The sequence below is a fragment of the Esox lucius genome, chromosome 3, assembly GCF_011004845.1.
Source record: "Esox lucius isolate fEsoLuc1 chromosome 3, fEsoLuc1.pri, whole genome shotgun sequence".
NCBI classification, from domain to species: domain Eukaryota; kingdom Metazoa; phylum Chordata; class Actinopteri; order Esociformes; family Esocidae; genus Esox; species Esox lucius.
In genome coordinates this window covers 16,755,826-16,881,750 of record NC_047571.1, presented here as the reverse complement: position 1 = coordinate 16,881,750, position 125,925 = coordinate 16,755,826, and the positions used below count along the sequence as shown (strand labels likewise).

At 39.9% G+C, this 125,925-nt stretch overlaps 3 protein-coding genes across 13 annotated transcripts; all 3 read left to right on the top strand.

Moving 5' to 3' along the window:
- The first annotated feature begins 19,801 nt into the window (after positions 1-19,801).
- On the top strand, positions 19,802-35,308 carry rb1cc1 (RB1-inducible coiled-coil 1). 2 transcript variants are annotated; one of them, XM_010885875.5, is made up of 23 exons: positions 19,802-20,248; positions 21,691-21,826; positions 21,948-22,074; positions 22,271-22,441; positions 22,648-22,850; positions 23,222-23,642; positions 23,848-24,018; positions 24,419-24,603; positions 24,753-24,939; positions 25,045-25,126; positions 25,242-25,306; positions 25,417-25,520; positions 27,782-27,914; positions 28,003-29,960; positions 30,376-30,568; positions 30,948-31,056; positions 31,241-31,544; positions 32,147-32,201; positions 32,311-32,358; positions 33,340-33,398; positions 33,649-33,776; positions 34,118-34,188; positions 34,409-35,308. In XM_010885875.5, exons 2-23 carry the CDS (start codon positions 21,756-21,758, stop codon positions 34,484-34,486), a joined length of 4,923 nt encoding a protein of 1,640 aa, XP_010884177.1. In that variant the 5' UTR covers positions 19,802-20,248; positions 21,691-21,755; the 3' UTR covers positions 34,487-35,308. The 2 variants fall into 2 exon arrangements, with proteins under 2 accessions (XP_010884177.1, XP_010884169.1); XM_010885867.5 differs by having other exon boundaries at positions 34,100-34,188.
- Positions 35,309-43,577: 8,269 nt separating this feature from the next.
- Positions 43,578-95,180, top strand: st18 (ST18 C2H2C-type zinc finger transcription factor). 9 transcript variants are annotated; one of them, XM_020041810.2, is made up of 23 exons: positions 43,581-43,701; positions 44,723-44,882; positions 65,857-65,978; positions 68,386-68,437; positions 75,320-75,350; positions 75,791-75,996; positions 79,311-80,111; positions 80,968-81,102; positions 82,038-82,128; positions 82,242-82,310; positions 83,863-84,152; positions 84,630-84,844; positions 86,556-86,801; positions 87,322-87,434; positions 88,165-88,227; positions 88,604-88,672; positions 88,941-89,003; positions 89,265-89,345; positions 91,648-91,872; positions 92,032-92,120; positions 92,283-92,386; positions 92,473-92,619; positions 92,833-95,180. In XM_020041810.2, the coding sequence occupies exons 1-23, from the start codon at positions 43,663-43,665 to the stop codon at positions 92,971-92,973; spliced, it is 3,552 nt and encodes a 1,183-aa protein (XP_019897369.1). In that variant the 5' UTR covers positions 43,581-43,662; the 3' UTR covers positions 92,974-95,180. The 9 variants fall into 9 exon arrangements, with proteins under 9 accessions (XP_019897389.1, XP_019897369.1, XP_019897373.1 ...); XM_020041814.2 differs by having other exon boundaries at positions 43,582-43,701; positions 82,242-82,334; positions 83,926-84,152; XM_020041809.2 differs by having other exon boundaries at positions 43,582-43,701; positions 82,242-82,334; positions 92,476-92,619.
- Positions 95,181-100,954: 5,774 nt separating this feature from the next.
- pcmtd1 (protein-L-isoaspartate (D-aspartate) O-methyltransferase domain containing 1) lies at positions 100,955-119,939 on the top strand. 2 transcript variants are annotated; one of them, XM_010885841.5, is made up of 8 exons: positions 100,955-101,177; positions 101,907-102,001; positions 109,994-110,267; positions 110,484-110,650; positions 110,987-111,089; positions 111,204-111,375; positions 114,415-114,538; positions 118,779-119,939. In XM_010885841.5, exons 3-8 carry the CDS (start codon positions 110,128-110,130, stop codon positions 119,186-119,188), a joined length of 1,116 nt encoding a protein of 371 aa, XP_010884143.1. In that variant the 5' UTR covers positions 100,955-101,177; positions 101,907-102,001; positions 109,994-110,127; the 3' UTR covers positions 119,189-119,939. The 2 variants fall into 2 exon arrangements, with proteins under 2 accessions (XP_010884143.1, XP_012988761.1); XM_013133307.4 differs by lacking the exon at positions 101,907-102,001 and having other exon boundaries at positions 109,996-110,267.
- The last annotated feature ends 5,986 nt before the right edge of the window (positions 119,940-125,925 follow it).

Here is a 125,925-nt window from a genome sequence, read left to right as displayed (position 1 = left end):
TTTGTTCTCATAGAAGCAATAAAATAATCGTATCATCATGGTATAATCATGGTTTTAGTGGTTACATTATTGGGAGGAGTATTTCTATTGGGAGTGTGTCATCGTATTAGTGGCAATATTTGCGGTATTGGGGAGAGTATTTGTATTAGGGGTGTGTATTTATATTAGTGGTTGTGTTTTGCACTTTCAGGGTACCGTACCATAAATCATCCAGACAGTCATATAGCCTATTCTATTGAGTCTAAGGACTTGTATCAAACCAAGACATATTCCAGAAGTTATATAAATAACTCATCACAACTTAACTAGAAACCAACATGAAGCCAGACAATGGGTTATTCAAAGCCTTCTGCCACCATCTGGTGACTACATCTGGAACTCTCAATCACAAACTCATCTTTACATTGACATGTCATGTATGGGAAACAAAGAGTTGGCCGGACACTCCCCCCTCACAGGATGTTAGCCTTATACTCACATCTGACTGGTTGTTAGCAGTGCAGTCTCTTCTGACTGGTTGTTAACAGTATAGTTTCATCTGACTGGTAGTTAGCAGTGCAGTCTCTTCTGACTGGTTGTTAGCAGTGCAGTGTCTTCTGACTAGTTGTTAACAGTATAGTTTAATCTGACTGGTTGTTGTTAAATCTGTCTTCAGGAGGGAAGCTAAATAAATTGGATAGATGTATTGACAAATGAATGTATATATATATACCATATTCACCTGTTTCTCTGTATTCAAGCATATGGCTCACAACGGTGAAATGAAATGCTATGCAGGGCCTGTTGCCTATAAACTGTGATATGTCTGTATTAAAAAGGTTTATCAGTTAATCGGAACAGTCCTAATCAGCATATTTCTGTAAATGTTTCAAAATCACAAACCATGCATCCTATTCCTCTGTACCCATTTATATCCCAATGACAGATGGCTTTATTGGCACCACTTTTATGAAGTGTGATCTCATCCAACAAATGAGGGATATGAGTAGCTAGTCAGCAGGGTTTTCCTTTCTAGCATCGGCCAACTATCATAACCAGCTGTCCAAACTACAACAATCCAAGCTTCCTTCCCCCACGCTTTCTGACTGAGGATGAAATGTGTTAACCTGGTATGGTGTGTATGCATGCATATTTAATGCATGGTAATTCATATTTCAGATGTTATATTTATGCTATATATATTAATTAAAGGAATTGGCAGAAAGTTCCAAATTCTATGGCTTAGATGCTGTATTAAAGTGTTTTGGATGTTGTACATACTAGGCATTTTAGCAGCAGGCCTATATTTAAAAAGAAACACACATGGCAGATAGCTTAGCCAGTAGAGAATATTACATTTTAGTCCTTTAGCAGATACTCTCATCCAGAGCAACTTACAATAAGTGCATTCCTCTTAAGGTGTCTTGGAAAACCAACATCTGACCATCATAATAAGTACACTTTCCTTCATCGAAGCTATTAGTTGGCAAAATCAGTGCCAGAAATATGAAAGTGCTTTTTTTTTTTCCAGGTGGTGGGGGTGATACACAGGTTTCATTAAGATACTAACAAAGAGGTAGGTTTTCAGAAACTTGCGGAGAGATTGACAGGGACTCAGCTGTCCTGGCTTCCAGGGGAAGTTTGTTCCAGCATTGATGTGCCAAGACAGAGAAGAGGCTGAGCGGGAGCTGCCCACACGTGAGGGCTGGGTGGCCAAAAGAAATGAAGTGGCAGATCGGAGTGCACGAGAAGCGTTTTTAGGGTTTAAGCATAGCCTGCAGGTAGTAGAGGTGCAGTTCCCTTTGCTGCACCATAGGCAAGTAGTGGATGGGAGCTTCTACCGGACACCAATGGCGCTTGCGGAGGTGACATGGGTGAATTTGGGAAGGTTGAACACAAGACGGGCTGCAACGTTCTGGATAAGTTCCATTGGCTTGATGGCACAAGCAGGGAGCCCAGCCAACAGGGCATTGCAATAGTCCAGACAGGAGATGACAAGTGATTGGTTCAGAACCTGAGCCACTTCCTGTGTAAGTTAGGGTCGTATTCTGCAGAAGTTGTACAGCATGAATCTACAAGAGCGAGTCACTGCTTTGATGTTTGCAGAGAACAACAGGTACTTGTCGAATTTCACAACAAGGTTCTTTGCGATCTGTGAGGGGACGACTGTGGAGTTGTCAACCATGATGGACAGATCTTGGAGCAAGTAGGGCTTCCCCAGAAGGAAGAACAGCTTTGTCTTATCAAGGATAAGCTTGAGGTGCTGGGCTGACATACAACCTGAGATGTCTGCCAGGCATGCAGAGATGCATGTTGCAACCCAGGAAACAGTGGGAAATGAGAAGAGTAGTTGAGTATCATCGGTATAGCAATGATAGGACAGGCCATGTGCAGATATGACAGTGCCAAGTGACCTTGTGTAGAGAGAAAAGAGGAATGGGCCAAGGACTGATCCCTGGGGTACATCAGTAGTGAGAGCATGTGGCGGAGACACAGACCCACTCCAACAACCTGGTAGGAGCGGCCATCCAGGTAGGATGCGAACCAAGCTCTGAGAGTGTGGAGCGGAGGAGCTGGTTGTTCCCAGTGTCAAAGGCAGCGGAAAGATCAAGATAAGAACAGAGGAGAGAGTTTGCTTTGGCAGTGCAGAGAGCCTCTGTGACACAGAGAAAAGTGGTCTTGGTCGAGTGACCTGTCTTGAAACCTGATTGTTTAGGGTTCAGAAGACCAGACCTGGGACAGATAAGAAGAGAGTTGGTCAGAAACAGCAAGCTCAAGCGTTTTTGAAGAAAACGGATGAAGGAGAGGAGGGGGGTGACACAAGCTGGGACTTGACATCAGAGGGAACACAGCCAATGGATAGGGAAGAGTTGATGAGGAAGGGAAGGTAAGGTAAAAGGTCTATAGAGATGGTCTGGAGAAGGGAGAAAGGGATTGGCTCGAGAGGACAGGGTGTTGGAGGCCCAGACATCAGTAGACGCAGGACTTCATCTGAAGAGAGAGGAGAGAAAGAGGTCAAGGAATAAGGAAGTTCACTGATGGGGGGGCAGAAGCCTGAACAGGTTGTGTAAAAGAAGAGCGAATATTGTCAACCTTCATTTCGAAATGGTTGGCAAGGTAATCTACTGATAGCGATGAAGGAGGTAGAGGAGGATTTAGGAGGGAGGAAAAGGTGGCAAAGAGTTACCTGGGGTGACAGGAATGCTTGAAATTTAGACTGATAGAAATTGGCTTTTGCAGCAGAAACAGAGGAACAGAATGTAGAGAGAAGCGAATGAAAGGATGACAGGTCCTCAGTAAGTTTTGTTTTCTTCGACTTTTGCTCTCAGTGAGTAAGTCAGCCATGGAGAGGGAGGGGAAAGCCATGCTGGCCGAGCGTACAAAGGACAGAGGTAGTTCAAAGAGGTGGAAAGAGAGGAGGGTAGGGTTGAGGAGGCAGACTCAGGAGACAGTAGGGAAAAGGAGTTGGTAGAAAGGAGAGGTGATCAAATGTAAGAGGAAAAAGTAGAGGGAGACAGGGAACAAAGATTGCGATGACGCATTACTATCTGGTAAGGAGTTGAGTTAGCAGGGTTAGGAGACAGAGGGAGAGAGAATGAGACAAAGTGGTGATCAGAGACCTGGAGTGGAGTTGCAGTAAGATCAACTGGATTACAGCATCTCGTAAGGATAAGATCAAATGCATTGCCTGCCTTGTGGATGGGAGGGGACTGGGAGAGGGTGAGGTCAAAGGAGGAAGGGAGCGTAAAACGAGATGAAAGAAATGAATCAAAGACAGGTGTTGTAAGGTTAAAGTCCCCTATCACTCTGAGTGGTGAACCATCATCTGGAAATGAGCTTTAAAATGTGTAAAGCTCATTTAGGAACTCTCCTAGTGCCCCTGGTAAATGATAGATGACAAAAATGTTAAGCTCTAGCGGGTTAGTGACAGTGACAGCATGTAATTCAAATTAGGATATGGAAGGGGGGGCGGGGGTAGAAAGAAAGAATCTCCACTTTGGAGAGATATGAATACTTGTACCGCCCTGTCGACCGGATGTTCTCAGGGTTTGAGAGAATCCACATAGTTGTATGAAGAAAGGGGTAGGGGTAGCAGTATTTTCTGGGGTGATCCTTGTCTCCGTCAGGGCTAAAAGGTCAAGCGATTGAAGGGCAACATAGGTTGAGATGAAGTCTGCTTTGTTGACAGCAGATTGGCAATTCCAGAGGCTGCCAGAAACCAGGGACCATGGGTTGTACGTGGAGGATACAGTAGGTTAGAAGGGTTTGTATAACAGGGAGGGCAGTGTGTAAGAAGCCGACAAGTGGAGGAAAGGATGGGAATAGCAAACGAACACATACTTATCAAAGCAACAGCAGAAAGGTAGAGAATAGCTTACAAAACTAGATATTAAAAGCAAAGATACTCAAGTGGGAGAGAGAGGCCTTCCTTGAGTAACTCCCGCAGAACAACTCAGCAGAATGTTTTTGTTTCAGCAGGTCTTCATTTTGGTAACAACACATCTGCTTACAAGATGACCGCTGTCAACTGCTGCTGGAAAACCACAAGCACTGAAATACTAGGACCGATTTCTAATTGGCAGCCACTGGTGAAGAGACACGCCCACAGATTTGCAAGAGGTATAGCCAGGGAGGAGGTTAAGGCCACACATGTAGTGATACCTGGATAAATTAGGAACAATACTGCAGATTGGACTGAAACTAAACCAAGTCCAAGTACTGAGCAATCAGCTAGTACAACAAAAAGGATTAAATAGGCTATATGAAAAAGACTGCAGGTAAATTTTCTAGGGGTCAAGCAAAACAATACCAGTAACAACTATTACAATGAAGCAAACTATACTTCAATTCTTGAGAAGCTGTAGTCACAGAACACAAATAAAGCACACTCTTCATCTAACAAGTAACTCTGACATTTCTACCTGAGCTATACCTGAGCCATCATGCCGAAAATTCTGTGCTTCTGTCCTTGAGCAAGACAGTTTATTAGTGATTTGAGTGTCTCCTAAATAACAAAATGTAAATGCAAACAAAGAGTTCAGCTTCTGCTTTAGGGTTTCCAGGGTAGCCCACTGATGCCAGTAACATCACACATGTCAGGAGAGAGGTGCACCTATGAACGGATGCATGAATTGTCCTCTGCAATCAGGGCAATGGGGTCAGCCTGAGGCCAGGAATGGTAGCCTCTCCTAGGACGAAGAGTTTCTTTCAAATGTTTGTTCCTCTGAGTCAAAGTGAGGGTTTGATAAAAAGTTTTGAGAAAGTGTTCAGGCCAGGTCAACACCTTGAACTCGTTGAGTTCCTCAAACAATTCCTGAACCATTTTTGCTTTGTGGCAGGGTACATTATCCTGCTGAAAGAGGCCAATCCCATCAGGGAATACTGCTGCCATGAGAGGGTGCACATGGTCTACTCAGGTAGGTGGTAGGTGTCAAAATAACATCCACATGAATGGCAGGATCCAAGGTTTCCCAGCAGAACATTGCCCAAAGCATCACATTGCCTCTCCCGGCTTGCCTCCTTCCCATAGGGCATCCTGGTGCCATGTGTTCTCCAGGTAAGCAACGCACATGCACCCAGCCATCCACATGATATAAAAGAAAACGTGATTCATCAGACAAGGCCACCTTCTATTGCTCCGTGGGCCAGCCTTCGCTCTCCATTTACATCAATGAGCCTTGGCTGCCCATGTCCCTGTCACTAGTTCAACTGCTTTTTCATCCATGGACCACTTTTGATGGGTACTGACCACTGCAGATTGGGAACACCCCACAAGAGTTTGGCCCTCGTCAAAGTCGACCCAGATCCTTATGCTTGCCAATTTTTCCTGCTTCTAACACATCAACATTGAGGACAGAATGTTTACTCCCTGCCTAATATATCCCACCCACTGACAGGTGCCATGATAGGTGCCAAGTCTGTACTTGTGCTTCTTGAATTAAGTACACCATTGAGCACCAGATTCTTTTGAAGAAAATTGGAAACCCCTATTGGTCAACATGGACCAGTTTTGCCCGGTTTCGATCCTGTCTATCAAAAAAAAAATCTAACCTGTCACGCCACCTGATTGGATAGGTGGGAGAGCATGAACAGAAATAGAAAGAGGAGCATATTTGCTACAGTATAAGTACAAATGGCCTTGTTGCTTAGGTGGAACACTAACAAGGTACCTATTAAAAGGTTCAGATTTGTCTCTTAAGGTACATAACTGGCTCTCAAAGGCACAAAATACAAGAATACAATGATGTACCCATTTCTAGGCTTTTGCAGCAGAAACAAGAATTTGAACCTTTTTAGATACATTTTCCTTTATTTCTGTGTGGCACACCCCTCAAGGCTTCCCTTCCATAAAAAATATATAGAAGGCAGTGTTTCTCTGCGTGGTACCGTCCGTTGTTTAGTTTATTGTGTGCTTAATACAAAAATGCAGATGGACAGATTAAATAAATTTGAGTATGAGATTTCTTCTACTTCTCTGCTTACATCAGAACACAACCACTATCATAAAGGTATTTTAATTTAAAGAGTAATTAAGAAAGTCCAACAACAAGTCAGTTGATCTTCATTGATCATCTTCATGAAAGGTCTGTGTGGTTGTTGGATTGTCACTGAATGTACAGTGATGTCATACTCTAAAGAATCTGCTGATTCAAGACGTTTGCACATTACATTTAAGGAAATCAGTTTTATCAGAATGAGATTTTCCATTAAGATATATTGTGATGGAATATGAAAGCCAAAAGTCTAGGTTACAATATGGCGTTGTAAAGTTACGCTCATGACTTTCACTGATTTAAGTGAGATCAGAGTTCATCACAGGGATGTCCTACCAAATGTGTCTTCATACAAAACTTGCTGTTGTGACTGAACCATTTGATCTACAAACAAAAAGGATTCAGTGACTTCTAAGGAACATGTGTTGTAATTTCATCTTTCTAAGCTTCAAAGCAACTGTTTGAAGGAAGGTTCAGTTAATGATCAAAGCTTTGAAAAGGGAACATGATCAAATATGGGTGTTGAGAAGTTATTATTTCTTCTTTATGTTAATACCTCTTAAATGTAAGAAAGGCTTTCACAACCTAGATTATTTGCTGAATGTTTTGACTATCTAATTATTGCTGTACAAATGCTTTCTCAAAAATTTGCACTTTTTTCTTTCTTTCTGTTTGATACCTCCAGGGATAATGAAATATCAATATAAATAGATGATAATTCCATAATAAGAACATTGTAAAACAGTATGTGATTTACAACCCTGTTTCCCAAAAAGTTGTGACGCTGCGTAAAAGGCAAATAATGTATCCCCTATATTTAATTGAAAATGGTACAAAGACAAACATTTTAAAACTGAGAAATTGTATTGTTTTTGGAAAAATGCCCATGCTCATTTTGAATTTTATGCCAGCAACATGTTTAAAAAAAAGTTGGGATTGGGGAATCTTCACCACTGTTGCATCACCACTTCTTTTAATAATAGTTTGTAAGCTTTGGGAACTGAGGAGACCAATTGCTGTAGTTTTGAAAGTGAAATGCATTTCCATTCTTGCTTGATATAGGATTTCAGCTCCTCAACAGCTCACGGTCTACTTTATTGTTTTATAATCCGCCAAATGTTTTCAATGGGGGACAGGTCTGGACTGCATGCAGGCCAGTTTAGCACCCAGACTCTTTTACTGTGGAGCCATGCTGTTGTGATACGTGCAGAATGTGGTTTGGCATTGTCTTGCTGAAATAAGCAAGGTCATCATCATCTTCCGCTTATCCGGGGCCGGGTCGAGGGGGCAGCAGTCTAAGCAGAGATGCCCAGAAATCCCTCTCCCTAGACACTTCCTCCAGCTCTTCCGGGGGGACACCGAGGCGTTCCCAGGCCAGCCAGGAGACATCTTGTCCTTTCGGTCATGACCCAAAGCTCATGACCATAGGTGAGAGTAGGAACGTAGATTGACCGGTAAATCGAGAGCTTTGCCTTGTGGCTCAGCTCTTTCTTCACCACGACAGACAGATACATCGACCGCATTACTGCAGAAGCTGCACCGATCCGTCTGTCAATCTCCTGTTCCATCCTTCCCTCACTCATGAAAAAGACCCCTAGATACATAAACTCCTCCACTTGAGGCAGGCACTCTCCACCAACCTGAAGTGGGCAAGCCACCCTTTTCCGATTGAGGACCATGGCCTCGGATTTGGAGGTACTGATTCTCATCCCCACTGCTTCACACTCGGCTGCAAACCGTCCCAGTGCATGCCGAAGGTCCTGGTTTGAAGGGGCTAACACGACAACATCATCCGCAAAGAGCAGAGACGATATCGTGTGGTCTCCAAACCTGACACCCTCCGGCCACTGGCTGCGCCTAGAAATTCTGTCCATAAAAATTACGAACAGAACCGGCGACAAAGGGCAGCCCTGCCGGAGTCCAACATGCACTGGGAACAAGTCTGACTTACTGCCGGCAATGCGGACCAAGCTCCTGCTTCGGTCGTACAGGGACCCGACAGCCCTTAGCGAAGGACCCAGGACCCCATATTCCCAGAGCACTCTCCACAGGATGCTGCGAGGGACACAGTCAAATGCCTTCTCTAAATCCACAAAACACATGTGGATTGGTTGGGCAAACTCCCATGAACACTCCAACACCCCGTAGAGGGTATAGAGCTGGTCCAGTGTTCCACGGCCACACTGTTCCTCCTGAATCCGAGGTTCTACTATCGGCCGTATTCTCCTCTCCAGATCCCTGGCATAGACTTTCCCGGGGAGGCTGAGAAGTGTGATCCCCCTATAGTTGGAACACAACCTCCGGTCCCCCTTCTTAAAAAGAGGGACCACCACCCCGGTCTGCCATCCCAGAGGCACTGTCCCCGACCGCCACGCGATGTTGCGCAGGCGTGTCAACCAAGACAGCCCCACAACATCCAGAGACTTGAGGTACTCTGGGCGGATCTCATCCACCCCCGGTGTCTTGCCACAGAGGAGTTTCTTGACTACCTCTGTGACTTCAGCCCGGGTGATGGACAAGTCCACTTCTGGGCCCTCATCCTCTGCTTCCTCAATGGAAGACGTGACGGCGGGATTGAGGAGATCCTTGAAGTACTCCTTCCACCGCCCGACAACATCCCCAGTTGAGGTCAACAGCTGCCCACCTCTACTGTAAACAGCGTTGGTAGGGCACTGTTTCCCTCTCCTGAGGCGCCGGACGGTTTGCCAGAATCTCTTCGAGGCCAGCCGATAGTCCTTCTCCATGGCCTCACCGAACTCCTCCCAGGCCCGAGTTTTTGCCTCCACAACCACCCACGCTGCAGTTCGCTTGGCCTGCCGGTACCCGTTAGCTGCCTCAGGAGTCCCACAAGCCAACCAGGCCTGATAGGACTCCTTCTTCAGCTTGACAGCATTCCTTACTTCCGGTGTCCACCACTGGGTTCGGGGATTGCCGCCTCGACAGGCACCAGAGACCTTACGGCCACAGCTCCGAGCGGCTGCTTCGACAATGGCGGTGGAGAACATGGTCCACTCTCCAGCCTCCCTCGGGATCCAGTCGAAGCTCTGCCGGAGGTGGGAGTTAAAGATCTCTCTGACAGGAGACTCGGCCAGACGTTCCCAGCAGACCCTTACAGTACGCTTGGGCTTGCCGAGTCTGTCCAGCTTCCTCCCCCGCCATCGGATCCAACTCACCACCAGGTGGTGATCAGTTGACAGCTCCGCCCCTCTCTTCACCCGAGTGTCCAAGACATACGGCCGCATGTCAGATGAAACGACAACAAAGTTGATCATCGACCTGCGGCCTAGTGTGTCCTGGTGCCACGTGCACTGATGGACACCCTTATGCTTGAACATGGTGTTCGATATGGACAAACTGTGACTAGCACAGAAGTCCAATAACTGAACACCGCTCTGGTTCAGATCAGGGGGGCCGTTCCTCCCAATCACGCCCCTCCAGGTGTCACTGTCGTTGCCCACGTGGGCGTTGAAGTCCCCGCTTTCCAGCACCCCTCCCAGAGACTCCAAGAAGGTTGGGTACTCTGCACTGCCGTTCGGCCCGTAGGCACAAACAACAGTGAGAGACCTATCCCCGACCTGTAGGAGCAGGGAAACGACTCTCTCGTTCACCGGGGTAAACTCCAACACATGGCGGCAGAGCTGGGGAGCTATAAGCAAACCCACACCAGCCCGCCACCTCTCACCATGGGCAACTCCAGAGTGGTGAAGAGTCCATCCTCTCTCAAGGAGTGTGGTTCCAGAGCCCAAGCCCTGCGTAGAGGTGATCCCAACTACCACTAGTCGGAACCTCTCAACCTCTCGCACGATTTCAGGCTCCTTCCCCGCCAGCGAGGTGACGTTCTATGTCCCGAAATAAGCAAGGTCTTACATGAAAAAAAACATTGTCTGGATGGAAGCATAGAGTTGTGCTTATAATTTTGGATACCCTGGTAGAAATGGTGAGATTTTGGCATTGATTTGGGAAATATGACATGCAAAAGAAAAGGTATTTTATTTAAGGATAGTGATCATAGGAAGCCATTTATTATCACATTGCTGATTGGCTTCTTTTTAAATCATAATGATAGCTTTGACCAAGTTGCCCTGATCAAAAGTTTACATACCCTTGAATGTTTGGCCTTGTTACAGACACACAAGGTGACACGTACAGGTTAAAATGGCAATTAAAGGTTAATTTCCCACGCCTGTGTACTTTCAAATTGCAATTGGTGTCTGGATATATATAGTAAGTGAGTTTGTGAGCTGACACGTGGTTGCACTGAGCAGGATGAGCCATGGGGAGCAAAAAAGAACTGTCAAAAGACACCATGCAACCAGGTAATTGTTTATTTTTTCTCCTCAAAGATTTCAATTTGTTTTTCAATTGAATTGTTCACGCTATAGGTCACATTAAAGGTGGAAAAAGTTCTGACATGATTTATCTTTGTCTCACTCTTTTACATCACAAGAACCTGGCATTTTAACAGGGATGTGTAGACTTTTTCTATCCACTGTATATGAGCAACAATATAGCCAGACAGAAAATACTAATTAAATAAAGCAACAGTATACATAACAAGCTTACAACAGGAACATGAGGCTACAGCAGCAGAAGACCATGATGGGTTCCACTCCTGTCAGCTAACAACAGGAACATGAAGCTACAGCAGCAAAAGACCATGATGGGTCCCACTCCTGTCAGCTAACAACAGGAACATGAAGCTACAGCAGCAGAAGACCATGATGGGTCCCACTCCTGTCAGCTAACAACAGAAACATGAGGCTACAGCAACAGATGGCAAGTATGGCAGTAATATACATAATAATGTGAACTAGCAGCAATTGGTAGAGTTATTGAATATTATTGATACACATGAGTGCAATAAGCTTATGAATGGTGATATAGCACACTACAACTATGTAGTGATAATTAAGAATTTAAACTAGCATACATTTTGAAAGAGTAAGATGGGGGAGTATGAATAGTATGGTAGAAGCATTGAGTATTATAGATACATATGAGTGTAATATGCTTATGAATGGCACATGGTAGCATCTACCAGTCTGGCAGCAGTGTGAACAGACCATAGCCTGGGTGGCTGCGATCTTTGATGATGTTCGTGTGTGGTAGATGTCTTGCACGGAGGGGAGATGGCAGCTGATGATGTGCTCCACAGACTTTACCACCATCTGGAGGGACTAGCGGTCTGAGGCGGAGCAGCTGTTGTACCAGGCAGTAATTTACAGACATGACAAATATCTTGAGTGTCCTCAGGAAGTAATCATGCGTGGGGAGTACAAGAGGGGACTGAGTATACAGCCCTGTGGGGCTCCAGTGCACAGGGTCAGTGCAGAGGAGGTGAGGTTGCCCATTGTCACCACCTGGGGTCTGCCCAGTCGTTCAGGCAGGTTCTTCAGGACAGAGAGAATGGTGGTCTGTTTGAAGCAGGAGGGGTCTACAGACAGATACAGGGAGAGGTTAAATATGGAGGTGAAAACCTCCGTTAGTTGGTCAGCGCACACGCTGAGGACACAGCCTGGAATGCGATCTGGCCCTGGTGACTTCTGAGGGTTCACTTTTTTTTTAAAACTCTCCTCATATAGGCCGTGGTTAGGGACAGAGTGTAGTCATCCTAGTCCCCAGTAAGCCTCACAGAAGGAATTGTGTTGGTCGCCTCAAACCCTGCATAGAAGGTGTTGAACTCGTCAGGGAGCGAGGCGGCGGGACGAGCATCATTGCTATTTATCCTTTCGTATTCTGTCATGTTTCACAATCGTCCCCACATGCGTCTGGGGTCAGAGTTGTGGTAATTAGACTCCAACTTATCCCTGTATTGTCTTCAAGTTTTACATATTCCTAATGATGCCTTAGTAGTAGTAGAATACATCGCCAGCGATATTATATGCTTCTGACAAGTAATCAAGCTGTATCGAAATGCAATAGGCGATATTTTAAAACGTATTCATGACTTAATTCCATTCCAAACCCCAAACATGGCCTAATTCCATTCCAAACAACCGTAATGTGGCACTTACCATACACTTGAGCAATGTAGGCGATGGTTGGGAAACAGGCGTACGTCCGTCGCTTAAGGCTACGCGCATCGTTAAACCGTCCTAAATGCCACGTTATCAGGAAACATATTTTTTAATAAACAATAACATTTCTCAGTTTCAACATTTGATATGTTATCTTTGTACTATTTTCTATTGAATAAGGTTTAAATGGTTTGCGCATCATTGCATTCTGTTTTTAATTCAATTTTATGCAGCTTCACAACTTTTTTGGAAACTGGGTTGTAACTTAGTACACATACAAAATAAAGGGAGAGGACTTCGAGAGTTGAAACAAATCATGGGTGTTAAATACTTAATTGTCTTCGTTCCATGCCATTAATATAGATTATGAACTTTAACCTGTTATTAATTATTTGGTTAAATATCATTTCTGACAGTCTCAAGCAGCACCATACTGCACCATAGTTTAATGGGTTACAATCGGTAGGTAAAATTCCAGACTAAATTCCAAGAAATTACATGATGCAATAGTGCAACATAAAATATCAGGTAACACTTTATATTTACTTGCTTAACAATCCTAGGTAGATATGATCATAGGTAGATATGAATATAACCAACAAACCTGGTGTATAAATGTTTTGATTGATTCATGAGCTACATCTACTGGATATTCTGATAACTACACCATGTTCTGAGATGGTACTTTAGATTGATTCACTACCTAAACAAAATATCACAGCTGACACAATATTGTTACATTTGTTAAAACTAACAATAGCTTATTATATACGTTTAAAATATGTTATACACAGCTCTGGAAAAAATTAAGAGACCTCTTCAAATGTATCAGTTTCTCTGGTGTTACTATTCATAGGTATGTGTTTGAGTAAAATGAACAGTTTTGTTTTATTCTATAAACTACTGACAACATTACTCCCAAATTCCAAATAAAAATATTGTCATTTAGAGAATGTATTTGTAGAAAATAACAACTGGTCAAGATAATCAAAAATATGCATTGTTTTCAGACCCCAAATAGTGCAAAGAAAACTAATTCATATGAATTTTTCAACAACAAAATACTAATGTTTTAACTAATATTGAGATATCAATATTTGGTGGAATAACCCAGATATATAATCACGTCTTGGCATGCTCTCCACCAGTCTGTCACATTGCTGTTGGGTGACTTTATGCCACTCCTGGCACAAAAATTCAAGTAGCTCGGCTTTGTTTGATGGCTTGTGACCATCCATCTTCCTCTTGATCAAATTCCAGAGGTTTTCAATGGGGTTCAGGTCTGGAGATTGGGCTGGCCATGACAGGGTTTTGATATGGTGGTCCTCCACCCACATTGTGATTGACCTGGCTGTGTAGCATGGAGCATTGTCCTGCTGGAAAAAACAATTCTCGAAGAGTTGGGGAACATTGTCAGAGCAGAAGGAAGCAGGTGTTCTTCCAGGATAACATTGTACTTGGCTTGATTAATGTGTCCTTCACGAAGACAAATCTGCCCGATTCCAGCCTTGCTGAAGCATCCCCATATCATCACCGATCCTCCACCAAATTTCACAGTGGGTGTAAGAAACTGTGGCTTGTAGGCCTCTCCAGGTCTCTGTCTAACCATTAGATGACCAGGGTTTGGGCAAAGCTGAAAATTTGACTTGTCAGAGAAGATGACCTTACTTCATTCCTCTACGGTCCAATCCTTATGGTATTTTTTCAAACTTCAGCCTGGCTCTTCTTTGCTTCTCATTGATGAAGGGCTTATTTCTAGCTTTGTACGACTTCAGCCCTGCCCCTAGGAGCCTGTTTTGAACCATCCTCACCATGCACTTCACCCCAGCTGCTGTTTGCCATTCTTTTTGTAGGTCACTTGATGTCATCCTACGGTTGTTGAGTGACATTCAAATGAGTTGACGGTCATGTCGGTCAGTGGACAGTTGTTTTCACTCTCTGCCAGTCTGTAGCTTTGGTGTCCCCAATGTCTGTTGCTTGACCTTGTTCTTATGAACCGCCGTCTTTGAAATTTTCAGGATGGAAGCAACCTGACGCTTACTGCATCAGGTTGCTAGTAAAGCCAGAATTGAACCCTTCTTTTTCTCAATCAAAGCATTTATTTTCAACTATTGTCATGCTGAATTTTTTTTTTTTTTATTCAAATTACCTTTGAGATACTACTTGCACTGTTTTTGCCATCTTGCTGGTCCTATTACAAGAGGATAGTGATGACCACAGTAGTGTTTTTTATACTTTTCCTCATTAAATTAGATTTGGTTCAGGTAATCACCTAATTAGTACCTGATTATGTAGAGTGAGGTGTGCCTGTGTTGGAATTTAACAGTCACTGGAATGGAATGGCTGCCATACATGTAGAGATGCTGATTTAAGAAAAATTAGGAGTGATCTCTTAATTATTTCCAAAGCTGTATATACATATATAGAATTTTTTTAAACATGAGACAAAAAGCTCATGTTTAAAACACAATGTGCCATAAAAAATCTTATGCATTAAAATGCATCACATTGATCAGTGTAGTGTAGACATTGTCAATGTTGGAAATTATTACTGTAGCTGGAAACAGGTGATTTTTTTATGGAATATTTACAGAGGTTTTCAGAGGCCCATTATCAGCAACCATCACTCCTGTGTTCCAACGGCACATTGTATTTGTAAATCCAAGTATATAATTTTAAAAGACTAATTGATCATTACAAAATCCATTTGCAATTAGGTTAGCACAGCTGAAAACTGTTATGCTGATAAAATACCTTCTTTAGATTAGATAGACTTGACTATCTGGAGCAGCAGTGGGTTTGATTACAGGCTCAAAATGGCCAGAAACAAAGAATGTTCTTCTGAAACTCATCATTTTACATTCTTGTTCTGAGAAATGAAGGCTATTCCATGTAAGAAATTGCCAAGGAACTGAAGATTTCATACAACACTGTGTACTACTCACTTCATAGAACAGTGCAAACTGGCTCTAACCAGAATAGAAAGGAGTGGGAGGGCCTTGTTGCACAACTGAGCAAGAGGACCAATACATTAGACTCACAGGTCCTCAACTGGCAAAATAAATAGGGGATAGGTGACTAAGGGATGCTGGCCTGTAAGGCAAAGTTGCAAAGAAAAAGCCATATCTCAGACTGGCCAATAAAAAGAAACAATTAAGATGGGCAAAAGAGCAGAGACCCTGGAGAGAGGAGGACTGGAAAAAAGTGTTAAGGACAGATTAATCTATGTTTCAGGTGTTGAGATCACAAAGAACATTTGTGAGACACAAGCCAAATTAAAAGATGCCGTTGGAGTGCTTGGCACCATCTGTCAAGCATGGTGAATGTAAAGGGGGGTGCTTTGGCGGTGGTAAAGTGGGAGATAAAATGGATATTGAAGAAGGAAGGCTATCACTCCATTTTGCAACACCATGCCATACCCTGTGGGTAGTGCTTGATTGGAGTCAATTTCCTCCTACAACAGGAAAATGACTAAAGCACAACGATGCAAGAACAATTTAGGGAAAAAGCAGTCAGCTATAATGGAGTGGCCAGAACAGTCACCGGATCTCAACCCTATTGAGCTGTTGTGGGAGCAGTTTGACTGTGTGATACGTAAGAAGTGTCCATCAAGCCAATCCAACTTGTGGGAGGTGCTATAGGAAGCATGGGGTGAAATATCTTCAGATTACCTCAACAAATTGACAGCTAGAATGCCTAAGGCTGTAATTGCTGCAAATAGAGGATTCTTTGACGAATGCAAGGTTTGAAGGACACAATTATTATTCAAAATTATCATTATTTCTAATCAGTTTTTCCTATTTATTTCACTAGGTTTAACATTCAAACTAATTTCATGTATGATTTTATGGAAAACAAGGATATTTCTGAGTGACCCCACATTTTTTGAACGGTAGTGTACACCGATCAGCCATAACATTATAACCATCAAGTTGCGAGGTGGGGCCTTCAAGGATCAGACCTGTTTGTCCAGCACATCCCACAGATGCTCGATGGGATTGAGATCTGGGGAGATTGGAGGCCAAGTCAACACCTTGAACTCATTGTTGTGTCCCTCAAACCATTCCTGAACCCTTTTTGCTTTGTCTCTTTCAGCATTATCCTGCTGAAAGAGGCCATTGCCATCCGGGAATACCGTTGGCATGAAAGGGTGCACATGGTCTGCAACAATGCTCAGGTCGTGGTATGTGTCAAAGTAGCATCCACATGAATGGCAGGACCCAAGGATTCCCGGCAGGTAAGTGTGTTCTCCAGGTAAGTGACGCACAAGCACACGGCCATCCACGTGATGTAAAAGGAAATGTGATTCATGAGACCAGGCCACTTACTTCCATTGCTCCATGGTCCAGTTCTGATGCTCACGTGCCCGTTATAGGCACTTTCGGCAGTGGACAGGGGTCAGCATGGGCACCCTGACTGGTCTTGCGGCTACGCAGTCCCATACCCAACAAACTGCGATGCACTGTGTCTTCTGACACCTTTATCAGTACCAGCATTGAATTTTCAGAAATTTGAGCTACAGTAGCTGTTGGATGGGACCACATGGGCCAGCCTCCACTCCCCACGTGCATCGATAAGCCTTGGCCGGCCATGACCCTGTCACCGGTCAACCGCTTTCCCTTCCTTGGACCCCTTTTGACAGGTACTGACCATTGCAGACTGGGAACACCCCACAAGGGCTGTAGTTTTGGAGATGCACTGACCCAGTCGTCTAGCCATCATAATTTGGCCCTTTTCAAAGTTGCTCAGATCCTTACTCTTGCCCATTTTTCCTGCTTCTAACACATAATCTTTGAGGACAGAATGTTCACTTGCTGCCCAATATATCCCACCCACGGACAGGTGCCATGATAACAAAAATATCAGAGTTATTTAATTCACCTTTCTGTGGTAATAATGTTATGGATGATTGTGTGTATACATACATATATACAGTATCTCACAAAAGTGAGTACACCCCTCACATCTTTGATTATATCTTTTCATGTGACAACAATGAAGAAATGACACTTTGCTACAATGTAAAGTAGTGAGTGTACAGCTTGAATAACAGTGTAAATTTGCTCTCCCCTCAAAATAACTCAACACACAGCCATTAATTTCTAAACCACTGGCAACAAAAGTGAGTACACCCCTTAGTGAAAATGTCAAAATTTGGCCCAATTAGCCATTTTCCCTCCCCGGTGTCATGTGACTCGTATGTGTAACAAGTTCTCAGGTGTAAATGGGGAGCAGGTGTGTTAAATGTGGTGTTATCGTTCTCACACTCCCTCATACTGGTCACTGGAAGTTCAACATGGCACCTGATGCCAAAGAAGTCTCTGAGGATCTGGAAAAAATAATTGTTGCTCTACATAAAGATGGCCTAGGCTATAAGAAGATTGCCAAGACCCTGAAACTGAGCTGCAGCATGGTGGCCAAGACAATACATAACAGGACAGGTTCCACTCAGAACAGGCCTCGGCATGGTTGACCAAAGAAGTTGAGTGCATGTGCTCAGCGTCATATCCAGAGGTTTTCTTTGGGAAAATAGACGTATGAGTGCTGCCAGCATTGCTGCAGAGGTTGAAGGGGTGGGGGGTCAGCCTGTCAGTGCTCAGACCATACGCCGCACACTGCATCAAATTGGTCTGCATGGCTGTTGGCCCAGAAGGAAGCCTCTTCTAAAGATGATGCACAAGAAAGCCCGCAAACAGTCTTACTGGAACCATGTCCTGTGGTCTGATGAGATGTCCTGTGGTCTGATGAGACCAAGATAAACCTTGGTTCAGATGGTTCAGATGGTGTCAAGCGTGTGGTGGCAACCAGGTGAGGAGTACAAAGACAAGTGTGTCTTGTCAACAGTCAAGCGTGTTGGTGAGAGTGTCATGGTCTGGGGCTGCATGAGTGCTGCTAGCACTGGGGAGCTACAGTTCATTGAGGGAACCATGAATGCCAACATGTACTATGACATACTGAAGCAGTGCATGATCCCCTTCCTTCAGAGACTGGGACGCAGGGCAGTATTCCAACATGATAACGACCCCAAATACACCTCCAAGATGACCACTGCCTTGCTAAAGAAGCTGAGGGTAAAGGTGATGGACTGTCCAAGCATGTCTCCAGATCTAAACCCTATTGAGCATCTGTGGGGCATCCTCAAATGGAAAGGTGGAGGAGCGCAAGGTCCCTAACATCCACCACCTCTGTGATGTCGTCATGGAGGAGTGGAAGAGGACTCCAGTGGCAACCTGTGAAGCTCTGGTGAACTCCATGCCCAAGAAGGTTAAGGCAGTGCTGGAAAATAATGGTGGCCACACAAAATATTGACACTTTGGGCTCAATTTGGACATTTTCACTTAGGGGTGTACTCACTGTTGCCAGCGGTTTAGACATTAATGACTGTGGGTTGTTATTTTGTGGGGACAGCAAATCTACACTTGTTATACAAGCTGTACACTCACTACTTTACATTGTCGCAAAGTGTCATTTCTTCAATGTTGTCACATGAAAATACATAATCAAATATTTACAAAAATGTGAGGGGTGTACTCACTTCTGTGAGATACTGTATCTTTTTTTGCAAAGTGTATTAATAAAGTGAGACTTTAAAAATAAAATCAAAATACACTAGTTGGCTGTGGAAGTATGCATCATTTGTGGGGAATAACATGTTTACTGTTAATTGTTGGTTTTTTCTTCACTCAAGGGTTTTCATCTTGCGTGATTCAGTTAATTGACTTTTTATTATAAATATCTCAATATGTTCGTAACTACTTTCATTAACAAAACACATGCTAATTGTATAAATTGATTGTTTTGTCATGGTATTCTGGTAAAGAGCTTCAATTAATTTCCAAAATATTTTAGATAAATCAGTTATAACTATTGTTGTAATTTTTGTCATTGTTATTATTATATTCAGGCCATTTAAGAAACCAATGTCATACCACAGGGACTGGTTCCCAGTTCCTAATTTAATAGTAAAAACTGTACCATTTATTTTATGCTTTCTGCATGCATGTCTGCTTTCAAATACAATGTACTGTCTTTTTGAGGAAAATCATCTATCCCTACATACAATACCATGTTATTTCAGTTGGATGATAAATTTGGCGTGCTGACTAATTAATAAATGCACCTAAAGACACAATCCTATATTTTGACTTGTTGGAGTGTCAATTTCGTGCGGTAATTAACAAAGACACTAAAATACACAATCTTGTATTTTTACCTAACTGCCTCAAATGGGGCCCCTCCACGGTACCTTGCCAAACCACACCCCTTCTCATGTTGCAGCAAAACACAGCCATGACTTCTCCCAGAATACACCTCGCTGTGCAGTGACGACGAAGACAACAACAAAACACAGCTGCAGAATAGATAGGGTTTTAGCTTGCTAACGTTAGCTACTTGGAATAAACATTAGCTAGCTATCTTTTCTAACACAACCCCGGCCGAGGAAAAACAACAGTGACAAGCGAAATCATGAAAACGTCTAGCTAGCTATATGTCAAAAATAAATAGTTAGTAAAAAAGGAAATTTTATCACCAGCTGACATTATATTTTTAACGACACAGTAACAGTTCACCAACTAGCTAATCATCCCACATAGCTAGCTAGCTAACCTTAGCCAGCAACATTTTGGGCTATCTAGTCTTCTACAGCTAGCTAGCTGCTTTCTCTATGACATTTAAGCTAAAACCAGTTAGCCAGCTACCGTAGCTTGCTAGCTCGCCAAGACGGAGCATAGAATGGGAGTACAGTAACCAAAACAGGTAAGACGAATCCGTCTATATAGCAACAGCACGCTAGACTCTTCAGACCTTTACAAAGCAGAACAGTACTACGGACTACTGGTGTAAACTTTGAGAATTTAGTCATTCTAACTAGCTGTATTGCTAGCTCGCTACGAATAGTTTTATGTAGCTAATTACGGTATTACTGAGAAACTTGTTAGGACCGCCAACACTGAAACCTAAAAAACCCAACACTTTTAACCAACACGTATAATTAGCAGCTACTTCTTAGCTAACGTTACTTAATCAACCAGCTATTTATCAAATATCGAGATAGATTTTATGTGTAACGCTAAGCATATCATTCGTTGATTTCCTTCCTTTGTCCACCTCAATGTAGCTATTTACCTATGACATGATGTAATAACGTAAATGGTTACGATAGTAGGCGGTTAGCTTTCTAGTTAAAGCAACGCAAGCACAATGACCTAGGTAGCTACTACTGTAGTTAAAAACCTTTCTAACTACCGACCGGTCAAGGCCTTGTACTGGCGGTCTGAGAGGCATACGGACCCGTTTCAATTTTAGACACTACCGTATTTAGTTACTGTACACAAACGGAGTGTAGTTATTTAACGTTATGACTGCTGATTACTGCTATTGTCGGTCATTTCAAGTTTGGTACATATGTAGTAGTCACTGACCCAGGGCGTATTTGCCCAATGCTTTACTTTTTTGTTGGGCCGACTGAAACATATGACAACATATCATGATTGAAAGTCCCCAGCTAGCTTCCTAGCTAATTTGGATAGAGTATAACTGGCAGCCAGACATTACTTAGTTTGAAGGTGATATAGGCGTTCTCGTCTTGTTTACAATGTGAACAGCTAACGTTAGCAAGAGTGAAACGATGTTCGCTTTTGCTAGCTTGTTAGCTAGCTAATTTAATAGCCAACATGACTCAGCCAGTAGTAACTACTGTACAACTCTTCACTGCATTTAGGCATTTGTTCAAATTAAAATGTATCGTGATAATAAGTTGGGCAAAGGATATTTGCATAGCGTAATTTGGTACCCCAATGACTGCAGGGTCGACTTTACATGCTCCATCTTCATTTATCAGCTGATGTAAAATCTGTCCATATTTTATTTAAAACATCTAATGTAACTACTGTAGCTGCTTTAGTTTCCACGTGCACCATGCTTTTGAATTTGCAACTGAAAAACTCTCCTGTAGCTTTGTTTTGAATGAATGTTTCTGTACAACATATTAATTCCACTTCTTTTGTAGGAAGTATATATATTTTTAATTGATTTCATGTGATAAAAGGCTAGTGTGATTGTGGTTCATGTTCATGCCTCACACAATGATGGGCCCTAAATGGAGTGTCTGCTCTTAAAGTTAGCTTCTTTTTTTTTTTTAGATAATCCCTACTAAATGTAAATACTCACTGTAAATACTTTATCTTTTGTCCTCACAGGGTGTTGTTGTTGTATGACTAAATGATCAAAATAAAGGAGTGTGAAGATCGCTGGAGGATTAAACATGAAGTTGTATGTGTTCCAAGTCAACAATGGAAGCACTCTTACATTTGACACAGAGTTGGCTGTTCAAACGTAAGACCCATTTATTTGATCATTCAGATTATCTTTATTTGTTTTTTTATAATCTCAGTCGGAGATGGAATTTATACTGAAATCAAAATGTTCAATAAATATCATATATGCGTTCTTACAGAGTGTCGGACCTCAAACATGCCATCCAGGCAAAATACAAGATTGCAACCCAGCATCAAGTCCTGGTTGTCAATGGAGGGGAGTGTATGGTCGGAGAGAGGAGAGTCTGCAGCTATAGTGCTGGCACTGTAAGTTTCTGATAACTGTAATGGATGTTTTTAATGATGACTGTTCCATACAGAAGCTTTGACTTTAACATATCCTATGTTAGTTTTCGGATGCCACTATGCAAAGAGATGAAGAAAAATTTGATTTCAGATTGGTTTAGTTAGCTATATTGTACTATATATTGAAGTCCTGATATATTGTATTTTTGTTGCCCAGGACACCAACCCTATATTCCTGTTCAACAAAGAAATGATTTTGTGCGACCGGGCTCCAACTATCCCCAAAACCACCTTCTCTATCGAAAATGAGATGGAGCTGAAGGTGGAGGAGTCACTAATGATGCCAGCAGTCTTTCACACCGTTGCCTCAAGAACACAACTTGCTGTGGTAAATATTTTGATTTGTTTCTGGTCTAGTAATTTTTTTCTGGAATTACATTCAATGTTGCTTTGCCTTGTTTTACCAAGTTGTACACAAAAATCTGATATAAAGATGTGATGTTCTCAATATTCAAATAAAGACTGCTAATCAAATATATGATCGTTTTGGCAATTCTCGTGTGACTTCTTAATAGCTTTCTTATGTTTCTTCAGGAAATGTTTGAAGTTGCCAAGAAACTTTGCTCATTCTGTGAACGCTTGGTTCACGATGAACACCTCCAACATCAAGGCTGGGCTGCTATCATGGCAAACCTGGATGACTGCACCTTGTCATACCAGAAGCTGCTGTGGAAATTTGACACGGCATACATTAATTATCAACAAGACTTTGAGGATATCAAATTGAAATTGACAAAGTAAGTTGCTCTCTGTCTAAACATTACATTCATTGCAACTAAGGAGAGAGTGAAATTAATACATTTTGGATAAATTGGCCTGCACTGACAGACCTGGTTCAAATTCTATGAATTGAGTTTACATAAATATGTCTTGTAGTATCTATCTTATGTGCCTTGTTAGGTTGGAGATCTTTACAAGTGTGTGGCATAACAAATTGGCTTTTTGGGGGTGTTTTCATCTCATTACATTGATGAGTAATTATCTATTTTTCCTCAGTGCCACACTTTATTTTATTTATCAGTTTAAGGGTTTGTGCCACATTTGAGATGTATATAAACATGGACATTTCTATGGCCTTAAACTGACAGTTGAAATTTTATTTTTTTAGACTGGGGACAGCAGTCTCAGTAATGGCCAAAATCCCTCTGCTGGAGTGTCTGACTCGCCACAGCTATAGAGAATGCCTGGAGAAGTCCTGCTCGACTCCAGACAAGGACTCTGATGAGACGGAGGAGGAGAAGTCCACAGACTCAGTGCTCTGCCCCACCCCCACTGCCACCGAAACACAGAGGAGCTCCACCAAGCTACCTGTGTCGTTCAATGCGCCGGGGGCAGAATCTGGTGAAACCCAGGACGGCAGTGACATGAGAGACAGTAGTGTGCTGAGGGCCGCCCTGCAGGAGGCGGACTCTCCAGAGAGGGCCAACCAACCGTCATTCAACGTCACGCTGCTGGACTGGATCAATGTTCAAGACCGGCCCAATGACGTGGAGTCAGTCGTGAGGAAATGCTTTGACTCCATCAATAGGGTGAGTCCCTCTTGTCTGTCTACTCTTCCAATTGTTTCAGTCTCCATTTTGTCGGGAAAGAGGTTTTCGTCAGTGGCCTTGCCTTGACTCCGCAGTGCAGTTCTGTATTAACATTGTTTCTAAATTCATTTCTGGGTCTTAGTGATGAAGTGCAAAGAAATTCAGATAGAGGTAAAACTGAATAAATATGTCTCTTCTATTGCAGCTCGACCCACGGATCATTCAACCATTCTTGGCGGAGTGTCGTGACACAATCGCCAAACTGGATAATCAGAACATGAAAGCCATCAAAGGGCTTGAGGACAGGTTATACGCTCTAGACCAAATGATAGCAAGCTGTAAAAAGTTGGTCAACGAACAGAAGGAACTTGCTCAGGTAAGTAATAATGAATTTGGATTGAAAAAAATGGATATTATGGTTGATTAACATAGTGTTTCAAATATGCCTATTCATTCACATGACTATTAGATTAGTGAACGATAGCAGTACTGTGACTTGTTTCCTAGTATAGAAACACAAGGCCGGTCAAATGCTTTGGTTCTTTAAACCCCTTATGTATGTCAAATATGACGTGCTATATAACATTAGGACCATAATAAAGGAATTCTGCTTCATGTGTCCATCCCAAAATACTAATGAGTATTGCAAAACTGATACTGCGGCAATCCTAATGTTCCTTGGCAGAACTGTGTTAAGTGCACTTTATAATGCAATCCACCTTTAGCTGTAACCATTTAAATGAATCATAATCACCTGCAAATATATTGGCCACTAGGGATTTCTGGCCAATCAGAAGCGAGCTGAGAACCTGAAGGATACGTCAGTGCTACCTGACCTGTGTCTCAGTCATGCCAACCAACTGATGATCATGCTGACAAACCACAGGAAGCTGCTGGACATCAAACAAAAGTGCACCACTGCCAAACAGGAGCTTGCGAACAACCTACAAGTTCGTCTCAAGTAAGGCGCCTGTTCATTTCTTAATCCTGTCTTTTTCTTACTAGCAGAACAGACATTTATTTGCTTCCCCAGTGTTTTCATGTCTTTGGGTACAATATGAAGAAAAACTCAATCCATCCCTTTAAGCTAACATACCGGTTTGAATGTAGATGGTGCTGCTATGTGATGTTACACGCGGACCAGGACGGAGAGAAGCTCCAGGCCTTACTGAGGCTGCTGACGGAGCTGATGGAAAGGGTCCGGGTTGTGGATGCCCTCAGCACTGTGCCTCAGATGTACTGCCTGGCAGTGGTGGAGGTTGTCCGCAGGAAGATTTTCATAGGACACTACAGAGAGGTCAGTTCTCAGGAATATTGCATGACCCCTCTTCTATGCAATACAATATTTGTTAGAAATGTTTTATGTATTTTTATTACATTTTCTTTTTCTATCTCTGAACAGTGGGCTTGTGCACTTGTAAAGGATGGAAAACATCTCTATGAGACGGAGAAATATAAAAGGGAAACGTTTGGCAAGTTGTTCAGTAAGTTCCTTTTAAAAATACATATTTGAAGGTCTTATACAAGTATCCATTCTGAAATTAACATACATTAATTCCAACCAACAGCTGACATAATACTCTATGATCCTCTTTACAGGGAAGTCTTTTCTCCGAAATCGCTTATTTAGAGGACTTGACTCATGGCCCCCCACTTCATTTTGCGTAAGTTGTCAAAGTCAATTGTTGTGTTCTTTGAACATTCATTCCATTTTCAAAAAATATTATAATACAACCAATTTCTGTCTTGTTTTTTTGTCATTTTTATTGTAAAGACGCGAAAGCCCAGAAAGTTTGACTTTGAGCTTCCGGATATTTCTCTTGCTGACCTGCAGTACTTAAGGACTTGTTGTCCTGCAGAGGTGCAGCCTTTCCTCAGGTAGGCCATATGACCATACCTCATGTGCAAAGGAAATAAATAACCATGCATGTCTTATTGGGCCCGAACTACAAATGAAGGGGCGTTGCTAGATCCAAAAGTTATTCTTTCACTGTATGTCATTGTAGCATCAATAAAATGTTAAAATACAATGAGTCTGATGCAACATATTCGTTTTTAGCTTAACATTTAGCTTGCTTAACAATAGCGTAACTGGTATTTCTAACATTATAAGCACAGCTGTGCCGCCACGGTAGTAGGCTTTGCTGCTACACTGTTCTCAAGGCACACCGCACATGCAAGCCGGTTCATGTGACAGATTAACATAAATTTCCCTCCGTAAGTATCGTAACAATAAATATATCCAAGAAGTTTGAATTTGAAATTAAATAATTAATTTGACATTAAAGCATATATTCACAGCTTTTTTTTGTCTGCATTTGTATACATATTGTGTTCACCATTTAGAAATGACAACACTTTTTTTATATATAGGCTCTCAACAGTGTTGTGACAATTGGTTTGACAGGTGTGTCTGGTTAGTAATTTGTGTATTGTCACAGCTGTCAGTGTCTAGTCTTCAGTCGAGGCCTTGCATTTGCCTTTGATATCTGCTATGGGTGTCTTTCAACGTGAGGACCTAAAATGCATTCTGGGGTTTATGGCCACTGGTTGTAATAGATCTGCTGTCCAGCCAAAACGGGTCAATGAAAATGATGTGCTATGGTATGTTTGTGACAATTTGTGCCCCATGTTCTGAAAGCTACTCATTTTCGAACATAGAATTTCATGGCCAAATTAGGTATGGTGGCCAAGTGATTGTACTTAGGCAAATATAAACAACATATTGCAGCCATTGACAAAATGTGAGGTACATATTTTCTTATAAAAAGATGTCCCAGACTGCATTTTTAATGAAAGTCAACAAAACCATTATGCAAAAATTAAAGCAAATTATCAAAATCATAGCCTTTCCCATAGGGTTATTGAAAAAACACCAATTTTAAACAATTAAAATGGACTATTGAGCTTAACCATCTCTAACTTCCTGGTTTGTAAGCCAAGAAAGACCTCTGACGATTATGACAGAAGAATGCTTAAAAGGATGTATTCTTTTTAGTCTTAATCTGGACTCATACAAATCACCTACACTCAATGATCTGGACCCTTTTTTCTAAGTCTGCATATGTTAGGCCAGCCCATTTCACCTGTCTGTGAAACCTCTTATTACGAACAGCTTTAATCCTGCAGGATTGGAAAATGCTGCGCTAATTGCTATTTTCAGTGAGTGTGACAAGCTTGACCCTGACTGTTAAAGGCTTATTTCCCAGTCAGGTGGTTAACCCGCCATCTTGAGTTGTTCAGTCTGTGTTTAGTGCCAGCCATGTGTATATCTCAGGATTTGTGATGGTCCTAAATGGTGAAATATTTGTTTTAGACAAAACACATCACCCACCTTTAGTCTGAAGTGAAATTCAGGCATTAGCCAAGCTGCTTAGTATGTTCTTGATTCTTTTTTTTTATTGTTACACAAATAAACAGGCCTGACAGAGCATCATCAGAAAATACCCCGCATCTGGTGGGAGTCAAACTTCAGGCTGTTATTTCATGGAAAGGACATGCCACTAAATGCTAAACTAAATTTCGAATTTGAACACTGTCCCAAATTTTTTTTTTTCCCTGATACAGGGGGACTGTATAAGATGGATTCTCTTTTAAAAATAGGAAAACCAATAAGTAATCAAAATCCTTCAAATACAAGCTGTCCATTTTTAGTTAAACTCATAGTAAATCTATTAGATTTATGGAAGACAGTATACTTATGGAAGACAGTATATCTTTTCGATGTTTTCAAAGACTGGCTGTTAATACGACTAGGATTGTGTATTTGGCTACTGAAATAACAAAGTTGGTTTGAAAACCAACAGAACATGAGAGAAAAACATGGTTAATACTAAAAGTTTTATTTTGCTGGTATAAATATATATTTTAAAAAGGTGCATTTCTTGTTCAGCCCCATTACAGTTGTTCACTTATGAGCCTTTTAAGTCACTGTGAATATCCTAGACCCTTGTTGACAGATCAAAACATACAAATATTTTAGATAAAATTTAAAATATGATTTGGGACAGTTTAAATTCCAATTCAGGACAGCGATGTTGAATGCTTTGTCTTTTAGTTTCCTGTTGTTCTCTTTTGTGATATTCAGTAAAACCCTGGGAGACTGTTCCTTGCCTTAGTTCCGTGTTTCTTTTCCTCAGGGTTCCAACACTGTGTGACTTTGAGCCTTTGCACCAGCATGTGGAGATGCTTCAACAGTTGGTCCAAGCAGCACAAGCTGCTAGTGTGGATGAAATGTCTCAAACTATCACAGACTTACTGAGCGAACAAAGGGTAACAAATGACAACTAACTATACAATTACACATGATGATAATTACACATTCTCCCACTTATTCGCCTTTTCATTTCTGCACCTCTAGGTGTCGTGCAGCCAGAGTGCCCAGAGGTCCACGGCAGCTGTGACCCCGTTGACCCCGCGGTCGGACAGTACCTTGGGGACCACCTCTACCTCCTCCAAGACCCCTCCTTCTCTCAGTCTCCCGGCCCCTCCCTTCCAGCCCTTCACTGGTCCCCTCCCTGGCCCGGGTCCCACAGCCCTGGAGGATCTTTCTCCAGACAGCATTGATGCCCAAACCTTCGACTTTGAGACCATTGGCCACCCCAACATGGATCCTGTCCTGCATCAGGCTAGCTCTTTGGACCTGGACTCTCTGGCTGAAAGCCCGGAGTCAGACTTCATGTCGGCAGTCAACGAGTTTGTGATCGAAAACTCACCCACCCCCATCAGTGACCCCACCAGCCCAGAGATGATGGTGGAGTCGCTGTACTCGTCAGTCATCAATGCCATTGACAGCAAGCGCATGCATGACACCACTACCTTGGAGAGGGAGAACTCCAAAATGGCTGCTCTGAAACTAAGCATTGAGAAGTACCGCTCTGCTGCAGAAGAGTCCCAGACTAACCTGCGGTGTGTCAAGGATGACCTGTACCGCTTCAGAGGCCTGGTGCTGAAGGAGCAGCGAGACTTTGGCTTCTCCCTGAAGACCATGACCATTGAAGTACGGACCATGGTGGACGCCATTCGTAAGAGGGAAGAAGAGGAGCTTCGGGGACAGCACCAAGCCATGCTTCTTTCCCTGCAGCAGGACCACAAGAAGCAGCTTCAAGCCCTGACTGAGGAGAACCAGGTCAACCAGAACATTGTAAAAGACGTGCAGCGGGCCATTCTGGATCTTGAGGGGCTCCTCGAGCGCAAAGAGAAGGAGCTGACCCAGCTGGAGGCAGAGAGGGAGCGCTGGACTGAGTCGGAGAGCGCGCACATTCAGAAGGCCAGGGATCTGGAGCAGAAGCTCGTTGCTCAGGCCCAAGAGGTGCAAACCCTGGCTGCCTCCAGAGACACACTATCCAACCAGCTGGAGATACTTCACGTTGAGATTGAACACGGCCAGCAGAAGATCCGCCAGGAGCTGGAGGAGGCCGAGCAGTCCCACCTGCAGGAGCTGGAGGAGAGGATGAGGCAGCAGCACCAGGCTCAGCTAGATTCCCTGGCCCAGGAGAACCAGGTGGCGCTAGAGCGTGTTGCCACAGAGAATAAGTCAAAGCTGATGGAGGTCACCGACCTCCATGCTGCCATCCTGACAGAGCGGGACAGTCGGCTGAGGGACCTGGAGGCTCGGGTTGCCGAACTGGCTGACCTCCGCTGCAAGGTGGAGGTGGAGTTGGCCCTGAAGGAGTCTGAGATGGAGGAGCTGAGGTTGCTTTACGAGGAGGCCAAGCAGGGGCAGCAAGAAGCCGACATGGGGAGAGCCACAGTGGTGGCAGAGACACAGTCTCTCAGTGAACAGCTAGCCCTGGTCAGCAGGCAGCTGCTGGCTAAGAATGAGGAGTACCAGACGGGCTTGACTGAGCTCAGGACACTGATGCGCATGGAGAAGGATCAGTGCATCTCCGAGCTGGTGAACAGGCACGAGGAGGAGAGGAACCAGCTCCGCAGTGAGCTGACCACCCTGCAGCAGCAGGCCCAGGATGTCGAGAAGAGCCATAACCAACAGCTGCAGAACCTCCAACGAGACCTGGACCTGCGGATTGCAGCGCTGCGCAAAGATAAGGAGGAGCAACAGGGGAGTTTTGAGGAGCAGGAGCAACACTTGAGGACAGTTATCTGTGATTTGCAGGCGGAAAATGACTTGCTTGCCAAAAGATTAGAGCAGGACACACAAGAAGCCCGGGAAAGTTTGCAGATGGAAGAGGCCTCGAATGCTGCTCTACCAGCTGCCTTTAAAAACTTAGAGCAGCAAAAGGAGGAGATGGAGATAAGACTGTTAGACAAAATTAGACTACTTGAAAATGAACTTCAGAAAAGACAATCCTCTGAAAGGTAAGAGATTCATGCATGTCCTGCTGCTTCAGGACAGCAGATAACGGATTTCTATTTAACATTATATCAGCCAAGGGAACTATTCATCGAGATATAACGACTTAATCAGCAAACGAATCGCGATAAATGTTTCGGTCGATCACATGATGCTTACGCAAGTGAGCTTTAGTATATACTTAAAGAGGCATTTGTTTTGTTTTACACAATTCTGCTCGGGGGTTAGGTGACCTGGTGTGTTCTTCAAGCTGTTCCAAGACTTACCTAAGGTGTTTCAGGGAACATAAAATTGTCTGTACTGAGAATTGCTGTGGAACCTTATCTAAAGTGTGAGGAGCGTTTAATTGAACCAGTGACGTGTGGTCTGTGTAGCAGTCTATACCTTATATGTCCTCCTTCCTCCGTTTGTGCCCCTCAGTGAGGCAGGGTTGTCGGTGGTGCGGGTGGAGATTCCGGGGTCTGAGGCGGCGGCTCCTCTCTCCCTGGACTCTGCCTTGCAGGAGCGCCTGCAGCAGGAGACCGCCTCCCTGCGCACCCAGCTGGACCTCCTGGAGAGGAGAAAGAACGAAGAGATGCAGAACCTCAAGACCTCGCTCATTGCAGAACAACAAGTCAGTGTTGCACTTCTTCCCCACACCTCGTCGGGCAATCGTTCTGACGTTTATGACCGCCGTGCATCTATTAATATCACTCAAACCTTCAGCTTTGGCTAGATTTTGTTGTGGTTGCTTTTTTGTGTTTGTCTCCACGTGGGTGTGCGTGTTAATATTGAGTATGCTGCCAGCTGAAAATCGAAATGGCCCCCTAGCTTAACATCTTGATAAAGTGCTTGATTGTAGTCTGTTGGTCTGGACCATGACTCAATCCCCAGTTGTGTCAGTGAGTAGATCACATTTGTGGTCGTTTTTTCTCCTCTGGGACTGACTCACTGGGTTCCTGCTGCCGCCCTTCCTGGGAGGTGACTTCATTTTGTCCCTCCCCCCCCCCCAGACTAACTTCAACACTGTTCTCACGAGAGAGAAGCTGAAGAAGGAGCAGATCATCAACGAACTGACAGAGGAGCTAAAGAAGGTTACCCAGCAACAGGAGAAGGACAAAGGTAGAGGAAAGACAGCTGGGACAATGAGATTGGAATGATTCCTGCCTTTTACCACTTAACGGTGGAGTTAGATAGCGTATTCTATGTTGTTAAAGGTTGGAGTTGTTCGTTCTGCCCCTTTTATATTGCTGCCGATTGTATTTCAATTAACTGAGTTCATGCATGCCGGCCACTCTCCCTTCAGGTCTGATAGAGACTCTGTCTGAGGACCGAGCCATCGTCATGCAGGAGAAGAAGCAGCTGGAGGAGGAGCTGAACCGACTGCGCAGCACCGCCCTGGTGTCCTCGGCCTACTACAGCCCCAACCCGTTAGCACTGGAGCCCCCTGGGGCCACTGTTAGACTGGGGCCTGGAACTGAAATAGAGGCTGGGGCTGGCGCCTGCTCCTCGGAGCCCTTTCCTGACCCAGACCGGCTGGCCTCTGTGGCCGCCATCAGAGAAGACGACAGGGTTGACACCGCTGTGGAGGCCAGCATGGTGACTGTGCAGTAAGCATCCCCCAAACAGATACACTCCAATAAATAGGACTTTAACATGACCCGTTGCTATACGTCGATCATTTCCAATGAATAGGCCAAGCTTGGATATAGATATAGATAGATATAGATATACTTGGCCAAATATGTCTAATGGTGCCTGGTTAAACTTGTCAGATGCTATAGTATGGAGATGTGTTAGTTGAACTGAGGACAGCGAGGCCTTTGCAGGTCCTGCTTAATGGATAATGAGGATAAAGCTTTATCATTTATTAATAGACGTTATTAACTGTTAAAGAATAATGTTGAAGATTGCGTGTCAGTTTTAATGTTTTAAATATGAAGGAAGTTGAGTTATTGAGATAGCCAGGAATGGATGGATGAACTGAGGACAGAGAGCGAGGGAGGCTAGAATTTGGAAATGTAAGTTGTGGATTTCTTTTTAACTGTCAACTGCAATTATGCCGGCGTGCAGTAGTCATTATTATCTCAAACCAAGTCAATGTAAATGAATATTCATACTTTTTAAATCTTCCCCTTTTATAGTGTTGCTTTGTATGGCTATCAGATGTTTTCTGGTGTGATCATCTTTTGGTATTTTTTCTGTTGATCAGCGATAACATCCTGATGATGTCGGAGGAGAAACAGAGAATCCTGTTACTTGAGAGGGTGAGTGGACTTTTCAGTGACGTCTACTCAATGGAACCTGAACGGGTTGGCTTTGGATGCTTCAAGAATTGGATATGTCTTCATTATTGCTTTTACTGTCATATTTCAGACCTTACATATGAAGGAAGAAGAAAACAAGCGCCTCAGTCAAAGACTGGTATGTTTTATTACCTTTTCTACTTCATTAGAAAATAATAAAATGTTAGTTTTTTAAATAAATCGTAATTTTTTTAGATCAATAATTCTAGGGTGCTAACATTATTTTTATCATGAAAAGTCTTAAATGAGAAGGAGCATTGGGAATTCAAATCAGTCGGTTAATTAGGAAGCAATAAAGCTTGATGGGTGTTGTATATGGCCAATATACCATGGCTCAGAGCTGTTCTTGGCTACTTATCACAAACCCTGTGTATGTACTCATACACTGGTACCCAGTGCAATTCAATCTGTAAAAAGTGATGTGATATCATACCTGTGGTATCACATCACATTTTACTGCTACAGTTGTGCTCAGGGTTTTGTGGTTTATTGTCAATATAACATGGCATAGCGTTGTGTCCATGTACTCCACAATGTTTTATGGCTAAGCACAGCTCTTAGTCCTGTTATATTGGCCATATACCACACCCACTCATGCCTTATTGCTTCCTTATGCCACGGCTTTAAACCAATCAGCATTTAGGGTTTGAACCACCTGGGTTATAATTATGCATATTGCCATATAATACATTTAGCTTTACAACAGTCGTTGTCACTGCGCCCCAGTCTATTGTACCTCACCTCCACTAGAGGGCAATAGCATCAAAGTTTCGATCTCTTTCCAGCAGACCTAGGATCTTTCTGAGCCGTACAGTTACTTGCTGTCGAAAAGCCCATTGATACATTGGAATTAATACGGTCACTCAGGCAGTACAACATGTTGCCACACTAAAGCACACATATCTCAAAGATTAGCATAACAACACATGCCAATACATGTGCCTCAGAAAATACATTATATGCCACTCAACATGGTAGTATTGACAGCTGCCTTGCACATATCGGTCAGACCAGGAAAGCTTCTATGACCAGTAGTGTCAAAACGATCACCCAGTCACTCTTAACCAACCTTTACCTTTCTGTCCCCCTTTCTTTGTAGATGTCTCAAAGCATGTCCTCAGTATCGTCACGGCATTCAGAGAAAATTGCCATCAGAGAGTAAGCATGTGAAGATTGCCACATAAGTGCTGATGTATAGACTGTATAGACACCAGCTCACCTTATCTCCTTTTAGAAGAAATCAAATGATTTTCTCCAGCATATCTCTGCTTTTCAGAAGCATTAACAACAAAGTATTTTATTTCTATCTTTTATTTCATATTTATCTCCTAATAACCGGTTCAACCGTTTGATGTTTAGAGAATCTAGCGGCATTCTGTGTCAAGGTTGAACCCTGTGTCCTTTTCAGTTTCCAGGTTGGCGACTTGGTTCTGATTATCCTGGACGAAAGGCATGACAACTATGTGCTGTTCACCGTGGGTCCTACCCTGTACTTCCTTCACTCAGAGTCCCTCACGGCACTTGACCTCAAACCAGGTCAGAGTAGAACAATACTCTAATACCAGAAATGCCTCGCTACTTCATACTAATACTTGATATGCACTGATTAGTTATTAAGTTATAATATACACATTTATGGCCAACATAACATTTGTTTCCTGCGCATGAAGTATACAGTATAAATTATATCCAAAGTGATTATGTAATGTAAATCAATTCTTTCCAAACACGCGAGGCGGAGGCTCTTGATAGACAAAATCTTGTTGAATTTATTTGGAAAGATGAGTGATTTTGTGTAACCCGTGTCAGAGTTGTTTCTGTGTACTGAGCATTGGTTTCATTGTGTCGATCACTGACAGATCCTATGTTTACTTCAGCATCAGGAGCCTCCAGGCGGCCGTGGGTTCTTGGAAAAGTGATGGAAAAGGAATATTGCCAGGCAAAAAAGGTAATGTACAGTAGGATTTAGATAGTCCTAACATTTATGTAATCGATTTCTTTTACATTAGCAAGATGCTCTTATTCAGAGCGAGTTAACAGTTAATTTGAATAGCAATTTGATGATCTAGTTTCATAGCACACTGACTTTTCATAACCATATGGTCATTGCAGGTAAAATTAATTATTAATAAAATCATAAATTGTTGTGAATATTTCCACTCCCTTAGGCTCAAAACCGGTTCAAAGTTCCTTTGGGTACCAAGTTCTACAGAGTCAAAGCTGTTCCATGGAACAAGAAAGTATAATATAGCCAAGTTATGAGCTAAAATGTATGTTTATATTGCATAAAGTTTTAAATAGTCTCACTTCATACATAATTCATAAATCAACTTGAAAAGACGGAAGGTCATAATAATTGCTATTATTTTGGCTTTCAGTTAAGCATCCCATCCACCCTCTTTTTAATCCAGAATATTTGTTATTGTGGACCAAATGCTATTTCTTTATTAGGGCATGGCCCTAAACACTGTGGCAGAAAGCCATTAATACCTGTGCGTAAACTGAACAAAAAGTATTTGGATGTTTATATATTTAGTTCTCATTCATTATCAGCATTTGTCCTCATTGTGGAAAATACTGTATCATTATCAACAACATAATTGAAATGAAAATATACATTTATTGTAAATGTTTATGGAGGAATGTTCATGGCATGCATATTGATATATTTTCTTTGATTTGACTTATCCAGATAAATGTTGTAGTGGGAAATGTAGTTAATGCTGTTTGTTACTCTGTTAATACTGAAATGTACATTTTGGCCAACTGACAGAAGAGGCCCTCATTGCAATCCTTGAAAATGCACTTTCAAAAAAAACATTGCTTTTTGTTTATTCAAAAGGGAAGGAATTGTGCTGTAAAATAAAATAAGTACAGAAAAAAGATCTATAACAGCACAAAACTTCCCGCTATCATAGAATATTGAAATGTAGAAAGGACTACTTTGTTTGTGACTGTGTTTCATTATTGGATGACATTGTACATTACCCATCATTTAAATCACATGTAACAATAAATTACTGTATTGTTAAAGAATTTAGAGTTTTGAAACAATAAAGGATTGATCCCAAAAAAACGTTATTTCTATGTAATGATATACGACCGAAAAATCTTTGGTTTAGAAAATATACAAACAACATGGCACGTATAGACCATTGTTTGACTTTTACCAACCTAATGTTTAACAACACACCTCAGAATGAAGCATTATTAGAGATTGCTATTTATTATACCTCAATGACCTGCATATGATTACTGCAGTGGAAACTCATCTATGTAAATCGTGTCAGTGAGCTGAGCCTGCATTTGGAATGCTTCTAAGGAAGGACATAGGAAAAAAAATACAACTCTTCAGTTAAAGGACAAGCAAGTCATTCATTATCCTCACTGACCACCTGCCTCTTTTAAAACCAGGCTTGTTGGCTCTTCAGGAAATATAGTAGGCCAATATTAATGTTCACTATCTCAGAACATTTAATTAGATATGTTCATTGTACTACACCAAAAACATTGATTGTTGAGAGACCAAAGAAAAAAAAAGGCCCTTTATTGCCATCAATTTATTTTAATGGCATGGTGTATTTCCCCTCTGTATGACCAATTGAAAAATTACAAATGGGCAAAGAAAATGTGTAACGTTTTGATAATAGCAGTTGTTTTTTTCAGAAATCAGTGGTTTTGAAATCCGTAAGTTCGCGCACGCTATAAAGAAATGAAATTCTCATTTGATTTAGAATTTCTGCTTTTGTGGAAAGCATTAGCTAATGTGGCAGTAGTGTTGGCATGCTATGGCAGGAAACAGACTTCAAAAAGGCTTCAAATCGGGACCCAAGAACGGTGCGGGCCTCATGGAGAAGGAAGCGCACCAACATCACTTTCCCAGATCACAGCAGGGAGCATTGCAGCTCTGCAGTGTGAGCGCTCACTAACCATGTGGGTCTAGGGGTGTTTTACAATGTTTAGCTCTATTTTCTCCATTAAGCATAAGCCTGTTGTCACATTTGGATGGCTTCTTCATAAATTGATGGTGTGATTCCTACAATGTTTTCGGGCCGGGCCTGAATGAAAAAATATGCGACACAACACACAGCATTGGATAATACCGAGGTGGCCTGGCACCCAGCAACCATGTGCACTGGACAGGCTCTTAGCGAAAATGTTTACAACCCCCCTCTGAGCTGGGGGCTGCTGGGAGTCACTCATCATTCAGTCTAAATGGGATTTTAGCATTGCCATGTTAACTACAGTCAGTGGCTTAGGAGTGTATTCAAACTAGTTCCATTAGTATCAGTTCAAGATTTCCCGTAAATGTGTCTCTAGTCATCAATTAAAATATCACCCCAAATAGGTCTATCCATTATTCACGGCCGTCGGTCTTATGCTGCTCTGTGTCCATCAGAATAGAGCTATACTAGACAAAATGTTCCACAACTTGTAAATAGTTGTGCATGATGTACAAGGTACTTGCAGTAGGTAGTAGGGCAGAAAATGCTGTCGATGTGTGAATACACAGATTGTTCTATGTGTGTGAAGAAACGTCTGAAGCCTGTTAGGAGACAGTTGCTATGAAGTCAACGAAAACAGTAGGAATGAAAATAAAATGCAGGAGCAGCGAGTTATTTTTAAATACAACTGCAGTATATGTACAAGCTGTTTTTTTGTTTTTAAAAACATTTTAAAAACATTATATTTGAGATTGGAATGCTAAATGCATCACATCTGGTGTTGACTGTGGAAAACGTAGTGATAACATGTCATGTGGAATTGGTCTCTAACACCATCAGTGCAACAAGTTGAAAACGTGAAGGACCTTGTCTTGACTCTGCTCATGTATGAAACAACAACCACAATAAGCCTCAAAGATACTCAAAGCTATAAAATGGAGGTAATATCTACCCCTACTTTGAAATGGCATATTCTAAGGATTTTTTTAGGATTGTATTTACTTGTCATCTGATGCTATAGAAACAGTCAATATTGTAGAGTTAAAGTGACATATCAAAAAGATGAATTGAAAGAGAAGATGCACAAAGAATGTTATATTTGGACTATTAGATAGTGCCCTTTGTTAGTCGTATTTCAAGATCGTACATAAGTTGAATTAGATTTCCTCACATCTTTGGCACTATACAGTAAATAGCAGAGCTGCAAATAAACAAGTATTATTCACAGAGTAAATATATGCATGACCTCAAAATGGTGGATAAATGAAAATGACTGGGAATGCATTAAAGCAATTTTTTTAAATCTAAATTAAACATGTCTGGGAAGAGAAACCAGTGGCATCTAGAAGGCTGAACTTCAAACCAAGGAGTAAATAGACATAATGCCATCATTTTCCCCTATTCATGCTATAAGAATGGGGTTAGCGAAAGAGATTAGGTTATATATTGGCTGTCAGAGACAGAACAGACCAAGCAGAGAAGTTCACCTAAACAGAATGATGATCAAACAGACATGTCTCCTATCTTCTCCTTTTTGTCCCTTCTTTCACTTGACTACAGGCACAGACCCAGGCGGGCAGCTTTAACGCCTGATGAAATGAGGGAGAAATATGAGGAGGTAAGCAGCAATATATTTTACACCCACCACGTGCTGAAAAAACATGTCACTCTTAGTTACACATTCACATACGTTTTTAATTTAACATGGCTATTTACTGGGTTCTTATTGGAATTTGTCATGAAGGCATAGTTTTGTAGATAATAACTACAGCGGAGAAATGTCACCATAGTAAACCAAAGGCTTTGGGGCTCCTGCACTTGTTATTATGGCAAAGTTTGGTAAGTAATGTGTTGTAAACAAGATTGTTTTCTTATCCCAAATTATAAGTAAATGCATTTGAAGTGCTTCTCAAATAATTTTCACATACAGTTCAGAGTTGTATGTAATCCTCTCAAATGTAGAGTGAACTATTCCATTTGCAAATGAGAATAATTATTCAAATACCACACATAACTGTAAATCCCATTGATTTCAGTGCATGACATGGTTTTTCCATTTCCCTCTCCAAAACAAAACAGCAAAGAAGCCAGTAAACATAAAAAAAAGCTATTGTTTTATTGGGGTAATCTGGCTGCTTAGTAACTGACAAGTAAAAAAATCTACACAAATAGTTTTGGAGTGTCTGAAAATAGACAGTGATTTAAACTGTAACTAACAGCCATGCATTTTCCAGCTGCAGTGGCAGTGTTGAGGAAATGACACCAGCTTTGATGGGTTGTATAGCTTTTGAGATGAGCCTCTTTATGCTGCTTGCAGTTCCATTATGGCTTTGTTCGAAAGCTTGTTTACCTGCTGATAACATACACTGGTGGATTCAGGAGCACCGATCCAAAATCTGCTGCCAAAGTCACTCAAGTCTCATTGTACCGCAGGAGGAGAAGAATGAAATGTTTACGCGGAGGGGAATGCAAAATGCTAAATGTGAAATCTAACTATAGGACCAATACGGGATCAGGAAAACTTTGCCAAGGTTTTATTTTTAGCCCAAGTAGCAGGTCTAGCTTTCTCGAAAACGGTAAATTTTCTTTAGCCTGTGTGCTCTATGGCAAGGTTTGCCCTCTATATAGTGTGGTTAAAATCTTTTTTACAAAATGAAAATCCAAAAAGCACACTTATTGATATTTTGGATTCAGTTTCTATTATGAAATGTAATTAAATCAAGGATTCATCCAAACATCTGAACAAATTCATGCATCTAATTTGGTATGTAGGTGTTTCATTTTAGAGTGGAAGCTATGTTTGCAGATCAAAGGCATCCTTTTACTTTGTATATATTATCACACCGGCCTGCAAGACCAGAGCCTCTCTGAGCCATGGCCCCGACATTGGGCCCCCCACATAGTCACAGCCAGGTCCCCAGGGGGCCAGCAGGGCCCCCAGACCACCATCCATGGGGGCCAGGTGACCCTGTCTGTGGGGTTAGAAGGAAACACTACAGTGGGATGGGCAGAAAGGCTGAGGAACCACTGAGTGTGAGTGTGCGAGGCTGGTGATGGCAGCTGTCAGTGGTTTGGAAGGAGAGGCCAGACAGATTGTGTGTTCTGTTGGTGCAGCCAGTTCGCCACCTGGCAGGCTTTTCCTTGTTAGAACTTCTTGCTGTTTCTGTTCTCGTCGTCAGAGAGATGTTTTTTTCCCTCTCTACTCATTTGCGTTTATATCCAGGGGGGTAGATTTGGGATTTGTCTACTGGTTTAAAATGCTTTTGTATGATGTTATGGAAGATATGCCCCCAAAATTCTAGACCAAGTAGGTAGGCTAATCAATGGCACCATGTCAAATCTAAAGCTACAGAAATCCCATTGATTCTTACAATTATCCATTATAGCTGATTATGACAGGAAATAATCAGTTTGATCATTTTAATATTGTCCTTGTCATGATATGTTAAGAGGCATTTATTACCATTAATTAACGAACATGTGCAATAATGATTAATTCAAGTTATCAGTCACCTCTCCCTCTCCAGGCATCTGATTGACAAGACAAAGTATAACACTTTTTTTTTTTAAAGCTAACAGCCTGATGCACCCCTTATTAGTTAGTCATTCCCACATGTACTCTATCACACCCGGAATCTAGCAGTCACTTCACAATTTCCTCCTATAATGCATATGTGCCTCTCACCACCACTCACTTCACAACAGCCACTGCTATCTCACAATTTGACGCAGAGGGATGTTATTCAGTTCCAGTTTTAATCTCATAACAACAAGCCTGAAGCTGGAAGTCCTCAATCATTTTCAAGGTTTTAAAATCATGATGTACCCCCCCAGACAACCATGGTATGATGTCCAAACTGGATGTATTGTAGACTGGAAATATCATGTACCCTCCCAGACATCCATGGTATGATGTCCGAACTGGATGTATTGTAGACTGGAAATATCATGCACCCTCCCAGACATCCACGGTATGATGTCCAAACTGAATGTGTTGTGGACTGGAAAAACCAGGCCTATATACACCCTGTTGACAGTTTTTGTTAGGTACACCCCCATAGTATCGGGTCACATAACACTTTGCTTCCCCAACATACTGAATTCTTCAGGGCAAGGATTCTACGAAGTGTCAAAAACGTTCCGCAGGGATGTTGGTCCATGCTGATGATGTGATGGCATGGCGTTGGTGTGACAGTGTATTTACATTGAACAAGGGTATCCTGCGAACAGCCCGTTTAATTTCATCCTAAGATGGTCTGTGTCATGGGGGTCTGGGGACTGAACAGTCCTTTTAAGTGAACTGAACTTGCTGTCATGTTCCTGGAGCCATCCAATGAAAATATCTGCTTTGTGACATCACTCGCTATCCTTCTGGAAGTATCCTTGTGACCAATGGTAAGCTGTTGCTATGCAGGGACACACCTGGTCAGCAACCATTTCAGCAACCATGTCAAAAGTTACTCATTTGAAATCAGGTCCAAATATGCTGGTTTTGCCAAATCCTGACTCTGCTATCTGAAGGATGCAGTGAGGAAACAAGATTCATCTGACTTAGCAATATCTTCTCAGTTGTCCAGTGTTGATTACCTGCCCACTGAAGCCCATTTTTCTGGAATTTAATGGAACCCGGTTTGGTCATCCGAGGCAGTATCCCATCCCATATTATTTTAGTCAACAAGGTCTAACCAGAAGTTTTAATATCTTCCAAACTGGAGAGGTATGAGGTGCTTCCACATTGGGCACCTGGGTAGCAATTAGGATTAACTGTCTTTCTCCACAAACACAATGGCAGATTTTTCTCCTTCTACGGCTCGAGGACACAATCTAAAAACCTTTCGATTGCTGGTCAGATACTGTAACTACTTTGATTTGCTACTGGAACAAGCATGCTTGGGAGTGATGATCATACAATGCTCAAAGTCGCTTAGGCCCAATAGTTTTGCTCATTGGTTTGGCCTTGCCTAGTTGCATCAATTCAGATATAAGACTGAAAGTGTCAGAGAGTCAAATATGAAAACTTGTCCTCTGAAAGCACATCTTGCTAAGCCATTCTGCTTCTTATCACACTCCTTGCTCAACCAGAACATTTTAAACCAACACACACACACAAACACACCCAAACATGCGCGCACACACACACTGGAGGGGAATGCATTCCATGTCCAACAACCATGACTGAGCTTGCAGTTGTCTGACTAACCACAAGAAGTCACTAGAGCGACATGAGACCAGACAGACATATTCAACCATCCACCTTTGGTCACTGTCGGTATGCTGTGGCCAGGTTTCACGTACCATGCCGCAGGTGCGCTGCATGGCAGTAAATTATGCCATTTGGGGTGCCAAAGAGTTCATCCTAATTGCTCCCCAGATCGTTGCTGTAAATGAGAATGTGTTCTCAGCCAACTTATAGTACCTGTTGAATTAGAGAAAAAACATCAGCGAAAAAAAGTTTCAATAACGGCACACCTTTAAGGGTGTCTCCATATCTCCATGTTACAGCGCTTGCATAGGGAAGACAGAAGACAGAAGACAGACGACGCAGGCTATATAGCATGCTCTAAACACCGATATGTAAAATAGGACAAAGTGTAGTTCAGGGTTTGGGATTGTAGTTCACATAGGCACTTTCTGAATACCCTATGTATGTAAGGTTATTGATAGCATGATAGGGTACTGCACAGGAAACGCACCTGATATTTGTTCTAGACAATGACTGTGCCTGTTTTAGCAGCATGAACCCTGCCGCGTTGGACAGACTGTTATTGGAGGACTGTTGTGATGGAATGGGCATCATTTGCATCATTGAACAGTGGCCAAGAAAGTATTCAATCCAAATGTTTGAAGCAACCAACCCCCTTCCAAATCAAAACCGAACATGGATACCATGTTGTGTCTTGCTTATCGAACACACCTGTGAGTTTAAAGGTGCATCCGGTCACATGATCACCCCACTGAACTTGCCAAGCTCCTCCAAAAACATACTGTTTAAAAAAATAAAAAAAATAAAAAGATGTCACCTTGTGTAAAAGTGACCTCACCTTATCTAAGAAATGTTAACACTAATTACAATCCTAATCGAAACAAGGTTGAGGTGTGCATCAGATTGTTTGTTGGGGCAATGCACTGCTTTCCCATTTTTTTATAGGCTATAATCAAATGTCACTCTTATTTTATATCAACCAATGATTTATTTGCAAGGTAGGTCTTATCAGCTGGAAAGAGATTTCAGATGGATGGTAATTTGACCGGAGTGCACCTTTAACTCACTTTGTGTCTAATCAGCCTCTTATTTGGGCATTTGTGCTTTCGCACACGAGTAGAAGGATACAGCATGTACATGCAAACATTGACATCCATGTTGGATTTTGCATTGGAGGGGGTTGGTGGCATCAAACAATTGGATTTAATACTTTCTTGGCCAAAGCTTGGCAATATAAACAATACCCATTTCATCAGATCTGTGTAAAGATGAACAATACCGTCTACTGCAGACAACGTGCTGTTGTAACTGACAAAGCATAGGATAGTGATATATCTCAAGAACTGTAGCTAGCTAAATGGATTAGGTCACCATGCCATTCATTTATAACAAGGTTCAATAACAGGTAGGTTCTTCAGAGCTTCACGTTGAGATTGTTCGAGGAAACTAGAAGAAAACATGTTCTGGCTTGGAGGCTGCCATTAAAGGCCTCTGCCATTTTGATATAGTCAACTGGTTTGAAAAATACAGCTTCATTAACTGATCCTATTTAATGGCCCAACTGGTCATGTGATTGCAACTCCTACTGGGTCGATAGGAGGGATCAGCCAATAAGTAGTGAAATGGGCTCCTTCCACATGAATATGTCAGAGACACTGACCACGCTGGAAAGAGCATAAAAGATACACAAGATGACACCTCTTTCCATCTCTATGGAGCTACACTAACAGAAGCTACTAAAATCAACATGTTGGTATAACATATCCATCCTGTTATTGTTTTTTACAACTACATCCCAAGTGAATGCCAAAACTCATAGAAAAAACAACTGGATAAACATGGTTGTGTCCCCAAAATGGGGAATAAGGAGCAGAGGTACAGCATCAAAAGCCAGCTGCTAAACTGAAAAGCACAATGTCTGTTTAAGTTGGGAGGGGAGGGGCATTTTTTTTCTTTCCAGAAGATAGTTTGCAACAAAAGTTGCCCTGTTGGCCAGTTGAGTGTGGTGGTGTCAGCCAGTCCCAGGACCAGTTGCCCTCAACGGGTTCTGCCCTGCTGACGGGAGGGAGAGTGGCTGGTGGCTGGCCACAGCTCAGGACATGGCCTTGTTTGTTCATGGTCCCCCCTCTCTGAAAAGAGTTATGCTGTCTGTTTTGAATGGACAGCGTTTTTCTTTGTGTGCTCGATCAAAACAGAGAGGCAAAGTTAGTCAGCAAGTTGCATAGCTATCTGCATTCTAATTCTTCAAGCCTCTTTTGTATGAAGTTTGGACAGAATGTTTTTCACTGTGTTTGACCTGACTGGGATGCTGGAGGTAGGAGCTACTTTTCTAACCCCCAAATACACAAATATAACAGGCTGGATTTTAACTCAGTACTCAGCTACTTCTGAAATATATCTACTACACTACTATACAGCAGCCTGCAATCATGGTGCAACATCAGAACATAATGCGTACAAATGAAGGGACAGTGAGCATAGACAACTGTTACTAAAATATTTTTTATTTTTTTATCTGATCTATATTCTAACTACAAGGTATTTGACTATGAATTCCTGGCACTTTTGATATCACCTGAAGGCAAATGGTACAGATTTATACAAGTTATTTACAACAACAGCCAAGCCATTCCTCTGGAAACTAGGCTGCAGATCAAAGGATTGGTTTGATCTCTACTTAGCATATTTGTTTAACCTAGCCAGTGATTCTGAAAAGTGCACAAGCTTTTGCCGTGATATGCAGAGAACCCTTTATCCGTATTTTTCTTGTGTTAGCTCTGGATTTAAGTACTTTCTGTATTTAGGAGACAACTGGATTTGCCAGCTTTTGAAATGTAGTTGCCCACTGCTAGCAGTCTTGGCACCCAGGGATAGATAACTAGGTATGTTCCACCGCTAATCCTGATCGGCCTTGTAATAGTATTTGTGGACTGTACAGCACTCAATTAGGGCATAATGTGCTATTTTTATTTCCTTTAAGTTGGATTAAATGTGAACATTTTTGTTTTTTGCATATCTACTGTTTACTTTTTGAAGTATTGTTTTTAGCAGTTTTATTCAGCAAATAGTGCTCTACTCTCTGCACACATGGATGCGTAATGTCAAGCAAAGAAAAGAAGAAACAATGTCCAAGCACTCTAAAACTAAATATGCCAGGGCAATCAGGACATTTTTCTGGAAAGCTTAAGAGAATGCATATGCACACAATGCCCTAATTCTCTGTTACTTTGGGCTCGGGGAAAGATGAGCATTGGTTTATTGAGAGCCAGAGAAGGGGGCAGATGGCTGACAAGAGGGATAAACCTGGGAAGTCATGCTGTAAATGTGTTTTACAGAAAACAATGAAAGGAGCGGACAAAGCGATTGTGGCAAAGTCCTTTGGAAAATGGAAAAGCAGCTCTCAAAGGTCCAGGACCATGGAGAAGCCGGATGAGCCATCCGAGGAGAGCAAGCAGAAGAGCCTTTCCAGCTGCACCTGTGAGTCCATGCGAAAAGGCAAGGAACCTACAACCTATGGAGGAAAAGTTCCTTATTTCCTTATTTAAAATAGTCATAGCTCTATTTCTCTCTGCTTGTTTTTCTTGGCCATTTTAATTATTACCAGCAACGTTTTCCATTTGACTCTAGGTAGCCTACTCTATCTAGCCAGTGAACAAACAAACAAACCACATTGTTGGGCAGGAGAATTCCTTTTGAGGGAAAGTGTGTCTCCAATGATACCATGCTGCCAGGAAAAAGACAAAGCAAAAAATAGCAAACACAAAAACAGTCACAGGTGCATGGGACTGAGAGAGTACCCAGTGAATGGTCACTGTGGTCCCCAGGAGGTCTTTCAGTGTAAGCCAGTGCGGTGGGTGGACTTCTGACAAGGACATTGGTGAGCAGCCAGGTGGAGTGTGTAACTGAGAATGCTCCTGTTTATTCTTTTCTCATGCTAATGTGCCTCCAATCTGACTTCAGTATGCGGCAAAAACTTTACTTTGAGTTTCCATCTATTTTGTTGCTTCAGTACACTAAGAAATCATTTCGGAAACACGCAAACATAACGCTAAGGTAAACGTAATAATTTATGATATGCATTGGTATAATAACAGAGATTAACTGGCCTTTATGTGGGACTCACTTTAGGGTCTGATTTTCCATTCTAATTTCATGTGACTTTCCAATTTGACAATGGCGTGTGTTTGTCGCATCACCATAGACCTGAACAGTTGGCATCGAATATCTGGAAAGGGCAGATAGGCATTACATTCTGCACAAATACACCCAATATATGGACAGAGTTAAAACAAATGGCTATCTGGATATGAACAGGTCATTCAATCCATCTTGGTCAATAGACCCAGAATTCTGTCCACTTCACAAATTCTCCTCCATCTTGTAACCACTGTATAGGGTGTCAAAGGGTGGGTATGTCTCTGGACATTTCTGTAGTTTGCCAGCATACTACCACTCTTTTGGTATATTTAAAGGTGCAACCTGGGACGCTTCCAATTAACAAAGTATTTGTTTTAAAGTAGTTTATTGCTAGATGTGTAATATGTTGTACAAATGCGCCTACTCTTTAAGTGCAGTCATTGTCATACCTCATCTTGCCATAAAATTCCAAGTTTAAAGGCAAGTGTTTCTGTTTACATGGGGCACAAATACATGGCATAGTACATTATTTTTGGGGACACTTTTTGTCTCAGCAGTGCCACTTTTGCTTCCAGTGGCCAAATATTGCAGCCTGCATCTTAAAGGATTTGATGTAATCTATTACTGTTACAACACATCTGGTGACCCATTTGGGTTTTTTAGCTCATGACAGGGTCTCTGGCCCTTTACATGAAATACATATAGGAAAAGGATTAATTTGGAGGATTAAAAAATAAACAAAGTTTAGCAGAGTTCAGCTATAAACCAGCCACTTCACATGTTTTTTTTTTCTTTGTTTTTTAAAAAAAAAATTTAACACACCTTTGTGTATATTATTAAGTCAATGTGTATTTATTGACAATGTTTTGGTGTCAAACTGATTGTAGTTGTGAAATAAGTTATAGGGTTAATTGAAAATGATAATGTTTTTAAATTAGGCTATTTCTCTAGAACCATATTGTCTACCTATCCATTATCAACTTATGGACACGCATATATTTTTCAATACTTTCAGAAAATTGACAGCAATAACTTTCCAAGCCTTACTCTCGCATAATACCATCCTTAGGGAAAATAGCTACCATTCGAAGATATCATATGCTTTTGTTAGAGCTGAATCATTTACACATCTATACATATCTCTCACTTTTATGTTCAGTTCCAGAACAGGGCAATATGGCTCCACTCTCCTGTAAACATGTCCACACCTTCTAGTGTAAACTCTGTGAATAGCATCAAAGGCAACATTATCATCTGCACCTCTAGGATCCTTTCTGCATAACTAACCACTACAACAGGCTGTCTCATAGGACATACAGTGTTCCTATTCCGGCCCCAACCCTGAATTACTGTGTGTTCAGTGTAATTATAAAGGACGATTGTTGCCAGGCTATAATGCAGAATGCCAGGTGCACATCGCAGTATCTCCCATTCCCACTAACTCACAGAGCCATAACTATGTAGCCTGCAATATGTACCCTAACCACCTCATGTGTTGCAACTTCATTCAAACAGCATCGTTTTAAATTTCTCTCTCTCTATTCTTCGTTGAAACCTGAAATCAGCCGTTTGTCTGCCAATAAAGATACAACATGAAGACGAAAATGGAGGAAGTGCAACACTTTGTAGTGTTCCATTTTTCCTAAGCCTGTTTAGGTTATGTGACTGAGCCATGGTTGCTGTGTGAAATTGTATTCTGATACTGGCACTGCATCCTTCTGAGGGAGTCTTGTAAAATGGCTTTACTTAGCGCCTTTGCTGGCATTTTCCGAAGATAGTAAATGCACAAACACTGCCCATGATCGGATTAGCTGTACAACAAAATGATGTTACTCTTTGTCTTGCTTGTGTGGCATAGGTTTTCCTCTTCATGACTTTAGTGGTCAGCTCAAACTGTAGCCAGAGATGTTGCAGAGCCAACATGCATTTCAGCCATAAGACAAGTATCACTATGTAATATACATGACTGGTTATATGTATCTTCTGTGGTTTATCATCAGACATTTATTGATTTTAAAGTATCCATCTCTCGTGTGGCATGATAAACAACTGTTTTACAGAGACTTGCCGTGTTTGACTACTGTTTCAAAGAAATCTACTATGTTAAACCCCTGTTTCATAGAGACCTGCTGAGAGTGAGATACCCTTGCCCCTGTGAAACCCTGCATGGATGCCCTCTCCAACACTAACACATACTCTATTCATCTCTATTTAAGCACATCTACTGAATGACACTACTCACATTAGAGGAACTTCAATGAGATTAGCTATTAACTGTGTTGCCCTCTTCTGCAACCATATGCAGTATGCCTCCTGGTTGGTAAGGTGTTCTCCCTCAAGGCCTTTCTATGGACACATGGTCATTTTTAACCATGCTTAGACATAATCTACTCTATGACATTGAAATACTTGCCTGACAGCTCGATTGTCAACTATACATTTCAGTACGAGATGTGAAGTGGTTTGTGGTGACATCAAAATATGGAGAGTTGAACTAAACAAAGTCAGCAGGGACCAGAGTATCAAAGCCAATGATACATTTGGCAAAAGCTGCTTTATTCACATGTTCTGGCTCTGGCCCGACCCATCGATTTGAGACCAATCAAATCAATTAGAATGTGTTTCCATTCTAGAAGTCATTGTCGAGGGAGTCAGTTCCAACAGACTCATTGTGGAGAACCAACATTTGTGGTTAAGCTGGAGCAATGGGTTTGGCTAGCTAGGTAATGTAAGTGCATGAATAATGCAGTATCATGAACTGTACACCAACAGACTAGAACACCAGGGTGTGTCAAGACCTGTCTTTAATCACTCAATTTGCCATACAAATCAGTAGAAATATCTCCACGCATCTCACTTATTTACATTTTAATTACTACTATTACTTATTTCTAATTTTTTGATGTGACCATAGCAAGCTCAATTCCTCCCTATACACTAGAAAGAAGCAAAATGACTGTTTTTCACTGGAGGTTTAGATGCTTGTTTATCACTTTTAAATACCATCATCTTTGCTGAAATCCCCTCTCAAAAGAACCTTTCACTTGCTGGAATAAATTCAAATTAAAATTTAAATCCCTCTTTGCATTTCTTCAGCCTCTTTTAAAATAGCTGCCTCCTTTTAGAAAGCTGTTTATGTAGTGATCTGTTCATAATCCAGTTTGTTTCTCAACAGCAAAAAACACAGAAATCGTATTATCACTATCTTGGAGAGATGATGCGAGAAATCAGGAAGTATAAATGTCTGGATCTGTGGAAGTTTTCAAACTGCTAAATCTGAAAGAATAAGGCTAAAGCCCTTTGATGAAGTACTCGGAACAGTAGCATTCCACTTGCAAATATCGATAGTACATTGTATTGAGAGAACTCAGAATGTATCAAATACCTTTTGTAATGTTACTGAAAAAACAAGACAATGGGTGTTCCTTGAACACACACAGAAATCTCTCATTCTCAGCAATCTGAGATGTCAGTTTGGTAGATAACTCATCTCAAATGTTTTACTATTTTATATTTACAGCTTTTGTACAGTATAATTATTTAACCATTGGTTTAATATGTGAACCTTACATGTCATTGACAATACCTCTATGAACAAAAACTTGTACCAGTCTCATAAGACTCACACCTAATTGTTGTAGAAAACAAGATTTAATCAAGAATGAAATTAATACAAACAGAAAACCGAAACACATTTACATGCAAGCGTTTTACCATAACAATAACTATCCAGTTTAAAATATGTAAAATAACTAGGAAGAGCATGTTGGAAGATTTAATTTGCTTCAGCTAGATTGGGTTTATTGTTGGAAACAAATTATAATTGTGTCTGCAGAAAGTTAACAAAGATCTAAACAAAAGGAAATCAATGGCCGAGCCCATTAATCACTCAAACAAGCTACTTGTGCTGAAGAAACTTACTTCATAATCAATTTCTTTGTTTTGCTCAAAAGGGCATTTGCATTCTGATTCACGTCAGAAAGCTTCCTGTATTGGGTGCAATCAAAACATTGTAAACCACATTAATGGGTGTATTTTTGTATTTTCAAGTGTATTCTCTCTCTGGACAGCCATGAAATACTGTGGTTGTCTTACAAACTAGTGTAAATGCTGTTTTTAACATGGACCACTGCACACCACTAACTAATGAGGTTCTGCGTTGATTTACTAGCCACAAGTATCAAGGTGTCAGACTGTTGTGTTTAATAATTTAAGACTTGATTTATTTTGGGATTTTTGCATTGATAGTACTGGCCATCAAGCTCCATCAAATTAAAGCTCTGTCTCTGTCTGCAAAGATTCTGCTAAAGATCTTAGGTTATAACGTGGAGATACATTTGTGAGCATGATGTGTTGATGAATTCTTCTTTCTACATACTCTTAAAGTCGAGACTCTAAAAGTCAATATCTACCACTCTTCCTCACCATCATCACAGGTGCCCATTGGAGATATGTTGCCGCTTTCTTTGGTCATCCTTTTGCCTGGCAATTCCAGGAGAACCACAGCTCTGCTGGCCTTTGTGGGTGGGGCTGTCTGTTGGCTTATGCAAGATGGGGTTAATAACAGATTGAGGCTCAGACTCAGGGACAAATACTATGGCTAGATCAAAACCGTTTTAAATGTTGAACAGAGAGCAAGCCTAAGACCATTGTAAGAAGATATTTTATTATTCCTAAACATTACAGTAGCCATTCATGCCCAGTAAGCTGACACATTAGGGCAGCAGGGTACCCTGGCAGTAGTGTGTTTAGTCATTCCTTCTTGGCCATATAAGTCTGGCAAGGCAAGATATTGGGCGATATATCATGACCATGATTTAAGAGACTACTAGGACCATCTTGTCCAAATTCATTAGCTCAGACCCAGACCCAAAACAATGGTTGCACAGTCACAGAGCCAGACATTTTGGGCACTGACACCCAGGTCAATGTTAATGGATGCATTTATTTATTAACTGAAATTATAAAGATGAATCTGATACAGTTTGTTTAAATTTGCAATCATTGGTTTTTATTTGACCTAAGTTTAGTCTTGTGTCAAAGGGTGTTCGAGCCGTCCAAGACGAGGCCACCATCACATATACCGCTGCAGGGGTTACATTTCAGAACACTCTATCTTTTCCACTTCTCTCTTCTGTCAATAAAGCATGAATATATATATATATATATATATATATATATATATATTATATATATATATATATATATATATATTCTGAGTCTCAGCATCACTCTGTTACCGTGGAATTGCTCCTATCTAGCTTTTGAAGTGCTGTAGTACCTTTAAATATAGTATAAAGAGGCTTTGATTAAGCATTGGGAGTGTGTCTCTAAAATACAGTGGAAGGTCGCCCACAGTTCTACACTAGTTATCCCCAAGGGTACTGTCGGGCAGTACTAATCGTTTCTTTAACTGTGATCTAGTGACATGCAGTGAAGATAATGATCCCCATGGAAAATGTACTGTGTTTTCAAAGAAATGTTCCCTGCCTGTTGACATGAACATAAAGATAGTTACACATCCTGGAGCTATATCAACAACATGCACTTATGCTTTGTTGCCTCATATTTGCATATGCAAATATAAATATATATATATATTTTTATTCCAGTCCTTTTATGTGACTCTTTTTGTGATGAACAAGCCATCAAGTGGTTTCACATTGGCAGAGGGATGAGTGAATGAGGTTTCGCACTATAAACCAGAAGGTGGTGATTAGCAATTCATCTTATTTGAGGACAATTTTGAAGCATTTTATCTTAAATTAACCTCACTTTATTTTAGAATATATAATGATTTTAACATAATTCATTAATGACTGTATGTATATTCATACCTACTCTGTTGTGTTTAGTGAAACCAAGAACTAGAACCTGCTTTCTGATGCCACTTGCCTAGGTTGAATTTAGATTTTTTTTTTAAACATGGTTGGCTGACCTCATAAAGGTAATTTATTGTTCTTGCAGTCCATTAGAAGAATTCTGGAAAACATATTTGTGTAGGTTTTACACAAAGCCTGTATGGTGCTCAAAAACAATGGGTTGCTTTGACATTTCACTTCTTTGCTTACATAATTTACAGCAGAATGCAAAAAGCTTTTAGACACAGATGTGACCCATTGTAATACTTTTCTAAATGCAATCAAACACTTTCTACAAACACGAACAGGACTTTTTAAATGTGAACCCTTGTCTGACATGTAATTTCATCCAACCCACTCCTCTTTTCATTTCTCCACTAAAACTCACCCCATATTTCCTGTTGATGAAATAGTTCTGAAAAACAGTAAAGGCTGGTTCATGGATCACGTTGTAGGCTTTGGAATAAACCTTTTTGCAGATTAATCAAGCGCTAAGAATCTTTTTTTGCTTCTTTGCATTACACTTTCACACAATATGTGGTCAACCAACCTGCTCTTACTGGGCTGTCCTCTGTAAAAAATAAAATAATAATTTGATCCAGATTGCTGTCGACAAGTTGATCCTTTTAAGGGTTTTATATTATCACTGTGTTCTTCTCACACTACAGCTGTCTTACAATTGTTCAGGACATGAAGTAATCAGTACTTTCTTGGACAAATGCTTCCGATGTTCTTTCACTATGATTGTGTGCATCAGCTAAAGAGAAAAAAAACATGCTTTCATTATTTGATTATATTTTTGAAGTGATGGTTCTGTGTTTTATATTTTATAAACATGATTTGTGCTTAGTGAAGACCAAACTGAACAAGATCTTACTCTCACAGTGCCTCTTTTCAGTATGTACCAATTGCTCTTGAAAGACAGTTACAAAATTAGACTTTCAAATGAGATATTAAACAAGGTGATGATCAACTGCCAAACCTTAAGTAATGAAATGCCCCGGCCGTCCTCAAGTCCCCAGCCTTGCATAACCAAAATGCACAGATGACAAAAAATGCACTGAAAATCCATTCTTATTAGACACTGTGTTCTCACATCACCCCCCGGAGACTGGGACGACACACCCAGGAGATAAGCATGTTTGGGTGGCCCTTGTCATCAGCTGGGAAGGGGCTGCTTGCATCTCTAAGAGGCCCCTTATGGGTATCACTTATTTGAAAGGCTAAGTAAGCCACGGCAGTACCCCCATACCCCATCCCCCTCTCCTCCAGTCCCTCCCCGCCCACCCCAGGCTCCACCCAGAAGTGTGGCTTGCCTTTGTCATTTTAATCTGGCCCTGTTTGCTAAACGCTTCCACTGTTTACTCTCTGCTACGGGGGCTTGTATTAACAGGAGTCAGCAGGAGGCGCGTGACATCACCGCGGTTGGAGCTGGGGGGCTTTTGGAAGAGCTGCGTTGGTGAAGTCTCAGGGCCTCTTTCTTGTCTCTCTCCATTCCCCCCTTCTCTCTCTATCCAGGCCTGTCTAATGCATGAGCTAACTCGGGAGGCTAACATGGCCTACAGGGAAGAATTACACCTAATTACTTAAATAACTGCTAGACAGCAGCTACCCTTCCTTTCTTAGTCACCAAACATCACTTCCAGGTCCCTGCCTTTTACTGATAACTAGTCATCTCCGTTAACAGAAAAAGGTCTAGGACAAAAGGGCTTTTCATTCATTCAAATAGAAGTGAGGGAAATAAAATAAAATGAAAGGCAGGTACTATGATACAGAAAAAAATCAAATTAACAGACAAGGCTTTCATGACATATACTTTGGTTGTTGTTGCCGTAGTGATAAAGTCGCAGACATTGAAACTCGTCTGTTGAGCCATTGTTATCATCCCTGGCCATCTGCTGCTGAGGAGTGACATTCCCGCTCATTTGCATGATGAGTGATATCTGGGAAGCTTGAGAGGGCATATCCTCCCATGACAAAGCATGTGAAAGTTTTATTTTAAACGTAATATGAAGGCTGAAAATGAAAGAGGGCAAAGACATTATCAACATAAATCAGTGTGTATGTGTGCACGTGCGCGCGCTTGTGTGTGTTTGGAGGGTTAACGCACGCATCTGCCTCCTTGTGCGCCTGTTTGTGTGTTTTTTGCGGATGTGGGAGTAGAATGAGGAGGGGGTTGGTTGCTGTTGATGTGCAAATGTGCATCATATTGAAGGGCTGTGAATGGGGAGGTGTGACGTAAAAAGGGACCCGAACGCAGGTGCTTATCTCCAGGCTGTCAAAGGCACAGTATGTCATATTCCTGGGGACTACCTTTCAAAGACACAGCACCAGCTTGGCCATCAAGTGACTGGGAGAAATCAAACTTTCTGGATCATAGAAGTAGGTTTGTGTCAAATGATTTTTACATTATAATAATGTAGCATTCGCGCTGGTGTCGGTGGTCAGTTTATTTTTGTCACTGACATCAAGCGCAGACAGTGGGCGCGTGCGAAAGACAAGTGTTTTAGCTGTTGATGTTTGATGCTGTCATATGACTTCAGAAAAAGGTGCTGGGTGTATGATTGTTTCAAAGTTAATGCACAAATTATCCAAGTGGTAAAAATTAGCTTGGACTGTGGCTAGACATGTGATATGAACAGAAAAATAATTGACTGTGTTATATTTAAACATTTTTGTGCGCACTTAGTTTTCTTATACCTTCAGGATTGTTGTTTTTTGAAAAACAGTGCAGCTTCTGTTCAGGTTTCAGACAGTTAGAGATTATATGGCTCAAACTGTTTTTAAGAAGCATGACCTATTTTTGACCATCCAGATAACATTAGATGCTGCCTACATAAATGTTGTGTTTAATTTAGGTGGAGTATAAGCTAAGGTCTTAGAGGAACACATGTCAGTATTGTGTGTGGAGACAAAGCATTGTCACATTGTACTGGGCGGCTTTTGCAGTGCCAGCTGTACAGAAAGGACAATCAAGCTATAATGCACTTAAACTTTGACTTAGTCTTCCAATATCATAAGAGTCTGTCACTGAAACCGTTTATTACATTTTCCTTTAGATTGCCGGCATACGTACTGCTGAACTATTGTAACCGTAGACAAAAGTTAGGTGAAGGTTTGAAATCTGTTTCAATGTAAATGTCGTGTCATGGTTGGTATTTAGTGATGACTGAGACTTTTGCTGTGGCATACTTGGTTAAAACATACTTGGTTAAGATTTGAACAAACCCCGGGGAAACAGCAGGTCTCCAGGGCAACTGTTGATTTAGTGAGAAGGATGGACGTTGCAAAAGTTTATCATTTACCGGTTACCGTCAATAGACTTGGGCCTATGATTCGGAAAGGTCAAAGACTGTTAGAAGAATATGTTAAAGGCTAGTTTGGAAGGACATTCATCCGTTTTTCATAACATACTGTAAGTAGAGATTTTGTCAAGAAATTCGGTGGGTTGTTGAGCGTGTTGTGTATTAAGAAAAAACCCAGCTAGTGCCTAGGATTTTCTAGGCCTTTGCATGGGCCATATGAATAAATTAATAGATTTTTTTTCAGGCTGGGATGTGTTGTGTGGGTAAGAAGACTTTAATTGGATTAAAAAATCCTTAAAGTCACTAAATTCCCATCAGTGGCTGCTTCTTTTCAATATGTAAAAAATGGTATATTTGTTTGTGTAGTTCTCGCTTTGCTTCCTACGTTGGTCTTTTAAGCTTAAGGAAGCGTGCCGGGTAAAATTAACATCACAGCTTTTCATTTAAACACTATGTCCCTTGTAAAACTGTTTGGAACATACATTTGAATAGATCTCATTATAATTTTTCATCTTGTAAAAAAAAATAAAAAATAAAGTATGAGTTGTTTTCCTACTCCTAAATGGCTGATTCTATTTAGAGCTGTGATATTTTCCAAAAACAATTAGATCTGCAGAGCAACACGTCATATCAAATAGTAATGATCAGTTTGAAGTGAATTATTAATCGGTATGTCCAATACAAAGTCAGAAACATGTCCGAGACAAACCACTGAAGCCATAAACATACAGTCCCTGTTTGGAGGTTCTTGTGTTAGCACAGTTACAACAAAACAAAGATGACAGATGATATGGCATTGTAGTGATAAGCAAACTGTAATCTCCCCTCTACCCACTTGCTGCACTTTACCCAGCCCCCATGGATGTGCCAAGCAAACGGATCCTAAATTCAGTTGCTACACAACAGCGTAATATTACCTTTGCCTGTCCTCCAGGACAACAACAGGAGCTGTCCATGGTACTTAGACATAAAGACTGCCATCCATGGGGGGAGATTGAAACAACCCCATTGCTGCACACAGCATTTTTCTTTGTGGAAACCTTGCTTAGTTCAGTTCTATGATGATACATTGATTGTTCTATGCTATATCAAGTGCCCTCCTGTGACTTGTTAGCTTCGTCGCTTAGTTCTTGAAACAATCTCTCTATAACGCAACAAACAGATTCAAACAGTTATTTAAGACAAGTGCGTACTTTACCTTTCAATATTTAGATTGAAGAGCAAGTCACACATAGGGAAAAGTGCTGTGCAGTGGTAGAGAACTGTCATACCGGAAAAGTAGTAAGGAGTTTTAAAAGCAAGTAGGTGCAGAACATTTTCAGCGTTCAGAATCCACCCAACATGCAGACATGTTCAGCGTTCATAGTCCACCCAACATGCTGAAATGTTCAGTGTTCAGAGTCCACCCAACATGTATTGTGTTACCTGTTTTCTCCCCCTCAAACTTCACTTGGTTAATCCAGGAAAATGAATTATGTGGATTTAATTCAGCAAGGTTTCAGAAATGTTCCATCTGCTGTAGAGCAGCTGGTGAAAGGATAAATGTAATTAATTACTTAACTTTTGAACAGTATTCCAGAAAAACAGTGCTGTTTGTGTATGATTGGGAAGGAATTCGAAATCCTAAATGTACAACAGCAGTATTTATTAGTTTAAACAATCCTAAATTAACTTTTGTTCTGCATGTATTTGGTTTTGGTACATACTCATATAACTTCAGAAAAACAACCAAAATAACAAAATATCCCATACAGGACCTCATATAGATTCATATGTCTGGGATCTGAGAAATTAGGCAAGACAGATGTCTGTTTAATGACCCATGTTTGTCCTTTGCCTTATATCAAATTAATTTGTAATCTGCAACTAGTTTAAGTATATGTAATGAATACTGCACAGTGACAAAGTAGTATCCAAACCAGATCAATGTACTCGGGGCTCTATGTTTAACATTTTGTCCTGAGTCTGTATGGGATAGAGTATATATTCCTGGTTGACATGGATAATTTGTTAGAGATTTCCTGATGCAGACCGTGAGAAGTATTCAATGATAAATAGGAAATGCTGTATGACTACAAAAGGTGACTGTTATAAATGTCTTATAACCTAACCCACATCATTTCAATACGATCTACCTAGAAATAAATGAACTGAGAAGTAAACAGGTAGCATTGTTCTTTTGAAAGAGAATACATATAAAATGAATCCTTTTTACTCAGTGGTTTTATATGCCTGACATGGTGGAGCTATAAGCAATGTCCCTAATTAAAATTACATGGGATTTTTTTTTCCGCTCTTTTTTTATTCAAAATATATTTTAGCATTTACCTTGATTGTAATGTTACCTCATTGGCTGTGGTTTTGTTTGTTGGCCTAACTATAAAGGATCTGCTTGTACCCTTGTGGGTTGGGAAGAATTAGGATTTATGAATTTATTTCCTCTGTTGTATTGTTTAAACAGCTTTGGTTTAGTTTTGATCCCTTCCTCTTGCCTTTGAGGCTGTTCCACGGTGTCAGCTGTTGACTGATAGTAAGAGAACTGCCTCACAGTGTGAATGAAAGAAAACTAGCGGTTGGTAAACACTGATAAGGGATAAATAGAAAGCGGTCAGGCAGAGATAGTTCTGTGGGAGCCCAGATTGTGTGCGGTCTGTTAAAATGAGATTCTGAGCCTGTCCTTTTTATTCTTTCCCCCTCCCCTCCCCTGTGCTGCATTTGTCTGGAAAATCTCCAGTGACCCTGCACGGTAGTCCCAGGCTACACTATTCTCTTTCTGTGTTTTGTTTTCTAACAAGGGTCAAGTTGGCCGATAGACATGTCCCTGATGCTTATAGACAGCTGTCATGACTGCAAGTACTTACAATAATTCATTTTGCAAGGAATTATGGTTGTGCTGCACCAGAAAACACCGCATCAGGGAAATGGCAAAACCAAAAGTCAAATGTGTCGAACACTATCCGACAGTGTCTGGGCTTGATGTCTGTCTGGCGTATTATTGTCTCTTGGTTTCGCGTCATGTTCCTTTACAATTTCTTTCCAGGATTTGCAAGCTACTTCAGTGTGCAAAGTGTCGGGCTGAATAGACGTGTGAGTCAAAATGTAATGTGGTAACTGTTTATACAGTCATTATATGAAGTACAATACGTGAACCCACTAAAGCACATGCATGCATAGATCATGTATGTAGTGGATACATATAGATCCAACAACGTTGTTTTACGTTTAAACGGCTGATCCTCTTTCTCAATTCGTCAAAGGCTCAGAACAAAAATAATGTTAGGAAAAGTTGTAACAATTACATCTTTTGACATTAAGTAAATATGTACACAACCTCCTCATGGATTATGTAAATCAAACTGTGCCTCAGTCGTGGCCAGGTAATGCTTTCAAAGCTGCTCCTTCACTTTTTACAGCAGTCTGGTCTTGACATGGTTACTAGTTGCTGAAGTAATGTTTGATGTAATGCTTTAGAAGCCTCCCAGTATGTTTTTGGACATTTTGTTATAATCACCTTAATTTTCAAAAGATGAAATCCTTTAAAAAGTTAATCAATTTTGTTTGGCCCTACAAAAAACATAATGCATATATATATATATATATATATATATATATATATATATACAGCTATATATATCTATAGACGCATACTGTATGCTCTTCTATAAATACATACATTCGCTGATCATAAAAACATAAAAATATAATGATATGTGGTGTATATAAATCCAAGTAACAATATTATTTAGAATATGTCAACCTCACACTAATAGTAAATATCCACCACACTAGCTTTTATTCAAACATTTTTTAGGGGCAATCTGTTCATTGTCAATTCTTTTGGTCATAGATTTTTTTTTCGGGGATTCCATCTTTTATGTGATTAAAAAGACCTTCAGAGGTCTTACCTTGAGGGTCACCATGTGGTGTATTTACACAGAAAATAATTCAGCCCATTGTAGCCCGCCAGCTAATGAGATTGGTCGTTAAGTGAATGACACAAAGGCTACAAAAAAAGCTTAGCGACTCCGTTGAATATCACAGTGTCCCTGTACACACACGCACACACACACACACACCATGCGACAGCGACACACTGGACCAGCCTGGCTCCCAAACCATCCCACCTCCATTTCCTTCTACACCATCACCTCCTTGATGTTATTATGAAAGGGAAAACAAAGGCTAAAAGGGGCATGGTAAGTCAGGCTAACAATTCTGCCCTGTCGGAAATGTTGCTGTCTACGTTTCTCTGTGTGTTTCCGTGTGACAGTGTTGGTGACTGCTTGAGTTTATCTGTGACTGTGTAGTGAATGTGGAGCTTTCAGTCTCAGGGTATATAGCCTCTCAATAGAGTAGGTGCATGAAGGGTTAGCACAGACCTAAAGAGACTGTCACTTCCAAACATGTTGTCTAATTTGACAGAGGATGAGCCACAGCTAACACTTTAAGGTGACCCTGTTTCTTCTCCTTGCCTGCTTCCTAACTGTAACTTTACCTGCGAGCAGCCCGTTCTTTAGTCTGCTGGATCTTATTATTATGGCGAAGTCTCCTGTAGCGTTTTGATCTTTTACCCGCTCTGCCTTTTTTGATTCTAAACATTTTCTCAAGGTTGTTTTTTAAGAAGTTCTTTCATAAATTGATTCTTAGCTTATGTACTTTCTGCCGTATAGCTTTAGATTACATGATTGGGTTTCCCATTTTCAAACTCTGGTGTGCTTTGGCTCTCTTAGAGCGCTTTCCAAGTGCTGAAACGTAAAGTTTTTCAAGGTTCTTTTGAAAGGATTTGTATGTATTACAGCATATTTATGTGGATTTCAACATTTTCTTTTTGGCTATGAACAGAAGGACTCTAAACTGTTTTAAGCTGGTTGGTTTCTAGTTATGTCAGTAAAGTATATAGCCTACATTATTTAAGTCTATCAAAATATCATGCACAACCAACAGACTGCAAAGTGGGTTGAAGTCCATCTTTTTCATTAAACCCTGGAGTTAAGTCAAATTTACATTTTGTTAAAGATGATTCATTTTATTGATGCATATAATCATAATCATGGACCATCTGCTGATCTGGCAAGCTCAGTTCAAACTCACAGCCCTGCTAACCTTTTAAGTAGAAAATACTGTAGTCGGGGTTTACTGAAGTGTGTGTGTGTATGTGCTTGTGTGTGTATGTGCATGTGTGTTTGAGGAGATTGTATAGATAATACTTAATTCAGATCCTTTAAGTCTGCTCCTGACATATTTTGATATCATGATTACTTTGATAACCATGATATTAAGCATGATCAACTTTTGCAACAATCTGGCATTGCCAACTTAAATACTTTCATTGTACTGTGTAACACTGAATGTATGCATTGCTACATTTACCCAGATTTAAATGCATTCTAGTTATTTACGATAATCTCGACGGAAAACTATTGTTTCACATTTTTGCCGTTAGAATAACTACCGATCTTTTTATACATATTCTTGCCTTTTTCATCAAAATAAGAAATTCTCAATCTGGCATCTGTATAAGGCGTCAGACACTTTTAATGTCCAACTCATTCCAGACAAAGCTTACACAGACTGAGAATTCATATGCCAGAGGTAAATCCCAGTTAACACGGATTTATACTGGCATGAGTTAAAGGACTAGAGTTTGTAATCCAGGTGGCCAGGGGATTTTACCACACAGTGGCAAAAATCACTTATAACTCCCCCAACATCCTGAGCCATAGAGCCCAGTGAGCTGGGAGATTTTTCCGAATTGATGACAGCACAGCTATATCAGAGAGATGAACTGTCTGTCTGTGTCTGTGTCTCTGTGTGTGTGTGTGTGAGTCTGTGAGTGAGTTCGCGTGTGAGTTTTTGGGTGAGTTTGTGTGCGTGTGTCTGCGTGGCTGCATGTGTGTCTGTGTGTGTGTGTCATGCATGTATGTGAGTCCTGCATTGATGTTTATCATTGACTTTCTTTTTGTAGTCCATTAGTAAGAAAGGCATCCTGATAACATGAGACCTTGACAGATCGCTGTTATGGCCCTTTGACAGAGCAGAGGGTAGTACTGGGAATTCACTTTCCCATCTGCATAAACATAAATAAATGTTTGTAGTTAAAATCCAGGTGTTGACTCCACTTCTTCATTAGCAAAGTGAATGAAAGGTTATTGGACTTATATTCCTTTCCCTCACTGTGCTCTTTTTGGGCTTCATATACACAAACTGTTTGGATATGTGGGGCTGTGTATCAGGAGAACACAGGGAATGTGTGTGTGGTTGTTTGTGTGTGTGTGTGTGTGTGTGTTGGGGGAGGTATATGTGCTTTGGTTTGTGTGGTTGTGTGTGTGTGTGTGTGTGTGTATGATCGTGTATTTGTGTGTGTTCACGTTTTATTATCCAGGTGGGGACCAACAATCCTGACTAGGATAGTAAAACTAGGAACTTGTGGACACATTGCGCCTGGGCCCCACCAAGTCCATGTTCTTCTTAGGGTTTAAGTTCAGGCCAAAGTGTAGTGAATAGGGGTTAGGGTTGGGTTTAGGGTTAGGAGTTTGTGAAAAAAGTATTTTTGTGTCCCCGCAAGGATAGAGATTCCTAAAATGCGTGTGTGCTTATGTGTGTCTGTGGAGGACAGGACAGGACAGGGGAGCGGAGATAGAGTGGAGTTGTTTAATGACAGGAACAGCTGACTCATTTAGAGAGAGCAGTGAAAGGTAATTAACCCTGGGAAAACTACAGCTGCCATGCGAGCTGTTCACTTCAGCGCAATCTGATTAGGAATCAGTGCCACAGCCCTGCCTGGCTCCTTTCATGTATGGTGTGTGTGTGTGTTTTTGTGTATGGTGTGTCTGTGTTTGTGTATGGTGTGTGTGTGTATTGCATGCATGTGTACAAGGTAAACTTTTCCTTGACTCCCAGAGGCCTCTGGGCATGGGAGACCTGTTTTTTTATTTTGTAGCGCAGGGATTAGCTCGAAACGGTTACTACGTTTCTCCAAATTGTAGACCACCTGGTAGCATTCAGGCAACCCTCCTGCATGAAAAGGGTCTCCTTGGGCAGGAACAATGGCCAGGATTACTCTGTAGTGATGGCAGACACCCGGGCTGGAACTTCTTTCCCCCCCAAACACCTGTCCATAAATTAGTCTGTGTCAATGCTTTGAAAAGCCTAGAGTATGGTTTTAATGATGATTTTAAAGAGATGCAAACTCACATAATGTGACATTTTTCAATGTAGGCTGGATATAATTTAGACTGTTATCTGTAATCTTGGTAGTTATAGCTAGCCATTCCACAAAACAAAGAAAAATGAATTCTTTTTATATTGAAAATGGCAATATTGATTGATAGATTATTGATAATTAATTGTAAATAATTTAAAAAGCATACAATAACATAACTACCAAAGTGCCCATAACTGCTGGTGAAAGAAGAAGCAGGAATCTGGGTACTGTGGTACGGTGTGGTCCGGGTCTAGGTTGAGTCTGTTTACAAGGGACGGTTTTGGGATGACTTTATAAAATGCTTGCAAGATATATAAATGATCTTGATGCAGGTGTCACCGTCTGACTCTTTTGTAGAGTGCCTTGCTAACTGGCTCCAATAACAAGTTTCCCCTGTAGTTGTGCCATCATAACGAATCACTGAAGCGATAGCGGCTGGCCGGCCAGGCTCCAAATCTTCAGTTGGGAATTAATTCAGTGGGGCTTTGCCCTCTTTGTAGAAGCTTCTCAATCTTGGGGAAGTGATAAGAAAGAAGCCAGTTTGTCGACACAATTCTAAAACTGTTAATTTGGCATGAGACACAAACACTGATCCTGACAATAAGGATGGCCGATTTGTCTAAAATTTGCAGTTTAAGTTTCAATGTCACTTTGTGGAAGTGCCTCTCTATACAGAAAAGTGGTGTGAAAGTCTACACTTTTTTTGTGAATGGATTGGACACACTTCATATGTTCATATGACTCCTGTCCCCTTTTTCTCTACCTCTCTGTGTATCTTCATATGGATCTTACCTGAGCAATATTTAAAAAGTGAGGCATGGCTTCCTCCGGAACTTAGCTGACTTATCTTCTTTATCCAAAAAGCTGTCAGTGCCCACAGTTGTTTTGAGAGTTTCTGCTTTCTTCTGTCATGGTGTTAAGTATCCAGTCCTTCACTGGTTGGGGCTACTATTCTGTTTGACAAGTTTGGTCAGCACAGTTTGAGCTCATGTTGGTGTTGCTTGTAAGGTCAAACCTTGTTTTAGTTTAACCAATCATTATTGAGTCTGCATCATAAGAAAGTCACCAATGACTTCAAATCTTGGGACAAATTAGTTATTATTGGAGGATATGAAGGGATATTATATATATTTTAAATAACCCTTTTTTTCCTCAAGAATTTATAAATTGCCTGAATGAAATTAAAAGGGAACTGTATGAAATCTCAAAGAGAATGTCTCCATTTTAAAGGCCGGCTTTGATATGAATAGGAAAATCAGAGAACCCCCTCTCCTCTCTTTCACCCTCCCCCTCCTAAAACGTCTCTTAGCTATTATTCTAATGTCCAGCTGCTAGCTTTTTAGGCAGAGGGCATCTGATGGCTGCCTGGTCGCAGCACTGCAAATAGAAAATCCTTTTTTCAAAAACTTGTTTATCAAAATAGTCTCTTAGTAGGGCTTGATTAACTCACCATGAAACCATTTGCATGTCAATGAAAGGTGGCGAAAGCAGTTCTGTGTTCCTTAGCATCACATAAGCTACAATTGCACTTTGGCTCTTCACTGTCAAGGTTTATATCACTGTCTGCACACAAGCCACTACCATAATTGTGAAGCACACCTTTTTGGTTTAAAACACTTTACATGTTGCTGATTCTAGGCAAGGTGGAGGATAACAAGAAGACGCTACCATGTTGTATGTACAATTATGAACAGTTTGCCATATACACTTAGACATTCATTACAAGGAAATATGAAAGTAAATTGTGCTATCTCTTGCAGTTTGCTCTTTATTATGCAGAAACAGAAAAACACTTAGCATGTAAAATGAATGTGGAAATGATTCCCGGGGTAAACTAGAAACACAGAAGTTACCCTGCACATTTACCCTTTTTTCTTCTTCCCCTAGATCAGAGTGTAATTGCCAGTAATCAGGTCTGTTTGCTGCTGATAAAACCACTCTGAATGCGAGGAACCCTCTTTGTGTGATGACTCAATTATGCCAGAAGTGGCTCATCAAACCTGGCCCATCAGCTGCTTTAATAAATAAGGAGGAAAACTTGCTGCAGGCGCATTATAATTCCATTCATTCCATAATTAAATCCATTCCAGTTTTAACCCTTCGTTCGTATAGTCTGCCTCTGGAAGAGGAAACAAAAACAAGGGGGTGGGGGGTGGGGGTGATTCTGAACAGACATTGACCTTGCACAGAGCATCTACCCATCCCCATAATTCAAAATGATACTGCTGAAGAAAGGTTAAGACAAAGGCTCAGGGAGGGAAAAAGGATGGGTATATGTTCAGATAGAGCTCCCTTTCTTTATTTATGCATTGTTTCCACACACAGCTTTGAACTGTAATTATGTTAAAAATGAAATCTAATCATAACAGTTGGTTGGGTGAGTGTGCAGGGGCTGACATTTTAAAATCGTATTTGGTGTAATCTCATTTGCCTAGCTTTCATCTTGCCTCTGCCACCAATCTAAAGGAAATGTAAACAATGTAATTCATGTTTATGGCCTTAAAAAAACTTATTTGACCAACCGTAACTTTCTATTGAATTTTAAATTTAGTTCCACCATTGACTTAGTTTTACTTTATCACAATATAGTGTCTATGTCAATTATGTGGAAGGATCCCAAGTGCAGGATAACGTGGAAACAAGAGGACATTTCAATGACTCAAGGTCAATGATTATTACTATTATACTCTGTGGTATTTCCTATAACTTGGAGCTGTGCCATTACTATAGTTGCTGGGTTAGAAAGTTGGGTTCAAGTGTAAATGGTTCAGTATCAGCAATATGGAAATACTGCACTACCATGGCAGTGGCTAACCTTTTCACAAGGAACTCAAATAACATTATACTGGTAAAGGCATTTATATTTCCCCATTTGTGGTATGTATGGCTATAGAGAATAGTAATTACGAACAATATATGCTTGATTGCATTTATGTATTTTTTTTTTATCTCACTCCCATTTGTACTGAAAGCAGGAAAACCCCAATTGGAACCAAAACGAACATGTCCAGTAGATAAGCGGTGCCCATTGAACCCTTCTACAAAACAATGTGTGGGGCCATGGTTATTCATGACTGCTTGGACTGGAAAGCCCTGTCCTCTCCCAGTCCCAGGCAGTCCCAGCCCATTCTCTCAGCTCCTATGTGATGGGAAAGGTAGCAGATGGGGTTGGGATGGAGAATGGGTTGGGCCCAAGGACAGCCAGATTAGCACATAGAGAATCACGTAGAAACCCTGAGCATCAGGCAACTGGGCTTCGTATCCCCAGAGAAATGTGCCTCATCCATGGGCAAATAGTCCTCCGAGAGCAAGACGTTATTTGTCTATATGTGTTGGGGGGAAGGAATATGATTCAGCAGATGACAAACCAACCGGCCTGCCTCAAATAGTAGTGAGTCTCTTTTTTCTTATGCTAATGACTCCCTGAGTCCCCCCTTTTGTTCCAGCGGGAAAATGCTCTGAGTGCTATAATTAAGATGATGTTTTCTCTTTTCCCTTTTTTTCAAAGCTAACAGAAATAAATAATTCCTGTAATAAGATCTGTGAAGTGAAGAGGCTTAATGTACTCATTGTGTTCATCCTTGTTTTCCCTCTTGGATGTTTTGTATTAATTAGTCTGCTAGCAATTTGATCTCTGTCAAGCAATCAATTTGCATTTTGTTCCTTATTCCAACATGTGAGGTATTACCATGTTTCATTCTACCACTATCTCTGACTGCCTGCATGTTACTCACAAACCATGTTCATCATCACATGAAAGCCAGCAGTGAGGCTTGGAAAAATATGATTGTTGTCGGTAATTCATTCTAATTGTATGGTTTATTACCACTATACAACATTTAAAAGTTTGGAGAGTTACTGTAACTCATGAAGTTAATAAGTTGTGGTCTTTCCATTCAGGTTTTGATGGAAAACACATAGTTTCCGTTTAACATATATTTGTTTCATTTTTTCTGTTACAGAGAATGAATTTCACACCCACATCCTGAAACGTCAAGTCAACAATTGTGCAAATCTCGACCAAGGTGGATTCCGTGGGCCTGGCAGCACGTTGTGTATGTTGCCCGGAAAACTGCAAACAAAGGTAGACCTAATATTAATCAAATATTTCCTACTGTAGGTTTAGATGACATACACCCAACAAAAATAAATATAAAAAAAATATAAAATTGTCTTCTACCTATTCACTTTTTCTGTTGAAGAATATGCTGTTGTAATGTTTTTATAAGGCTTATTGAAGGTGGTAGAAAGAATGTTTTTGAAGTGGTAGAATGAATTCAGCGTGTTTAGCTGTGTTGTGTCAATGCCCCCTTTCACTCCTGTGAAATCTGACATTTCAGTATTATTTTACCTATGCATGGATGTGGGCGTTTGCATATTTTGTGTTTGATATGTAGTTAGCGTTGCTGAGTGTGCTGTTTTTGTTATACCACAGCACTTAACTAAGTAGTAATGTAGCCATCCAATTCTAGGTTGAAACTACCAGGCCTCCCAGTGTTCAAATTTAGATAAGAGTTTCTGAATACAAAAGGGCTAGCTGACACCAGGACAACGTCTCAACAGCCTTTTTTAAATAGTAGGACCATTCTGTCAACAATAAAGAAAGGGGCCATATTTTTAAATTGATGAATGACCACCATATCCATCATAATCTATCATGTGCTTGGTCAGTAATATTTGACACAAACAATTCCCAGCCTGAGAGTGTGGTAAATATTCAATACAAACAAGGCCTTATTTGAATGGCATGTATCTATTTGTTTTGCCAGTGTAAATACTGTTTGAACATCATACATTCTCTGCATGTGTGAAGAGTTCTCCACTTCTCTGTCATACCCTTAAATATCCACAAGAGATGTTCTGGTTGCTCCTCTGCTGTACTTCTGATTCACTCTGCCGAATTAGATGCAGCCATACTGCTGCCAGTTTAAGGACCAACAATAGCTTTTGTCAAATGGTTGTCAAAAGCACATGCTGTATACTATCTCAGAAGCGCTGTGCTGCACACCAAGCAAAAAAAACGAATAGCTGCTTGAACACAAAATGTTTGATGTGTTCCTCCACCTATCCCCACATAATACATGACATCATTTAACAGTCCCACAAACATTTTGATTGCATTTGTAACCACACAATCCACTGGTAAAAAGATTTAATCCTCAGTGTCAAAACCAAGGTCATCAGATCTTTTATGAAGATGGATGATTAGTGTATTCAATATGTTACCATGACACCCCCATATTTTTTACAAAATGACATTGTTGCTTTACTTGAAAGAAGCAAATTGAATGTGTCATGAACTAACCCTAAATGATGTGTTAAATGTTCTGGTACGAGAGGTTATGTTATAAAAAAAAATGTAATAGGAGTTTTAAAAAGTGTAGATTTGCTTACATATGTGTGAGTGCTGCCCTTCCACACCAAGGACTCTTAATGTGGACATATTAATCAACCAGTTGAAATGATTACAAGTGCAATTATCTATATTTGAAAATGAACCAATATTTTATTTTTGTAGACATTGTAACACATACACGATATCAAAACACATCAGTGGCAATCATTTGAAACATCAAGTTGACATAACGTCATACAAAACCCGTGACTATGTCCGTCTCTGTGAATGTTTCTCTTCTACAATGATGGAAAAAGTGTAATGAACTAATCAGGTACATTAGCTGTTAGAGAATGTAATGTATAGTATTTGGGTAGTTGTTTGTCTCAATAGGGCCCTAGTAATCAAAAGTAATGAACCTATTATGAGCAGGCCCTCGGAGGGCCCGGCGTGGCATTAAGAGTGGGCCACATAAAAGGTTTATTAAAGGAAATGAAGGTCCATCAGTGCCACACCTGCTCCCCTATTATAAATGTATGACAGGTCAGTGCCTTCAATCACAACAGCAAACCAGAGAGCGGAGTCATGTTTCCCATTACCAGGAAAAGTAACAGCATATCCTGTGACTCCCACATTTCACCAGCCTGTGACCACTGTACACTGCCATCAGCCCAGAATAATTACCTTTAATAGGGTTTATTTGGGATCCACACAAGCAGTGGTGGCGAGGGAGAGTGGATAGATTTTAACAACTATTTTGGTCTAAACACATGACTGTCTGTCTATCAGTGTGGCACCACCTGCACTTTAATGTCATTATTTAGCATTATTATGTTTTCCCACTTCCAAGTATTTTTATTTTTTTTAGCTTACTTCACCTTAGCTTGGTAAAGTATTTAGCTGTTTTCATGCTACATGTGGTTTTGTGACTCTTTGCCGATTAAATGTGACACATAATTCACACTTAACAGCATGAAATATTTAGGGGAAATGTACTGTAGCTGGGGTCAAAATGACTTCAAATAAACTTCAAACACTGTCAAGAGCCCTGATGAATCCGGAATCTACCGTGCCAGTGTCAAACTGCTTTTTTACAGAACATGTATTTTGATATGAATGTTTCAAAAATCCAGATATCTGTCTTTTTAATTTGCAGATGAATTTGGAAGGAGAAGATAACACAATTCAAGCATGCAATGGTGGCAAAGGTGAGTTTAATTATTATATATTTATTATTATATATAGACATTGTGCACCAATATTTCCTTTTAAAAGCTTCTTTTATAAATGGAGGTGCCATTTAATATAGACCACATATAGTATTTACTAATAGGAATAAAAGCACTTCAGGAAAGAGTTCAACCCACATTTTTCTGGAATCAAGCTGCATTCTGCACAGAAATAGTGCAACCATGGCGATCAAATAGTTTGGGGTCACTTAGAAATGTCCTTGTTTTTGAAAAAAACATTTTTTGTCCATTAAAATATAATATCAAATTTATCAGAAGTACAGTGTAGACATTTTTACATCTGGAAATGACTATTATAGCTGGAAATTACAGAACTTTAATGGATTATCTACAGAGGAGTACAGAGAGCCATTAGCAGCAACCATCACTCCTGTGTTCCAGTTTTATAATTTTTAAAGGCTAATTGATCATTAGACAACTCTTTTGCAATTATGTTAACACAGCTGAAAACAGTTGTGCTGACTAAAGAAGCAATAAACCTGGCCTTCTTTAGACTAGTTGAGTATCTGGAGCATCAGTGGGTTCAACAGCATGAAAACTGTCATAAATAAATAACTTTCTTCTGAAAATCATTAGTCTATTCTTGTTCTGAGAAATTAAGGCTATTCCATTTGAGAAATTGCCAAGAAACTGAAGATCTTGTACAAACTGGCTCTAACCAGAATAGAAAGGAGTGGGAGATCTAGGTGTAATACTGAGCAAGAGGACAAATACATTAGAGTGTCTAGTTTGAGTAACAGACACTTTACTGGTCCTCAACTGTCAGCTTCATTAAATAGTACCCGCAAAACATCAGTCTCAGTGTCAACAGTGAATGGCGACTCCGGTATGCTGGCCTTCTAGTTGGCAAGGAAAAAACATTTCACAGTGGCCAATAAAAACAATAGATTAAGATTGCCAAAAGAACACAGACACTGGACAGAGGAAGATTGGAAAAAGTGTTGTGGACGGCAGTTGATTGGAGCCAATTTCCTCCTGCAACATCACAATGACCCAAAGCACAGCTACAAACTATACAAGAACTATTTAGGGAAGAAGCAGTCAGCCGGTATTCTGTGGCCAGCACAGTCACTGGGTCTCAACCCTGTTGAGCTGCTGTGGGAGCAGCTTGACTGTGTGGTACGTAAGAAGTGTCCATCAAGCCAATCCAACTTGTGGGAGGTGCTTCAGGTAGCATGGGGTGAAATATCTTACCTCAACAAATTCACAACTAGAATCCCAAAGCTCTCAAGGCTGTAATTGCTGTGTTCGATGGACACAATTGTAATTTCTATTAAAAATATTTTTTTCTAACATTGTCAGTGACTATATTTCTTATTCATGTTGGTATATTTCCTATTCAAACAAATTTCTTGTATGTTTTCATGGAAAACATACATGGAAAACATGGACACTTCTAAGTGAACCCAAACTTTTGAACGGTAGTGTACTGTATGTAAGTATGATTTAGACACTGAACAACATTTCACAATCGGAAGTCCTTTTGAATTCAATTTAACCTTGACCTTTGACCTGGTTGCTTGTAAAGATCTAACCATAATGATCGTCAGGATTTAAATAGGTTTTTCCTGTGAAGTTCAGTGGCTGAAGGACAGTTCTCTAAAAATGGCATTTGGTTAACATGGTTATTTTGTAAGACTTTAATTAATCAGTTATGGGGTTGTTTGTTTTGAATGTGAGGATGTCATCAGCTACTGGAGCAACACATTTTGGGAGACTAAAATCACATATATATTTTTCATTATTCATATAACAATTATTGTACTGTGTCAAATTGACCGGGAATATTGCCAAAATGAAAATAAGGGGACGGTTAACTGGAAACATTTTAAGTTTCACCATCACTGTACAACAAAGATACACCACGTGGATATGGACTGCTTTTTTAAAGTAACGAAATAACAATTTCAGAAGCAGCTGCAGAGGTCAGATTAGGTTGATTGCCTATTAGAAGTACGTGTCAGCTATAAAAGGGGTCTGACAATTAGAACTTTGATATTTGAGTTTTCAAAGCAAGATGAGACAAGTAACAGTTCCAAACAGGCCAAACAGTCAGTGCCTGAATTGGAAGTGCATGGTCACAACTGCAAAATTGTTCAAGGGGAACACTTTCAAAAATCACATGGACAAATTGAATCAGCAGAGGAACAGTGGTGGAAGCTGACCGAAAGGGACAGATGGACACATATCAAAATAGTGGTTCAATGCCCCAAAAGCACAGCCTCGAAAATTACCACAGAATTGAATCAGCACCTCAGTGTCTCAACAAAAACTCTACTTTGTCAGCTTCATAAAGCTAGAATTTATTGCAGAGCTGCCAATCAAAATCACTTGTATCCAGGGCCAAAAAGGAGCACAAAACCTGGTTCTCTGAGCAATGAATAAACAGAATATGTTGAGTAATTCTTCACCCTATGTCCGGACTGGTTTGTGTTTGGAGAAAACCAAAGGATGTCTGCAGCCCACAATGTCTGCTGCCAACTGTTAAACATGATGGGGGATCCATAATGGTATGGACAGTCATCTAGTGGGAGTCATGGGTACCCATTATTGTTCTTAATGGTTGTATAACGGCCAAGGAATACGAGGCCATTTTACAGGAACAGGTTCACCTTTTGGTGCAAACACTGTTCTCTCATTCCCTCAACTGGAGGCTTTTTATCTTGAATAATGGTGCCATCTCCCATTACATACAGTTAAGGACTTGTATCACAGCACCTTATTAGGTCCATGATATTAATATCATGTTTTAAGTGTTTCTGTCATTTAGTCCACCCCCTGTATTTTGTTGCTTTGAAAGCAATTTCTGAAGATCTGTTTACATTTTTTATGTGATTTAAATCTGTCCCTAATGGTAAATCCTGTTACATGAACTGAACTTGTATATGGTAAAAGTACATTTGTTTTCCAGTATTTAAATGTTAAAAAAAGGCATTCAACATCTAGTAGCCAAGTCATACTGTAAAAGTGGTCTTGTTCTACTCTTTTTGGCAATTATCTGGTGTCAGAACCCCAGCAGGTTGAAAATAGCAGTCAACACTATTACCCATAGATAGATAGGCTAAAAATATTTTTTGCAGTTACATTCTTTTGGGAAGCTTACATTGCGTTGCACACAACAATCTGCCATTCCCCCTATTCATAAGGGAATTTATGGCTGATTTTAGAAGTCAACCATGCTAGGTTAAATATGTTACTGTTTACCCTATTCCCTTTCTGGGCACTTAATAAGCATTTACTGGATGAATTTTTTTATATTAGAAAATATGCTCTTATGACAGAATGTAATTTTTTTTTGGTTTTTATTTTTTACCAGGTAAAATACACCTCTGAATGGCACCACATTCTTGGAAAATCCGGGCAATTACTGAGTGCTTTTAGCTGTTCTCGCACATTTCGCTTTGGTTTCTTATCATTTCACTTCAACAATCCAACTTTACAACTGTCAGTTTTACAAATAATTTTACCAATTTGAAGAGGGCTGCATTCCATTATTCATGGCTGTATCAAATTGAAACAGTGGCCCACATTAGTTAAGGAGCGCATATACAGTATCTCACAAAAGTGAGTACACCCCTCACATTTTTGTAAATATTTGATTATATCTTTTCATGTGACAACACTGAAGAAATGGCACTTTGCTACAATGTAAAGTAGTGAGTGTACAGCTTGTATAACAGTGTAAATTTGCTGTCCCCTCAAAATAACACAAGACACAGCCATTAACCCTTTTGGGCATGGAGTTCACCAGAGTTTCACAGGTTAACACTGGAGTCCTCTTCCACTCCTCCATGATGACATCACAGAGCTGGTGGATGTTAGAGACCTTGCACTCCTCCACCTTCCGTTTGAAGTTGCCTCACAGATGCTCAATAGGGTTTAGGTCTGGAGACATGATTGGCCAGTCCATCACCTATACCCTCAGCTTCTTTAGCAAGGCAGAAGTAGTCTTGGAGGTGTGTTTGGGGTCGTTATCATGTTGGATCATGCTCTGCTTCAGTATGTCATAGTACATGTTGGCATTCATGATTCCCTCAATGAACTGTAGCTCCCCAGTGCTGGCACCACTCATGCAGCCCCAGACCATGACACTCCCACCACCATGCTTGACTGTAGGCAAGACACACTTGTCTTTGTACTCCTCACCTGGTTGCCGCCACACACGCTTGACACCATCTGAACCAAATAGGTTTATCTTGGTCTCATCAGACCACAGGACATGTTTCCAGTAATCCATGTCCTTAGTCTGCTTGTCCTCAGTAAACTGTTTGCGGGCTTTCTTGTGCATCATCTTTAGAAGAGGCTTCCTTCTGGGCCGACAGCCATGCAGACCAATTTGATGCAGTGTGCGGCGTATGGTCTGAACACTGACAGGCTGACCCCCCCACCCCGATTTAACAGGAACCCGTCCTGTTAAATCGGTGTATGGTCTTGGCCACTGTGCTGCAGCTCAGTTTCAAGGTCTTGGCAATCTTCTTATAGCCTAGGCCATCTTTATGTAGAGCAACAATTCTTTTTTTCAGATCCTCAGAGAGTTCTTTGGCATGAGCTGCCATGTTGAACTTCCAGTGACCAGTATGAGGGAGTTTGAGAGCGATAACACCAAATTTAACACAACTGCTCCCCATTCACACCTGAGAACTTGTTACACTAATGAGTCACATGACACCAGGGAGGGAAAATGGCTTATTGGGCCCAATTTGGACATTTTCACATAGGGGTGTACTCACTTTTGTTGCCAGTGGTTTAGAAATTAATGGCTGTGTTTTGTGTTATTTTGAGGGGACAGCAAATTTGCAACAATGTGAGGGGTGTACTCACTTTTGTGAGATACTGTATATAGTGTGATTGAAAACCCATAGACAGGTTTATACCATTATGCTAGCCTCTGAGGTCTGACTGGTGGCACTAGTGCCATTATTATGTCTTAGAAACTCATGGAAGCTTTATCATGGGGTTGTTCTTAATGGGAATATGGTGTTGTTGGAACATCTTCCTATAGAACAATTACCAAACAATAAAATAACATTCTCCTATTATTGGATTTACATTCAACAAAACAGGACACAAACAGAGAAAGTGGACCGGCACTAAGAATCCCAGAGACAGGTGGGCCAGAGTTGGCCATTTTGCCATGTAGAGATCGATGCCTGATAAGTGTTGTTCTGGTTGCAGCATAGAGTAAAAAAGTCACACATCTAAGGGATGAAACCAGACCACCTTTGTGGTTACTTGACACCTCTTCTGACCAGACATATAATCAAAAACCTTGTGAAATGAGGTTATTGTGCATAGCTCCTCCAAACAGATTTTGGAGACAAATCCTTCCTACTGTACCTCCACATGCTTGCAAGGCCAAAACAAAAGGGATTAGGCCGCAATGCATTTTTCCTTTAACCTAGCTACAGTTGACGACATCTAGGCTGAATTATACCTTAAGTATAGGCCGCTGAAGACCAACACAGTTCTTATCAAGCCTTGGAATGGCTTTATAAAGCTGTTACCAAATAATAAGCACAAATATGTAGACACGGCAGGTGTTTTAAATTTTTTTTTTTAGCAATTCAGAGTCAAAATAAAGGTTTTCAGTATGGAAAGTTGATTAATATTGATCTGATGCCTCAATTCTGTTTCAACGTCTCTCAAAAGAACTTGTTTAATCTAAAATACAACACCATATGAGATGTATATGCTTAACAAGATTTTCAAGGCATATTTACTCAAATTAAGTGTTATTATCTAATAAAAATGTAGATTGTGAAGGAAATGTATCTTATTTAAAGGACTGTTATATTACAATTTCTCTCTGAAATTTCTCTCTAAAATTTGTGTTCTTAAATGACTGCATGGTAGTTTAAACTTTAAATAGCTATTACTTTTAGACAACATATAGCCAAGTTTCTTAAGGACATAGGCCCAACGCGTCAATGCTAACCAATGTCTTTTGTTATATAGATGTAAATGTTGATGTGATCAACCTTGTTTAGTGTATTTCTCATGAAAGTCAGAGTCTGCCTTTGTCGCCTCCGACAACTCTTTCTCCGTCTCCAGCTGAAAGAGTTCACAGCTAAACCAACATCCTCTCAGTTGAAATGGTGTCTTGGATCATTCTCCATGTAAACCTCCACTCCCTGTAGATAGTGAATAAACCATTTCCTTTATTTACAGCTGTGTCCTGGACATTTCTTACAAACAGATGAGGAAAATTACTTTATTGATTATCAGTATTTCATTTGTATTGAATACAACCAAAGTGTGTAAATATGTTACATATGTTTTGAGACCGAGAGGTCTCGTTAAACAAATGCCAGTGGTGCTTCGTAGTTAATATGTTAAGAACATTAATAAATTCAGTAATTAATAATTAATTCACAGTCCTGAAAAATGAAACCAAATTCCTTTGGGAACATTGATCATGTTGTCAATGCTGTTTGGAGGAGAGCAAATTAGGGAAGTTGATTTGTTATGATTATAAAGGTTATATTTACTATAACATTGATATTATTAGAGGGGTTTTGTTAAAAAAATAAGTGTGCTTTTGTTAAATGTTGCAAAAGTATATTTTTTTACAAATAACTACAAATAACTACTTCTTATAGTTAATTTCTGACAGTAATCCACAAATAGCTGCTAGTGGAACATCCCTCTATCTTGAGTGTAGTAGGCCCACAGTGTATTCATTTACAACTGGTTATCCAAAAGGTGGAGCTACTAGTATCAGTTGCTTTGATCAGGATTGTGTTTCCCCAGTAGACAGATGTACAGCCTTAGTCACTCCACAGTGGAAATGTAAACATGACTATTTACCTGACCTACCTCTGCTTCTTCTTCTGTTTACAGTTCCAGCTGACTGCATCACCCAGGCTCCCAGGTAAGGGTTTGTGACCTCTTTATGAAAACAAACACTTACAAATATCCTCTAACTCACCCTGGGTTTCTAGGTCCGTATATACAGAATGAAATGGGCATCCTTTGTTAGGAGATGTGGTATGCTGGCCATGCTCCTATCTTGATAATATTGCTTGTAATTGAATTTGGCCCTGTGGCTCTTCAGTGCTTCCATGTGTACTTCATTTTTATAGTCTTTTCTTTTTGTTCGTTCATCATCTGAGCTAAATACGGTTTCTTCAACCATATGTTGACCTTTTTTCACTCTAGTTACAAATAACACTTGCCAAACCCTAGAAAATTGAACTGGTGAATAAACGGACAATGTTACATTTTAGGTTCACTTTCAGTTCAAACTTTCAGATGAACCCTAGTAACGGCTATGATCTTTAGTTGACCCGGTTGCTCTTTTTATTCATCCAGCCCCCACAACAGCACATATGGGTCTGTGGCTGCTAGGAAAAGGCTCGCCCGGGAAGGGGTGCAGGGCGCCCCCGTCAACAAGAGAAAGTCTCTCCTGATGAGGCCCCGCCACTACAGTCCCAGGGAGGCGTACTGCGAGGAGGAGAACGAGGACCTGGCACCACCGCAGGACAAAGAAGAGCTGAGGAACATTGACACTCCAGCAGGTAGACAGATGTCCTGTTGTTTTGTCTGTTTTCATGAACAATTGACGCTGAATTTTAAAATCCCATCTGTTGCATTCATATTTCCCTCCTTCTTTATTGCCTGCCTGCCGCCATCAGCCAGCCCCCATAGTCATTGTGCTGGAAGTGAAAGACGACACGGCTGGGTCCACATTAGTTATGTCTGTCTCATGTCCTCACATTGAAGTTTTGACAGCTTATCTGCCATGATATTTTTGGCAAGGCTTTTCCCCCTTTTTGGATGAGGCCAGATTTCTGGACTTCTCATTTTCTTTTTGTCTGATGTGTTTGGTTTTTCTGAAGAGCCATTCAAAATTGAGTTGCAATCACTGAGAATTGAAACGTTATGATAATGTTTTGTTTAGGATGTTCTGCTTTGAATCTCCCCTGTTAATGTGTAAAAAGTGAAGTGGGTTTAGTTGAGCTTAGAATAAACACAATATTTATTAGTTATTAACACCATCTTATTTTGCATCTTTAAAGTATGGCATCGCTTAAAAATATTTTTCTAAAACCAATATCAGTGATACAACGGAATACATATATTGCTGCTTTTTTCCAGAAGATACTATGACCTAGCCCACATACTCAAAAATGACCTAAGAAAATTGTTTTTCCTGTTAAAAACAATGTCCCCCCTCAAAAAGCAAAACATTTCTGTTTCAAAATGAATTGAATTTTGAGCATTTTGGCAACAATACCCATGGTTTACATGTGCATTCTCACCCACTATAATCTGCAGTTATTTGGTATATTTTTAACGATGTAACTAAGCAACAAACGTAATTGTCCCCTTCGAAAGCTTTTGTTAGGCCCTCTAACACAGCCCAAATATACATAATTAGGCATAATGTCTACAGCTCATTACAGTACACATGTGGGTAGTTAAATGGAGCTAGAGAGTAGCTCAATGAATTGTGCAGATTCATTGGAAATTGAATTTATTTGTTTCTGGGGTTCATATAACGTTACAATTATCGTAACCCTTTTTGCACTAGCTTTGCCATCCGTTTTATTCCCTCAGATAACTTTGTTCCTATACCACTTCCCTCCAAAGCAGACCTTCTGGTTATGTATGTATTAATTATCTATTCACCTCCAATTTTTTGTAATCAAGAAAAGTTTACCTTTATCAATAGAGGGCACCTGGAAACAGCAGACTATATGTAAAAATACAATGAATGAGTGTATAGAAAAAAATCAGGAAACACAAATGCACACATTGTGTGGATAACGTAGGCCTACATATTTTGGTAAAAATTACTTTGTCACAATCAGGTCTGGGGTGATATTATGTGCAAAGATTATGATAGTTAAAATGAATAGAAAAACCAGTCCGAATGTAACAGCTGGATACTGTTCATATCTGAATTTTACAACAAAAAGAGGGAAAAATAAGCCCCACATTTGGTCGAGCCACATTGCGTTCAACTTCAGCCAAGCTCCAACCCTGCTGCAGAGCGCCGGTAATGGCTATTCTGGAGTACAAACTGTTCACCTGTTCCAACACACAAACCACAGGAGGGATCCAAGTTTTTTCTCTCCCAGGCAGACTCTTTTCTACTGCACTTCTCTGTGTGTGTGCATGTGTGTGTGTGTGTGTGTGTGTGTGCGGGCACACGTGTGCATGTTTGTCATCCATCTGGGCCAAAATAAGTCATTTTCTGTCTCCTCTCCTAATTGTAGCTAAGCATAACTGACTTTTAATCTTTGTCGAACAGGCTGCTATTTGTATATATCTTTTCAGAATTACTTCTCTACCAACCAAGTGATTATCAGCCATATAATTGTGTGCTTGCTATATTGTTGCATCTTGAAAGTGTTCAACCAAGTCTATTAAATTCACTTATTTGCTCTGCCATGGGCCTGTTTTACAAGCCCTGTAGGACAGTCAGAACATGTACCTACATTTACACAATCCAAAACCAGATCCTTCAAAAGGAAAGCTGGTTTCTTTTTCTGGCAGAGCTTGGTTTGCCAGATAAGTCAGAGACCTAGACTCCCTGCATTTGTAAGCTTTTATTTTGTTGGGATTATGTTTTGCACTGTGGCCTCAATATAATGACCAGTTGTAGCTGTTTCATGATACATATCATCCCCAGTGGAATCCCCTTACTGGACTGTATAGACTACAGAACTGCATCCCAAATGATTCCAAATCATCAACCTATCGGCTCTCACTCAACAAAATCTCTGTTGGCTACTTCTAATTTGGTCGGTGACGTCTAGCCACTTAAGAGGATAGATCAACTGAGTACAGCCTACTTATGATTTATGGAGTAAAAACCCTTATGGTCTTATCAAAGAGCTTTAGCACTGAATGTAAGTTTCAATGATTTGGGGGATCAAAATAGATTTTATTGAATCAATCCAGATGATAGCTTTCTATTGTTAATCATTTACCATGACTTAATATTAATATAATCAGGGGTGTTACTGAAATAAAGTGTCATTTAAAATGCATTTTTGGGAACTAAGAGGCCTAGCTTTACTATCTGTTCCACTTAAACTGATCAAGCCTGAAACCAGAAATGTCAATATTCTCCCCTTACACATAGTCCTGTGTAATACAAATACCCACTGATAAAAAGCTTTTAAACGCTTTTTATGAAGAAATCAATAATGGATTAAAAGAAACACATAATGCTGTATTAAAATATGTTTGGGATTTTTTTTACAATTATTTTCATTTTTCCCTAACATTTCTTAGGTTCTATGTTAACATAGGAATATGGTTTCTTAAATCAGTTGCATGGGAATGACTACAAGTTAATATCTAAAAAGCATCAAGCCCTGCATAGCTTAGAACTAATAACTACTTAAAACTGATGTTCAGTGCCACCAGCAATGTCAATATCATAATCTGTCTGGTTAATCCATGTCAAGTTGTTATATTCTGATTGAAGATTTCTAAGAAGACAAAGACAATCCTTTTTTTGTCATGGTAAACTCGCCAAAATAACAGTTTCTTGTAATTCTTTCATGTATTATCTCTGATGTACTTGAGGAATTGCTGTGAAATCTTCCAGTTGCTGTCCTTTCTATGTTGTTATTATTTTCATTACATATTGTGTTTGCCAATCCTCTTATCAGTCATTTAGACCTACAAGACATATGTATTCAAAGCGTGAACAACTGGCTAAAAAAATCGCACTGTCTCTGCTAAACATTCTGACAAAGCTCAAACAGACATATACAACATTTTTACACTCTATGCCTAATCAAATGCTCTCTAGAAAGACTTAACATTAACAATTGATGTCACAGCATACTTTTACACCTACTTTGTTTCTTAGAGGGAGCCCAGGATACACTAAGCGAAGTGCCCAGAAGAAATGGCTGCCAGGATGCAATAACAAATACCCACGATTCCTTTGGATGGCCTGGAGTGGTGACGGATGATTTCCCCCATGATAAGGCTACAGTCTCAGCATCACTGGGAGATGAAGATGCGGAGGAACGAGACCAACAACAAGAGGAGGAAGAAGACCAAAGTCAGGACAGGATGAGTATGACTTCCAGTTTGTCTCCACATGACAGCCCGTACAGAGACAGCCTGGAAGCCGAGTGGGAGCCTCTGTCCCTGGCTCGTTCTGCTGGGGTCAATGGCTCCGTCAGCAGCCCTTCCAAAGCCACCACCATCGGGGGAGGAGACCTACCGGGCAGGCATGACCACCGGCCCGTGAGAGATGATAATCCAGATTCGGACATGAGGGGGTACATAATGGGCAAAGTTGGCCCTTTCCAAGCCGGGTCCCTGCAGCTCTACCGACCAACCCCCAGTGAGGAGGACAGTGAGGGGGAGGCAGAGGTGGAGAGGCCTCCCCGGGTGGAGGGTTGGGCGTTGGGCCTGCAGGACATGGAGAGACCCCTGGGCCTAGAAATGGACAGAGAAGGAGAGGACAGAGAGAAGGAAAGAGGGAGGGTGAACCTGAGCCTCCTGGAGCAGGCCATGACGCTGCAGTCAGAGCAGAGGCAGGTCCTCCACAATGCCTACAGGGAGATGGACAGGTTTCTGCTGGAGCAGATGACCAACGACAGGCGGCATCAGCGGCTACTGGATATGGAGTCCAGGGTGGTGTATCATGGATGTAAAGGTATGGACAGTTGATTTCAATAGATCCTATTTCGTTAATTCAAGATTCTAGATATATAATAATTTTATCATTATAATGACAGCATATTTATTTAAAATAAATATGCAGCAGAATTTTTTTTAATTTTTATCTAGTGTAAATCAGACTACTTGAGATCAATAATGAGGCATTTTGAAACATAAAATAATAAAACAACCCTTTTCTGGGTGGTGGCGAGGTCCGAGGGAGGAGGGGGAAATCCTCTTAAGTACTAAAAACATTTCAGTAACAAATAAAGTAATAAATAACCTAAAATAAAAAGAGAACAACATCTTCTGATGGTATTGCTACTACTCAGAATATTGGATTTTTATAGGAATGAACTGGATATTTAACCATGACCATAAGTCTTAAATCCACCCAAAGTACCCCTCATGTTTTCCACTGATTCTTCAAATGACTGCAGCCTAATGTGTAATCCCAGATGTAATATTTCGATGGATGGGAATTAAGAAGTGAATGCCCTGTGTTGAACTGGAAGCCTTAACTAAAATGACAGATTAATAAGCATTTCGCAAAAAAGTGTCTAGCTCTTTGCATGATACTGTCCTGAAATCTGTATTTCTATTCTATGTAGTTAGTGACTGTACAACATAGCACTGTTGCTTGAGGCTGTTTTTACTTAGCAATTCTTACAATCTACCAAATACATCTTTTAGGAACTTCATGCAAGGAAGTCTTCAAGTCTAATCAAATTTCATAAAGTTTATTCGCTTTGTCCCAATACATTATTACCTTTTACTTTACTCTTTGGTTTTGTTGGTAAGAAAGGCTATGAAGCGTGATAAGGAAGTTCAATCTGTCTGCTTCCTCCCAGACTCTCCACGGCCCGACAAGAAGGATATTCGGTGTCCCACACCTGGCTGTGATGGTACTGGGCATGTCACTGGTCTATATCCCCACCACCGGAGTTTGTCTGGGTGTCCCCACAAAGTCAGAGTTCCCCCAGAGAGTAAGTAACTCATATACACACGGGCTGTACACAGTAACAGAATAGAATACGTTGTTGTCATTGATCATCAAATAAGTTCTGATGTTCAAAACCTTAAGCATTATCAAATAGTTACAGAAACTGTTTGAATGAACAGCGTTATTCTCAATTTTTGGAACTGTGCAAACAGAGAAATTATATTTCAATCCACAAGTGAGAATTGTCATCACCTACAAACTTAGTTTCCCTTGTAATTTCTAATTATTGAAAAGGTTTTTTTATTGGCTGAATGTGGTTTAGTCGTTTTAATGTAACATAACAAACATCCAACATTAAACAGTAATGTTACAAAAGGAACAGAAAAAGTAATTAACTTTTTTCAATATGAAAGCATATGCTCTTAGACCAGAGGCAGTTTGCAAATCAAAGGGGTTTCTAACGCTGTATTCAAAAATAAATAGACTCCTGCAGACGAATTGGAAAATATGTACAGAAAAGTTTCCAAGGATACAGAGTGGAACTCTAACAATAAGAATTGTTCATGAAAAAAGAAAAAAAATCACTGCTTTCGTGTTGTATTTTTATTGGCACTAATATATTTATATTATGTGACCAGTACAGTGAAATGACAATAGGAACATTAGTCAGAGATGCTTGTTTCTTAAGGATTTGTGCTCTTACCATGGTTTTTATCTGATGCGAGTACACATCTTGAACTGAAACAAATGGTCAAGAAATGCCGCCTGTATGCCGAATAGTTCCCCGGATCCATTCTTCTTTTCCCGTCTTATCACTGTGTGCTCTGTTAATGATATTGACTCTTGACGCTCCCATGACTCGCGCTCTACATGGTCCCACCACTTACACAAGCATATTCACTGATGTAGAGTACGGCTCTCCTTCTACTGACCCCTGTGTCTTACCCACTGTCCCTCTACTCTACTGTCTGTCCCCAGTCCTGGCCATGCATGAAAACGTCCTCAAGTGTCCTACTCCCGGGTGCACAGGAAGGGGCCATGTAAACAGCAACCGTAGCACCCACCGGAGGTACACCGCGCGGGGCCGACCCGTTCAAAATGACCGCTGTACATGAATGCCGTACACATACCGGTTCACTGTCAGGCTAACGTGTGTGAGTTCCCTCTGCCCCCCACCCACAGTCTCTCAGGCTGCCCCATCGCCGCTGCAGTCAAAGTCTCCAAACCTCAAGAGGAGAGCCCCAAATGCAGGCAAGCACACGACCGATTGTCCAGGTAAAATCACATGGATTGTGCATAGGTTATGAGGACAGTAAAATATTTACATGTTGAAACAGAGCGTGTGAAACAAACAGCGTAGACCCTTTGATATAAAAAAAAAAACAATTATGTTTTTGTTGATTATCAATTGCAGTAGCATATAAAATCACGATACCGTATATACTGGTTATAATTTACTCTTTTATATTCCAGTTTATTCATTCAGGGTATTGTACCAGGAATTAATTACAGTATACACTATCAAAGCTTCACAGATATGGTTTCTCAGTATCACTTTTGGAAGCAATGGTTTAAGGTCCCATGAGATTCACCTTATTAGAGCCAGAGAGCATCAGAAGTCTTTGTTCCCTATAGACAAATCACAGGCAGACTGCCCACCCATACTTAATGAATTAGCCTGGCAACATGCCTGTGTGAGAGCCTACAATATTTATCAAATCACACAATTCAAGAGGAGGACATTTTTATTATTATTATTAAATTCAAACCACAATGTATCCCTTCCTTCACAACCAACTCGTATCAATATTATTCTTATTACAATGTCCATTACCTTACGACCATCCCATATCAATATTATTATTATTACAATGTCCATTACTTCACAACCAACTCATATCAATATCATTATTTTTACAGTGTCCATTACTTTACAACCACCTCGTATCAATATTATTATTTTTACAGTGTCCATTACTTTACAACCACCTCGTATCTATATTATTATTATTACAATGTCCATTACTTTACAACCACCTCGTATCAATATTATTATTTTTACAGTGTCCATTACATTACAACCACCTCGTATCTATATTATTATTTTTACAGTGTCCATTACTTTACAACCACCTCGTATCTATATTATTATTATTACAATGTCCATTACTTTACAACCACCTCGTATCAATATCATTATTTTTACAGTGTCCATCACCTTACAACCATCTCATATCAATATTATTATTTTTACTATGTCCATTACTTTACAACCACCTTGTATCTATATTATTATTATTACAATGTTCATTACTTCACAACCACCTCATATCAATATTATTCTTAATACAATGTCCATTACTTTACAACCACCTCGTATCAATATCATTATTTTTAGAGTTTCCATTACTTTACAATCATCTCATATAAATATTATTATTTTTACATTGTCCATTACCTTACAACCACCTCATATCAATATTATTCATATTACAATGTCCATTACTTTACAACCAACTCATATCAATATTATTCTTATTACAATGTGCAACACACAATACCAACATTATTCACATTGCAAAGTCTATGATTCATAACCACCTCGTATCAATATTATTCACACTACAATGTCTATTTCTTCACAATCAAAACCACCTCTTCCTCAGCCCACCTGTGTACAGTGTGTCTATTGTGCATGTGTCTATACTATCTTTAAATGCCTTTGATTCAACACATTCCTGCCCACTTGTCTGCAAGTGTCAATTTCCTAGATCCTTACATGCTTTTTATTTGACACGTACAGTAGCCACTTTCTTCATCAAATCCAACAACAACCCCTCGTCTTCTTGGATTCTTCTCCAACCAGACCTCTCGCCCCCCTCATGAAGAAGCTGGAGTTCAATCAGTACAACTACAGGTTCGCTCATCACCATCCTGTCACCGCCGCTTTGCAAGCCAACCTCACTAAGGACATGGACAAGTACAGCAAGATCCGCTTTGATTACGCCAGCTTTGATGCACAGGTCTTCGGCAAGCAACCTCTGATGGCACCCAACCAGGACCAAGAAATCTCTTCTTCACACTTCCCTGACTGTGAGTTTAACACATTTTATTTGATTCAAGGGTGGGGGTTGGCAGGGGTCTGCTGTACCATAACAATGTGTCAAACCACGTTAAAGGGATTCAATGTGAGAGCATCGCTCATCTTCTGCCACAAATGTGCAGCTCCATAGGACACCATGTAAATACATGATCAGACAACCAAACCAACATTATGCAGATCCATAAGTTTCCTGTCAACAAGACGATCATGCTTGTTTTCTATTGTGCACAACAGATCTATCAGATCCTGGAACTGTGATTTGACGAGTACATTTTGTTTTTACAACACAGACCCATTCCATTGCAACACCAAGCGTGTGTTGTGTACCCGCAATCCGTGTGTATACCCCTGTGTATCTATCCCTATTTATGTTATTGTATGATGCGTATATATGCTCATATCTCTGCGTATATATTTCTGTGCTTATGCACCTGTGTAACTTGCTGAATGTGTGTTCTGTTATCCAGCCACTCTCCAGTACACTGGCTTCCTGGGAGCCCCCAGCAACCGTCTGCCCACGCCTGGCCCCGGGCACCACAGCCCACCCAGCCTTTATAAATCTGGAGGTGAGGGGCTCCAAGCCACCGCAGCCACCACCGCCATCCTCAACCTCTCCACCCGCTACCGAAACAACATGGAGGCCATCTCCATCTCCGACCGGCCCCTGGCATCCTCCACAAAGGTAATCAAATTAGACTACTTGGAAAGGTATTTAATGTGGTCATTTTAAAGCTACTCTGATTTGTGTATAAAAAGGGGAAAACATCAAAAGGACAGTTTTTGGCAAAGGAAATGGTGTCTCTGGTGGCAGGGAAACAAGAGGTTGTTCTCCGTATCGCTTTAATGTATACAAAAGAAAATGTGTGTAATCACATCAAAAGACAAAAATACAATGAGGCTTCTTTCTCAATTACAATTAGACTCTGTAGTTTCTGTAAAACATGTGGTCATGTATTTCATTTATTCTTTTATGGTAATGGTCTGAAAAGAATAACGGTATGAAAGTGTCTTGCATGCTGCAGATGGTGAAAGATATTTTGCTTAGTAATATATTATCCTGGATAAGCCGTCTCTGTCAGATGGCCTACAAAACTAGTTCAGTGGATTAAACCAATCAGCTGAAGGACTCATTAGCTGAAAACTTTTATTCACACAAATCCAAAATCTGATTTTGGTTTGTTCAGTTCCCAGCAGTTTAGTTTAAAACATGACCCCTGTTGTGTCCATCCTATGTAATCTCTAATGGAAAAAACAACTGCCCTGTTTACTACGTTGAGAATCACGATCCTCCCAACTGAAACATCACACCTCACGCATTACGTTCGCCAGCATAGCAACTAATGACATTAGAAATATCTCAGAAGCGAAGCAAGTCCCCCCTACAGTACATCATTTATGTCAGAATATTGATGGATAGATGATTCAAGGTTCCCAACACCTGCAGAGTACCGAAGCCAGCTTGCTGAGCTGAGAATGTGGCCCTGTACCAGGTACCAACCCACTGAATGAATAAAACAGTGTTAACAAGTTGATCATCTGCGTTCTACTGCAATGGACTTGCGTACAGTGAAAACCTTATAGATTTTTAAGCAATAAAAAGCATCACGACTACATGTGAAAGGTTTGTACAAGTAAGGGTTACCATCACACCCGTCATTAAAATGAACCAACAGCTACAAACGTTATGTCCATGGACATCATCTACTCTAATTCATTTGAAAGGTTTTCTTTTGTTGAAAACATAGTGGAAGTTCGGTTAAATGGGACATACGCCTTTAATAATTGGTTTCATTCAGAGGCTGAATTTCGGCATTTAATGAGGTAACACTTTCATTACTCTAAATCCTATACAGTCACAAGCACACATAGCCTAGCGTTTCACACAGCACGGCATGAGTAACACATCTGTCAGTCAGAGAACTTATGCTACATTAAGCTTTTTAATTTTTGTTTTAATGGTGATGACCTAAAACCAGCACCCCCAGCTGACATCTTGGTTGTGTGTCCTAGAAAACAGACAGATGACACAGCTGTCACTGAAAAAAAAAAACCCACACACGCCAGGAGATTACTATTTTGTTCAACAGAATGGATGATGGATTAACACCATACTTGACACAGTGTCAGATCGTTACCGTGTGCCTGGTTTTCACAGTAGATTTAAGGTGCAATTCAAGCTATTTCCCATAGTTATAATACACTGTCGCTATCAGGGTGGTATACACGGGAAGCGTTGTCGTCATGTGGGCTAAGGCATCTCATGGGAAAAAAATGACAACTTATGACCCACATTTTTTAAATAATCACTGTATGTCTTTCCTGAAGAAAACTAGAAACAGAAATAGTCCCTTGTAACTTTGCTATTAACAAGTGTGACTCATGAACCTCTTTAGGATATGCCCATAGAAGTGGATGAGAACGGCACTCTGGACCTGAGTATGAAGAAGAGTAGGGAGGTGAAAGCCCCATCCAAGGTGCCTTTGGGGGACGCTGCCCTGTCCCCTCCTGAGTCCACTCTGCCCAAGCCGCCCAGCAGTGTGCACATCAGCCCTGCCTTCTACCAGATCCTATGTGAGAGAGAGGCCTGGGAATCACCCCTTCATTTCAGCAAAGCCCAACAAATGATGCAAGACAGAGAGGTAAGAGCCAAAACCAGAAGTGACCTAAAAGAACTGAACAAAAGCAAATACAGCTGTGTGTTTTCTTTTTTTATATTGAGTGATCCTCAAAGCTAGTATTCCAGGTAGTATTGTAGTCAATTCATCTGGGGCTGAACACACAATCTTTGACAAACTAAATACATTAACAATAATTCTGTAATGAAAACTGTCTATGTGGATTTTATGTGAGGTTAAATGGTTTAAGTATCATTTATGCGTCCTAATCAGTCAACCTTAAACTCTTACCCATAGGCTTGTGCTTTACGAATTTTAAGTGGATATTTTCTTTAGTAATCACTTTTAGATTATGTTCAAGACTCATTTCAGACAGCTAGTCCAAAGGTTTTTGGAAGGACACTATTATTATGGCTTTCTCCTCAATGGTACACTATTCCCTATGTAGCACACTACTTTCAACCAAAGCCATATTGCCCGGGTCAAAAGTAGTGTACTATACAGTATAGTTAAAACTTACCATTTCAAATGTATTCTTTCTCAGCAGGAGGATTTTGACAATGCTTCTCTGGAGGACCAGAGCTACTCCGGAGATGCAAGCATGTTCAGCCCCAAGACCAAGATGCTCTTAAGAGATGCTAAGAAAGAGCTTATGAGGTATATATGTTAAAACATGCTAGGTCGGCTAATTCTTGGGTTTCTGTGAAGGACAAAATGGACATCTTGAGGCTTCCTTGCTCATTCAGTCGTTAATAATGTGCATTTCCTTCTAAAAAGGTCAGCTGACAGATGGTCAGTATTAATAATAAAAGTGTAATTCCTGACCAGACCTGTTGAAATGGGATTGTACATACTGTATTAAGTGGGGTGAATGAATACCTGCTCAGTGAAATGCCATGGACATTATCTATCCTATTATTAGGTCTCATCTTAATGTTCATTATATATTACATATTGTTGTGACTGGTATATCTGCAGATTCATGTGGAGAGGAAATATATCTTGTTAAAAGTGAGTTTTTATGTCTGTATGTCCTCAAAATGAGCTAATCACTCTTGACTTTGTAGGTAGACTCTGCATGTTTTGACTTAGGCTCTGGACTTTTTCACAATTAGGTATAATTGAGTAGTGTACAGAAAACTATTAGATCTTCCAAGTGAGCACCACACATCTTTACAAAAGACTTTCTGACCCATTAAATAAAATGCACACATCAGACAGACACATTGTTGAACAGAATTTGTTCAGAAGTAAACCATCTTCTACTAAAACTTCCTGCTGTACTAACTTCCACTAATGCAATTCAACAGTATGTTTGAAAAGTGATTCTATTTTATGAGAAGCGTATTGTGTTGTATGATCGCACTAACTGTTGTATTTCCTGCAGCTGTCCTACCCCCGGCTGTGACGGAAGTGGCCATGTTACAGGGAATTATGCGTCACATCGGAGGTAATTACATACTTGTTAACACTGGCTAGTAAATACTGTATGGCTTGGTTCAGAGGAACAATGCCGATTGTTGGTGGTGATCAGCATTACAATTATTTGATATGGTTGTGGGGGAATATTGGTCATTTAAAACAGATTCGTCTTCTCACTGAAACGTTGGGGAACAGCTATGCAAACTTTTAAATGCTGAGAAATGTTTGAATGGAAGCCAGAAACAAATTGGAGGTGATAATGCCAGAGGTTGTCTTATGTATTGGAAGAAGACAACCTCTCCCAGTTGCTCTGTACAACCTGTCAATCACTGTCAGACTTGTGTTGAATGGATCTGTGATCAAAGGGTGCATTCTAATAAGTGTCTGCTGTGTATTGTCTGTAGTGTATCTGGGTGCCCCCTGGCTGACAAGACTCTCAAATCGCTGATGGCAGCCAACTCTCAGGAACTAAAGTAGGTTTTCTCCTCATCTTCACACTGTTTATGGATGATAAGTCTGCTGTTTGTGTTCACTGATACAACTTTGGGAATATTTTATGTCAATTTTAATTAATACATTTTTTTTTGAGAAGGAAAACCAATCTGAAATATACAATTAGAAAAAACAAACTTCCCAGTATTTGTTAAACCTTTATATACACTAGGGTTTTATTTCCCTTTCCATTATGATTGTCCCAGACATACTGAGTTTCACCTGTTGTGTCTGTCTGTCCATCTGCAGGTGCCCAACACCTGGTTGTGATGGATCTGGACACGTGACTGGGAATTATGCTTCACACAGAAGGTAGTCTAGCCTGCATGACAGGAATGACTGTGTTTAATAAATACCACATGAACAGAAATGTCTTTGAGTATGTTTATTTTGGATGAATTCGTTTCATTTAAATTGCAGACATTTGGTTAGCTGTTCAAGAACATAAAATGCTAAAATGCTTTTTTTTAACTGATGTGCTATGTGCTAATTAATGAGAGAAGGATTTCTTTGATTTTAGCCCTGAAGTAGTGTTCCATATTGTTAAACTATATTGTCTCTAAACATTTGTAGTTTGTCAGGATGTCCACGTGCCAGAAAGGGAGGTTTGAAGCTTACACCAAACAAAGATGAAAAAGATGACCAAGAAATGAAGTAAGAGATTCTTCTTATTTTTATCATTAGGTTTTCTGTTTCATATTAGTTGTTAAATTTTTTTTTACTGGTGTGATTGTTGTTTCAATAAATAAAATAATGTTATTGATGGTTATTATCATATTCTTATATTATTATTTTTCCACTCCTATCTCTTCCTCTTGCTGTTAAACTGTTGTAAAAAGGCCATAAGTTAGCATTGCCCTTTAATTCCACTCCTGCATTTTAAACAGCAAGTGACAAAACATTTGGATTTGATTTATAGCAGATAAATTAATAGGACTTTCCCCGATTGTAACAATATCATATTTTGTTTTTCTTATGACATTGATGTTCTTATATTTTTATTAAGGTTCTCCAATAGTACTTAAGTGATCAAAGTTTTGATTCTCTGATGCAAAGCTTAATTATTTCAGTGGTCTCTGGAAAAAAAAGTGTTATTAAAACATTATAATGTGATTGATTGCTGCTTAAATCCAAAGTCAAATGTATGAGACCTTGTTCATATGTACATCTGGACAGATAGAGCTTTCCCTCCTTTTTTAATTACTAATGCAGGGCCAAGAGCTTAGGAATTAGACTGGAATAGATCTCATATACACATTAAGAGAGGTTGGGGGGGGGGGTGTAGTGCAACTATAATGTTTCTAGATTGTTGTAAATTATAGGCCATGTGGCATGTTTCCATTGTCCTGGTGCCTTATATGTACAGTACCTGTGTTGTATGGATGGGTAGAAGTAATGGGGTTAGGCTTGTTTTGTCCTCTAAGTGCTACCGGTACTCTGCTGAACAACAAAGTGCAACAACAAGCTTTGTTATAGTACCACTCTGTTGTGTTTGTTCACTAGTTTTGTGTGCCATTTGCACCATCTCAGCCTGCCTTTCAATAAGGGAAGGGGTCGATAACCCTCCAAATTACATTCTTTCACATGAGGGGACACATGACAATTATGTGTAATTCATGTCACTCCATTACTGACCTGTGGAAAACAGAGCTGGAAAAATGTAATTACCCTTATAATTCTTAATAGTATTCAACACGTCTTGCGCTTCTGTTTTTTTTTTTTGTACAAACACCAACAACCTGCATAGCGTACTAGTCTGAATGTGTTTATTATTACAAAGTTTTTGTGGATTAGAAACTTGCTGACATTATTATTTGAGCCTCTTGTCAGTTTTGTTGACTAAATTTTTAATCAGCATTTGACTGGATTAATCAATGTAATGGTTTGACAAATCTTCCGGTCTAGTTAGTGATGGATATTTATGAACTGTGAAAATGATTTGTTTGAGTATGTGCGTATTTATTATGTGAGGTTTAAGAGGTTAAGTAAAGTCCTCACAACTCAGTTGACAGCCTTTTTGATCTACTTACATTTCCCTTATACCTAAACTATAAAACGGAGTAGATTTACATATCTCAGATCATACTGTATTTACTTCATCAAAGGGCCTGAACTGCAAACTATTCTGAGGAAAAAACTGCTTACTGGTGACAATAATCTTTCTTCTCTTCCACATCTGAAGGACAATAGGCCTCTCTCACAGTCTTACATTGTCAACAGTCTGTGTTACAACATGAAACCCTCCTCTCAGTATGAAGAGAGAACATCAGATTGTAAGAGACTGCAGGGAGGTTTTCTGAACGTGGTAGATATAGAATGAATAGACCTGAACCGATTCCTCTTCTATCTGACAGATAATCATATCTGTTCTATACTATACATTTCTTTTTTCTTTTTCTCCCTCCCCCAATTTTAACGTATCCAATTGCATCTATGGCCCTGTCTCATAATATCAACTCCAAATGGATTTGGGAGAGTTGAAGATTGTAGCAAGCTTTCCTCAGCTTTCATTGCACCATCATTTTTTTTTGGTTTTGTTTTGTTTCTCTTTTTATAATACATTTTCTAATCATTTGTAAACAGAAGATGGGCAGTACGGGAATATCAAACACAATGCTTTTCCAACCAGTTAGTCATGTTTATCAACATCAGTGAGGCTGTCAACTCACCTGCACAGCATGGGTAACCCCACTTCCCTGACACCCTCAGTTAGCTTTGCAGGCATCTGACACACCTGCTGTATTCACCAGAATGTGATAAGAAGTCGCCTCCCCATGGGCCTTTCCAGCATGCCATCAGCTAGCGGCACAGCCAAGGCTCAAACTTAGACCGTGGTGGTCAGCTTGATGTTATTAAAGCATGTCTTAGAGCACTGGCCCACCTGGGGGCTCCCATTTGCGATGCATTTGTATATAATTCAAAATGCTAACAGATCCCTTGTTTGTCTGGATTCTAGGTGTCCAGTGATGGGCTGTGATGGCCAGGGCCACACCTCGGGGAAGTACACATCTCACCGCAGTGAGGGCAGCTGCCCTCTGGCTGCCAAGAGGCAGAAAGAGTCATCCATCAATGGCCTCCCCTTCCCCTGGAATAAGGCGTGCAAACAGGAACTGCCCCACTGTCCCCTGCCTGGCTGCAATGGCCTTGGACATGCCAATAATGTGTTTGTCACCCACAGAAGGTGAGGATACCTTGCATTCACATCACGACTCTAGTAGTGAAATATTTCTTATTTCACTATTTGGTCTACCACTCTTCAGTTCTGACTCATTCAGATGAATCTCAAACACAGACTTGTGAGTTTGTAACATGTTTGTAATGTTCTGTTCTTTCTGAATAGTTTGTCTGGGTGCCCACTTAATGCTCAGAGTATCAAGAAAAAGATTACAGGAGAGGAGATGATGACTATTAAACTAAAAGCCAGTAGCGGTAAGTCATGACAACAGGATCTTCTTGTGTTGGAGTACATTACCTATATGCTTTGGCACGATGTTGTATTTCTATGTTAATCTCACTACCATCCAAGTATGTTTGCTGAAGCAGTCACAGGTTTAGCTCCCAATTCATAGAGTATCTTTCATTCTCAAACAGGAGTCGACAATACTGATGACATGCAACACTTGGATCACGAAATCAAGGAATTGAATGAATCCAATCTGAAAATTGAAGCTGACATGATGCAACTGCAGACACAGGTAACTATCTACCCCTGTGAGGATATGACGCTTTGCAAAGGAATTAGTCCCAATTCAGTTTGACAAGTTTACATCTTCCCTGAAAGCAGATATCGTCGATGGAATGCAACCTGAAGACAATTGAGGAGGAGAACAAGATGATAGAACAGCACAACGACAGCCTTCTGAAAGAGTTAGCTCGACTCAGCCAAGCTCTCATCAACAGTCTCACAGACATCCAATTGCCTCAAATGGTACAGTAGGGCTCAACCCAATCTCCCCATTTACACTTGAAGCATTTTTTTTTAATCTATCCATCAAATACATTTTATAAAGCCTTTTTACATTAACAGTTGACATAAAGTGCTTATACAGACACCCAGCTTAAAACTCCTTCGTGACATTTAGTTTCTATTGTCACTATATGATTTAGTGTGAACTAATATTTCAACATGTTTGTGTTCCAGGGTCCCATCAGCGAGCATAATTTTGAAGCCTATGTGAACACATTAACAGATATGTACAACAATTCGGAACACGACTACTCTCCCGAGTGTAAGGCTCTCTTGGATAATATCAAACAGGCTATAAAGGGAATCCACGTTTAAGCTGTCAAGCCACCAAGAGTAGATGTCTTTGAGTTGGGATAATGGCACTGGATGGCTGTGTTTTTCCTGGAGAGTGCAGTGCTGGCTTAGTTGCATGTATAAGACAAGGCTTTGGGGAATGTGCCCAAATTTCACCGTTGAATGCAATGCACTGAGACAATTACCAGCCGAAAATAATTTGTAATGTTTTTTAACGCTTCTGTATTCTCTTGACATGTTACTTCTGGTGAGATTTCTACCCCCCTTGCACTTAATTATTTTGTATGGTTTGCTTGATTTTAAACCTGTATTTGTAATTTTTTTGTCATATTATTGCTATTTATTATCTTTATTCATCAATGTATTTATTTCCACACATTTTTATTTATTTCTATGATTGTAATGCTAAATATTTAAAATCCTAATTCAGCACATTGTATATTACATTAAAGCACATTCCAGTCTCAATCATAGCTGTCTTTCGCCATCTAGTGGTGGTTTATTTATATATCAGATAATGTCATAAAACAATTTGGATCTACCCATGAAGGTTGAGAACTCCACCAGAATAATCCAGAATCTACATTTTTGTAATTGTTGCTTTTTCTTCTATTTATTATTCAATCCTGAATGTATGGTAAAAACAAAATGAAGACGAAAGATCAAAAATGCAATGCTACTGTACTGTACATCTTTTAATTAATTCAACAATACGTTAAAAGTTGATGGCAATCAGGGAGTTGCTTTCAGCTTTTAGCAAAATGCAACATTGTTTCATTTCATTCAATGAACAGAATGTCAGATTCAACTTTGAGTGTGTTGCTAGAACAGAGCAACGGACAGCACTAAGAAAATGGATAAATCCACTTTGACAAGATGTTGTCTTTCTTTTTCTTAAATTATATTGATATTAAACTGCCTTCTGTGCACACGTTGTGTGTGCATATATGTGCCTACATGTAAATGAATACATAAAATATACAGTACTCTGTTTTGTGGTAGGACAGTATTATGTGAATGGTGTCTAATTTATTCTATACAGTACACTTATTTTCAAAGGATAAAATGACTGTTTATATACCATTTAAAATATTTAAGCATTGTCTCGGTAGCTGTTATCTCAAAGTCAGGTTTTGGAGTATCACAGGTTAAGAAGTGTTAGTGCTTTTTTACATTTGACATATTATCAAAATGGAAAACAATAGGTGATGAAAAATGTAACACCATTACAAACATTTACTCAGATTCCTACTATTATATGAAACCTTTTACATACATAAATGTATGCTCATTAATACTTTAAAGGTGGAAGTGGCATTTCAGTTTATGTAGTTAATATATCTCCCTAAAGGGACTTGGTGGCGGAAATATCAATGCCAGTACTTTAGGGCCAGATTCAATAAGCATTTGCACCTTGGTACATGTAAATCAAGTTCTAATAGATGACTGTCAATTATTTTGATTTTCAGTACATCACTATTACCTGAAGCAAAAAGGGACAAACAAACAAGGATATTGCTAGATATTAATATTGCTCTTAATTGTTTGTTTTCAATTGTTTGTCATATTTCTTATTAAACTGACATGTGAATCAGTTGCACTTTTTCTTTTGTATTTCAGATGAGTTCTATTGCCCTGGGGTTCCAGAGAATTAAACTTAATTTTCTAGTGAGCACTAATGTCATAGTACAATGTTATTATTTAGAGGTTTGCATGGGTTGATTGTCCTATCAAGTTAAATGCATTTAGTTTGACTTGGCCAACTACACATTTGAGGAGAAATTTGAAATGAATACATATCTGCAAAACATAGCCAAATTAAAAACACATGTTGAGGAACATACTTTAATACAATACTCAACACAGTATAAATCATTTAAATATTTAAAATGTATTAATTGAACATTTTGTTTAACTTAATTATTGTTAATTTATTTATAATTCATGAATATAACACACACATTGTTTGCTCAGGAAGTTTAGTGAAGAATATTTATTTTGCCCTGATAGTATTTGATGTTTTGTAATGTGAACTGGATTTTTGTGGAATGATATCAGTATGATGAAAATGTGTTTTTTCCTTTTTCATTAAAATGTTATGCTTTTTCGGTTGAAGTAGTTTGTAAATGGAAAGTTCCGATTACTTTTACTATTTCATAAGCAGATATGCGCTGTGTTGTACAGTTTGTGTATGGTAGAAATAAAACTTTTTAAATGGTTGTGCGATTCCCAGACAATGTAGTCCAGTTTGTTGGCATTGTTGGCACTGCTTAATCGTTTAAACAACTTGTTTGTAAAGTAGATTTCCAGGCATTGCTTTGACACTGTATTTCAAATGCATTTAAATTTCATTTAACAATGCTCCTTGGGAAATCGTCAAAGTTAGAAAAAAGCAACAAGAAATAATACTTAAATCACATTGGCCCATTGGTGCGCGACATCCTTTCGTCTTTAAACTTTCACTCTGGGCTTTTTCCACATTGCAGCCAACAGTGCAGGCAGTTGCTGGATGACAGAAGACAATTTACACATGATACATTTAAGCAATAAGGGGTGTGGTGTATGGCCAATAGACCACTGTAAGAACTGTTTTCAAGCATGACACATTGTTAAGTGCCTGGACACAGTGCTTACCTGTGGTATATTGGTCACATAACACAAAGCCCTGAAACCCCTTACTGCTATTATAAACTGTTACCAACACAATTAGAGCAGTAAAATGTGATGTCATACCTGTGGTATATGGCCCCTTATAAAACGGGGGGTTTAAATCCTAAATGCTCATTGGCTGAAATACGTGGTATATGGGTATGACCCAATTTCTTACTGCTGTAATTGCATTGATAACCAATTTATAAACGCAATAAGGGGGTTTGTGATATATTGCCTAAGAACAGCTCTTAGCCATGGTATATTGGCTATATACCTCACCTAGTCAATCCTTATTGTTTACTTATACCATGACTATCAGCATTCAGGATTCAAAACACCCAGTTTATAATTCACTTTTGATCCTCAAACATGGCCTGTAGGTTTTTTAAGCCAGCACCTAAGGATGAGAAGTCCGTGCCACCTGGTGGCGAGTAGATAAAATAAATGTCAGTTGATTAAGTAAACCAACTGTGAAATTTCCATAGAAAGCATATATTCTTTGTGCATAGCTGACAATTTAATGGCTGACATCTACGTTTTTTAAATCAATTAAATTGACAATGTGTATAATTTTATTTAAGGATACATATACTTGAATGATGTTTTTAGATTTGAGTAAACAGGCCTTGACAAACAGATGGGGAACTACAGCAAAGACGGTTATCAAAGAGAGTGTACAAGAGCAGTGAAACAGTACAAATCAATCCATTTGAAATTATCACCTCACATTGAGCTTGCTTATTAGATTAAAATGTACGCAGGCCCGGCACGACACATAGGCTCTGCCACCACTAGGAATAGCAGGTCCCAGGCTCTAATCCTTTTATTTTGGTTTGGGAAGAATACACCAGGTGCAATTTGGGAATTTGGTTGTGAATCCTCATTTTTTATATCATGTCAATCATTGATATTCACTCAATTATATTAGTCGGGTAGAACATTTTAGATTGGTACTTATTCTAGTGAGCTATTTAATTTTGTAGCAATCATAGCCATATACACACCAAGCATGCAGGACATGTGCCTAGGGGCAAATAGGGATTTTCTTGTCAGTAATTAAAAAATCATAACTTATGGCAAAATGTGTAGAATTGCAGTACATTTGTTTTCAATAACATTTATCTCCACCTCATGGCAACAGATACAATTTAGGGAAATTGGCTCTATAGAAGCAAAAATGTACTTTCCTTAAAGCTAAATGTGTTATAAATACACAAATCGAAGTGAATCCATTAATGATCAGATATTTTTTTATTTATTTTAAAACGTTGTCTGTCCACTGCACCAATCTCATCTGCTCCCTTTTACTTTTAAGCTTGATCAGTGAAACATGACATATACAAACATTCCCAGGGACAGAAATTGGTGCATACAGCAAAACCTAATAAACCTGATGATTCTTATATTACTAGACTAAGTATAAACTGTACATTAGATTTATTCTTACTTTACTCAGTAAAATAAAGGTTAATTTTTGTTTTTTAAAGAAACATTTATGGGCAAGAATTAATCAACAGGTTAATAGAGTTAGAGAGAGAAGGTCATTTATCGAGTTTTAGAGCTCTTGCCAACATATACAGCTTTGGAAAGAATTAAGGGACCACTACTCCACCTTTTAATATCCTTTGCAAAAAAGTTGAAGTGTTAAATCTGCAATGGTCTCTTATTTTTATCCCTTCTGTTCCTCAAGCAAAACCTTCCTTTTTGACATTTTTGGAAAGGAAAGAAAAGAAAGGTGTAGTGATCTCTTAATTTTTTCCAAAGCTGTATGTCTGGTGTCTTTTAGAGTGTCTTAGAGACTCTTAAGTTTAACATTTAACAAGGTCATTATTAAGGTAAGGAGGTGCACACAGAAAAGGCACTTAAAGCTTTTATGAAACTGCTGCTCCCGATTATTGAAAAGCATGCACCTACTAAGAAACTGTCAGGTGTGTTAGAGTGCCATAGTTTGATGGGGATCTGGAGAAAAAAACATTTTGGCAAAAAATATTCAGCAATAGGAGTGGCTAATATGTCTGGCTACAAATCTGATTGGCACACTTACTGTAGATTGACAAATTATGTGACTAAACCTAAGGATAAGAAGACAAAAGTGTATTATGAAAGTAAGATAAATGATATGAAGCATGATGGAAAGAAGCTTTGGAATAGTTTAAATAAAATAATGGGCAAAAAGACCAATTCAACTCTGTCTTTCATTGAAGCAGATGGCTCATTCATCACAAAACCTCATGATGTGGCCAATTATTTTAATGACTATTTAATTCACAAAGGGGGATGACCTTAGGCATGAAATACCAACAAAAAACTGTTGAACCTTCATATCCTTGCGTACAAAATCTAACTATGAAAGGCACTGCAATTTCACATTTTCTAGGGTTTATGTGGGAGTGGAGGGAAAAGTATTGTCCCCAGGTATTCATCATTTAGATGGAAAACTACTGAGAATGGTAGCAAACATTATTGCCAGCACTATTTGCAATACAATTCATTAAAAAAATAGACATTTGTCCCTGAAACTGGAGGGAAAGGTAGGTCAAAGGTAGGCCTGCGGCAACAATCCCTTTATTGGTATTAACAGGCAAGGGAAGGCCATATAAATGGAAATGCTATCAGCTACTATGGGATACAAGTGAATAGTTTTACCATATACACTGTCCATTTAGAGAAGAGAACTGCAAATATTAAATGAAAGAACAAAAATGTATTTCATGTTGGGAAACAGTGAAATATAGTGTTGATAGACACGCCTATGGTGCAACTTTCCCACTTTGACCATACTTCCTCAGAATTACTGCATTTTAATATGACTGTAGTAACAGGATCATCCAGAGATGGTAGCAGTGCTCCATCAATAATGGTTGGGAGGAAGATTATTTGCAGGTGAGAAAACTATGTGGAGATTTTATGTGGATTTCACAGGGCAATCCATTTAGCCACTTTAGGATTTAAATGTTGTCTTTGTTTTTCAAAGAAATAATTCTGCCATTCATGTAGTCAAAGTCCTTTTGATTTTGGTAGGGAAGACTGCATAACTCAGAGAAGTTAGATGTTTAAAGATGCACTCTGGGACTTTTGTGAATTAACTAAATATATACATGTATTTTTTATATTAAACTCCCATTTTGGTCTGGATGTATAATATGTATATCTGCAAGTAAAATCACTATCATACCTCAGTGAGCAAGGAAATTTCACATTTGAAAATGAGTGGTTTTGATGACATGGGGCACATACATGCAGTAGTATACTCTACACTTTTCTGGGAATCCTTTTGGCTCAAGAGCGACACTTTCACAATCCAAAAAGTGACCATGTAAATGTTGTAAATGACAATTGTAGCTGGAAATGGCTAATTTGTAATGGAATATCTGTATAGGCATACAGAGGCCCATTATCAGTAATCATCAGTCTTGTGTTCCAATGGCTTGTTGTGTTTCAAATCCAAGTTTATCATTTTAAAAGGCTAATTCGTTAGATTTGCAATTACGTTCTCACATCTGAAAACTGTTGTGTTGATTAAAGGAGCAATAAAACTGGCTTATTTAGACTAGTTCAGAATCTGGAGCATCAGCATTTGTGGATCGATTATAGGCTCAAAATGGCCAGAAACAGCTAACTTTCTTCTGAAACTCATCAGTCCATTCTTGTTCTGAGAAATTAAGAAACTGAAGATCTCAAACAACGCTGTGTACTACTCCCTTTACAGAACAGGGAAAACTGTCTCTAACCAGAATAGAAAGAGGAGTGGGAGGCCCCAGGGCACAACTGAGCAAGAGGACAAATAAGAGTGTCTAGTTTGAGAAAAAGACAACTCACAGGTCCTCAACTGTCAGCTTCATTAAATAGTACCTACAAAACGTTAGTTTCCACCTCAACAAAGGGATGCTGGCCTTCTAGGTAGAGTTGCAAAGAAAAAGCCATATCTCAGACCGGCCAATAAAAAGAAAAGATTAAGATGGGCAAAAGAACAAAAAGAGGACACTGGAAAGAGGAAGATTGGAAAAAGGTGTTATGGACATTTGTGAGATGGAGACCAAATGAAAAGATACTGGAGGAGTGCCTGACACCATCTGTCAAGCATGGTGGGAGCAATGTGATGGTCTGGGGGTGCTTTGGTGGTGGTAAAGTGAGAGATTTGTACAGGGTAAAATGGGTCTTGAAGAAGGAAGGATATCCCTTTATTTTGCAAGGCCATGCCAGACCCTGTGAATGACACTTGATAGGAGCCAATTTCTTCCTACAACAGGACAATTACCCAAAGCACAGCTCCAAACTATGCAAGAACTATTAAGGAAAGAAGTGACCTGGGATTCTGTATGTAATAGAGTGGCCAGCTCTGTCACTGGATCTCAACCCTATTGAGCTGTTGTGGGAGCAGTTTGAGCGCATGGTACGTAAAGTGCACATCAAGCCAATCTAACTGGTGGTAGGTACTTCAGAAAGCATCGGGTGAAATCTCTTCAGATTACTTCAAAAATGTAACAACTATTGCCAAAGATCTGAATGGTTGTAATTGCTACAAATGGAGTATTCATTTGATGAAAGCAAAGGTTGAAGAACACAATTATTATTTCAATCAAAAATCATTTCATTTGTCAATTACTATATTTCCTATTCAAACAAACTTCAAGTATGTTTTCATGGAAAACAAGGAACTTTCTAAGTGACCCCAAACGTTTGAATGGTAGTGTGTGTTGGTTTAATCTTTTTAACGATTTCCATTTATATTTAGCATTATATGGAATTATTTAAAGTAATATTAGCTAATAGATGAGAATAAGATGCTTATTAAAAACCTCAGATACATTAACTGGCTCTTGAGAGATATAGTCATTTTGGATCATGTTTGTAACAGGTTGAATGTTTGACCTATTTTAAAGGTAGGTTTGTATATTTTACTCTTTCTCTAAACAGATGAAGATCTAGCCTAGATAACCAAGGGCAGGTGATGACCTTTCAATGTTTTCCAAGGTGCATGATTATCACATACCATTGTGAATTCTGAGATAAAGCAATACCATGCATTTTTGACAGGATTAATTGGGAACTTAGCTAGTTAATAGATATCAAGTCATCAATGAAATAATCAATATTTAAATGTTTACTTAGTTAATACATTTCGTGGGTGCTTTGGGTCTTCATTTGAATCTTAATTTTCCAAACACCATAAATTATGGAATGTAACAATCTGAACGTTTTAATTCAATGCCATACTGCTTTTGGCAGCTATCTACTGACGGAATGAAGCGATTCCGAATATCACAATCAATTTGGATGGTCTCCACTGAATTCGGTCTACGCAAAATACGTCATCAAATCGTTCACCAGACCTGTCCGTTTAGGATTTGGACCAGATTTGGACTCACCACGACTGCCTACATCTGCAACCCACCACGTGACATGTATGTTTACATCCTTTCAGCTGTGTTCTTTCCTCGTGAAGAATCGGCAGACTAGTCAATCACCACTTCACAAACTCGCGCTGCAGCTCGATAAACTAGCTGTAGTTGATTTGTTTTTTTCTCTCCTGCATCTACATTGGGTCTGAGTTAATCGATTGACTTGGCGCTGTAAGTATTTTCTAATCTAAAATGCACTGTCGACATTTTGTCTGTTTCTGTGTCAGTTAACGAGCTACCATGATTGCTTTGTCTGGGTTGGTGACGCACATACTTTGTTTAGGCCCGTATAACTGTGTTCATACTAATTTATGATGAGTGTTGTTGACATTTTTTGCACCGCCAGTCTAACTCGACTTAACGCTTTCACCTAACGTCGCATCGTGTAACATTAAGGCACTAGTTACATTTCATACAGCATTTCTATGTATTTTTGCTAATTACGTCGTTACTCTTCTTACTGGCTAACACATACATAGCTAAGCTAGTTCACCATGGCCATCTTTCGACTGCTAACTGCAGCCGTCGAGCATGCTAACTACAGCTGGCAAGAATGTTGTTGTGACATTACGTTAGGCTGCTACAATAATGACAGATATTACATATGCCTCGATTTCTCGCGTTACTTGAAAAACAACACTACTAGTTAGTAGTAACCTGATATTTTAAATTTGTACAAATTGTACATATAACATCAGCTAAAATATCTGTCCTGCATGATTAAAATGACACACCATCAATAATAGATTTAACAATAGATGTACTTAGAGAGCAGCTAGTGAATAACACAAGCTACATTATGAAGGCACATTCAATGCAAGCTTTTGACATTTCTGTCAATTTCCTATATCAAAAACAATACGATACAATGCCATGCAATTTCCTGTTGTTTTTGTTTAGTTTTTCACCATCACACGCAGCGGGCCACGTTCAGTTGCTATCTGTTGCTGATAGAAATTCCATTTATGGAGCCGATGTGATTCCTCCTTATACAGGTCGGTAAAGCATGTTTGTTCTAGATAGCATATTTCTATCTGAATTTTCCAAAGTGTTTTCTTCTGCAGAACGCCCCCATGTCAAACTAGCAAGATGATTGGCTAGAAGTCTGTGCCGTAACTGTTCTGAAAAGTAGCTCATTGGCTTCAAATAATATTTGTCATTCATATATGAAAACTAATTAATAATGTTTTGGTTGCGGTGTACATGGCAGTCCCTAAGTATTTGCATAGTGACACAAGTATGGATTATTTGGTGTAGGAATTGCAGTCCTTTTCATAGATAAAGCCCCCATTTTAGGTAATTGGACCATTAGCTGTTCATCTGATTCTTGAGCAAGTGTGTGTTGTTTCCTCATTAGTTCATTCTCAGGCATTGGTGGCTCCAGGATCAAGAATATTGATCGGGCAGGATAAAATCATTGACGGGTAAAAAAACAAAAAACAAAACCTGAGGTCCCTGGACAACTGACACGCAATGATGGAACCTTATATATATTTTTTAAAATGCGTGGAGGGCTGCAAAATCAATCTAATATTTATAGTTATCAACATTTTTGCTCTACTGATAGTTGACCTGCTGTTTTGAGTGCAACAAATTAAAGGCTCAAAGGACATAAGTGAAGGCAATAGGCAGCACTGAACAGACATGGTTTTAAAACACAATGCCATTGAAAAACAATACAATTAAAACTGAATTACAAAAGCTCTAATGTTTACTTCAAACAAATGATTCATACTGTATGGGTGGTACTACTGCACTGTCCGCTGTTGCTGTTTCCTCAGGTTGAGGTCAGGAGTGGACTTGCCATGTTACTCAGTGTGCTTTGCTTACAAATTGAAATAGGCTTGTCTGTTTTGACATCTTCTCGACGATCAGGTTAATATTGTCACAGTAGTGTGATTCATGAGGGAAAATGCTTGGTAATTAGATTATAAATAGCTATAACTAAGAAAAGGCTGGTTTTCTAACATATACTGTAGGTAAATGCAATTTGAATATAGCAAGTCTACCCTATGATTCGTTAATTGATGCAATGATCTCCTGTAGGATGTACTTTATGCGTATGTGTACTGTTTCATAGCAACAGCAAAATAAAATGTAATTATTGATTGCAGTGCCGTTAAATTACAATCTCTCTAAATGTCTCTGGATTGAGTTGGCTGTGATAATACTAATATTTTACATGTCTATCTGTTTCATAGCAACTACTGAAGGACAACATGATTGGGTATTGTTTCAATCCAGATCCTAACAAATCTTTAGGTGAATCAATGAGTTCATTGGAGGGACCAAGGTCTGCCCAGGCCCAATAGTGCAGCCGCCAATGTGCTCAGGAGTGCTAACCAATGCTCTAGATGGAATACTGGGTGTGGCATTTGGACTCTGTTGTTTAAGAAATGTCTATTCCAGTAAAGCACGCTATCAAAAATAATCTGAATAAATCGATTAGAGACATAGCCAAAACATTAAGTGTCAAGATCAACTGTTTAGTACAAAATATAGCCTATAGTTTGGAGAGGCTAGTGAACATACTAATCATTAGGCAAAAACTATTAATTGTACATCCTCACAGTATGTAACACTACAAGTTCCCATCTTCTTGGTGGTCCTTCTGTCGGGTTGTAGGTCTGGCAAGAGATTTTTGTCAGCATCACATCTGATGTTTTCCCTTGCGATGCACCGGGGGCAAAATCTCCTTGCGATTGTTATTGCATTACCATGTCACCTGGCAGGTAATTTGCCAATTTATCAGACATCACAAACATTCTGTGTTGGTAGGTATTTATGGAATATATATGTATGTTTGACAGATTTTGATAATTGAATGGATCATTTTGATGGCTCAGACGATGAAAGAATGTTGAGAAATTGCGAAGAGAATGCCAATTTAATTGAGAATCAGTTTTGATCAGCAAGCCATGTGCATGTAGGCATTGTACCTATTGTAGACAATTGTACTTACTCTTTTGCACACATGTGCCAAAACACGTGCAATTTGCTTAAATGAATAAGACATTCTAATCTGGTGTGAACAAGAAACTAATTGTTCAGAGATTTGTTTAGAAAAAAAATACTTTTATTAAAGAATTGAGCCAAAGCGATTGAGAAAAACTGTTACACCCCTTCACTCAGTACTATTTTGAAGCACCTTTGGCAACAATTATAGTGTCAAGTCTTCCAGGGTACGCTACAAGCCTGATAATCTATTTTTAGTGAGTTTCTCCCATTCATCTCTGCAGATCCTTTTAAAGCATTGTCGTTTTGGATGGGGAACATCACTGCAATTCATTTTCAGGTCTCTACAGATATGTTCAATCGGGTTCAAGTTTGGGTTTCTCAAGGACATTCACAGACTTGTCTCAAAGACACTCTTGCATTGTCTTGGCATTATGCTTCCACCACCATGCTTAACTGTATGTGATGACTGGTGCATGGTTTCTTCCAGACGTGACACTTGGCATTCAGGTCAAAGTGTTCAATCTTGATTTCATCAGACCAGAGAGATCATGTTTTTGATGGTCATGATTGTCCTTCAGGAGCCTTTTGACAAACTTGAAGTAGGCTGTCATATGCCCTACTGAGGAGTAGCTACTCAATCATAAAGGTTAGATTGATGAATTGCTGCAAAGGTGGTTGGCCTTCTGGAAGGTTCTGCCATCTTCACACAGGAACTCTGGAGCTCTGTCAGAGTGACCATCAGGTCTTTGGTCTGTGTGGCAGGCAGGCAGCCAGCTCTAAGAAGAGTGTTGGTGTGTCCAAGCTTCATCTATTTAAGAATGAAGCAGGCCACGGTGTTCTTGGGAACCGTCAATGCAGCAGAATGTTTTCTATACCTTTGCCCAGAACTGTGCCTCTACATAAAACTGTCTCTGAGCTCTTTGGTCAATTTCTTTGACCTCGTGGCTTGTCTTTTTTCTTTGAAATGAATTGTCAACTGTGGAACCTTATATAAACGGGTGTGTCCTTTTCTAAATCATGGCCGATCAATTGAATAGGGTATTGTGTGTAGATTGAAGAAAAACAATTTACTAAATTTTATAAAAGTGGTCTGAATACTTACCTAATACATTGTAACCTGACGTATATCTTGGCCCTGTCCAGATAGTTTCCCATAGCATGTTACATTTCCTCTCCCGGCCCAGCAGGTTCAGTGGGTTCATTATCCCTGTAATGGAGTTGGATACCAGTCTAACTTGTATTCTTTTTACTTGGGTTTAGACCTAATGCCTAGTCTTGCCCAGTCTGTAAAAATGTTCATGATTTGTAAAAAAAACTAAATCATCTAATGGTGTCCCGGTAAAAACAGTCTTGCCGTTAACTGTGTCATTGTTGAAGCAGGGTTTGGATCCTGTTTGCGGTTTAGTCCAGGGATTCAGCAGAGGGCACTGCAATTGGCCAGCTGTTGACCGGGTTTTAATAGTGTCAGTAATCAAGTTTGGTTCCTCACCAACTTTTAGTGCCCATATAACTCATCTTTAGTCTAATGTTAGTTCCAAAATAGTTTTCTCGTTCCATGAAAAGTATACCTTTGTGAAAATTACCATTGCCCTTAACTATGGCAATTTAGTCTTTAGGCTTGCTGCTAAAAAGCTCTATAAAAGTTGATATGTAATCTTCAACACCGCATGCTTTCTCTTCACCAGCACCTTCAACACGCATCAATGTAACCTCTGGTTAACTGGCCCTCGCTACATTTACATCACCAGAGTCCCTTGTACCAATTTATTAGCAAATCGCTCTTAGGTAAATGTCCCCTCAACATTAGCTCACTCCTTAACATCTGCTACTCGTAAAGGACTCTGGTATATCTCATTATGGACACCTCTCAAGCCAACACTGTCTTTGGTCATTATTCATTTCAGTTTGCCACCTCTAGTTGTTCGATCAAACTACAAAAGACTCTTAAACTTGAAACTTTTATCACACCTCACTCCTATAAAGAAAATACCTATCTGTGACTTGATGTTTGTTTGTTTTTTCCTTGTATATTGTTCTAGGACAGAGACAGATGTAGTTCCCCTCACTGGCTCAGGTATTTGATCTAGAAATGTTTTGGCTAAAGGTCAGATGTGCTCGCTGCTTTTGTTAACTGCACATTTGTCACCCTGAGCCTGACAATCCATTTGCCACCCTCCAGTAGAGAAGCCCTGCACTGTGCTGCTTTTTACTGAAAACAAGTTTGGTGATGGCTGCTTAGTCCTGGTCCTGGAGATCTACTATCCAGTAGGTTTTCTCTCCAACCCCAGTTGTGACTAACCTGACTTAGCTTTTCATCCAGCTCATTATTAGAATCATGTGTGCAAAATAAGGAACAGGATTGAGCAGCCCTGCCATTGATGGAAATCAGGTGAATATTTTCTGGAATATAAGGATGACAGTCTGTCATAAATTATGTGGAAACCCTGCCCCTGTGTGTATAGTTTGCAAACTAGGTTATCTAAATCTATAACAGCGTTTCAGTTCAAGTTCAAACTACGTAGCCCTACCTATTTAAGGAAACTAAATTAGCTCCTACCCTTTTCTGACTATGTTTCGTCATAGGCTTGTCAGGAACAGTGCAAACAAGTGCAGTTGTCAGTCATTTAATGCTTGTGGAATACCTTCCCTGACTGACCCATTTTGCAATCTCCTATTTTTGCTGCAGAAAACTCAATGGACTTTGGATAGATGTATTTCAGGGAGGGATAAAAAAAAAATGAGGACAAAAAGCTGCTCCTGTAACGCAGTGCAGTACAGTCACACATTGGTCAGCATGAATCAATTATTTTTGTTCAGAAGAACTAATGGATTTGGCTCTTCTTGCCTGTACACAAGGCCTAACCTATGTTGGCTACTACAATGTCACCTCTGAATGTACCTGAGTCAAATATGTTCTTGTTGTTGTATCAGGTGCTGAGAAGACAGAGAGAATTCAAGACTCATCTTCCTCTGTTGCATCTTTCATATATGGGCTTTATAATTTCCTCACAGATCATATTCATTGGACTTTTTAGGTTTTTATTGCTTTTTACCGCTGTTATTAGTTTATTTTTGTCCTGCAGTGCATTTCACGCTTCACAAAAGTAATATTTTACTTGATTAAGGTATTATTACTGAAGATCTCATTGTCTTTCTAAGTGGTATTCCTGGTTACCGGTGACTCTAACCTGTGACTGATATCAGGGTGCAGTACGGCCCGTATTCCTTATTACAAAACATAGAAATAGTGTCTGGCTGTTATTTTATTTAAATGTTTTATGTTGCCATAGATGTGATCCAGTCGTTTATTCTTTTTGCATATTGATATGTGTAAGGACTGCTTGTTCGTTTTATCCAAAGTGTTTGCCATGCAGGTTGGCTAAATGTTTATTGTGCGTTATTTACTTATTGAAGCCTACAGCCACAAGAGTTTGCTTTTAAACCCCTAGACAGACACATAGCTGGTCTTAAATTAACTCCAGCCACAACAGAGGAGAAATATTGTGGATGAAGTTGATGAATACGCTAGATAATTCGATAAGAAACCTGTAATAATTTCAATGCAGGTGCAACGATAGTTTGAAAGCACAGATGTAGATGTGACATCTTATAAATCATGTCTATAATCGTTGCTCCACCTATCACTTTTGGTTGATCTACTGTACTCAGAAGTAAAGCATTATTTAATTCTCTATGCGCTGGTGGCGCTGACTTGCCAGTTATGCACAATAGAATAGTTTCTATTTGCCCTCAATTACCCAGTTTATTTGTTTTGTTTGTTGTATCAATATACTTCAGCGCTTGTATGGTTATGGTTGTATTGTTGTGGAGTTTTTTGCTCTCATTTAGTGTGAGTATTTAAGAATATCATCAAATTTAGATAATTTTTCTTTCATCTTGCTCACCTGTCTATTTTCTCTTTTGAATTCCATGCTTTCAATGTCACCTAGCCATTCAAGCTTGACTTCAAGCTTCTTATTGTACTCTACCATCCACCAGATGCTCTTGGAGGCGTCCTCATGAGCTTAACATGCTGATAAGCTCTTTCCAATCATTTTACAGTGACTTCAGTCTTCCATAATTAGCTTTTGACAAATTTCTTTATCTTTTTCTTTCTATTATTTTTCTTCTTTTCAGTCAATCAAGTTAATTTATAAAGCCCTTTTTACACCAACAGTTGTCACAAAGTGCTTTTGCAAAACACCCAGCCTGAAACCCCAAGGAGCGAGCAACAACAGGGTTGAAGCACAGTGGCTAGAAAAAAAACTCCCTAAGTGGGGCCGAAATGTAGGCAGAAACCTAGAGAGGAACCAGGCTTGGAGGGGTGGCCGGTCCTCCTCTGGCTGTGCCGGGTGAACCTTTCAAGAGTACACATTGTAATAATTAAGAAATGCATGCAGGCTGTGTCCAGAGCAGTTTTTTGACCTCACACCCAATCAACCCCCCCTCAGCATCTAACCTTTACTGGACGTTGTTACTTCCTTGTCTCTTTCTCTCTTCACCACCCCTACACTGTGAGCCCCCCCCACCCGGGTCACAGGCCGCTGCAGTATTCCTTTCCCAACTGCTCTCTCCTAGTCGAACCTATTATCGCTTCCATCGCCTTAATCATTCTTACTTCTGTCTTTCTGCCTCTTTTACCCTTCTCTCTTCCATTTTCAAGTCCTGCCACTCTGACTGACTGTCCCATTTACTACTGGCCAGCTTGGCGGTCCCCAAACTTGTGGGACCCTAACCCAAACTTAACCCAAACTTGTGAATTACTGAAGCATCCTTTTAACTCTGTCCTTGCTAACTTTTCTTCATCTGCTGCCAAAGCCACTTTCTATTACCCTAAGCCTTTACCCCTAACCCAAATAAACTCTTATCCACCTTCTACTCATTCCTCAACTCTCAACTTCCTCCCCCACCATCTGTCTTTTCTGAGAATACATTTGCCGACCACTTTTCGAAACAGGGTTGATTATTTCTGCACCTAATTCATAGCAATTCCACTGGTCTCTCACACACCAAACTTGCCCGTGCATTAACTGCTTTTTCCTCTGGGTCTCTCCACCACTTGTGGTGAGAGACCCAGACTGAGCTAGTACTAATCCAAGCACTTCTCATCTTAATGCAATGTCACTGTTGGTGGGGCTCCCGGTGGGAAACCCCTGCAACTTATCCAGAATGCCAAGGCCCCTCTGGTGGCCAGCCTTCCCAAGGTCTCCCAAGTCACTCCCTTCTCTACTCACTTTTCTTTGAAGGCTTCTAAGTTGAAGTTTGTATCTGCTACAAGGCCTTGGTACTTTCCTCAGGAGCAGCAAGGGGAGATTTTTTCTCTCTTTTATGCCTTGCTCAAACCCAATTCTAGCCATCCCACCCCTATGGGTAGGCCGCTCCCAAACTGCTTAGTCAAAACCTTATCCCAAGTGTAGAACAAGCTTTTCCTTGCGGGGCGAAGTTAGCAGAATCTCCACCCGTTTTCAGAAAACAACTGAAACCTTACCTTTTCAAAGAGCGTCTTTGTCTAAGTGGCTGTAGAGTGTCGAACTCTCCAGCCACATCCTCTGATGACTTCATGAATTAATGCTTGCTATGTTTATTATTTTTGTCTATTCGTCACTGGGTTTTGCCTGTAACTATTTAGTTGCTCCACCTAACTTCTTATTATCTGTTATCTGTAAGAACATCTGCTAAATTACTAAAAGGTAAAAAAAAAAAAAACATCCCTAATGTTTTGTACAAATCACAGTAAAGCAAGGCTGGGTCTTCTGTTTTCGTGGTTCCGTTTTTACAAAATGTGCAGACAATCTCAACAACAAGAGGCGCTACTATACAGCTAGACTTTGATATTCTGTTTTGTCACAAACGTTTATTTAAAAAGGCAGTACTTTTGGGTATTGACCAGTTGAATGTATTTTTCTTTATTGCTGCATTGATGTTTAACTCCATGGGGAATGGCCTCTGTCTCAACAACTGACATCCCTCTGCTTTACGTACTATCTGCCATCTCTTTAGTCACCGTCTCCCTTGTCTCATTTCCCTAGAGCTAGCCTATGGTGAAATGACAATGGTGTGAACCGGCCTCAGGGGAATCTGCATCTCTCCATGCCCCACTAAGAAGACAACGCATCTCTCCACTTGTGGCACCCTCTTTTTGTTCTGCTGATTCTTTCTGGCCATGGGGGGTGCGGTGAGTGCCGGGGAGGACAATGATGATCTGATTGACAACCTGAAGGAGGCTCAGTATATCCGTACAGAGCGCGTTGAACAAGCCTTCCGGGCCATTGACCGCGGAGACTACTACCTGGATGGTTACAGGTACTACAGGACCCATGATCATCTATACAGCTTATCAGTCTTTTTTTGGGGTGGTCTGACAAATCTTAACTCGCGTTGACATCCATTGAAGAATAGCCTAAACTAAGGTAGTTATATAGATGAAAATGGAAATGTGAATAGAAATGACAGTTTTCTCCTTTGTAAAGTTCCCCAAGCTAACATAGACGTGTTTTTAACTATCTGCCCATATTATAGGGACAATGCCTACAAGGATCTGGCGTGGAAGCATGGCAACATCCACCTTTCTGCCCCCTGTATCTACTCTGAGGTGATGGAGGCTCTGAAACTGCAGAAGGGTCTGTCCTTCCTCAACTTGGGCAGTGGGACTGGCTACCTTAGCACCATGGTGGGACTTATCATAGGTAATGACTCCCCAGTTTGTTTCTTTTTCTCTTCTAAATGTTCCACTCGGGTCACCTTATCATCCATCAGGAAGTCTCATTAGCTTTCAGACCAGGTGAGAGTTTCTAGAGGAGCGGTGCAGTTTTACTTTGGTGATAATGTAACCGCAGTTTACCTTTTGAAGATGGGAGATATTCTGTGAGTCTTCATTCACCGTGATGCGCTGAGTTAGTTATGAGTTAGGCGGACATATGCTACAATGACATGCATGGAGTGCCAAATGAATTTAAACGCAGAATGTTCTGTCGTAAACCATGTGTATTCCCTACAAATCCATTTGAAGTGGTTTTCTGCAGGTCCATTTGGGGTGAACCATGGAGTGGAGCTCCACACCGATGTGGTTGAGTATGCCAAGGAGAAACTGGATGACTTCATCAAGAACAGCGACAGCTTTGATAAGTGGGTCACTTCATCGCAGAGTTCTGGGTGTATGGTGATACGTGCCGTGACCCCTCAGATGTGTTTATGGAGGGCCGTCACTTACCGTTTTCACCTTTATTCGGTATCTGTTAGGTTTGAGTTCTGTGAACCCGTCTTTGTGGTGGGCAACTGTTTGGAGATCTCGTCAGACAGTCACCAATACGACCGTATCTACTGCGGTGCGGGGGTGCAGAAGGACCACGAGAATTACATGAAAGTCCTGCTCAAAGTCGGGGGTGTTCTGGTGATGCCCATAGAGGATCAGGTAAGAAGAGCAGGTAGAAGGTCTCTGAATAATGCAGGTAACAGAAACATGGGCATTATTCATGATGTTTACCTTCCATCCCTGTTTGAGGTCATCCTAAATGCCGACCAATGCGCCATAATGCGCTGTTTTAGTCCTTTTTAAAGAAGTGAAGGAATTATTATAAACCGGGTCTATTGGCTGTGGCATCATTAGCCCCGGGCTTGACCCTGGGTTGGATTTGTACTTTATTGGGTTTGCATAACAACGCTGAGTTGAACGTCCTACTACACCTCTACTCCCACCCCTATCTGTCCAAGTCTCTTGCATGTCTGGTGCTGTTCCTGTTTATTGGCTAACACACCCCTTCATGCATTATTGCTTAAATATTTAAATAGGCAGTTGATTACATAAGTACACCAACCCCCCCCCCCCCCCCTCATGTCATGACATGATAAAAACACCTTTAGCAGCAATCTGTGCCTCTTATGAAAGTGTGAAAGCTTTACACATCTGTATTGTGCAATTTGTTTTCGCTATTCTTTCAAACGTTTTTCAGGATGTCAAAGTGTTGGACATTGTCTAAACAGCTCAAGACAGATTTTAGTCAAAACAGTAACTATCACTGATCTGTGTGAAACCTTCAGCATTCACAAGGTATAATGGCTTTTGCGATGTGCATTCATTGGTTGTCCCCCCAAATAATAAAGCCAGTGTATTTTGCTTTAGAAAGTTGTGTGACCAGCAGAGGCTATTGGAGTGGACACAACATGTTGCTCATGTCATATTTCACTGATTTCTGTTGCCAGGTTCAGCATAAGTTTGTTTTGGTATATAATCATCAGTGCATTGGGTGTTTTTTACCTGAACAGAGAGTGTTTTAATGTTTCATCAAGGGCAGTAATCACATTTGCAAGCTGCGCTGTAGAAGTTGATGTATTGTTGTAGTGAGGGAGAAAAAAGAGACACAATCCTTAAACAGGCCTATATGCTAGACAGTACATTTCGCCTACCAGACACATATCAATACTGAACAACATTGTCATAGAGAAGGATTCAGTGTATCAGCTGTGTTCTCATGCTCCTTGATGGAGTCGGATGGTTTGTTAATGGGCGATACAAGACGATGCCTGAGAATGCTAATTCAGTTGGCTTGCTGGCTCTAACATTTATCCCTGACTTTTCTGTAGCATTTGATGCAAGATGATGTTAATAATCAAGGTTGGCCCTATGTTGTCCTCATCTGAGCATTTTGAAGCCTTGGTGTAGTACTCCTCCACAAATAACCTGTAGCACCCACTTGGGTGATGCTTCTGCTGCCAATGTAGCACAAAAGCCCTCCACACACCAGCCCTGAGTACTAGTCATCATCACTAGAATGCACTGATCTATTATGTGCTCAGATTTAATTGATAAAAAGCAGCAGTATCTGAGATGCATGTTTTTAATACACATTTTTTTGGGAGGTTTGGCCAGCTAGATGTGAGTGAACAAACAAACACATTTGCTTGTGCCACTTTTAACAGCAATGACTGCAACCAGTCATTCCTTTAGTTATTGATCAGTCTCCCACAGTGCTATGCAGGATGTATAACACACTCATCTGTGCAGAACAACATACTGCATTCAACAGCTTTGCTGTGTTTGGGTTTTCACCGGACATAATGGGTTCTTGGCGCCAGAAAAAGGTTTTACTTCTGACTTACTTGTCCATAGAACATTGTTCCAATAGTCTTGAGGATCATCCTGGTGCTTTTTTAGCCAGTTTTAGTTAAGCATTAATGTTCTTCTTATTGAGCAGTGTTGTCACAAACCTCCATTTGGACAATATGACTCTGACTCTGGTTCGGTGGAGCCCCTGATTATTTACAAAGGAATTCAAACCCCTGACCCTAGTTATCCATTTCATTAAATTAACCTCAGAGAGATACAAAAAATTATAATACATTTGAATGTTACATGTTTGATTACCTTTAATTCAAGATTAACTGTATTATGACCCATAAAGCACAGAAATGTTATACACTGCTTGTACTGTATGGGAATTTTTGTGGCTTCAGTAAGATATGTAGAAACCATTGGCCTAGAAAATACATTCATACTGTAACCAGTAAGCATGATACATATTCAATATAAAAGACAATTAGTACAGGTAATGCAGTTAGTATAAGTATGTATACACAGCTCATGGACAAAAAAGAAAAAGATCTCAAATATGTACAGCATTTGCAAAGCTCTAATTTTAGGCTGCCTTACAGCACCATGGCAACAACAGAACAGAGGTTTTGATTAGGAGAATTGAGGCCAAAGGGCTGAAGCAGCTTAGGAAGCTCTGTTCCATCACATTTCCCCTGGAACAACAAGTCCACATTATGGTTGAAACCAGCTATTTGTGCTTTTAGATATTTCATTTGGAAACCCCAATTAACTTTTCTGGTGTGGAACTAAGGATATGTAATACATTTGATTTTGTCCCTCTGCCATGGTATATTAATAATGGTGGCGTAATCACGGCTGACATCAGTTCTCCATTGTCTAGTGGAATTTTGTTGTTTGAACCTGTCTGCTGGATAAGTGTTAAAGTTGCTACATACAGGAACTTGTACATTGTCATAATTGTAATTTCAGGATAAGTCCATAATATATCTGCAGGAAAAGTGGAATGATTGTGTTATGATTGGCTGTGATATTGATTCTCCAGTTCCTGGTTGGTAAATGTCTACAGTTTGCTTGTTTCTGTTTGTGAGAAAACATATATTGTGCGGGGAACAGTTTTACCATGTATATCACTGTGAAATATACCTAATAAAACATTTTAAATATATTTTTAAAGCTGTTTTAAAACGGGTGGAGAAACCAAAGTAAAAAGTCAGTATGTTATGGAGTGGGGAAGGGGACATTTTATTTTAAATAAAGCTTAATGTACTTGTAGTTTACCTACCTTCCACATAGGAGAGAAATCACATGTGGCAACTTTGTCAATGAACTGGTACTGTTGTTATCATGGTCAGTATACAGTGTCAACTTATATATTTTTTTTTACTGTCTTTCTTGTTATAGCTGACCCAGATCACCAGGACTGGTCAGTGTTCCTGGGAGAGTAAGAATATCCTGGCCGTGTCATTTGCTCCTCTGGTACAGCAGAACAGAGCTGAGGGAAGCAAGCCTGATGCTGTAGAACTGCGTGAGTCCTCCAACCCTGGTCTACTCTAACCCCTGCTCTAATTCAATTTCCCTTATGTTCATATTATGTTATGCAATAACTTTTCCCACTTCTTCAATGTCAATAATAAAGAAATATATTTCGTAAGTATTCAACGTCTTTGCTTTTGAAGTTTCACAGTATGCCCAGAAAGGCAGGGAAAAAATGGCCTTCATAAGGACAGAATTTTCCATTGGCCTCCACCTGTGAACCAAGTTGCGGTCTCGTTTTCTGGACAAAAACCTCACTGGATCATTGGTCAGGCTGTAAATCTGATAACAATTAAGACCAAAAAGCATTTTACAAAGTTAGAGATAAAGTAATATAATGCATAGATTAGGAAAAGTGTACAACATAACATCGTAATGTTTGGATATCCAAATGAGCACAGTTTCATCAATTAACAAGGAGACTTGTTTGTTGTGAGAAACCAAGGAGAGGCCAACAGTCCGAGTTGGGGAGTAATGGATTACAAGAAAAAAATAACTGTTATCCATTCCGTTACCAACAAAAATATTGTAATTGGATTACAGATAATTTAGAAAAAAATTATTACTTTTGGATTACTTCAATTGAAAATGAATAGGTGTTCAAAATAATTATGACATGCTGCATGCTTGTTTTTTTTTATTTAATGTTTTAAAAACATCGTTATTTGAACCAAAATAACAATTGAGCGCCTCAGTTGGGGGTGATCATCATGCGCGAAAACGTGGACGTGCGTGAGCAGTTTAGTGACTGATGAAGCACTAGTTTAATTGGTCAAATGTGTGTATCTATAATAGCCGACACGTTGATTTAGGTGATTTAGTTATCTACTCGACGCACCTTTCTCTGGATAGGCCTACCTCGATCGTGTTATATTTTAGTTGAAGGTTTCAAGGTTTATTTGTCAAATGCACTGAACAACACACAGAGAAGAGTTGCACTGATAAACTCAGACAGGAAATGTTTTTGAAGATTATGCAACTATTTGTTAGATAGCTAGGTTGCCTTCAAGATAAAACATTATATGGAAGTGATCACGATATTTAAGAGAAAAGGTGTGATGGGAAGCACTCTGCCGAAGGATGATGATATGGGCAACCACCTCATCTCCATCCATATAGGTAGGCCACGTGATTCTGCTAGCTTGGCTTCTCAGAATATTGCATCCATTGGTTATCAATGGCTGCTGACGACATTGACTTTAAACTAAGAGTGTATAATCACCGTTTATTTCTATAGTTTGCTATTTTGAAATCTATTCCTGGTGGCCGTAATAATCATGTTATTCATGTACGCGCGAAAAGCAACGGATATCTTGATTTTTATATACAACAATGTCAATACCCTTTTTGAGAAATTGCCATTTTATTTTTCAACAATGTTTTGAAGCAGTTAGAAACATGAATAAAACAAATCCTTTGATTTTGGGTTATGTTCAGATAAACAGCCATATTCTGTAAAATCAAGGGTTTTTGGATTAATTGGAATGACTGAAAGTCTGACAGACCTTTAGCATGTAATGTAGAGATGTAGCCCAATCATATTCAAGTAGAAAGCAATGGTGTAGAAACCCTTTCCAAAGGTGCTGTACAAAACCCCTAAGTTAAAATGCAAATTCAGTTTTTGGCCAGCTATGTAAACTCTAACACTGACTGATCCCGCAAAGGGTGTTCAGCTGGTTATAGGCTATTCCTATTTGTTTTCTAATGCCTCTTAATATGAAAGTAATTCAAAGTAATCAGATTACGTTACTGATTTTGTGTAATCTAAAAGTTACGTTACTGATTACAAATGTGGATAGGTAACTTGTAACTGTAATAGATTACATTTAAAAAGTAACCTACCCAACCCTGCCAACAGTCAGTAACAATGTAACACTGGCCTGTATTTGAAGTTGGCAAGAAAGAAGTCATTTCTCAAAACCATCAACCAAAAAGTGTCTGGAGATCGCGAGAAACCACAAGAGTGACCCACCTGCGAATTGGGAAGTTTTTTTGTTGTCAGATGAGACCATGATTTGCCTGCAACTGTAAGCACTATGTGTGGTGCAAACTTACCACTGCCCCCCATGCCTCAAGACACTCTACACGTCTCCACACAGGATGTGACAGTAATGTTATTGTTAGAAGTTGGCTCACTGCTCTAGCATCTGTGGGTACTTCAGTCAAATTGGTGTACTATTTTTGTTATGCTGTTGTGAAATTGGTCTTAAATTGAATTTGACCTGGCATTAAAAAATGTCTTAAATTTATCAACTTGCTGGAACCTCTAGATACCCTGCTGCAGTTAGTATCATGCTGTAAGGATGCTTTTCATTAGTAGGGACAGGGCACTATTTTAAAATTGGATGGACCAAAATACAGGAAAATCCTGCAAGAGAACCGTTCATCAGGACAATGATCCCATGGAAATGTCATAGCAACTTTGGAATGGCTCAAGAATAAAAAGGTGAATGTCCTACTGGCCAGAGCTTAATCCCATTGAGAATCTGCAGCTCTATTTGAAAATTGCAGTCTACAAGCATCATACACCTAACCTGAACATCCTGGTGCAAATCTGCCAAGAAGAATGAGCCAAAATCACTATCTTGTATTTACTTCCCAAAAGACTTAAAGCTCTTATTGCAGCGAAAACTGATTCTACCAAGTATAAATGTGTATGAGTTAAATACTTATAAATGAAATATATTTCAAATATTTTCCAATATGAAACCAATATCACCTTTACAATAATTGAGTTTTAGTGTTTTAAAATAAAAAATCGAACCGAAACAAAATTTCAATCGAGCACTAGTAATTCAGTAAAACAAGAGAACTGGTCATGGGTTTAAAGACTTCTGCAAGGCACTATGTATTCAACTCAGACACCAGCATCCATATTTGGGCTGCAACCCATCAGTTGAGAGCGACTGTTCTACTGTGAATCATATTCTAGTCTAACCTTATGTTCTCCGCAAAGGCTCTTCAGTTTTATTACTACTGGGGCCAGATGCTTTGAACTAGGTTATTTACAGTTTTCTGCATTGGATTACTCTTCCTAAAATTGGCATAAAAAACAATCCAACACAATTATGATTTTATATTCCAGGGGTTTCCAACATTATTGCCCCAGAGCATTTTTAAAATGTCATGCCCACTAATAGTACAGTTTATCAAAAAACTCATTGCCTGAAGGATCTGCCCTGATGATTACTAAATGTAATTGTGTAGTGTATGGAGATTAATCATTTGGTTTGGGCACATATCCGAGACGAGAATATCCCATTATTTGGAATAGCAGTTGTTGTTTTCTTCTTTTCAGTGTTTCATCAGTTCCCTGTAGGGCCACATTCAGTCAGTTAAGAGATTTTAAAAATCTCAAAAATCTAATCTTTGCTACGAATGCTTTCTTCGGACAGCAATTGTGGAAAATGCAAGTATGTCTATTTGTATTTTGCGCACATAGGCTAGATCATCTTATGGTCAGAGGTCATTTTAACACCATCAAGCAATTTAGCATTGAATGTTGATTAGATCGTGTTTGTAATAGTCTTAGTCCATTGTTTTTGAATTCCCCTCTGAGTTAAGCCCTGCGCATGTCTCTAGCATCAGTCATCTGTAGTGAAAGAGATGATAGGCAGATATACTCTGTCTCCTTTTTAGCAGCTCTGAAAGGACATTTTAGTAATTTAGCTGACGCTCCTATCCAGTGATTTACTGCAGCAATTGGGGTTGAGTGCTTTATTCAAAGGCACAAAAAGATTATTTTTCACTTGTCGGCTCGACAATAGAATCATCCCAATTTTAATTTTTTTTATTTCTACAGCAGTTTGCCACCATTGGGTCATGTTGATTGATAGCTCATATTTTTGTATTTTTTATCACTAAACAGCATGTTTTTCAGAATTGATCTAAGGGCCATTATAAATTAATCAACGAGCCATATCTGAATAGCCCAGTTTAATAGCCCTCTTCTACTCTAAACCCCTTTTTATTCATAGTTAAACGATAAGACATTTTCTGACTAAACCTTAGGCTCTAGATGCCTAACTGCCCTATCAGTGGGTGCATATTCTTGAATATTTCATTAACCGTTAAATGTAACCGTGGAATTTTTCTGTCCTATAGTTTTGGTTGGAGTATTGTACCCAAATGACCAGACAATACAATGAGATAACTGCGTGTTGAACTTCAGTAAAGAATGTCAGAAGCGTAATGTTTTGACATGCTATTTGTGTCCCTCTGCTCCTACTCAGCCCCGGTGATGGTCAGGAGCCTTCAGGATCTGTCTCGCATCTACATCCGCCGCACCCTCCGAGATCTGACCAATGACGAGAGTCCTGACAATGGCCTGGTGCTGAGGGCTCCCCAGAAAAGAAAGAGACGGCGTTGTCGGCGGCGACGCATTAACACTTACGTCTTTGTGGGCAACCAGCTGATGCCCCAAGCCGTGGAGAGCGAGGAGGACGAACGGATCGAGGAGGAGCAGCACAAGGAGGAAGAGGAGCAGCAGGAAACAAAGGAGAAGGAGCGAGAGGAAGAGGAGGAGAGGGACATTGGCAGCATTGAGATTCTGAAGGCAGTGAATGTACTGAGGGACAAAATCATGACTTTACCTCTGCCTGAATCGCTGAAGGCCTATCTGTTATACTACCGAGAAAAATGACTGTGTGACTTCTCACCCTGCTGGCATCCGTTCAATTGGAGATAATGCCTGCTGAGATTTGTATTATCTTTTTTCAATACAGAATGATGTAGCATTACTTTTCATTTCTCTTGAAGGGGAATATAGAATGGAGACTAGGAGGCTTTCTGGGTAATTTTTGATGATATTCTATAATTACTATGATATGGTTTTGTTTTTTCAGGATGTAGATTCATATGTTAATATTCCAGCAAATTGTCTCAATTAAATGGTATAAAAAAGGAAATGGTAACTATATTTGTTAAAAATAAATGGACAGATCCCAAATTTTACTGCACCTTTTTCTAAAAGCTTTACACAAGTTGATGTTAATGAATGAAGATGTTATATACTGAGTGGAAGAACTAGAGACGATGCATGTACAGTCAACTCAAATGAGTGGCCCCTTTGAAAAGTATGAGGACGATATTACAAATATTGTATACAAAAGAACATTTGGTTATTTTGAGAATTTGTTAACATATTATCTCAGAGTGACAGGTGTCAACATTATTGACGCCCATTTTCAATACTCCTGCTCACACTCCCCTTGAAAGGAAAACAACACAGCCTTTTTGTCAACTGTTTTATATTGTACAAAACATTGGGAGGAGTCTTGTCCCGTGTGGCTCTGTTGGTAGACATGACACTTCTAATGCCAGGGTTCTGGGTTTGATTCCCACAGGGGCTGAACAATTCTAATAAATACAGTGGGGAGAACAAGTATTTGATACACTGCCGATTTTTCAGGTTTTCCCACTTACAAAGCATGTAAAAGTCTGTCATTTTTATCATAGATACTCTTCAACTGTGAGTGACGGAATCTATGTCACATTATGATTTTTAAGTAATTCATTGGCTTTTTATTGCATGACATAAGTATTTGATTCATCAGAAAAGCAGAACGTAATATTTGGTACAGAAACATTTGTTTGCAATTACAGAGATCATACGTTTCCTGTAGTTCTTGACAAGCTTTGCACACACTGCAGCAGGGATACAGACCTTCTCCAGATCCTTCAGGTTTCGGGCTGTCGCTGAGCAATACGGACTTTCAGCTCCCTCCAAAGATTTTCTATTGGGTTCAGGTCTGGAGACTGGCTAGGCCACTCCAGGACCTTGAGATGCTTCTTACGGAGCCACTCCTTAGTTGCCCTGGCTGTGTGTTTCGGGTCATTGTCATGCTAGAAGACCCAGCCACCACCCATCTTCAATGCTCTTACTGAGGAAAGAGGTTGTTAGTCACGATCTCGCGATACATGGCCCATCCATCCTCCCCTCAATACGGTGCAGTCGTCCTGTCCCCTTTGCAGAAAAGCATCCCCAAAGAATGATGTTTCCACCTCCATGCTTCACGGTAGGGATGGTGTTCTTGTGGTTGTACTCATCCTTCTTCTTCCTCCAAACATGGCGTATGGAGTTTAGACCAAAAAGCTCTATTTTTGTCTCATCAGACCACATGAACTTCTCCCATTCCTCCTCTGGATCATCCAAACTTCTACCGTCCTGCCGTGTAGTTCTGGGCTGATCCCTCACCTTCCTCATGATCATTGATGCCCCACGAGTTGAGATCTTGCATGGAGCCCCGGACCGAGGGAGATTGACCATCATCTTGAACTTCTTCCATTTTCTAATAATTGCACCAACAGTTGTTGCCTTCTCACCAAGCTCCTTGCCTATTGTCCTGTAGCCCATCCCAGCCTTGTGCAGGTCTAAAATTTTATCCCTGATGTCCTTACACAGCTCTCTGGCCTTGGCCATTGTGGAGAGGTTGGAGTCTGTTTGATTGTGTGGACAGGTGTCTTTTATACAGGTAACAAGTTCAAACAGGTACAGTTAATACAGGTAATGAGTGGAGAACAGGAGTGCTTCTTAAAGAAAAAATAACAGGTCTGTGAGAGCCTGAATTCTTACTGGTTGGTAGGTGATCAAATACTTATGTCATGCAATAAAATGCTAATTAATTATTTAAAAATCATACAATGTGATTTTCTTGATTTTTGTTTCAGATTTCGTCTCTCACAGTTGAAGTGTACCTAAGATAAAAATTACAGACCTCTACATGCTTTGTAAGTAGGAAAACCTGCAAAATGGGCAGTGGATCAAATACTTGTTCTCCCCACTGTATATGCACTCACTACTGTTAGTTGTTCTGGATAAAAGTATCTGTTTTATGACTTAAATGTAAATCTTAGACCTTTCATTCATTCAGTATCTTTCCAGATCCTTGGTATCTTTGTTTTTGCTTATGGATTGCCCTCTTGAATTCAAACCACAGATTTTTATTGGGTTTAAGTCTGAAAACAGATGGTCATTGTAAAGTATTTCAGTTGAGGGCCATTAATATTTCTTTTTGTGTATTTTAATGTATGCTTTGGGTCATTGTCTTGTTGAAAGATCTACTTGGGGCCAACTTTCAACCTCCTGCTGCAAAGCTTTTTGGCCACCTCTTTGTAGAGTTGATGATGCTGTAGACCTTAAAATGTGCCCCATGACCAGCAGCAGCAAAACAGCCCCATACCCTAAATGATCCCCTATTATGTCTTAACAGTAGGTCTGAGGTCCTTTTCTACATATGCATACTTCTTTAAATGCCTAACCCAAAGCCATCAAGCTCTATTTTTGTCTCATCTGACTGTAGAACTAATTTCAAGTGCTAATGCCATTCTGCTAACTTCAGGTGTTTACATTTGTCGGTTGCTTTTAATGAATGGCTTGGTTTTGGCTACCATTCCAAAGAACCTGTTGGCATGGGGGTGACATTTAATTGGTGACTGCAAGCTTCCACCAAACTTGAGTTCTTGAAATGTTGCCCTTGGACTTTAGTGTATGGACAAGACATATTGTACACCGATGTTTCCTCCAAGTTGCGCAGACGACTGTCACGCAGAAGTAATGTCAAAGCGCTCAGATGCACATGATTCAACTTCACTGAGTTTGCCCTATTTAGTTTGCACTATGTAATAGATAACGGTGTTTCTTAAATGTGATCAAATTGACATAATATCATACCCTTTTCAGTGCAACAAACCAAAATAAATCTAACTGCAAGATTGAGTTTGTGATTTTGTTGTAGATTGAATGTGTCAGGTCTAAGTCCATGACTTAAAAAAAAAAAAAAAGATTATAATTGTAATCATGTTTTGGAACCATCCTAAAGGATATTACTTTTAAGTTTTTGTATTGGATTTCCTCTTATCAGTTGAAGAAACAATCCTGGTCTATTATTCCAATGTCAACCTTAACCCAAAGTCAGCTAATTAGATTGAAAAGATGACTCACCAGCAAACCAGTTTGGTTTATGTTTTTATCCCCTTTTTCACAAGTATCCAATTCCAGTGTATGACTTTGTGTCACCATTACAACAGTCCTGTGAGTTTAGGAGAGTCATAGATCACTACAGTCTTCCTCTGAGACTTGTCCAAACAGCTGTTCTGCTATTTTTCACCCCCCTCGCTTAACCAGGAAGTCAATCCAATACAAGCATTGCCTTATTCCTAGCCAGGTGAGAGGTGCCGACCTACTAGAGATACCACTAGAACACAGTGGCACAAGGAAATCCTGTATGCCGATTACCCTCCCCCCAGTCGGCACTATCCTAATATGCGCCTTTCAACAGAACCCCAGGCTACAATTGGCAGTGGCACAACCGGGGCTTGAACCCACAGCCATAGTGACACAGTTACCATTGTGAAGCAAGTGCACAGACCACTTGGTCACTCAGGGGGCACCGCTTGGCATGAGTCACTGTAATGTGCATTTTAAACAGCAGCGCCTCCCAGGCCCATTCCAGCACTCATGTTTGGGCTAAGACCTTTAATTAATTCCCTTAGCAGGATTTTTATGGGTAACAAGAATCCTATAGGGCGGTTCCAGATAATGATAAAAAATCCTAAAGGATTTATTTTTTTGACTGGGGAGCTTTGAATTTGCAAATTATGTTCTCTATAGGCCCTATGGTAAGGATCATGCATTTCATTTGTAAAAAGATTTCTTGCTTCATACAATGTAATTCACAGTCATGTATTTGGCCTGTGGTGTTACATGGCAAGTAAAAAATTTCAAGATCAAATGTAAAAAGTCTCATATAGGCCTGCGTTCAACACCAACACTGTAGGCTAAATAATAAATCAACAAAAAATATTCTCCATTGGTTGGAGTTCTTTGCCTTTCCGCATTGTGATGGATTAGAACCATAAGCCATGGAAGACCTTAATACAGTTCCATATAAACTGAGATTTACATACTGAGACAATTTCATGATAGTGCAGATTTCATTTTGTTTATTTCTTATTGATAAAACACTTTAGATGTGCCAATAATTTAGATCTTTTTTTAATAGAAGATATGACTACACTATCTTGGCAATTTTATTTGTGTAAACGAATGTTTCCATTTGTCGGAGCGTCAAATATAAACATACACATCATCCTATTTAATCAAAAATGTCATTAAGAATCAATGAAGAGGCAATTTCCTCTTTTTTTCTTATCCTAACATTGTTATATTTGAGCAGAGGGAAGTTATTGCTGCATGACGATGAAAGATCAGCTTGAGACTAAATTAGGTTTTAATATCCCCTGAAAGACATTCTAAAATCTGAAGTATTTCTTTAGGATGCTGGCGCTATCTTTGTAATTTATCTCAATTTGCTCTTAAGTAACTGACATTAGCCTTTAAATTAATAGGCATTTTCATTTGATGATTCATTTTTATTGCCCATACTTTTTTCTCTTCACTTTTTTAGCTGACATCCATAATGGTTCATTTTCATCATATCAGTGCTAAGGCTAATGGAAAACTGGATTAATTACAAAGATGAAAGATCAGTGTAAGAATAACATTTGTTTGTAATTTCTCATGAAAGATATTCTTAAATCAGTAGTATTTCTTGAGGATGCAGATTCTATTCTTAAAGTATATCTTATTTTGCTTTTAATTAAATTACATTCAATATTTCATGGCATTTACTTTTTTTGCTTTTTTTGCTTACATCCATAATGGTTTATATTTATTTTATCTTAGCACTAAGGCTAATGGGAAATCAGATTTTGATTTTCTGATTTAGAATGAAAAGACCTTAGACGTTTCTTGATACAAATCATTCCTCATTGTTATAAAAACAAAAAAATTCACAGCAACAAACAAGAAGACCCAATGTGAACTCAAGCATGTGTGATGATGATAATTATATAAGCTTGTGATTATATTTTAAATTATAACGTACTTTCCCAGGATGGATGAAGAAACTTAGTGTAACCCAGGATTAATGTACTTACAATATAACCATTGCTTAAAACCATCTTTGTAATAACAGATGTATTGTACATGAATTTACCATGAACGTACCCAGGAGCAAGCTATGTAATATAAAGTTACATTTCAAAATATTTTTTAGTAACAATGCAACAACATTTTCACACAATAGAAGAAATGACATTTGTAATTATAGTACATTTTTATATTAGTACAAATTTCACTACCAGTTTTCACTTTGTGTCTTGCGCCTGGGTAGGTATGTTATAATTAAAAGTACATCCTACATTTTCCCTATGTTATACTTCATTGATTGATGGCACCAGGATGCACTGTGGGAAGACGACAAGCCGGTGGAGGGAGTGTGATGCTCTGAGCAATGTTCACCTGGAAACCCCTGTGTCCAGGCATTCATGTGGACATCAATTTGACACATGCTACCTATCTAAACATCATTGCAGGCCAGGTACACCCCTTCATGACAATGGTATTCCCTGATGGCAGTGGCTGCATTCAGCGAGATAATGCGTCCTGCCCCACTGCACACATTGTTCAGGAATGGTTTGAGGAACATGATGAAGAGTTTAAGGTCTCCCTGGCTTTCAAATTCTCCAGATTTCAATCTGATTGAGAATCTGTGGGATGTGCTGGACGAACAAGTCCGATTCACAGTGGCTCCTGCTGCATCTAACAGTACTTGAAGGATCTGTTGCTAATGTCTTGGTCCTAGGTACCTTGTCTTGTAAAGTCCGTGCCTTGGCGGGTCAGCGCTGTTTTGGTGGAGCATGGAAGACCAAATGTACATTAAGCAGGTGGTCATAATGTTTTGGTTCATCACTGAATGTGAACACTCTGTATGCAGTCACTTGTTTTGGTTCATCACTGAATGTGAATACTCTGTATGCAGAGTCACTTGTTTTGGTTCATCACTGAATGTGAACACTGTATGCAGAGTCACTTGATTTGGTTCATCACTGAATGTGAATACTCTGTATGCAGAGTCACTTGTTTTGGTTCATCACTGAATGTGAATACTCTGTATGCTGAGTCACTTGTTTTGATGACGTGGGGCGCGTATCACCAAATATATGACACAGTATTATAAAATCCTCTGGGACCGGTTTTGCCTTGACAGCGCCAATTGGACAACCAGTGGCCAAAAATCACAGAATGCGTCTTTAAGGGATGTGTTTTATACTGCCAGTACATCACATGAACTGCTCCCTGTCAATCAAGTCTTGTTTAAATGGCAAAGTAAAGGGAAAACTGGTTACTCTAGAGGGCATTTCTTTAGCACACTAAATAGTCATTGGTGTAGTGTAGTTAATAGACACTTTCTGGTGTAGTGTATAATATTTGACTATTGATTCTGTATTACCTTGTCTATTTTCAACCTTTGTTTTACCAGCTAACTAGTCATATACTCTGAAAAATGCAGATATGCTGAATTAAATACAGATATG

What these genes read in the sequence shown, in the direction of transcription:
- rb1cc1 (XM_010885867.5), top strand. Translation starts at nt 21,756, where the DNA reads ATGAAGTTGTATGTGTTCCAAGTCAACAATGGAAGCACTCTTACATTT. An exon ending in ATCAAATTGAAATTGACAAA is followed by an intron (nt 22,851 to 23,221) that starts GTAAGTTGCTCT and finishes TTATTTTTTTAG; the next exon opens with ACTGGGGACAGCAGTCTCAG. An exon ending in GCTTTGACTCCATCAATAGG is followed by an intron (nt 23,643 to 23,847) that starts GTGAGTCCCTCT and finishes CTTCTATTGCAG; the next exon opens with CTCGACCCACGGATCATTCA.
- st18 (XM_020041808.2), top strand. Translation starts at nt 43,663, where the DNA reads ATGTTTTTCACTGTGTTTGACCTGACTGGGATGCTGGAG. An exon ending in GTGTTTGTCACCCACAGAAG is followed by an intron (nt 91,873 to 92,031) that starts GTGAGGATACCT and finishes CTTTCTGAATAG; the next exon opens with TTTGTCTGGGTGCCCACTTA. An exon ending in ACATCCAATTGCCTCAAATG is followed by an intron (nt 92,620 to 92,832) that starts GTACAGTAGGGC and finishes TTTGTGTTCCAG; the next exon opens with GGTCCCATCAGCGAGCATAA.
- pcmtd1 (XM_013133307.4), top strand. Translation starts at nt 110,128, where the DNA reads ATGGGGGGTGCGGTGAGTGCCGGGGAGGACAATGATGATCTGATTGAC. An exon ending in CATGGTGGGACTTATCATAG is followed by an intron (nt 110,651 to 110,986) that starts GTAATGACTCCC and finishes GGTTTTCTGCAG; the next exon opens with GTCCATTTGGGGTGAACCAT. An exon ending in TGATGCCCATAGAGGATCAG is followed by an intron (nt 111,376 to 114,414) that starts GTAAGAAGAGCA and finishes TTCTTGTTATAG; the next exon opens with CTGACCCAGATCACCAGGAC.